The sequence below is a fragment of the Gossypium arboreum genome, chromosome 7 (genome assembly GCF_025698485.1).
Source record: "Gossypium arboreum isolate Shixiya-1 chromosome 7, ASM2569848v2, whole genome shotgun sequence".
Classification (NCBI taxonomy): Eukaryota; Viridiplantae; Streptophyta; class Magnoliopsida; order Malvales; family Malvaceae; genus Gossypium; species Gossypium arboreum.
In genome coordinates this window covers 104,342,714-104,486,553 of record NC_069076.1, presented here as the reverse complement: position 1 = coordinate 104,486,553, position 143,840 = coordinate 104,342,714, and the positions used below count along the sequence as shown (strand labels likewise).

The window sequence follows — 143,840 nt, the reverse complement described above, 5'->3', positions numbered from 1 at the left end:
TAGTAGGTGGAGAGAGTTTTATTTATTTTTATATAAATAATTAATTTTCAAAGATTTTGATAATATTTTTCAAAATTTTTGGGAATCAATTTTTTATAAATTTATTTTAAATATTTTATGGGATAAATACACTAATTATATATTTTTTAATATTTTTTAATTTTCTTAGTCACACTTTATGTCGCTCCTCCACTGATGCCACATGTCATTGTCGGGTTATTTCGTTAGTTACGCTAGATTTAAACAATACAAAGGGATGAAATTTTTAACAAAAAAAATTAAATTGCTCTTTGATCTAATGTACAAAGACTAATTTGCCATTTTTAAAGTAGAATGAGCAAAATTCAATCTGATTCTTAGGACAGGGGCCTCTATGGTACTTTTACCCTATTTTAAATGGATTATAGTATGCACCTACAATGAAGGGTCACTACTGAATTAGATGTTTTTTTAAGGTAAGATTTCGAGTTTTATTTTTGTGAATGGAAAAATTAGTTGGGAGAGTTTTGCTACTATCTAAAAGTTCAATCGAATTCAACTCCATATTTAATCACAACCCAATATAACTACGGAGTACCAAAAGTTACATACTCTAGTTAAAATAAAATAAAAAGTTTAATACATCATTTGATATCTAAGTTTAACACTTTACTCTTACGTGGTACATGCATTTAGCACAAATTATATTAACTAATTCGAGTTGATATTGTTTAATTGAGTTTAGGGTTAACTTGATGACAATTTATAATAACTAATAATATTAGTAATTAATTTTATTAAATCAACTCTAAAACTCGAAAAAGTCAGAAAAAATAAAAATTAAAATATTAATAATTAGCTTTCATAAAATGAATCATAAAATCTGAATTAAATACTAAAAAATAATATGAATATTTTTAAATATCAATATGTATAACTTTTATCAAATACAAATATTACATAAGATAAACAAAACTAATGTTTTCAAAATTGAACTGGTGATTAAATTGATTAAACTACTAATTTTAATTCAACTAATTTAATCATCGATCTAATTCCAATTAAATAATTTATTCAAAACCAATGAAGTCGGATTTTGAATCAACTAGCTCTTTCCTTTACCCTAAATTGATATACCGATGGATTTCAACATCATTGCAAAAACTACAAATACTATCAAACTCGGAATCGGGTCAAGGATTAAGGAACTCTCGGTCAACAAGGGAAAGGTCATATTTATGGCCATTCACATGCGTGGGTCTTATTCTCATCTGTCAGAAAGAAAGGGCATTAGAGTTGGAAAGGGTACCAAGTGGCTGGCCCTGCTGCACCAACAGGGCTTAGCCGGCATTACTCCCCACCAGCTGGAGGTGGTACACCCGGTATTTAGTATACAAAAACAGTCACTTTTGTTTGCCTCATGTTACATTTTAGTCACTTATGTTTGAAATGTTACGTTTTAGTCACTTATGTTATTATTTTGTTCTGAAGTGATCACTCTTCCGTTAAGTTCATTATCTCCCTAACGGTAATCCTCATGGCGATCCAACTAGATATTATGAATCGCTAATATATACTTCATCTGGAATGCATTATTAAAATTAAATTAAAATATTAAATAAGAAATAAAATTATAAAACAATATGTTATTTGGAAAAAAACTATTACTGTAATGAGATACATGTTTTATTAGGTATAAGTATTTAAAATTTTGTTTTTGTAATGTGATACATGCGTAAATATATATATATATATATAATCATATTAGTGAATCTACTAATACATAGTTTATCCGAATGAAGTACGTATTAGCTGATTCAGTAATATCTAGTTGGACTGCCACGTAGGATTACCGTTAGGAAGATAACAAAACTTAACGGAAGAGTGATCACTTCGTAACAAAATAATAACATAAGTGACTAAAACGTAACATTTCAAACATAAGTGACTAAAATGTAACATGAGACAAACAAAAGTGACTATTTTTGTAGTTTACCCTTTTCTGATTACCCACAAATGGTGCAACATAAATGTTAAATCACATTTTTAACCTCAATTCTGTTTATAAATCAAATTTTTTGGGCCCAAAACAAGGTGATATTGTTTTTTTACAAAGCCCAATTCTGATAAAAAGCATCAATCCTAACTGAACTACCATTATCGGTTTCGGATATTTCGATTTTTATTCTCTACGATTTTGGTTTCAAAAATGAAAAATCGAATGAAGAGGTTCGATTCTATGTTTATCCAAAAAACCCGAATCAAATATACCCCTACGTTGTACTTCCAACGGAAGAACGTATGTTTAAATTTTGAAAACAACATTGTTAGAAGGGGTAGCTAAAAATCCCGAACATGATCCGTAAACGAACATGAAGAATACAAAAAAGAATATAGGTTAAAATGTGCCACAAGTCCCTATACTTTTCAAAATTTAGGAACTTAGGCCCTTTACTTTTATTTCATGAAATTTAGTCCCTCTACTTTTCAGATTTCAAAATTCAAGTTTAACTGTAAACACTGTTAACTTTTTTTGTTAAATTCAAGTTAATTACAAAGTCTTTTTTTAATTACATAGCTACCAAGTGAGTTTTTTTTTTGGAAAAAATATCACAACAACGGATTTAACAAGAAAAAAAATTGACAATGTTAACAGTTAAACTTGGATTTTGAAATCTGAAAAATAAATAAACTAAATTCCATTAAATATAAGCATAGAGACTAAATTTCTAACTTTTAAAAAGTACATAGACTTGTGGCATATTTTAACCAAGAGTATATTCAACCCTGACTTGATTTTCCTATCCCGTAATATGTGAATTTATGTATACAAGTTATGTAATTTATTTCATATGAAAACTAAAAGTATAATATTACATTAAATATTAAAAATATATTATGTTTACAAATTTAATAAATATAAAAATATTTGAAATTATTAAGATTAAATAAAATCTAATATTTAAAATAAATATTAAAGAATTTAAATGGAGATTTAAGTTATTCAATTATAAATATAGAGTATTTGAACAAAATTTGAATTATATTTCAAATTGTACTTGATTTAAACAATTGTTTCGTTAAAAAATTCATCTATTTAATTGATGAGCCATAAATCAATTCATGATTATAATAATATTATTATATATAAACTCAACTCAAATCCGATTTAACACGAAACATTGACTAATTTACTTTTTAGCATATAATATAGACATCCACAAAGGAGTTTAACCTGTATGCCAACATTGATTGCAACAATGATCACAAGGGAAAGAGAAATTGGTTATTCGAAATGGATTAGTTAAATCGAGTACTAATAAGTTGATTGTTTTTTAAATAAAATTTTAGATTTGAGTCTTGTAAATAGAAAAAAAAATAATGTTAAAGAGAGTTTATCTAAAGAAATTTAATATCTATCCCTTTAAATTCGAACCTAAACATAATTTTTTTGAAAACTTACAAGTACAAATACAGGTTTAAGCAACCATCGAATATAGAATCAAATTATTATAACACAAACAAATTAAAAACTTAGATAAATAATTAAATTATTACAACACAAATAAATTACAAACCGGAACAATCTAAACTACAAACTGATTAACTAAACTAATACCCACACACGGCAACAACTTATGATGGAATTCAGAGGCCTACATATTTAATTGTGCATAGTGAATTTTGAGATCTAACTATTTAGGACCCAAAACTTTCATCTTTACCGATTCTCCCAAGACTCTCATTGACAATATAAATTTTTTTTTAAATCAAGCCAATTAAAACAATATACATGAACATCAAAAATTAGTATAGTTTGAGCTTAATGTTATGTATTTCCTTTTGTAATATAAAACTATTATATATATATATATATACACACACACAAACACAAGTGTTTTTTTTTTTTTGTATTTTCATGATAATTACAAAAAAACTTATAGCAGTTGCTGTACCTATAATGCCTTTATAATTTTGTTCCTATATATTCATATTCTAAATATCAATAATGTTGATGGAGTATTTGGACAGCAATTGTGGCACTCCTGATATTACCGGTCCATATGTCTACAAAAAAAAAAATCACAAGAAATATGGTGAAAATAAATTGTGATTTTAGTCCCTTGAATTATACTTAAATTTGATATTTAGTCCATATACTTTATTTTAACATAATTTAATATCTCTATTTTTATAATATTATTAGTTAAATTTCAAGATATGACATTGATTTTTTATTTAAGAATACCCCATTCAACACAAAAAATCCAAATGGGCATAATGAGACTGAAGGGGTGTTTGTAAGAAAAATAATCTAGGTCAATATTTTAACAATAATAGTTATTGTTGTTATTTATTGGGATAGAGTAATATTTAGTCTCTGAATTTTGCAAAATCCCATAGTAGTTCTGGACTATGACAATTTTTTTCAGTTTTGGCACGATATTATACCACGTCATCACCTAAAAAAGTATATTCTTTATAGTTGATGACATGGTATAATTTCAAAGTGCCACATCATAATAGGGACCAAATTTGGGGAAATTTGCTAAATTCCAAGAACAATATTGACCAAATAAAAGTTCAAGGACCAAGTTGTGAATAGATGCCAAATTCAGGGGCTAAATATTGTCTTATCCCTTAATTATTTGGATTAACTAATGATATAAAGTAAATAAATAAGATATTGTCAAATTAAAATGCAATGACTAAATCTCGAATCCAAAAATTATAAATTAAAAATCGAATTTGGGGCAGGTCGGATGAAATTACATAAAATAGTTGAGTCGGAGTTAGGCTCGAGTTTAAAATAAATCTGCTCCACTTTGAGATATTTATAAAAAAACCCCTTGTATATATAAATGTATGTATATTAAATTTTGTTACACTAAATAAATGCATTTTAAGTTTTTAAGTATAAACTTAAAAAATAATATTATTTTCTTCAATATAAAAATAAAATAATTAAAAAAGTTAATTTTATTTGCTTCAAGATTAAATATAAAATAATTAAATTAAATATGAGTTAGGTTAGGTTGGAGTAGGACCTTCTATTAAATTTCAAGTTCGGGTTTGAGTAAATTTTTTTCTTAAGAGTTGGGGTCAGGTCAAGTCAAGTCGGATTGTTCAAGTTTCAAGTTGGGTTCGAGGTAAGCAAAAATCGGCCCTGTTGCCATCCCTAAGGCGGAGGGACATGTTCACTCCGAAAGTGAAAAACTTTCTATATAATCTCTTAAAATTTTAAAAAATCACAAATTAATATAATAATAAAATTACTCTTTACTCCCGAAATTTATTATTAGTTTCTAGCCCTTAAAACAATCTTCTAGTTTCACCCCTTATGTTCAAGCACCAATTTAGAGTTACAATTTATAGTTTGAACCTCTTACCTTGTGATTTTCATGAACCTGGGACAACGGAACCGCAAGCAATTTTAGGTTTTCGGGTACGATAAATTTCCGACTCTCCGGCAACCGGACAAGAAAGAGTTTGGTGCACTCCTGCAATTAAAAAAGAAAAAAAAAAGAGATTCATCACTAAAAACTGAGAAAAAATGCATTAAACATTGCATGCAATAAGGGCTGTGTAATAATGTAGTAACAAAATACCTTGGGCTTTTTAACAGTGGGTGGCAAGTAGGGACACAACAGTGTTTCGAAATCATGTCGCCACCACATGCCTAGACACTCTCCCATCTATAACATTTTTAACAACATTTAGATTTTTTTCGCGGCATATCCCAGTGGAAAAAGTAGTATTCAATAAATCACCTAATTATAAAAAGTTACAAAATTATTGTCTAACATTTTAAATTTAATTTTTTGTCATTTAATTATTTTGGATTTGCTGACTAAAAAGACAAAATAGAATAGTTGAGTAATTATTTTGTAATTTTTCATAATTGAGTGCTAAAATAAAGATTATTAATTGTTGAGTAATCATTTTATAATTTTTCATAATTAGGTACCAAAAATAAAAATAAAATCATAAATGGTCACTAACAATGTAGTTTACCTATTTCAATAATGCTTTAATAAAGGGGAATGGAGAACTGGTTTTATTATTGAAAATTTGTGAGCAGAAATGTAATCAATACGATATCATTCACGATTCAGAACATACAAAAAAATCACTTCATATATAGGCATTAGCCTCCCTTAATTTGGTAAAAATTGTTTTTTAATCTCTTAAAATTTGTAAAATTATAACTAACAAAATGGTAAAATTTGAGTTTTTAGTAAAATTGCCTTTTAATATCTTAAAATTTGTAAAATTATAACTAATAAAATGGTAAAGTTTGTGTTTTAGCCCCCCAAAATTACAATTCAATGTCTACCTCTAGTATAAAACTTTTAACTTTTGTATGGGTAAAGTTACAAATCCTCAAGGGAGCTAAAGGGGACCTTGGCCCTCTCAAAATTTTTGTAAAATTTTCATTATATCCTTTAAATTTCTTAAAAGTTTTTCGTTAGATCTCCTCAAAATTTTTATAAACTCTAATTGAGCCTTCAAAAATTTTTAAAATTTTAATTACTCTCCAAAAAATTTGAAAATTCTCATTAACCCTCTCAAAATTTTTTAAAAAAAAAACTCCAATTTTTTTTGGAAATTCTTGTTAAGCTTCTAATATTTTTGAAAATTTTAATTAAATCCTCTAGAATTTTTGAAAAATTTAAGTTTACCCTCAAAATTTAATGGCTCGTTCCACCCCTGCAAATCTTCCACACGAAAATATCATATATTTAAATTCATGTCAAATAAGTACGTGACAAAAATTTTAAACATCGTTCCATACAAGTCAGCACCGCAAAAAAAAAAAAAAAACTCTATTTATTAAGATTTCATAACATGAAGTATATTTATACTTTATCAATAATATCAAATTTTAATAAAATCCAACTAAATATTATCAAGCATAATGTTAAATTTAGTCCTTAATGTTTGCACCTTTTGTTAATTTGACCCTTGTTATTTTTTATGCAAAATTTAGTCCTCAACTTTTTAAAAGAATCAAATTACCTTTTAATAAAAATACTGACCAAATTATTGATAATTTTAATGATGTTAGCGTGACAATCTAAGTGTACTTCATGTTGACACAATATTATTTGTTTTAAAATTATAAAAAATCAAAATTGAAAAAATATATATATATAAGAAGTTTTTAAAATTTTAAAAAATAGCATAAAGTACATGTGAATTTGACTCTTTTTAAAATATTAATGGTTAAATTTGACTTTTTTTCTAAAGGTTGAGGCCAAATTTAGTTTGAAAAAAAATAAAGATTAAATTGACAAAAAAATATAAAAATTAGGGATTAATTTTAACATTATACCAATTACCAAATAAAACTGCAAAATTCAATATCTAATATTTACCTCCCATTCTGTTTCGTTGCCATCCCTGCTCGGGGAAAGCTTGTTGGAAAGCTTACGTCTTAGTCCATCAATATCTGCAATATTCAGCTCAATTTTTTTGGCTCAATGAACCCTTAGAACATTGCCTTGTCGCCCAAGAAAGATTCACTCGATCAAAGTCAAGCTTCTGTTATATATATATATTAATATGTAGCAACTTACCTGATTCACCTGGCCTTAAACGACCACCAGGAAGCTTAAAGATGGAGTTATTAAGTTGGAGCAGCAACAAATGAGGGTGTTTGAACAACTCCACCTGATTCAACGCACTTTTGCTTAATACACTTGTCATAACAGAGCTACGCCTAGACCTCACCATGGTCATGTCATGACCCGATTTAAAAAAATTGAAGCCCAACCCTATTTTCAATATGTATTTAGGAATAACAACAAAGTATTTCATTAATGGAAATTACTAAAATTTGATAAAGATACTTATATTAGAAATTAGATCACATTTTATCCTTTATGCATTACATCAAATGTAAATTAGTTATTTTATTAAAAAATTTATTCACTTATTCTGTTAAAAATTAGCAACTGATAGAATAAATCAAACAGTGACATGTAACATGTCATGTGTACCTTATACTGATATATATCAACCAAATTTTAATCATATAAATGGATAGAATTTTTAATCCAAAAACTTAGTTTTCTCTTTATTCTATTGTATAGAAACTAATACATGATCCTTTATGTTACTTTTAAATATAGGCGTTAAGTATTTCAACAAATCAACAAAATCATAACTTAACCTAATAAAAACAGTAACCCAGAAAAAGAGTAGATAAAAAGAACCAACCAGAAGAACAGCTTCTACCGATGTCCTCAATCCATAAACAGCATAACTGAGAACCAACAAAAAAAAAAAAAGAAAAGTTAAAAGCAAACCAAATGAACATATATATAAAGATGTGGGGGGAGGGAGGAAGAAGAAGTACTTGGATTTCATCCTAGTAATACGATCCGACACCGTTTCATCCTTGAAAACAATGGCTTCTTTAGATCCAAAATAGTAACAACTTAAAGGGTAAATATCCACCTCTTTCCTTCCTTCATCACTGCTACTATTATGTTCATCATCGTCTCCCATATTCTTAAATCTCCACAAAAGGAGTCATTTACGGATCGTTTCTTTTATAAAGAAAAGAAACATGAAAACGACGGCGGATTATTATATTAATTGGAAGAGTGAAGAAGTTGGTGGAAATTTGTCGTAAAACTGGATAACGTTCATTTAACTGTTAGTTTGTCCGGTAATAAAAGGGATGGGTTTGGTGTTGGAACGTGGCGTTTTTGTATTTGAGAAACAACACCTGGTTTCCATTACAAGATGAGGTAAGTATGGTCGGTACGACAAAAGCTGACTAAAAATGTAGAAGACGACTGTGTACGTGGCGACATATGTATGGGCTTGGTTAGTTTATTCTTAACCTATGGGCTAAGCTTCTCTAATAACGATCCGACGCATGGATTTTATCTTTAAAGTTGAAATATGAAATGGATTATGATCAAATAGTGCAAATTAAGAGTTTTGACCATTATAAATAAATTTGTTTTGTTTAATCAAAAGATGTAGTTGAATTAAGATTTTTTGTTCATGTATATTTCTTTTATTTGAAAAAGAAATTATGTGTGACTTTGATTCATGGGATGTAAGATTATTTATGGTAATAAAATTATTGGAATGTAAATATGGGCCAAAGTTAGAAATTATTTTTGGGGTTAGAATTGAGTCGCGTAATTTTATGAGAGTTAAAATGTGATTCTGTCGTTGTATTAGCTTATATCTTTATCATTTTTGAAGGACTAAATTAAAATTTTATCATTTTTGAGGGAGTCATATTATTGTGTTGGTTAGATTATCTTATTTGCTTGGTTCATGGGATGTGATATTATTTATAGTAATAAGATTATCAAAATGTAAAGTTACTTAGCACAATATTACGCATGTTAAATTATCATGTTTGTATCTTCTGGTTAGAAATTAAGGGGGTTTTTTTGTGTTTAGTGTATGGAATGTAAAAAATCTAAAAGTACATTTTATTAAATTGTTCTCATAAAATTTGCTTCGTTTTTATTCTTTACTATGAAATTTATAATATTTTATTTTACTAACAAATGAATTCATTTATCTACTGAATTGATTTCACATCGCATTTCTTGAATAAATAAACTGCAATAGGAATGAGCAAGTTAAGACTCTCTTTTGGTCAAAGTAACAAGAAAAATAATAATAACGGTACATGTTATTCGAAGACTTGTTCAAGGGTTAATTATTTGACCAAATTTGAAGGTTTGCTTGAAATTTGTAAGGAATTGGATAAAAATATTAAGTTCAAAAAATGAGCTTAAGGCAAATATCAAGTTTATTTAAAATACGAGCAACTAATAAAAATATAATTAAAATAAACAAGTAAATATTTTGATTCATTAATTATTATTATTTCATTTTCATTTACATGGAATAAATATAAATAGAAGTCATTAAGAATGATGGCAAAATTGTTAAAAATTTGACATTACCAAGGTAATATAAGATTACTTAAGGAGGCGACATTATTAAGATTAACCCAAGGTAATGCAAGTTGATTAAATTTGATCAATAGATCAGTGAGAAGGACGTGTTTGGACATTGCCAGGATCCTTATATCAACTAAGAGCGAAGCCAACATCCACTCAACGGTTAAGGTCTCTTACAAGGGGAGTTAGTATTAGGGCTGAGAAAAAAATCGAGAAAATCGAGAAATCGATTCAAACTAATGTATTCGGTTTGAATTTTGTATTGTTTGATTCAGTTCGGGTCGGTGTTATCACTCAAACCGCACAATTCAATTTGGGTTCGATTTTTTCACATGAAATCAGTTTTATCCAAATCAAACCAAATGGAAAAAAAAATCTATGTTTAAAGGATAGTTCTAATAGAATAATAAATTAGCCATTTCAATATTTATATGGACTAATTCATTTAACCCTATTATTATTAACTAAATATGATCATACAAAAATATAAAGTTATGGAAATATTTCATAAAAATGTAGTTTTATGTTAGAGTAAGTGAATAGTTTCTAAAATATAATAATTATAATTATAAGCATAATTATAATTTTTGGAAAATAGTTTATCAAACTTTATAATATTTTATTTATAAAAGAAATAACTTTTCACAATTATATATGTTTGATAGTTATGAATTTAATCAATTATATGGACTATTGTAATCACTCGGTTAAAATGAATTAAACTAATAAAAATATGACACGGAAAAACATTAAATATACTGATGATTCATGTATTAAATTTTCTTTTAACAACTTTTAATGATTTATCAATTTAATAGCTTAACTTAAAATGATTATTTAAACAGTCTTGTAGATTATTATGATATTAATTTAATTATTTAATTCACTTTATAAATATATAAATTAATCTAGAGCATATATTATGATGGTTGTGAAAAAAAATAAGAATTGTAATATTAGAATTTTTTGAGCCAAAACAAGGTAATATTGTTTTTTTTTTTTAACAAAGCCCAAAATTGAAAAGAATCGTCGAATCAAAACTAATCGAACTACAATTATCAATTTTAAATATTTCTGTTTTTATTCTATATAGTTACAGTTTCAGAAGTGAAAAATCGAATGGAACAATTTGATTTAATTATTGTCTAAAAATCGAACTGAACGTAACTGAATACATCTTTAGTCGACACAGTATCTTCTTTTTTTTATCCATGTTAATCGTTCTCAAATATAAATTGATTGACGATGATAGTCGACCCTGTGAGATGAAATGGGTAGAATTTGATAACCCAAATGACGCTTCAATTCCTAAAGGTGGGGCTTGTTTGGAGTTGGAGAAATTTTCATGGTATAACAATGTGAGGAAGGATGGCAATTGAGAGAAGTGAGAAGCAGATGTTGCCAAATCCACCATCGCTCTATAATTGGCATACTCTGTTTTACCACTCCTCTCACTCTATTATAAATATATAATTTTAAAAATTACTACTATCTTTATGGATGTTGGATGCATCAATTTTCACCCTGCGTCATTCCATTTTAATTTAATTTGTAGTAGCTATTTTTAGTATTTTTGATAATTTTAAAGAAAAATAAATATTTAAACATAATACATATGAGTTTCTTTTATAACAAATTATTACAAATTTATTTTTGTAATAACTATATATATGGAAGAGTAAAATAGTAATTTTATACAGTACGGGTCGACGGAGCATGTCAAGCAATTTTAATTTCAAAAAATATATACATTTGTTTAATTTAGTGAAAAAGAAACTTTAGGGTTAAAAACTTGGAATATAATGCAGTCCAAGTCTAAGCAAAGGAAGTCCTCTCATATGCGTCCATCCTTAAATTATGGCGAGATATATTGTTTTGACTGACCAAAAGCAAATTCGTAGTGGACCCTTTCTTCATTCATTAGTTTGAGTTTTGCTTTATTATTTGGATTTATTTCCCTCATTTTCATTTTCTTTTTTAATTATAAATTAATTTTGCAAATAATTAAATAACGATGGGCGGTGGGCTCCAACAAAACGTGTCTGCTTAGGGTTCTTTTCTCTTCCGTTCTCCGACAAATGGGTAGTTTAATGATGGATATTGTTCAACTTCTATTTGTAACGGGCCACCGATGCAATACACCAATACTGCGTATTTCAAGTTCAAGCCGGTTTTCGAGCCCATCTCATTGGTTTAAAATTTTATAAAATATTAAAATATATTTTTATTTGATATTTGATATATTTTATAATTAAATTTAAAATTTTAAAAAGTTAAAGTTGGATTCAAGCCAACTCAAAATCTAAGCCTGATTTGATTCAAGTCAGGCCATCGAGTTTAGTGGGTTGCTTAACCCTTGGACAGGTCTAAGTCCGAGCTTGAAGAGTTGATTCTAAAGTTTTAGGATTTGACAAAAGACGTTTTCAGGTGGATCTTCTTGAGATCCAATGATAATTTATGTTACTTCCTAGAATGACAAAATTTCATGTAGGTGAATTTTTTTTTTCGAGTTCTTTAATCTACCAATATTTTTTTATTAAAAGTGATAGTACACTCTTTTAACCAAAGCTGGGTGGTAAGTAGATATATTCATGGATTGAATCGATGCTTGATTTAAAAAAATCTTGACCAAAGATCGAGTTCAACCAACCTAAAAAACATGTTTTACTAGTTATATATAACAATAATAATATATTTTTATTTAAATTTAATTATAAAAATATATACATGTATTATTATAAATAACAAAACAAATCGAGTCAAGCTGATCAAGATTGAAAAATATAAACTTAAGTACAACTATGAACTCCTCCAATGGTTATGTATGACAAAATTTAGAAATATTATTATCCAATAATTATTCCCTTAAAAGATAGGAATAAAAGGGCAGAAAAACAACAAATAGTTTATTGGTAGTTGGTACTATATAAAATGCAATCATGGTCGGCATGGCAACAAGTGGTCCATTTTGAAATTGATTGTATCTAAATTTATTTATGGGTATTGGATGGAATAGTGGGTGGGATTGAGTTTCGTCTTAAAATATTTTAGATAAATTATATTCAATATCACTAAAATATTAATAGATTTATGTTTTGATCACTTAATTTTAAAAAATTTATAAAATGGTCACTAAATTATTCAAATATTTTAATTTAAGCCATTCGACGGTAAAAGTATTATGGAGACCCTTATACTAGGAGTCGGATTACATTTTGATCTCTCTACTTAGAAAATGGGCAAATTAGTCTTTGTATGCTAGGGCAAAAAGCAAATCGATCATTCTGTTAAAAATTTTATCTATTTCTACTATTAAAAATTGGTCATTGTATATCAGCATGAGGTACACGTGGCGTGTCACGTGTCACAATATGGTTATTCTATCAATCACGCTATTTTTTAATAGTATAAACGGATAAAATTTTTAACAGAAATGATCAATTTACTCTTTGATCTAATGTACATGGGCTAATTTGCCAATTTTTTAGTAGAGGGGCCAAAATGCAATTTGACTCTTAGCACAGTTGCCTCCATGGTACTTTAATTGTTACCAAACTATTCGAAAGTTGTTATTTAAGTCATTGGGTTGTTAAGTTTTTTTTTTTTTTTAAAGTCCGGCTAGTGAGTTTCAAGCAATGATTTAACGACCGGTACGGTGGATCAATACCCATTGACGATTAGAAAACATATATTAGATTTGAGTTGATCTATTGGTTAGTGTCGGAGATCAGAGAAGAAAGTTGTTTGGATATTGGTTCGCAAATTTGTGGCGTTCAAAGTTGTTTCATAAAAGAAATTAACTCGAACAAGTGGAAGAGGATAACTTTAGATTAGTGCGAGTGGTGCGAACAGAGAAAGTCATACAACAACAATTTTAATAGCTCAATGCCTTAAATGAAAACTTTTGAATAATTTAGTGACCACTTTGTAACTTTTTAAAGTTAAGTGGCCAAAATATAAACTTACTCATAGTTTGATGACCTTGGGTGTAGTTTACACTCTAAAAATTTGGTTTATTTTTGGTAACATTTTTCACAATATTAAAATTATTTTCTTTCCTAAAACCTATTTAATTAAATTGATTTCATAAATTAACTAAACAACAACTAAATCCGAAAAATACTAATAAGTCAAATTTATGTAAAAAAGTAAAATATTAATAAAATTATATGTGTAATTTAATTTTTAAAAACAATAACTTTTAAAAATTGAACTCAAACACCCAATTATTTACCTTTTTTATTATATTATCAATCATATTTTCAAAGTATTATTTAAATATTTTTATATTATTTTATATTTTTCATTCACCTAATGAATGTACTATAAATTTAATATAATTTAAATTAATATATAATACCTTAAATACGAGTGTGATTTCCTAAAATATAGCAATATAAATACATGAAATTGTCAATTTTAATTTAACCCTTAGATTTTAATAAACTTACTTTTATTTTTCAAATATAATAATACAATAAATTATTTATATTAACATTTCATAAAATTTAAATTTAAGTAAAAACATCCTTGTTAAACAAATACTATTTTTGTTGGTTTGTTCTAATAATATCACCTTTTAACTCTTATTGGTAAAAAAATTAAAATTTAACAAATTCTAATATGAAATTAAAAAATATTTAAGATTTAATGATTATTTTTATTAAAGTTTTAAAAATTAGTAAAGACAATTAATTGAAAAACATAAAAGAAAAGAGAGTAACCACAAATAATACCGGAGAATAGAGGAGTCAAATTATGAGATAAATCACACTTTAGTCCCTAAATTTGACATTTTTTATTAACTTGGTCCTGTACTTTTTTGTTTCAAATTAGGCTTGAAACTTGACAAACTTTCCCACTTTAGTGCTAATCATTGGATTTTTCTAAGTTATAATGACGTGACATTTTGAAATTATGATATATTATCACCTAAAATTTTATATAAAATCTATAAAAATACCAAAAAAAATTTACAAAACAAAATTTAAATATTATAGTCAATTCTGCACTGGTTTTGACTGTTCTGGTCGAAGCGCACAATTCTAATAATAAACTGGTGCAACCAACTTCCTTTTCCACACCACTTAAAATTTCTATCCGCATCGGTCACACCATCTGTTCGTCTAATTTTAATCACAATTGGCTTGAATATTATACACTAGTTGATGCATAAATAATATTAAAATGATAATAAATAATAAAAATTTACGAACATTGTGCACCGACCAGTGCATATATATTTTATATTTGAATCTTAATTAATATAATTCATTTGAGGATTAAAAATATTTTTATACACGTTTAAAAAATTGATACTAAAATATATTGATACTAGAATACACCAATTTCAATAATAAAAAAAAACTACATATTTGTAGATGCGATAGTGACTACTTTGATTTGCATAGTAAAAATTCATCGTAGCTTAATAAAATTCAAATTTAAGGATTAAATTGAAAAACAACTGTGAATTTTCTAGATAAATAACAAATAAAAAATAATTCAAGAAAAGGTGCACTAAAAGTTTCATTTATCCCTCCAGTCAAGGGTTTAACTGTCATTTCACGGTAGCCATCGAACTGAGAAAATAAAAAAGAAATATTTAAAATATGTTTATTTTATTACAAGCAATGATAAGGATAAATAACAAATTAAGACAAGCGGCAAAAATAAAAAAATATATCTTTTTCCGTAATTTTCCACCATTATTACGGATTCAATGCCAAAAGACACAAACCAGAAGTCAAATTTTCGCTCTTCTTTTTCATTACAAAAAGTATAATTTTTCGGCCTTTGCTTCTCATCTCAAACACTCTTCATTTAAATTTACATTTCTTTTTTAATTTCTTCGATTGACATAAAGAATAATCGATCCAGAAAGCTTCACTCCAGTTCGAGTTCTTCGCAGGCAAGTTCCTCTCTTTCTTTTACTTTTTTATTTTTGGATTTTAGTGCTGATGATTTTTTTATTGTTAATCTTTTTTTCTTGTTCATCATTAGCTTGGGATTTATTTAGTAATTATTGATCCAATTAAAGCAAATTGGAGTAACGAATCATTGAAATATATTAGATTTGTAATCAATTTTTTTGGGGGGGGGTCATTTTTGCTTCTTTATTTTCCCCCAATTGATAAATATGTATATATATTCAGTTTATCGATGGATAATTTCCCAATTTTAGTTGAATTCATGAATTCTTAGGACTGATTATAGCGAAGTTTCCAAAAAAAAAAACCTATGATTTTTGTTGTTTGAGAAATTCTAAGAACAAGTTGACTCTGATGAAAAATATATATATTTTTTTAATTTTTAATTTTTAGTTCTTAATTTGCTTTGGTGATAGTATAGCTAATTCTGAATTTTTTATATGATCCCGATAGTAGATCAAATGCCCGAACTCCCGAGCTCAAAGACATAGTCAAGCTTAGTGATAGTGATAAAGATTTGCATGTGTCGACTGGGTTAAACCCGTCGGCACATGCCGTTATCATCATCACTCGAGCTCGGTTGTATTGGGCATTTGATAGGCTAGCCGGATTGCATCGAATTTTGACTGTTCTTGTAAATATGAAACAAAAACATGTGACTGAATAGGAGTTCTTTGTCATTTGAAGCAGGGAATTTGTCCTTTGGAGTGTACGCCGAGGAGTTTAAAGGCTCCGAACACATGGATCATGGTAATCTTCTTCATGTTTACTAAATTTATCTCCTAAATATGTTTTCTTTTTTTTTGTAAAAGTACAATGGAAGCCTGGGAGTCGGTTTTATTTTGTACCTTCTACTTAAAAATGGTTAAATTAATCCATATAGGTTAGATCCTTGTACGTCAGCATATGACATGCCATGTATTATTGTTTGATTATTCCGTCTAGTTATGTCAGTTTTTAATGGTACAAATGGATGAAATTTTCAATAAAAGGGGTTAGTTTGCTCTTTGATCTAACATGCAAAGGCTAATTTGCTCATTTTTTGAGAAGAGAGGCCAAAATGCAATTTGACTCCTAGTATAGAGACTTGTATAATACTTTTGTCCCACTGTTTTCATTTCTATTGGTGCAATGCTGTTCGATTATGTTCATTCCTCTTCTTTGAAAAAAGGTTGTCTTAACCTGTTATCGGAGACATTCCATCATGGCAATAGAAACGAGGAGTTCATGTGGATTTTAGAGAGAAAATAAAGCAAATGATTGAATCTATTAATTAGTTTCCTAACTACAACACTACCTCGTAATCTTGCAGGTGTTGCTGTCGAGGAGTCTGGGAGTCTGAGAAATAGCCTCGAGGTTACAAAATCACTTTCTGATAAACATCTCGATCTTTTAAGGCCGTCTGCTCGGTACTATTCGGTATTCAAAGGTATGAACTCCATTAAGCTAATCACATGTTCAATTGGGGATATTTTGACCTGTACTTGTAGCTTTATCTTAATGAATAAATCATGTTAGGGCAAGCACCCGATGCAGTGGGGAAAGGCAAGTATACACTTATCAAAGACGAGGAAGACTTCCAAACGGGGATTTTCGACAAACCTCTTCCGTGTTTTGGTTGTGGGATTGGATGGTTTTCGTGAGTACTTTTCAACTCTTCTCTGTTTTCCTTTCTTCAGTGTTTTCCATTTTCTCATGTCGTCTCTATTTCTTAACAGCTTCCTTGTAGGATTTATGTGTCCATTAATGTGGTACTATGCTACGTTTCTCTATTTCGGAAATCATTACCGTAAAGATCCGAGAGAGAGAGCTGGCCTTGCCGCTTCTGCTATCGCTGTAAGTACATCCGACCATCACCTTTCCTTTCTCCTCTCTTATAAATAACTTTTGTATTGATCAAACATGCGTGGTCCGACTTTGTTGTAGGCAATGGCGTGTTCTGTTGTAGTGTTGATCGTAATAGTTTTGTTTTGTTTTCGACTTAATTATGCGGAACCGAAGTGCGTTCGTACATGTTGAAAATGCATGCAAAATCGAAAGTATCAAATGCATTAGGTGCAATGGAGGAACTGGATCAACATTGTGCCATTTGCTGAGAGGATCATTGTAAAGAAAACAAATATTTGAGACAACTGGGTTTGTTTGTTTATAGAAATTTATACAAGAAATTTATCATTGCCATTTTAGAGAACCGTGAAAATGTATGAGGCTATGTTTATTTGTAAGTAATTTGACGAGTTTCATTAATGCAATAAAACTTGAATGGTTGATGAGTTTCGGCATTTATGGAGCTGTTTGTCTCATTTCCTTATATAAAATTATAATTTTACCCTTTTAAAAATTTAAAAAATTTAATTGAATCGAATTCTATTAACTTTTAAATAATTTTAATTTTAATTATTTGATTTATTAATTGATCAAATCAATAATTTGATTAATTCTAATCAATTCAACCACTAAACTAATTTAGAAAGCATTGTCAATTTGAGGATATTAACTATTTTTTAAGAGTCATGTTCAAAAATATAATAGCTTTTAAAAGGATTGATTTTTAAAAAATGTAAGTAAAAATCAAATTAAAATGAGATCGAATGAATTTGGTGGCATTAATCCATAAACAAGGTACAAAAATTAAAAAAAAAATACAGTTTCTGAAGCATTTGCAACAATTACTAGATTAAGCCTCAACCGAAGGGCCAGCTACAAAGTTGATTCTCAAGCAAAACTTACTAATAAATTACTGGTTTTTTCATTAAAATGAGCAAAATTGAATGAATTGACAGCAAACCTGCCATCGAAACCGATTACTGGCGACATTGCCATGCTTCACACACAAAAAGAGCTTTCATCAAAAGCTCGATTTTCAGTCTTTAGCTGCTAAACGGACGTAGTTGCCATCGACCAAAAATCTGTCGTTCGAAGTAATCTGCATTACAAGAGAAAAATGAAGATTGTGTTGTGATGAACGAAACAAGAGCCTCAACTCCTAACCAAATTCACATAAACGAGAACCCCAAATTGTGACTCATTGGTCAGGTGTCGCAAGAGTGTTGCCTACTGTGATGTGTGTGTTAGCAGTGATTTGCTCCAACCAAAGGTGCGTGAATTATACAAAAAAAAAAAAAAAAGGGTACACTACAATAGAGGTTATTCAACTATGATTTTTTTCTTTTTGCTCACTAAATTATGAAAGATACAAAATGATCACGGTTGTCTTAACCTGTTATCGGAGACATTCCATCATGGCAATAGAAACGAGGAGTTCATGTGGATTTTAGAGAGAAAATAAAGCAAATGATTGAATCTATTAATTAGTTTCCTAACTACAACACTACCTCGTAATCTTGCAGGTGTTGCTGTCGAGGAGTCTGGGAGTCTGAGAAATAGCCTCGAGGTTACAAAATCACTTTCTGATAAACATCTCGATCTTTTAAGGCCGTCTGCTCGGTACTATTCGGTATTCAAAGGTATGAACTCCATTAAGCTAATCACATGTTCAATTGGGGATATTTTGACCTGTACTTGTAGCTTTATCTTAATGAATAAATCATGTTAGGGCAAGCACCCGATGCAGTGGGGAAAGGCAAGTATACACTTATCAAAGACGAGGAAGACTTCCAAACGGGGATTTTCGACAAACCTCTTCCGTGTTTTGGTTGTGGGATTGGATGGTTTTCGTGAGTACTTTTCAACTCTTCTCTGTTTTCCTTTCTTCAGTGTTTTCCATTTTCTCATGTCGTCTCTATTTCTTAACAGCTTCCTTGTAGGATTTATGTGTCCATTAATGTGGTACTATGCTACGTTTCTCTATTTCGGAAATCATTACCGTAAAGATCCGAGAGAGAGAGCTGGCCTTGCCGCTTCTGCTATCGCTGTAAGTACATCCGACCATCACCTTTCCCTTTCTCCTCTCTTATAAATAACTTTTGTATTGATCAAACATGCGTGGTCCGACTTTGTTGTAGGCAATGGCGTGTTCTGTTGTAGTGTTGATCGTAATAGTTTTTGTTTTGTTTTCGACTTAATTATGCGGAACCGAAGTGCGTTCGTACATGTTGAAAATGCATGCAAAATCGAAAGTATCAAATGCATTAGGTGCAATGGAGGAACTGGATCAACATTGTGCCATTTGCTGAGAGGATCATTGTAAAGAAAACAAATATTTGAGACAACTGGGTTTGTTTGTTTATAGAAATTTATACAAGAAATTTATCATTGCCATTTTAGAGAACCGTGAAAATGTATGAGGCTATGTTTATTTGTAAGTAATTTGACGAGTTTCATTAATGCAATAAAACTTGAATGGTTGATGAGTTTCGGCATTTATGGAGCTGTTTGTCTCATTTCCTTATATAAAATTATAATTTTACCCTTTTAAAATTTAAAAAATTTAATTGAATCGAATTCTATTAACTTTTAAATAATTTTTAATTTTAATTATTTGATTTATTAATTGATCAAATCAATAATTTGATTAATTCTAATCAATTCAACCACTAAACTAATTTAGAAAGCATTGTCAATTTGAGGATATTAACTATTTTTTAAGAGTCATGTTCAAAAATATAATAGCTTTTAAAAGGATTGATTTTTAAAAAATGTAAGTAAAAATCAAATTAAAATGAGATCGAATGAATTTGGTGGCATTAATCCATAAACAAGGTACAAAAATTAAAAAAAATACAGTTTCTGAAGCATTTGCAACAATTACTAGATTAAGCCTCAACCGAAGGGCCAGCTACAAAGTTGATTCTCAAGCAAAACTTACTAATAAATTACTGGTTTTTTCATTAAAATGAGCAAAATTGAATGAATTGACAGCAAACCTGCCATCGAAACCGATTACTGGCGACATTGCCATGCTTCACACACAAAAAGAGCTTTCATCAAAAGCTCGATTTTCAGTCTTTAGCTGCTAAACGGACGTAGTTGCCATCGACCAAAATCTGTCGTTCGAAGTAATCTGCATTACAAGAGAAAATGAAGATTGTGTTGTGATGAACGAAACAAGAGCCTCAACTCCTAACCAAATTCACATAAACGAGAACCCCAAATTGTGACTCATTGGTCAGGTGTCGCAAGAGTGTTGCCTACTGTGATGTGTGTGTTAGCAGTGATTTGCTCCAACCAAAGGTGCGTGAATTATACAAAAAAAAAAAAAAAAAGGGTACACTACAATAGAGGTTATTCAACTATGATTTTTTTTCTTTTTTGCTCACTAAATTATGAAAAGATACAAAATGATCACTTAACTATTCGATTTTATCTTTTTTTGTCACCAGCCGACTAACGTAAAAATGAAAACATCCAAAAATTTAAGATAGTTGGGTGACAGAAAGGACAAAATTGAATAGCTAAGTGATCATTTTATAACTTTTCACAGTTGGGTGACCATTTTGCAGCTTTTCATAGTTGGATGACAAAAAAAGAAAATAAAATATAGTTGGGTGACAACTAATGTAGTTTATGCAAAAAAAAAATCTCATAGAAGGACCCTTGACACAGAACCTCCTCTTACCTTGTGCTGCAATATTTCACTTAGTTGAGACTTGTCTTCATCAACACCGGATTCTTGGAGGGCCTTTAGAACCCGTTTTTCCAGCTTCCGCATCTTTAAAACTCCATCAGGACTCTGCCACATGCATCGAAAAGAAAGCATAAATGCAAATGCATGGACAAACTGAGGGAAAGATGGTTGTAAATATAATAAACATGAAACGACTTTGCATCAATGTGCCTCTGCTTAGTTCCCGATCATTCTTTCACTGTGTTTATCTTAACAAAGCTACGGTACGGATTTAAGCATAACAAGAAAAAAAGTATGAAATCAAATGAATCTTAATTAGGAGACGTACGGATTTCAAGGTGTCTTTGATCAACTTCTTCCACTTTATCTTCTTTTTCTTGTCTTCTTTCGTAGAGGCGGATTCTACTTTATCTTCTTTTACGACATTATGCTTGGATTTCTTTGCCTTTCCCTTTGCATCATTTACTTCTCCATTGCCCGTTTCAACAGAGCCGTCACCCGCACTAGTTTTTTCAGTACCATCCGTCACAGACGCATCAAACTTTCTCTTTTTAGTTGAAGGTAAATCTCCTTTTGTTGCTTCTGAGTTGATTTGGGGTTGACCATCTTCAGGCAGATCCTGTGATTTGGCATCTCCAACAGATTTATTCTCCGGCAGCTCACCATTCTCTTTATTTTCAGCTGAAACCTTTGATTCCGGAGCGGATTCTTCCATCTGTTTAGGTTGTTGCTTAGCATGAAATGCCCGAGCTTTTGCCCTGTGCTTCTTTCCGTCGGCATGAAGAAGCAAGGTCTGCTGACTGGTAGCCTTGGAATTGCAAAGACTGCCAAATACATAGATAACGACGAGAACCTCCTCAGATCACGAGCCATAGAACGATAAATAACAAAAAGACAAGGATTAATACACAAGCAACATTTTACACTGTGATAGTGCTCGGACTATAGATCAAGAGCTCAAAACAAACTGCTCGAGAAATGAAATGTCAAAGTCACTATATTCGGCGATTAGGCAGAACATTATTAATCGATTCATCAAATGACACACCAAAGAAAATTCAATTCCAGTAAGTTTGGTGTTTTAAACTTAAAAAGATCAGATTCTTGAGTATTGGCCCTAGAAATATACTGCTAAAGGACAAAAACATTAACCGGAAACAAGAAAACCACAAGTCAACCACAGAGATGCATTATTCAAGAAAAATCTTTATTGCAAACTATAGGTTTGGAACTCTCTGCAATACTTATCAGGGCAGCAACTAGATAATTCAAAAATTGAAATCGTCTCCACCGGCATTCTAAGCTCTGAACCTATTCAGAAATCTACTGGCTTCAGGCTAGGCGCATTGCCTGTTCACTACCTAGGAATGCCACCGATTACTAGAAAGCTCCCTATGAAGGATCGTGAGCCTTTAAATCGAAAGGCGACTATCCTATGCTGGAATAATGCTACTTAACCAAGCGGCAGTCTTCAACTTACAAAACTATCGATGTCAAAACAGTTAAAGTACTTGGAAGGTCCCTGTATTATAAGGATATGATCAAATTAGTTTCTCTATTATTAAATGGATCAATTTAGTCTTTATACTATTAAAAAGAATCAAATAAGTCCAAATTGTAACAAAGGTAACTTTTACTATATACAAAATGTCTTGAAAATTATTTGTTTCAATTGCAATTTAATTCCAAACAAAAAATTTCATTTATATAACCATAAAAACTTTAAAAATCTCAGGTAAACAGTAAATGATATTTTTTTAACAATAAATGTTAATTCTATTCCAATTTGCCCCAATTTGATTCTTTTAATGGTATAGGGACTAAATTGATCCATTTAACAGTATAGGGACTAATTTGATCAGATCTCTATAATAGAGGGACCTCTCAGATACATTCACCATGTCAAAACTATATCCTTCCCAAACAACGCATTAGTAGACATAATCAAATGAAGAACACTGATAACAATCGCTGCAAAATTAAAGCGGACAATATTAACATTGCACTTTGTAATCCGCCATGTTCACATAAATTGCTTGTTATTGTCGCTGACGATATTTACGGTAGCAATTAAAATGCTTCTTACTACTTATCCGAAGAAGAGAATTCTCCAAAATATACTTATAATTAAAGAAACACTCCCATTTTTTTCCTTCATTGTACAAAGCCATTTACGATTCTAATCTAACACCCTTCACAACTTTTCAGTTAGAATTGAGCTTATTTAAGTTAAATGTTTCTACCAACGGAAAACAAGCTGTCAACAAAGAGATTACAATACGATCCTAAGGAAATCTCTTGACTCATATAGTCCTCAACAATATCTTACATGTCAACATAATCAATATATATTCAATCATTTTAAATATAAAAAAAAAGTGTAAAAATTTACCTACAAAACCATGGAGGACGTTGAGATAACCCGACATTGATATCAATATCAGGTTTTTCCTTTGTTTGCTTGTTGGGTTTTGAATTTGAACCACTTGGTGTTTTCCCTTGTCCTTTAGGACCATATTTTTCCTGAATATAAAACCAAAAAAAAAAAATGTCAGTCAGATTACTTATCAGAAATTAATGTCTAATTATGGTTTTAGTCCCTCTACCATACAGAAACTCGAGATTTAAGCCATTACTTTAATTTGATATAATTTGTTCATTCATACTTTTTATAACTTTATTAGTAGGTCCAACTTGATAATAACGTGCCACCGTTTAAGTAATGACGTAAATTTTTCTTTCATCCATTATTCAGTCAGACTATCAAAAAATGTTCAACCAATAATAAATTTTCATGTCAACTAAGTTTGTTTCTTTTTTTTCTCCATTTCCGTTTTACTGTCTATATTCAGATTTCATGAATGCTACTCCCAACAATGTTATCTCCGAAGTTCAAACCTACGTTGTTAAAAACAATTTGGACCTGCTACTAACATTATATAATAATAATGTATCAAATACTGTCAAAACAAAATAAATATTAAATCTTAAAATTTAACATAGTAAAGGGACTAAAACCATAATTACACCGCAATTAAATAAATAAGATTTTAAGGGATTAAGGAACTTACCATCTCAGTCATGCACTGTGTATGGCTTTGAACATTTTGCTGCCCAAAAATCACTCCACAATCAATGCATGAAAGCTAAAGAATCAACCGAAACAATAATGGGTTAGCCGAGAATTAGAGATTAACCAAAGAAAAAAAATGATTTTCTAAACAAAGAAGAAGAAGACCTTTGAAGCAGAGCAAATCCTAAAGTGATTTGGTAACTTAGGTTTCTTCAAGTTCTCGCCGCAATCCTCGCATTGAAACCAGACCATCTTTCTTGTTAGGTACTTTTTCCTTCTTTATGTGATTTTCCGGGAAATTTGATGGGAAAAATAATCAGAAGGAAGATGATGGTTGTCTTTGTTAAGGGGTTTTAGGGTTTAGGGGTTTTCTTGTTTTGATTTCATTGTTGTTATGGAATATTCGAGATGATTTAGGAGCTAAAACGCAGCGTATGAGCTACTACTAAGACTAACGGTAAAATGGGCTTTTTAAATCAAAAGATGAGGCCTAGTTGAAATATGTAAATACGTAACGTTAAAATATGCTATAAGTGACTAGATTCTTAATTAATTTAGAATTTAGTTTTTTTTTTTAGAAATTTAATCTCTTTATTTTTCGGATTTAAAACTTAAGTTTAATTGTTAATATTATTAAAATTTTATTGTAAATTTAAATTCATTACAACACTATTTTTTTCTTAATTTAGAATTTAGTCCACTTATTTTTACTTTTAAAATTTTAATCCTTCTGTTTTTTATATTTAAAATGTAAATTCAATTACTAATACTATTAAAATTCTTTTTCTAAATTCAGATCTAGTACAATATCATTTTTTACATGATTACCAAGTGATTTTTTTAATTTCAAAAATTACACTAACAAAATTGATAAAATAATTCTAACGATGCTAATAATTATATTTAAATTTTAAAATCCAAAAATGTAGCATTAAGTTGCTCAATAACATGGTTAAAATATTATCATATTTCTCTTCTTCTTCTTTTAAAGAGAAAAATAGTTAAATTCTAAAAGTTATGTGTTTTTTAAAACTTATTTGGACCGCTTAAAAGAGAGAATAACTAAATTTACTTGTAAAGTTAAAATTTTCAATCGTAATCTATCAAATATTTTTAACTATGATAATAGACTCTTTTAAAATGGAATTGTTTTGACAACAACATAACTCATCATTTATTTTCTTTTCTTTTTTGCTTTTGCCAATAAGGGAACCAGAAATCATTAACTCCATTGTAATATCCTTCATTTAAGAATTAAGAGTTATACGTAGCTTAATCACTGTATAAAAAACTATTTAAGGTAAATTATAAATGTAGTCATAATTTAAATTGAATTTTTATCATCAAGTTTTAAAAATTACTATACGGTCATTAATGTTATTAATTTGTTATGTTATGATTATCAAATTATTAATTAATGTTAATGGTATAGCGGCAAACTAACATGACACCGTTAATAATGTTATATTTTTTCCCTTCCATTTCACGTGAATATTTTTTTTTCCCCTTATCCTTCTAATAATTTCCATTTTCTCTTCTTCTTCTTTTTTTTTTTTTGACTTCTCTTTTTTCAAAAAGTTTCCATCCTCTCCTATTTTCCCATCATAAAATCATAAATTAGTATATAAGATTTGAAAATTCAGTGATCAAAATATAATTCAAACTTATAATTTATTCAAATCTTATCTTTTGAGTATTTTTCATGTTTGTTTTAAATTTTATGTTCTAGGTTCGTGGATGCTTTTTCCAATAAGGTTGTCTTCAAAATTCGAACTTATATTATTTCCTCAAATATGAATATTTACTTAAAATTGCTAACCGTTGTCGTAGTGTAAAATGATTTACGAGGCTTCATCTTTTGTTAATATTTGCATAAAAATAATCTAACTTTACATGATAATACAATTTGTGTAAGATATGTTAACAATTTTTAAAAGTTACAATGAAAAGTTGTATCATAATGAATTTAATGAATATATTTTTCACATCAAATTTTAGAATTAGCAAAATTAATAAACTTAATAGCTATCATTTGGTCAATAATAAAATTTTAAAATCCTAAAAGTACAGGGACTAAAAATAACAAAATTAAATTATATGGATTAAATCCACAATTTATGCATAGTACAGGCACTAATACCAAAATTTAACCTATAAAAACAAAATATAGACTAAATTTAAATTTTAGCTAAAGTATAAGGATCACTAGCAGAATTAGACCTCTTGAAAAGCAAAATTTCAAAACCCCAACAAAAACCCCAAACTTAACCAATAATTTCTATTTGTAATATCAAATCACAGATTGAGCTAGGGTTCTTAATTGTTACAAAGATGGCAAAATCAATGAAACTGGCAGGCCTAAAATCCGTTGAAAACGCCCACGACGAGTCGGTTTGGACGGCCACTTGGGTTCCCGCCACGGGCAGCCGCCCGCCGCTTCTTTTAACGGGCTCCCTCGACGAAACCGTTAAGGTGTGGAGGCCTGACGAGCTCGACCTCGTGCGCACTAACACTGGCCACTGCCTCGGCGTCGTTTCGGTGGCCGCTCATCCTTCCGGCGTGATCGCCGCCTCCGCCGCGCTCGACAGCTTTGTTCGCGTGTTCGACGTTGACACCAACGCTACCATCGCCACTCTTGAATCTCCTCCGTCTGAGGTCTGGCAAATGCAATTCGATCCCAAGGTAATACTTCTTGTTCGACTCTTTTTTTGGGAGGAAATTTAGGAGAATTCATTATAGCCGTGGAAAATCGATTAATTCATGTATTTGTCTAGATTTTTAAATGGAAAATATGCCATCCGTCCTTGTAAGTTGATAAAATTTGAGATTTAGTCCTTGTACTTAAATTCTAATTCAATTGTTGACAATATTAGTATTTTCTGTCAAAAATATGATTAGTGTACAAAGTTCATAATGATTTGTTTTTACAGTTAGTATGATTATTTGGGTGTATTGGTAGCAAATTTTGACAGAAAATAACCGTGTCAATGATTAGACTGCGATTTTTAAATTGAAAAGTATGAGGATTTAGTTTTAAACATTTCAAATATAAGGACTTAATCATAAATTTTATTCAAGTATAAAGACTGACTGCATATTTTAGCCAATTTTTAAAATCTGAAGGCCACTCATAAATGGTACTAAAGAGTTCATCGAAATGAAAGAAATTCAAATAAATCATGGATTCTTAATGTTAGATTAATTAAACTAACGAATTATATAGTTTTCCAACGCCTCAATTAGAATTATGTCGTTATCGCAAAAATAAGCATTTTTTTTTCCTTCATTTTTCCTTGCAATAAATGATTTTTTGATTCTAGACTTTCTAGTAATGAAGTCAAGCTTGGCTAATTAAGCTCTCACCAAGAAGCACAAATCTCTAATCTCAGTTGGGACCCTTGCTATTGCAAGGAGGACATGAGTTTGAATGCGTTTTCCCTACGACTTAAGGGTTTGATGGGTTATGTGTAGAAGTAGGTATTGTATGAAAAAATTATTTAGGAGTTCAACTTTGCTACATTTCTTTTATTGGGGTAGTAGGTGTTTGGGGATTGAACCCAGGACTGTTGTGCAGGGACAAAATCAGAAGTTTACCTTTGGGGGAGTCAAAATTAAATTATAAAATTTGAAAGGGGTTAAAGTACAAGTTTATGTTTGTATGTGCTTGTTACTTAGAATTTTAAAGGGATTAAATTTTTTTAAAAAAAGTCATCTTTGGGGGATCAAAGTATATTTTTACCATTAAATTAATAATTTTAAAACTTCAAGGGACTAAAACAATAATTTACCATTGGGGGGGAGGGGTGGAGGAGAAGGCCCCTGCCTGTCCCCCTTGGCGCCATCCCTGCTGTTGTGAACTAAGGATTTGAACATAAGTCTTTTGCTAGTTCACCTATGGCTCAATTGACCATCTTTGCTACATTCATTGTTATATAATGTATTTCCTGTTGTCTTCTTTGAAGAATCTCATGGGGACTCTGCTAATTTTCAAGTTGTAATCATGTTTTTTGTGAGTTCAGGGCTACATCTTATGATTATGATGAACTTGTTTGTGATTGTAATTTATGGTTTAAGGTGCTCGAATTTGTTTCGGTTGTGTTTCTAAAAGTAACTTCAAAATTTAGGGTACAACACTTGCGGTTGCCGGAGGGGGTAGTGCATCGATCAAGTTGTGGGACACTGCGACGTGGAGGTTGGTTGCAACTTTATCAATTCCTCGTCCTGAAGGATCCAAGCCTTCTGACAAAAGCGGCAGCAAGAAGTTCGTCCTATCTGTCGCATGGAGTCCCGATGGAAGGCGACTTGCTTGTGGCTCGATGGATGGTACAATTTCGGTTTTTGATGTAGCTCGTGCCAAATTTCTTCATCACCTTGAAGGCCATTACATGCCTGTAAGGTCTCTTGTGTTTTCTCCTGAACATGATTCACGGAAGCTATATTCGGCCTCGGACGATGGTCATGTGCATATCCATGATGTTGAAGGGAAAGCTATAATCGGGGCCATGTCCGGTCATACTGGTTGGGTTTTAAGCGTAGATGTAAGTCCCGATGGGGAGGCTATTGCAACTGGCTCGAGTGACAAAACTGTTAGACTATGGGATTTTAAGATGAGAGCAGCTATACAAGTAATGAGCAATCACACAGACCAGGTATGGGCAGTGGCGTTTCGACCTGGTGGGCGAGGTCGCCTTGCTAGTGTGTCCGATGACAAGAGCATATTGTTGTATCATTGTTCTTGAGTGTTTCGCCGCTGGTTGAAATAAAAAACCAGTAAGGATATATTTGCATTACAAGATGTTACATTTTTAGCTATGGCTATTGATCCAATGAATATGAGACTTGGCTTTAGATTTGGTTCTGTTTACTTATGTTGCTTTTCAGAAATTTGTTATCTGAAAATGCAATCTATTCAATGGGAAATCTAGACTCATTAATTCTAACCTGAACCTAAAAATTTTATAGATCCAATTTGATTTGGTTATAACGTCAACAATTTGAACCTAAAATGATATGATTCTTAAATAATCCGAACATAAAATAATCTAAATGAATGACTTGAAAAAATTTAGAATTGAAAAGGACTCAAATCTTGAATAACATCAAAAAATTTAAGGGTTAATGGCATCAAATGTCCTAAATTATCGGTTGAATTCTAAATTGATCTTTAAATAAAATTAAAGCATAGTTTCAACTAGGTCATTTTATCAATCTTAGCTTTGACATTAATTGTCAATTTAAATATGATGTAGTTCATTTTTAAACACATGAATTAATAAACATTTTAAATACATCATATTTAAACCGACATTTAATGCCATAGCTGCAATTAAGCTAATCGAAAAACTTAATTGAAGTAATACTTTAATTCAAGCATTTAATTGAATTGTTTTAAAATTTAGACACTACTTTAAAATTTGACTCGTAATTTAAAACATTTTGTATAATTAACCCAAAATTTAATGTATAAATATCTAAATAAAAATAAAGAATCACATTAGTGATTTTAGTTCCTTAAACCTGCATTTTAATTTAATAAAGGATTTTGGTTGAGATTTTAAGCAAAAGTAATGGCAAATGTTGACTATATTCTCTGTGGCTTGGAGACTCCTTTTAAAGGATTTATTTAATTTAATCTGCTCCGACGCGATCTACATTGCTTTCATCACGTGTCAGCTTTTCACTGGCTTTCCTTCACATTCAATTTTTTTCTTAGCTCACCTTTCGCATTCAATTGAGACCCACAAAAAGCTTATAATTATGCATGTTTATTGAGTAGAAATGGTAACCAATAGGATTATTCGTATAAGTTTAAAAATTCATTTAAAAATTAAGAGAGTTTGAGTAAAATATTAAATTTAGAAAATAAATTTGGATAAAGTTAAATAAATTCATTTAAAATATAAATTAGTTATTACTTACATATTTAATGCTCGAGCCTAACTTAGCTTGAGTTGTTATTTAAGTTTGTAATGTTTTATATTATTTTATTTTTATATATTATGTAATTTATAACACGATAAAAGTACCATAGAGGCCTTTTGTATTAGGAGTTAGATTACTTTTTGCCCCCTCTACTAAAAAATGGACAAATTAGACTCTGCATATTCAATTAAAGAGCAAATTGATCATTTTTATCAAAATTGCATCAATTTGTATTGTTAAAAACTGACGTGGCTGATAGAATAACTAGACTGTGACATGTGACATGCCATGTGTACCTCATGCTGTTGTACAAGGTCATTTTTAACAACAAAAATTGATAAAATTTTTAACAAAATAATCAATTTGCTATTTGATCTAACATACAATGACTATTTTTCCAATTTATAAGTAGAGAAGACGAATTACAATCTTGACTCCTAGTACAACGGCTCCATGGTACTTTTACCTTTATAACACATAAAAATTAAATCTACAATAATATATAATAATACTATAGTGTAACATTAAAAATGTTAAGATAATTGTACATAAAATTTTAATAAATAAAAATATATTAAATTATTAAATATTAAACTAAAACTAAAATAAATATTAAAAATAAAAATAATACAGGTAGGGTTTGAGTTAGCCATTTACAAATATGGATGATCTTGAGCAAAATTTTAGGCTCATATTCTTAACTGGGCTTGTTTCGGCAAACATAAAGTGTGTTAATATCATGATTAGACCCGATCCGACACCTAAACATATCTACTATTGAGCTGGTTGAGTTGATTATGAATAAAATTAAGAGATAAATATCAAAACTGCACATGAATTTTGGTCTAATGTGCAATTTTATATGTAAACTTTGATTTTGTGTAACTTTATACATAAAATTTTGATTCATAAATGATTGACACCATTATCAATGTAACATCATTTTACGTTTATGTGTTGCATACGCAAATAATTATATTTATCAAATATAAAATAAATTTATATATTTATTTCTTTAAATGTATATAGTTGAATAAGAATCAAAGTTTCAAGTATATGTTTAAACCACAATCAAAGTTTCATGTGTATAATTGCACTAAATCAAAGTTGATTTATCAAATTGCATATTGAATCAAAGTTCATGTACAATTTTTAGTTTTAACACTAAAATTAATTTTGTAAAACATATTGCAATCCCAAAGGGAGAACGTAGGTTTGAATATTTGAGACAATATTGTTAAGAGGAGCAATAATGAACCCCAAATATAAATGGTAAAAATGTACATAAAATTTTGATAACAAAATATAAAATAATTAAAAATCGTGGCATATTTGGTAGGGTCGAGTTGGAATCAATAATAATTTTTATTTTCGAGTGGAGATCAAGGCAAGTAAATTAATATTTAATTTCGAGCCAGGATCAAATGGGCAAAAAACTTGTGTTATCTTATCTTGTTGCCATCTCTAGGGCGGTCTTTACTAGCCCCGAGATTCATCTATGCTTGTTTGAGTCACAATAAATTATAAATTAGGGTTTAAATCAATTTAAGTTCGAGTTATTAATTTTTGTAAAATAAAAATAGATTGGATCTAAATTGAGTTTAGATAAAATAGAATTTTCCATTTCAAGTCAAAATTGACTAGTCTAATTCAAATAGTTCCACGTAATGTAGTGAGATCATGCGGCCGGTGTCGGTTTGATAATCCAAGCATACCGTAAATTATTATGAGCGCATGACACAAGAAAAATATTCTCTCAATCGTATATATAGCTAAAATATTTAGGCGCCAGCAAATGGTTGTTGGCGGATTTCGTTGTGTAATGTCCGAAAGCCGTCTTTTCCTTTTTGGGCGGAAAGTATTTTTTTTTTCCTAATTTTCACTAAACTACTACATATTTTAACCTAAATTACAAAAATACCCTTTTTATTATGAAGCCTAAAAAGTGAAAAAAAAAATCAATTGAGGAAAAGAAGGAGAAAAAAGGCCAAACCAAATTATAGAGATAAATGCGATTATGATTTTTTTTCGTGTATTTATTACATTCAATTTAAGATTAATTTTTAAAATTTTAATTTAACATAATTTAATCATTTTATCGTTATTAACGGGTTTAATTGTGATTTCAACCTTTTAATATGTTGAATTTAGGATCTTTGTTTTAATTTAATATCATTTGATCACTCTATTCTTGTAATATTATTAGTAGGTTTATATTGATAATATTTTTAATTGTTGCTATTAAAATGATGACGTGATTCTTGTTGCTTGAACTTTTTACAATATTTTACAATAACGATAGCTCAAATAGTTTTTTTACCGTAGAAATCTCTTATTACTTTAATGATAACAGTTAACAATGTTACCAAATTGGACCTACTAATAATATTATAAAAAAGAAGGATCGATTATATGAAATTAGAGTAAAGAGATTAAATATTAAATTTCAGCATAGTGGAAGGATTAGAATTACAATGAGACTTTATTAATAGCATGTCTTAATTCAAATTATTAATACAATTACAAATTTGATTAATCAGATGCTATTAAGTGTCTATATTTGTTTGTAATAGTGGTCAAACCTCTCCGTCTAATACATAAATGACACGAGTTCAAATTTTGTTATCTCTTTTTCTATCTAATGATAAAAAGAATCACTAAATTAAGCTGCACTTTATTCAAAATAAAAAATAACTATTTTAATTGGCGGGAGAAATTTTGGGTTAAAAAGTAAAAAATTTAAAAATATAAATAGACTAATGAATTCTTTTTAATAATGTTAATGATTTTCAATGATAATGGATTAAAATAAATAGACTAAAAATCATAATTTCACTCTTTTATGTAAAAGTGATAAATTTTAAAATTATATATGAATTTGATTTAATGTGTAATTGTATATACTAATTTTAATTTTGTGTAATTTTATACATAAAATTTTGATTTGATCCAGTTCTCATAAATTATTGATATAGCATCTAGGGCTAATCCGAAAAAAATTTAGGAGGCTAAAATTAAATTGTCTATATCTTTATAATTTTAAAAGATTAAATTAAAATATTATCATTTTTAGAGGGGCAAAAATATAATTGTACCTTTACTAATTTAAAATTTTAAAATTTAAAGAGTCAAAATAACAAAATTTTTATTTTAAAGGGGGCCGAGGACTTGCCAGTTCCCCTAAATCTGCCTCTGGTAGCATTATTTTATGTTTATATATTACATATAAAAATAATTATATTTATCAAATATAAAAATAAATTGATATATTTATTTCTTTAAATATCTATGAATGAACTTAAATTAAAATTTTAAGTATAATCATACCGAATTAACGTTAATGTATCAAATTGCATATTAAATTAAAATTTATATATAACTTTAATATTTATGGTAAAAATAGCCTTGAGACTCGAATAAATGGCAAATACCGTAAATACCAACAAAGTATAAGCCTTAAAACACCGAACGAAAAAACAACAAAAAAGGGCAAATTTTAGTCCAAGAAAACAATACTAATGTCTGTCTCAAAGTCCCAAAAATCCCAGTATTTGTGGCGACCACGAATTGTCCAACTAGACCCATCATCTTTGCCACCCCACGCTTTCGGACCCCAGCATACACACTGTTAACCCAATATTTTTATTAAATAAATTTAAAAAAATTCTAAAAAAAAAAAACTTTTGAACTTTTTGCTTTGTATATAAGTCACCTTCGCCATTTCCATTTGCTTCGATTCTTAGCATTTTCATTTCGTAAAAAAAGAAAAAGAAAAAGAAGAGCAAAAATTGTGAGAAAAAAAAATATAAATCTTTGCTTATTGTTGTTTATCGTTTTTGCTTGTGAATTCAACCGTCATTTCCAGTGTGTTTGGTTGAAGTTTTTCTTTGTTTGTTTGAGCTATATATCAGTTCATTGTTTATTTTTTGGTCCGATCTGACTCGTTGAGTTTGCTTTTCGTCGACTCGGTCGTGTGTATCGGATGAGTGGATAGAACGAAGATCGCTGTGTATAATCGTCATGGTACTCGAATGCTTTTAGTGTTTTTCTTTTTGGCTGAGTTGAATCGGTTGAACTTGCCAGCTTGTTAATTTGATTTCCACTTTACTTTTTCTTTTCCTTTTCAGTTACTTATTAGTTTCATTTTTGTTTTATTATGTATTTTTTTTGTAGATTTGGAAATCTTGATATTAGATAAGAAAATTCTTTGTTGTATAAATCCATGCCATGGCATTTTTATTTTTATTTTTGAAAATGATGAATGTCATCTGAATTGTGGATTAAAAAGTTTTGAATATTTAAATTTCTAAAATAAGAAAATTTAAATATATTTGTTTACTTGATTCAAAAAAAAAAAAACACGAAATGCAGTGTAGATGTTTGATCGGTGAAGCTGATTTGAGGTGAACGAATCGAGTTAGAGTATAGGATCAATTTACAAGTAAAATGTAAATAATATTATATTTGTTTTTGGAATAACATGATTGAGATGTTACTAAACAAATAATTAGCTCTTGTTAGATGTTGAAGGTACTGATAAGATGGTAGAGAAATTAAGTTGAGCTAGAAAGAAGGTTAATTGTTTTGTTTTAATGCCAAGTCAGTATCATAGGGCAATGAATGACTTTTAGTCTTTGGGGTTTTGAATGGTAAAAAGTTGGTGGTAGTTATTAGTACCATAATTAGATTTATGTTGGCAGTTGAAATGGAGGTTGAGGATGTCATGGTAAGGCAATGTTACTATGCCGGTGAGTTTGATGAAATGCTATTGTCTGCCAAATTTATCATTGGATGATGCGGAACATATATGACAGACTGCAGAATTGGTTCATGACGAATTCATGTTCTTATGAAAGAATCTCGAGCTGTAATCATTGATGGAGTTTCATGTCATTGTAATGATATTGATTTTAAGCTCATTTGTCATTGGCATTGATTTAAAAAAAAATATTTTTCAACCACTTGTCATACTTCTAATTTTCACCTCGACAAACACTTAGTTTAATTCTTGTTCTTCTTAAACTGATATGCTTTCTTTATGAACTAGATTGTCCTTTAATTTTCCATGTTGCTTTTTTTGGGAAACTTTCATTGATTGGAGACGAGAGATTAATTTATTCTTGTCTTTCTTTGATTGAACTATTCTTTTGTGCGTACTTATTTCAGACAGTCATGACTGTGTTTGTAAACTTTGTTTCCTTTTTTGTATGGCTAATACTTCCATACATATGCAGGCTGCTCCTGTTAACATTATTGTAGGTTCTCATGTATGGGTCGAAGATCCTACACTTGCATGGATTGATGGAGAAGTTTTTAAAATCAGTGGTGAAGAAGTCCATGTCCAGACAACAAATGGAAAAACCGTGAGTTTATTTTTGCTTTCTGTTGGTATGTATCTAAGGAACATGAGCTACTTATGAGTTATATAGGCAGACAGGGCCACATCAAGCTGTTCATACATAGCTTAGCAATTGGTCAATACAAGATGTCAGTGTATATTTCAGTGTGCAACCAAAGTTCATTTAGTCATGTCAAAGTGGAACTTTGATGTTTAAATCTACTATATTTTCTGCTATTTTTATTTATCCTTAGTTTTTTTCTGGGGGTGGGGGGATAGGTTGTACTCTTAACCGTCTTACTAATGAAACTGATTGCAGGCTGTGGCAAATATCTCAAAAGTTTTTCCAAAAGATACTGAAGCACCTCCCGGAGGTGTTGATGACATGACAAAGCTTTCATATTTGCATGAACCTGGAGTTCTGCATAACTTGGCTATGAGATATGAACTTAATGAAATCTATGTAAGATAACTTTTGTTCTCTCTCTGTTCACATGCTGGAGTGGATTTAGAGAAAAAAAAAAAAAGATATATCTTTGAAGTCATCTAGTCTTGCATGCTGATGTGCTCTTCTTTGCCACTTTCCTCAGACATACACTGGCAATATCTTGATTGCTATAAATCCATTCCAAAGGTTACCACACCTGTATGACACTCACATGATGGAACAATATAAAGGGGCTGCATTTGGAGAGCTGAATCCTCATGTTTTTGCTGTTGCGGACGTTGCATACAGGTAAATACCCTATGTTCTACTGGACATCAGAATTTCCAGTGAATGTTGCCTCTGATTAATCATGTAAACAGGGCAATGATGAACGAGGGGAAAAGCAACTCAATTCTAGTTAGTGGAGAAAGTGGTGCTGGTAAGACTGAGACTACAAAGATGCTTATGCGTTACCTTGCATACCTTGGTGGTCGATCTGGAGTCGAAGGGCGAACAGTTGAACAACAAGTTCTAGAAGTAAGATGAATCTTAAACCTAACACCCTCATGGCCTCCAATGATGGGAACATTTTCCTGACTTGATACTTCTGGATGTTTAATTTTTGCAGTCAAATCCTGTTCTTGAAGCTTTTGGAAATGCAAAAACTGTTAGGAACAACAACTCAAGGTGAGTGTATGTTTGCTTTGGGATGTTAAAGTCACAACCTTCTTCAAACACGATAGCTTATTCTGCTCCTCATTTGTAATATCAAAGGCCAGTTCATGTTTCAGCCAATGGTATTTGGTTCTGGCTGGACTAATTTATTACAAAAACTATCATATCCAATTAATTATTTTATTTTTCTTTGAATTAGTTTTATGTGTCTTATCTGAGTTTCCCTTTTCTCTTGGTGCTATGCAGTCGTTTTGGTAAATTTGTTGAGCTTCAATTTGACAAGAGTGGGAGGATATCTGGGGCAGCTGTTCGTACATATTTGCTGGAACGGTCTCGAGTTTGCCAAATTTCAAATCCTGAAAGAAATTACCACTGCTTTTACCTTCTTTGTGCTGCACCGCCAGAGGTACTAAGACCTTGCTTTTATCATGAAATATTTCTGTTTTGGGCATGAATTTTCATGCGCATTTAGTCTTGGCTTTGATGCTAATAATGGGCAATCACTGATAATGTTCCCTGACAATTTTCAGGTTAAAGAAAAGTTTAAGTTGGGTGATCCTAAATCTTTCCATTACCTTAATCAATCAGACTGCTATGCATTGGATGGGGTAGATGATGCTCAGGAGTACATTGCAACTATAAGGGCCATGGATGTAGTTGGAATTAGTGAGGAAGAGCAGGTCAGTCTTTTCTTCTGCTAGTTTCAAGAAATAGTGCACTTCTTGTTGTATTCATATTTTCACAATGAATGATCCTTTCAGGAGGCAATTTTTGGTGTTGTGGCTGCCATTTTACATCTTGGGAATGTTGACTTTGCTAAGGGATCTGAGGTTGACTCTTCTGTTATCAAGGATGAGAAATCTAGGTTCCATCTTAATATGACAGCTGAGCTACTCAAGTATGAGCCATTTCTTAATTTCTTACCTTGCATATATTGTTTCTTTAATCCACTTGTCTTATAAACTATATTTATAACAGGTGTGATGTCAAGAGCTTGGAAGATGCGCTGGTAAAGCGTGTAATGGTTACCCCTGAAGAAATTATTAAAAGACCTCTGGATCCTGTTGCTGCTGTTGGTAGTAGGGATGCATTAGCCAAAACCATATATTCTCGCTTGTTCGATTGGTAAAGGAACTTCATCACTGCTTTGTATCCAACAATAGTGCATGAACTTCTGAATGTTCTCTTTATTTCAATCAGGCTTGTTGATAAGATCAATTCTTCAATTGGACAAGATCCAAACTCAAAGCAACTGATTGGAGTCCTTGATATTTATGGGTTCGAGAGCTTTAAGTTTAACAGGTCAGACATTTGCCTTTAAATACTATCAAATGGAATATTACTATTGTAGCTAACAAGGTTTTTTCTATTTTCTTGTATCTAAAGTTTTGAGCAGTTCTGCATCAATTTTACCAATGAAAAACTACAGCAACATTTCAATCAGGTTTGGTAAATTCTATTAGTTCTTTTCCCCTTCAGATGCTACCTTGGCCATGCTTATTCTGAAAATATGGTTACTTTGTCTTTCCAGCATGTGTTTAAAATGGAACAGGAGGAATACACGAAAGAAGAAATCAATTGGAGCTACATAGAATTTGTTGATAACCAGGATGTGTTGGATTTGATAGAAAAGGTTCAAGATTGTTGCTTGCCTGTTTCTTGTTAATTCATATGAGATAATCTTCCCAAGAACATGGCAGTTTTGTTTTTTGAAGTTTTAGCATCCGTCACTGGCTTCTCATGCATCTTGTTGCCTAATTACGATTACTTGCTCTATCTTTCTGCAGAAACCTGGAGGAATCATTGCACTTCTCGATGAAGCTTGGTATGCAGCTACTATTTTGCTCTATTCGATATGTTTCAATTCACTACTGCTTATATGCACGTGTATACATATTTAATGAAGAAGATACATGCATTGTCAGTCACTTTTTTACTATATTTTTGCTTTTGGTTGATTTCATGTTTACTTGACTGCTTTATACAGTATGTTTCCTAAGTCCACACATGAAACATTTGCTCAGAAGTTGTTCCAGACATTCAAAAACAACAAGCGTTTTATCAAACCGAAGCTATCTCGTACTAGTTTTACTATTTCTCACTATGCTGGAGAGGTAACATGTTTTGCTGTAGTATATCTACAAAATTTCTTTGACTGAGAATAGCTCAAATGTATGTTATGTTGTCTTCTATCCAGGTTACTTATCTGGCTGATTTGTTCCTTGACAAGAACAAAGATTATGTCGTGGCTGAACATCAGGATCTTTTGACAGCCTCAACGTGCTCCTTTGTGGCTAGTTTGTTTCCTCCTCCGGCCGAGGAGTCTTCTAAATCATCTAAATTTTCGTCCATTGGATCACGCTTTAAGGTATTACAGATCCATTTATTAACTTTGTCAAATTAACTGTGGTTCTTGTCAGAAAGTGTCGAATGTGCCGACATGCTAGACACGGATATCAAAATAGGAAGTTGCCACTAACCAATTCTAGATTAGGTGTGGTTAGCCATCTGTGAGTCTAATCATTTTAGAATTAACCTAGGGAAAACCTAAGGGAAATCCTAAAAGAACAAATTCGGTCTACTTTACCAGGTTTGGGTTAGAAGTACGGTTATGCCTAAGGAAAGGTTAACACTTTTAGGACGCTTGTCCAAAAATAGTATCGCCTTGATCTTGACGTTTTATTAGGCTTTTCATATTTTAATCATAAATGATCTACACCTAATGACTCCATAAAATATTAAACTATCTGAATCTTAAAAAGAAAAAAATATTAAATTACTAATAATTAACTAAAATTGTAAAGAAAAATAAAGACTAAAAAACGCAAGCAAGCAAACGAACTTAAATACTTAAATAAATAATCAAAATAAAAAAATAATTCTTTTGTTTTTGAAAACCAAATAAATAATTAAAATAAATAAAAACTAAATTAAATTTCAAGCAACAACAAAACATCTTGATCGGAAAGTTTCTTCCAATATTTCACTTTTTTCCCTTTTATTTTGTCTTTTATTAATATTTCGAAAATAAAATTAATAAATACTAAATAAATAATATGATACAAATAATACAATAAATGGTGTTAAATGGTAATAAATACCGCTTTAACTCCCTTGACTCTCCCTTAAACCGATTGGACTTGGGCTTCTGACTTGACCCAATTTGAATTGAATTCAGACTTGGACTTGACCCGATTTGAACCTTAAGCTTCGGCTTGACCCAATTTGGATCAATTTAAATAAAATGGGTTTTAGTGAAATATTTTTTAAAACCAAAGTCAATTTGGATCAATTTAAATAAAATGGGTTTTAGTGAAATATTTATTTAAAACCAAACCCAAAATATCTTTTATTTCTCAAAATCATTTAAAAATAAAACCATTATTTACAAAATAAGAATAATTTTACTTAAAAATAATTTTTCTTCAAAAACTTTATATAGATATCCTAATATCCACCCATCATGCGGAATTTTCTAAAATTTAATTAAATTGAAATTAAACTTAAAAAATAATCTCAAAATAAATTTAAGATAAATTTAAATCCAATCCCAATTTAATTGTAAAATTCAATTGAAGCCCAAAACTTGTAAAATCAGTTCGATTCAGTCTTCGTCTCAAAATCTAAGTTTTGATTTTAATGTTAAAGTTAATTTTACTTAACCTTAAAATAAAAATCAATTTTAGCTCTCGTCCAACGATCCTAGGGTCCAATTAACTCAGAATCGTAAGCCCGGACAAAATTAGGTGCCTACAGTTTTCAGCAGTGTTATTTCACTTTTTTTTTTTCAAGTATGAAATCAATTGGTTGATTCCTATGTTACCCGGACTTGAGATGAGTGTTAGATATGGACGTCAGACACAAATAACTCAAAATTTTTTAAAGTTTGCAGATATTTTGAGAGCTATAAGCTCATACCCATGTTCAAATATGTGTTGGATACAAGTGTTAAACATGAGTACTTTGGAAAAAATGAAGAGTTCGGGTAACATAGGTTCATCAGTTCCCATATGTTACAAAAAGCAAACTAATGTTCATTGGAAAAGTGAAGCTTTCAAAATGCTTCAAACCTTCTTAAATAAAGGGGTTAAAAACCTCTTTGATCTCTAATTCAAAACATGACCCTATAACTAATGTTTTGGGCATCAGAGTAGTGTACTTGTTCCTTGTCAGACCAAACCAACCTTGATTCTGTATTGAGTAGCCTTCACGCATTAAGTCCTTACAAAAACTAAGGAAGCTCGTACACATTACAAAGCTTATAAAAACCATAAATCTGGTCGTTCTTATAAGAATCAGAATGATCTGCACCAAATTTGGATATAAGCTGATGGTCTTAAGTAATTTCTAGAGTCAGTGATATAGTGGTTGGTTCCTCTGATTCATTTGCAATTGCAACTACTGTCTTCTTAACTTGGAATTTTATATAATTTCTTATATGATGAGTGAAATTTGAAAATTGCAGCTTCAACTTCAATCTTTAATGGACACATTGAACTCAACAGAACCTCACTATATCAGATGTGTGAAGCCAAACAATGTACTCAAGCCTGCAATTTTTGAGAATGCCAATATAATTCAGCAACTACGATGTGGTGTGAGTATAATTATCTCTATTTATTTTTCTCCAAACAATCAAAATTGATCCTTTTGATGGCCATGGCAGTTGAATTTATCAGTCGTTTTATTTCTTAAAGGGTGTCCTTGAGGCAATTAGGATCAGCTGTGCTGGATATCCAACAAGAAGAACATTTTCTGAGTTTCTTAACCGTTTTGGTGTTCTTGCTCCAGAAATTTTGGAGGGAAAGTGAGTTGTAAATCCTATTATTTTGTAATTATAAATCTGTAATAAGTTTAGGGACAGAGATAGAGGTATTCCTTAAGTGGATGCTTACCTTGATAAGATATAAAATAAATGCTTCATAGTATCTTACTAATGTTAGGTTATGTTATAGATGCTCTGCATAAGATCCTTTCTCTTGAAGTGGTTGATACAGAACTTGAACATGCGCTTTTGAAATTTTTTAGCCAAAAGTTGGCCCACTGCACTAAGTAGTGGCCCCTCTCATAGTATATTGGTTTATGTTGCTATTTGTGTAATATGTCTTTTGTGGCACCTAGTTTAATTTTCTCTACCATTGAATATGATTTTACCATTTCTTTTGTGTGTTTTGTATGTGTAGTAATGATGACAAGGTTGCCTGTCAAATGATCCTGGATAAGATGGGGTTGAAAGGTTATCAGGTAACTGAAATACATCCTTAAAGCTTTTAATTTTAGTCATGGCATTTAGGGAAGGTCTTGTCTATCATAGAAATGTAATTTTACTTTCCTGTCCTAGTTCCATTCACAAGGACAAGGTCTGCTGAAATCTATCAGCTAAAATGGAGAAAAGCTGAAGGGTCACCTCATTTCTTGAACATCTTTTATGCTCCATGATTAAAGATTTTGTGTGATCATTCATACACAGCAATCAGTGTTCATTTATCAGTGAGTTTGTAATTTGTTTACTAATCTTTGTTTAACACAATTTGCATGGCAGATAGGTAAGACCAAAGTTTTCCTTAGAGCTGGTCAGATGGCTGAGTTAGATGCTAGAAGAGCAGAAGTGCTTGGACATGCAGCCAGAACCATTCAAAGGCAAATTCGGACATATATTGCACGGAAGGAGTTCATTGCACTACGCAAAGCTGCCATCATGTTGCAATCTCATTGGCGAGGTATCCTTTTATTGTCATTAAAAGTTTTAAAAAAATGTATGAAGCTAATGATCTTCAGAAGTAAAAGTATGGAAGTATTTTTTGAAATGCAATCATGGCTCTCGGATGCTTTCTTTTTTGGCCTAGAGCACAGTAAAATGTTCATCTTATTTATGACCTGTATCCTTTCTTTTTCACTGCCAATAGGCATATTAGCCTGCAAATTGTATGAGCAATTGAGAAGGGAAGCAGCTGCTTTGAAGATCCAAAAGAACTTTAGGCGGCACACTGCCAGGGAATCTTATTTAACAGTAAGGTCGTCTACAATTACATTGCAGACTGGCTTAAGGGCAATGGCTGCTCGAAATGAATTCAGATTCAGAAAGCAAACTAAGGCTGCAATCATCATTCAGGTCCTACTAGAACTACTTGTACATGTTCTCTTAGTCTTTATAAAATTATTGTGATTTTGGGATGAAGGTTGCACACATCATTGCTGAAGAAGTAAAGGTATCAAACTCAATTCATAAAATTGAATGTTGACTTAATACCGATTTTCAACATTCAGGCTACTTTGCGTTGCCATGCATCATACTCTTATTATAAGAGTCTCCAGAAAGCTGCAATTACTACTCAATGTGGTTGGAGGAGAAGGGTTGCGAGGAGAGAGCTCAGAAAGCTTAAGATGGTTTGATCATATTCTTTAAGGACAACTTTGTTTATGCAGTTTGCATTTTATAGTCACATTATAACCATTACTCTAAATTTGTTTAGGCTGCCCGAGAAACAGGGGCTCTAAAAGAAGCAAAAGACAAACTGGAAAAGCGTGTGGAAGAGCTTACATGGCGCTTGCAATTGGAGAAACGTTTAAGGGTAATTTATGCCATAAATTACAATTGTTGCAGTCTTTGTAAAGCGTAGTCATCATCTGTTTTAACCAGTAAAACTTTTACTTTCTAAATTTATATCAGACTGATTTAGAAGAGGAGAAGGCACAAGAAATTGCCAAGTTACAGGAATCTTTGCAAGCAATGCAGTCACAAGTGGAAGAAGCAAATGCTAGAGTCAAGAAAGAGCAAGAAGCAGCTCGGAAAGCTATTGAGGAAGCTCCTCCAATCATTAAGGAGACTCCTGTTATAGTTCAGGACACTGAAAAGGTCAATTCCTTAACTGCAGAGGTAGAGAGTTTGAAGGTAAGAATTCTGACCTGCATGATTATGATCAGTTCTACACAATCTATCTAGTTCCATCCTACGATATTCTATGAGTAATTTAATTTGAATAGATGCAAAATAATTTTATTTACTTTGAAGTATATAATGATCCTGGCTGTTGCTCCATGTGCTGATATTATTATTGACTATCAAGATATGAATAAATGAAGCAATTAATGTTAATGAATCTATGAAGTTGCAGGATAAACATTAAGGGTGTCAACAAATCAATAATTATTTACTTATATGCATTTCCATTGTGTATAATATTTGATGCATAATGTGGACCGAATTCAACTTGCAAGATATTGCTGAGCAGTTAACCTAAATCTTGGCTTTCTATTATTATTATTATTATTGTCATCATCTTGGAGTCTTTAGAACTGAAAGTTTTCAAGAGAGCATTTAATGAAACTGTTCTGTCTTTTATTAACTAAACGACTGAATTTAAATAGAGAGAAAGAGTCCTAACCTAATTGGGAAAATAATTCCCTTATTCTAATAAACTACTAAAAGATAAGGAAAATAAAATATATGGGTTTCACATATTTCAACAATAACAGCAGGGATGAAATTTCATTTGTCTCTGCAGGCTTCATTGCAATCAGAAAGAAAAGCCACAGAGGAGGCTCGTAATGCTTGTACGGATGCTGAGGCCAGAAATGCAGAGCTGGTGAAGAAACTTGAAGATTCAGAGCGAAGAGTGGATCACCTTCAGGAATCTGTGCAGAGGTCCGTGTTGAAAAGAAACTTTGAGAACAAATTAGTACTACTTTGCATCAAAATGTTGAAAAAAATTAAAAGAGAAAGGGACCAAATCATCTCAAAGCTGATAAGTGACAATATTAATTCTCCCTTTTCCTATCCTGTCTGGTGTTAGTTTGTAATGACAATTCAATATCTGCCACACATTCTACTTAGTGCAGTGCTTTTTCTAAACACCTTTTCCCTGTCCCCATTTTTCTTCATCTCTCTTTTTCCCATGTCTAATTGAGAACCTTTTGATTTAATACCTTCATTCAATCTATTAAAAGTTGATTAATTCTATGCTTCAGATTGGAAGAGAAACTTTCCAATTCGCAATCTGAGATTCAAGTACTTCGTCAGCAGTCACTGGCAATATCACCGACAGGAAAATCTTTGACTGCAAGACAAAGAACAATGATTTTTCCGGTATAAATTAGATATTATTAGTTCATTTCACATCCTCATATTGTAAGTACAAGCTTAGAGACATATATCCTGAGTATTTGTTAATTAATTTGCAGAGGACACCCGAGAATGGAAATGTTACAAATGGAGAAACAAAGGTCTTATCGGTAGGGAATATCATGAGTGACAGTAGAAACTGAAAATACGTAGCATATAACATGTTCTGTTATTTGTATAGTATGTTGCTTACTGCTCCATATCTTCTCAGGACATGACTCTTGCCATATCTAATATACGTGAGCCTGAATCTGAGGAAAAACCTCAGAAATGCCTCAACGAAAAGCAGCAGGTTAGTGGCCGTTGGAACGCATGACACTAATATTAAACTCAATTCTCATATCTTAGCTGTGGTGGTAGATTCGAATTCATATGGATGTACCATTCTTGATTTATTGCTTATAATCTTCCTTTTGTGTTGTAGGAGAACCAGGACATACTAATCAAGTGTATATCACAAAATTTGGGATTCTCTGGGAGCAAACCAATTGCTGCTTGTGTCATATACAAATGTCTTCTTCACTGGAGGTCATTCGAAGTGGAAAAAACTACAGTTTTTGACCGCATCATTCAAACAATAGCTTCTTCCATAGAGGTAAGCTACAGTTCCACTTTTAAAGTTTTCAGCATCATTAGCCAAAAAAATTCATCAGCTCTAGAAAGCTATTGCATTGAGAACAACTGCAAGTTGTCAGTGTCTTGTCTTCTAACTATTTTTGGGGTGAAAAGACTATTACTAATGTAAGCCATGTTTACCATACTGAAGGTCCAGGACAATAATGATGTCTTAGCATATTGGTTATCCAACTCATCGACATTATTGATGCTGCTCCAACGCACGCTTAAAGCAAGTGGAGCTGCAAGTTGGACACCACAAAGGCGAAGAACATCATCAGCTTCACTATTTGGGAGGATGTCCCAAGTAAGAAGCAATGGTTTTATCTTTGCTGAAAATTTCATCTCACCCTTTCCATATATTTAATTATTTTTTATTTTCCTTCTTTCTAGGGACTACGTTCATCTCCCCAGAGTGCTGGTCTTTCATTTCTTAATGGTCGTGGACTTAGTCGGCTAGATGACTTACGGCAAGTTGAGGCTAAGTACCCTGCATTATTGTTTAAGCAGCAACTTACTGCCTTCCTTGAGAAGATATATGGAATGATAAGAGACAATCTAAAGAAAGAGATCTCTCCACTGATCGGATTGTGTATTCAGGTTATTTCTACTTTTTTTTGTTCCTTTTTCGGTTTTTAAAACGAGACAATGAGAAATCTTTTACGAGTTGGGGATGTGTGGTCGTGTGGGTTATGAAGCTTGGTAACTTACTGCTAATACTTTTAGTAATTGCTTATTTATGGTGACTAGTGAAAATAATTAGTAAATATAGAGGCATCACATACAATTTACTTATTTTCAATAAAATGCAGGCTCCTAGGACATCACGGGCAAGTATGGTGAAGGGACGTTCGCATGCAAATGCTGTTGTTCAGAAAGCTTTAATTGCTCATTGGCAAAGTATTGTTAAAAGCTTGAACCGTTATTTGAATATAATGAAAGCAAACCATGTAAGATTTGAAACTTTGCTTGAAAATAAAGTTGTTACCGATTTTTATTCGAATCTCACTTTTCTGGTTCTGCAGGTACCTCCCTTCTTAGCTCGTAAAGTGTTCACTCAGATATTCTCATTCATTAACGTTCAGCTATTCAACAGGTATCTCTCTCCGCACGTCTGTTCATGAATGTGTTAATACGAGGAAGTTAAAGTTTATGATTAATTCCTCTGTTAACTGTGTGGCATTGTTCGTAAACATTTGTGCAGTCTTCTTTTGCGACGTGAATGTTGCTCATTCAGTAATGGAGAGTATGTGAAAGCTGGTTTAGCTGAATTAGAACAATGGTGCAACGAGGCAACCGAGGAAGTAAACTCTCGGCGATCTTTAGTGACTGTTATACCCTTCCATTTTTTTTTTCTTTTGCTTGTTCATTTTCTCAAATTCCTCCTGTAAACAGTATGCAGGTTTGGCATGGGATGAACTGAAACACATAAGACAGGCTATAGGATTCCTGGTTAGATTAATCTTTATAGCATTTCTTGTTCCAATAACCGTTTCTAATAAATGATCTCATACGACTCACTGCTGGACCGTTTCTCTGTGACTCAGGTTATTCATCAGAAACCAAAAAAGACCTTGAATGAAATAACTAAAGAGCTTTGCCCGGTACATACCTTTCCCTTTCAGATACCAAACCCCTTTAACATTTTCCTTCATTAAATCTTCAACTTTCTTTTTCGTGTCACCATTTCTTCAGGTACTAAGCATACAGCAACTATATCGAATCAGCACAATGTACTGGGATGACAAATATGGAACACATAGTGTGTCATCAGATGTAAGTTCAAAGTTACAAAATACATAACGCTAACAGTACTGGCCCTTGTCGAATATTCAAATTCCCCCACTTTCAAGACATGCGGAATATTTATCGAAGAACTCTTTCGTTATACAGGTCATTGCAAATATGAGAGTTATGATGACTGAGGACACCAACAATGCCGTTAGTAGTTCGTTCCTATTAGACGATGACTCAAGGTAAGTTTGTTCCTCCATTTAGCTTCACATAGATGAGTATTTAAACCCCATACGTCCTTTTCTGATTTATACATGTACAATCGATATGTCAATGCAGCATCCCGTTTACGGTTGATGACATCTCTAAGTCCCTACAGCAAATAGACATAGCCGACATCGATCCTCCGGCACTGATCCGCGAAAATTCCGGGTTCGGTTTCTTACTCCCACGTTCAGAATGATAATTACGATCACAATCTCATATATTATCGACACATCAAGATCACTGTACTAGTTTGTGCATATACCTACATCATGTCTATACTCTTTATTTCTGTTTTCATGGCTTTTTACGTCTTTGAGGGGTTTACGATAAGATTCTTTTTCCCCATGTTCCATACACATGGGGTATATATTTCTTAAAAAGCCATTATCACCATTTTTGTGATAATGTGCAAATATAGAAATAGATTTGGTCTTGTACCCAAAAAGGGTATTTTCCTTCTTTTTTTCCATTTCTTTTCAATTTTTCAATTTTCTTTTGGGGGCAAGGGGCTCCTTTGGTTTTTCGATTGGGGTTTGCTTGGCTTTTTATTTATTTTTTGGAGTGATTTTTTTGAGTGTAATTAGCTTACAATAGTTGCATTTTTTAGGTCATTATTTGTTGTTTTGAGATATTGGTGTAAATCCAATTGAGTTAAAAGCTTCTAATTCAATGATTGCATTTTTAGCTTACAAATATTTGTTAATTTTATATATATATATATATAATATATTAATAGTGTTTTCTTTAACGAAATTCAATTTTTTACTAAAGAAAATAGGAAATCACTGGAATTGTTAGAATTGTAAATTACTAGAAGTTCGATAAATAATTTATGAATAAATTAATTTTATTTGTTTATGTTTGTTTATCAAATTAAATACACGAACATAAAATTTTGAGGTTTATTGATTAAATGAATTTAACATGAACAAAGCATATTGACTTTATTTATATTTATGAATAAATTTATTTATGTTATTATTTTATTTATTTGTTTGTTATAGAAAAATTTTAAATAATAAATATGTTTATTCACAGTTTGTTTGTTATAGCATATTTTTAATTGTTTGTAAATATGTTTAATTATATGTTTATGAACATGTTAATCTAATGTTCATAAACAAATCCTTTTAATTTAGACAAATAAATATAAACACGTAATTTTAAATAAACAAACATAAATAAACTTAAAATAAATAAACAAACATAAACAGAGGCTTTTTCATTCAAATTTGGTTTATTTACAATCATAAATGTGATGGTGAAGGTATTTGTAATGTTAGTAATTTTATTCAGATTTTAAGTTTAAAATATCACCACATAATTTTTTTAGTTAATAAGAAGCAATGTTTTCAATATGGAGAACTAGAAAATTAATATGACTCTGTTTGAGTGAGTTGATGTTATGAGTTAAGTACTGATCTAATTTAAAAATAATTAAAATACTTTTATATTTATAAATTAATAAATATTAATATAAGGGTGTTTTTGTCTTTTATGTTTTTAACAAATTATTAATATATATACTGATATAATGTTTAGAATTATCTATAATCTCACCTCATTCTTTTAAAATGAGGATAAACATATTTGAGCGCATTCAAAATTGATTCGATTAAATTAATACTTTGTCGACCATAAATTATTACTATAATTAAATTAAAATTGGGACGCTTAAATTTAAACTAAGGCATCACCTGTTTTAATATAAAATTTTTATAAATGTATTTTTCACGTACATCATAGTTGTGCCATATATATATATATATATATATGCAAAGCTTGCCAAATACAAATTTTTTTATTATCGTCATACAAGTAAGTGAGAGAAAAAATTTACAAACACAGATATCAAAATTTGGACCCCGTGTCAATTACTTTCAAATCCACGTTAAGTTTACCACTAAGCTAATGACGTGATGGCCAAATACAAATATAATGATAGTGCCAACAACTTGAAAGAACAGGCAACTGAAGTTTTGTGTTAGATATTTTAAGATTTCCAGTCTCTCTCAATTTTGAAATGAGTAAATTGGTTCTTTTAAAAAATTAGAGTAATTTAATTCTTATTAATTTTAAAAGTGAGTAATTAAAGATAATTAATCGGTCATTAATGTTTTCCATTAATTATACATCATTTTGATTGGTATAATAACAAATTTAGTTTTTAAAATTTATACATTTCATCAATTTGATCCTAATTTAACAAATTTATCTCGTAACATTTATGTAAATATGTAAACGTTGAGGCCGAATTTGTTAACTTTTTAGAATTAAAGCTAAAATGAAAAAAATATATAAATATTGAAAGCTAAATTTAATATTATACTAATTAAAATCATATACAATTAATAAAAGATATTAACAACATAATTAACTGTCTTTATAAAATTCAAGTATCGACAATAACATCTCTCCTTTGTACCAAAAAGTAAAATAACATCGTATCAATAACAACATTGGCTTTATGTTGCCAGACACTATATGTCTATGTCACCCCACATCTTGTTGTGTACTCCAAATTCCATCCTTTGGTTCGATTAATAGGCTTCAAGTTTTCTTACAAAAATAAATATCGGATCAATAAAATTACCAAGGTAAATTACATTTAAAATAATTAATTATTAATAAATTTACGTTTTGATCATTTAAACTCTAAAAAGTTACAAAATAATCGTTAAATTATTTGAAAGTTTTTATTTAAGTCACTAAACTATTCAAAAGTTTTTATTTAAGTTACCAGATTGTTAAGTTTTTTTTTTTAAGTCCATCTAACGAGCTCCGAACAATGATTCAACGATTGATACAGTAGATCAATACCCATCGATGAGTAGAATATACCTTAAATCTAAGTTATCTGACGACCAATATCGAAAATATTCGTGATGTTTAAAGCAGTTTCATGAAAAAAAACTAAATTGTAGAAGAGAAAGGGAAATAGAACTTTTGATTTGTACAGATGATGCAAAGTTATATGACAACGATTTTAACAATCTAATGACTTAAATGAAAATTTTCAAATAATTCAATAACCATTTTATAAACTTTTGAAATTGAGTGACTAAAACATAAAATTGAGTAAATAATTTAATGACTTTAGGTACCCAAAATATTAAAATAGAACATTTCGGATATGGTGCCTCTTCAACCGCATTGTTCTTCTACAACCCATAAAGCGCTTAATATTAAAAATAAAAAAAATAATAATAGCATTGAAAACACCAAAACTCTAAAACTGAATTGAAAATAAATCAAAATGATACTAAAATTAAATACTTATTATTTAATACACTGACGGTGAAAAACACAACTAAAAAGTGGCCATAGAGCCAAACAATAAAATCTCCAAAGTTTATAACAAATATAATGTACAATCTGCCACAATCATTTTACACTATGCATGAAAACCAAAGACTATAATTGATATATATATATATAAGCCAAGGATGAGTTGCCGACTTCTTGTCGCCCGTTTTCTGAAGTCGCCCGTTTTCTCACCGGACAAGCGAAGCACAGTTTTGTATTCCATTGCACGAACTGACCGCACGGCGAGATATGTCGCCACCATTGTTGGTGATACTTGAAATGTTGGAGCAGCTCGTACATGAACCACCGTATTCTGCCGTATGTGAGCAACGGCTCTCAAGTTCCGATCCATTATTATCCTTTTGGTCTAAGCAACCGATATCCAAGATGTAATTGGAGGTTGGATCGGACCATTGCGGTTTCTTTTTGCTAAGAAAACGTCCGCCGGATCCCCGAATTCGATTCATTGCATGAAGATGGCGAGATTCGTGAAGGTATGGCTGCATTAGCAAAATAATCTTAACAATGTTAACCATGATTTTAACCATGGCATATTTTAAATTTTAAAATAGAGAGACTAAAGTCCTAAAAATAAAAGTACATAGACTAAATTTTAAATTTGAGAAGAGTACAGAGACCTATGGCATATTTTAACCATGATTAATACACGCAGTATTACTACGAAAAAAACAAAACCCTGAAACATGACAACTTGTAAATTTTGCATGGATTATACTAAAAACATTCCTTATAAATTTCTCAAGGACTAAAATTGTAATTTGACCACTTGTCTGGCCCCTTTTGATCTACCCCTTGTCAAGTAACCTCCAACTAATAGAATCATTTAAAAAAAAAAAACATACTAAATGTATTATCAAATAGAAATTAGATTAATATCTAACAGCCTTAGGTTACAACCATTGCAATGGGAGATCATTAAAAAGCAAATATGAAATCCGTATACCTTTCGAGATTTAACGAGTTTGTTTCGCGTCTCGACCTTTGCACGATGTCGCCTCCTCCTGAGAATCCCATGATATTGTTTCGGATTGACGTAAATGGGCTCGTCTTCTGCAAGATCAAGAGGCAGCGGAATTCGAGTTGGTGCAGTTCCGGTCATCTGGGCCTGAATACGATCAAAGTTTAAATCACGGGTTCAAAACATAAGAAAAACAGTCACAAGGTGGATTATATTTGCATAACAATGCCGAGCTATGATAATTCACGGATCGAGAGATCTTACAATAGTCTGTTGCCCATACGGAGTAAATAGCCCGGTAAAGTAAGCATCGGTGTAAGGATATTGAGCACAAGCCTAAAATGGGATCAAGAAAATACTAAATTTAACACAAAACCAATTAAAATGAAGTTAATAAAGACTACCAAACATACCATTGAATGGTTATAGTTTGGATGAGAAGGGCTTAACAATGTGTTTGGGTTGTTAAGCAAGTAAACCGGCTTCGTTTGACCTTCGATGTCTTTCCTGCAACTTTCAACCTGACCTGATGCAAAAGAAAACAATTACGACACCTTTCCAGCTTGTTCAAGAACTAAAGCAAAGTACCAGGTTGGATTCAGGTAAATTCTATCGATTGAAGATTACTTGGTGCTTAGGTTTAGGATTTCTTGATGGTCAAGTACTAGATTTTGTAAATATACGATAGAACTTAAACTTTTAAAATTACAAGAGATGTAATTCCTATGAGATCTTTGTACCAGAGACAGGTTTTTTGTATGAATGTGAGAAAGAGATCGGTAAAACATAGGGTATTTCCTGTATTTAAACCCTAGGAAGCATAAGAACTAGGTTAATTTCTAAGTTTATAGTGGGTTTTTTCTTTCATCTGTGATGGTAGGCAAACAATTGGTGAAAATGTTAGCCATTGAATATACCTACTTAGTAACAACATTGGTGAAAATGAGAAAGTAAATGATGCCAAACCGAAAATTTCCGATAAATAGCAGTTTCAGAAGCATCAAATACCAGATTCCGATGAATTGCATTGCGAATTGTTCACTCCCGTGACACCTGCTTCAGCTAATGTTGGTTCGTGGTCTAGTAGTTGAAGATCGAAACGCTTTGCATTATGATATAGTTGAGAGCGATTTTCTGCTTTCTTCAAGCTCACATTCTGTGGTACAATCTCAACAAATTGCTGTTCGTTTGAATTCCACCACGGTGGGCAACTAATAAGTAAATTTTCCTTCGGCAAGATTCGAACCCGACTAGCCATCCAAATTCAGCAATCCTCTTCAGTTCCGATGCAAATTCCGGAAGATCCTTATAAACAAATGTATTGTTTTTCTCCAAGATTAACCACTAAAATGAGAAAAAGAAGAACAATCAAATGAGCTATGGATGTCTAGGTCCGATTTAAGTATGTAAGTAAGCAACAATATATGCAACCATAAAACCAAACAAGGCGTCATTACTCATATAATTCTATCGGTCAGAGATTATATTAATTAATTAAGAAACCTTGAGAAATAAGATTTCTTGGTGACCAAGTTAAAGTAAATCTTAACCTTTACAAGAGAAATCCATGTCGGAGATGGATTTTATAGTGATACCAGAAAGAGTTCGGTAAAACAACTAGGGAACATGGAATCGGGGTTTGTTTCGAGACTCCTAACACACACGATCAAAGGTGAAAGGTGTTCATCTGAATTCCATGAAGAATGATATTCAAAACCCAGATTCACAAACTCGTTGTCAAAGAAACCACAAAATTCACAATGAAGAGTAAAGCAACATATCATAAGATGCATACAATTAAGGGAATTCCTAGTGACATGCACTCATACAACATGAATCAACATATATAACAAAAGAAAGCAATAATAGCAATGGATTTGTGTCATTATCAAATGTTTAGTTAGTACGGGTCCGAGTCCAACCATGCGAAATGCGCATAGTTCGACTTATCAAACAATCGAGGATAAGGTTATGCTCATGCTCAGGCTTTTGATAGAGTCTGAAGACAAAACCTCGCTAGGGATAACAACAACTTGTTGAAGAGTCCATCGGCTATGGACGACCGACACTTCATAGATTTCTTTCCAAAGAATCGAAAATCCCCTCAACAAACACTTAATTCCGGGTTCAATCCCTTAACAACCCCTAACCCTTACCATATATATATACACACACATATAACACAAGGAAAACAGATTTGAGAGCTTGGGATGTGAAACTAACCAATCAACAACACACAAAAAAAGAAAATTTGGATCACAAAGCAGAAATATAGTGTTTGGAAATTCAATATTCCAAGATTAAAGAAGCAGGTGAAGAAGAAGATATATATATATATATAAGCTATTGTGTACGGACAATAATAGTTGTACGGACGCGATAAAACCCCTTTGAAGATAATTTAACCACCCCCCAAGCAACAACTAAAAATCTTAGATATGAAGTTAAAGAAATAAAAAAGTTAAAAAAAAAAAAAAAAAAAAAGGCACCCAAAATGCTAAAACAGCAGACAAAATAAAAAATAAATAAAATACCAAGAACATCATTTATAACAGTAGCAGCAGCCACTTTACCAAATAAAAGAACTTCAACGTATCATGAATCCAAGAAAATAAATAAAACCCTACTTTCTATATATATGTATGTATGTATGTATGAATAAAGGAGTAAAAGAAAAGAGATGAAATGAGGGGAATAAGACAAAAGGGTTAACAGCTAAAGATTGGCGAAATAGAAAAGGAAAGAAAGAGGTATGGGATCTGATGAGGCACCAACATGAAGATGAAGAAGGAAGCAAAGGATTGTTATGTAGGGAATAAATTGGGCATGTCCCCTTCTCTCCAAAAACTCTTCAACTTCAAGTCTTCAACTACTCATTTCTCTATTTCTCTTTAAATTTATACTATTTTTCTTTTATTTTCTTTCTTATTCAAACATTTTCAGAATCATGCCAAAATTTAATGGATTCTTTTGGAAAGTATGGGTCAAATTAGCGTTTTGGAGACACTACTATTGAAAATATTGAATTTTAATCCTCCTACTTTCTAATGTTTTGGAGACACCAACACTTTAACAATAATAATTAACTAATCATTTATCAAAATAAAAGTATTAAATTAACTCAATTTTAAAATATAAGGACTAAATCATAAAATTTAACACGTAGTAAAACTATCAAAATCATAATTCAACCAAAAATTATAATGAAAATAAAATATCCAACCGATTCACTTCAACTGATCAACTATAAAGATTTTAATTAACATATTAAAATGACAAGTGATTATTTGACTTATTCAACTCAAAATTTGATTTATTTCTTATTCCACCCACCACCATTAAAATCCAGTAGATTCCTTTGCTTGTATTTTATTTTTCAAGTTAATAATTTTCTTTTTCTTTTCCTTCTAGAACTTGGAAATTTGCCTAATTACCCCAAACTAATGGTTTTATATTCCAAATTGTCCCTATTATTGAGTGATAGTTATGTTTAGCTATGTAAATGAGATATTTTATAGAAAAATAGATCAAATTAAACTCAAGCTATCCAACTACTCAAATTTTATTTAATTAATCCACAAGTTTTGTTTTTATGTGATAATGAAAATTTTTAATCTAAACTCAAATTTTAATATAAGATAAATCAAAGATTAGATTTTTTTTCAAATTTAGTAAACCTTAAACAAAAATATAATTTAGTATCTACTTAGATCTCACCATTAAATAATTAAATTAATTTTTTTCAAATTTTACCCTTTTTTAAGTATCATCTTATTTTGTAGATAATATTGAAGTCCATCAATGACTGATCTAAGGGAGTGGCAATACTCCGACCCCTAAAATGAAAAATTTTCTATTAAAGTATTTTTCTAATTTATAAAATTTTAAATTAGTAATGGTAAAATTACATTTTGACTCCCCAAAATGATAAAAATTAATTTAATCCTTTCAATTTATAAAGATATAGACTATTAAAATGACAAGATTACATTTTTACTATCATAAAAATATATTATTTAATTCAGGCCCCAAAAAATTTCTAACTTTGCTTCTAAAGTCAATGTTATAATTTAATTATTTAAAGGTAAATGGGTTTTAAAATTTTGACATCTAGATTTAAATATCCTATAACGAAGAAAAAAAGTACAAACAGGTTTAATGATAAAATTTTATTTGAGTTTTTTAAAATTCGAAGTTTTAATTTAATACAATAGTAAAAATACGAGGATAATATTTTAATTTAATCATTTTAAAATTTCAAATAGCAATTTAATACAATAATAAAATTGTACTTTGGCCTTCTTAAAATTTATAATTCAATTTAAACTTCCCTAAAATAATTTTTTATCCCTCCATAGGTTCAAGTTTTTGCATAGTGTCCAATTTTGAGCATGTAATACCCTTTTCTCTCTCATCCTTAAAATATAATGATAAATTACATTAGTAGTCATTCAATTATAATTTTTTTCTTTTTCGGTCACTCAATTATAAAAATTATAGAATAATCACTTAGCTATTCAGTTTTTTATTTTTATCACTCAACTATCTTATATTTTTAGGTATTTTTATTTTTACGTTAGTTAATTGGTGATCAAAAAGACAAAATTAAATAATTATATAATTATTTTATAACTTTTCATAATTAAATAACTACTAATGTAATTTGCCCAATATATAATGTAACCTTCGTTTTTATTGAAAATATAAGAATAAAGGGTAATATAGGAAGTGAGACGAGAAATAAAATGGAAAAACAAAGAAAAGGTTAAATTGTCATTTTCCCGAGGAAAAAAAAAAGTAGTAGTTGGGAAAGATGTGATGAGTTTTGACTCTCGTCTCACCGTCTTAAACAATTGGTTAAATTTAACTTAGTTGTTGTATCTTGCAAAAATTATGAATTTAATCTATTTACTTTAGTTTGGTCATTTTAGTCCTTGTACTTTTTAAATTTTAAAATTTCAATCCTTACTAATTAATTACTGTTAAATTCATCAAGTTAAGTTTTACTATTTCTAAATTTTGACGTGATAAATATATTATCATATGTGTAATGCTATATATTATCATATGTGTAATACTATGTCAATTTATTGTTTCCACATATTACTTACTAAAAATTCATTTAATAGATTAATGACTATCATCTACATCAAGATTGAAATTTTAATTTTTGAAAAGTATAGAGACTTAGAATGATTCAATTGGAGAATATAGATGAAATCTAAAACTAATTAAATTTAACTACTACTATTTGGGTCGGGACTAAAATTTCAAAATACAAAAGTATAAGGACTAAACTGACTGATTCAAAAATTACAGGGATTAAAATTGATCAAATTAAAGTAAGAGACTAAATTCATGACTTTTACAAAGTACAGGAGTAATAGCAAAATTTAACCTAAATAATTTGACAAATCCACCACAATAAGACAAAAACAGAACTGTCCTTTTTCCTTTTTATCCACCAAAATAATATATGTATATATTTTCATTAAAAGCATCCTTTATGTCACCACTTGTTACTCATTACGTAATGGTGATAACGTCATGCTAATATATGTAAATATATATAATTTGTTGGGTTCCAATTATTTTACGGGATTTTATTCATTTAATTAGTAATTTTATCATTTAATTACAAAATGATTATTTAACTATTTAATTTTTCATCAGTTGATTAGCAGTCGTAATTTTTAAAATAGACATAATAGAATGTGTCAATTTAGTTTTGATTCTAAAAATTTAATTCTCACTTTGTATAATTTAATTTTTTTTACTCTTTCACATAAATTTGATTGACACAATGTATAAATATTAATAGTTAAAGTTACTATTATGTCAATTTTAAAAGCTGTCATAATTAGCACACTAAAACCAAGAAAAATAAAATTAAATTGTTGAATTATCAATTTGTAAATTTTCATAATTAAATTATTAAAAAATTTATTTAAAAAATTACCCTTTAAGCTATACATATTTTCCCAAATAGATGCGTAAACTTTTTCTTCCCTTACCCGTTTAACACTAAATTTTAGTCCAATCAGAAGCTGGAACGTCATCATCCACCTGTATTTTTAAAACTTTACATGAAATTTAAAAAATGGAAAAAAGTAAAATTTTATTTTTAATTAAATTTATATATAGATAACTTAATTTTTTTTAATGTTTATGTTATAATATTAATAAATTGTAAGCTTAAAAATGAGATAGAATGAGTTAAATTGAGTCGAGCTCAAACTTTAAATATTTGCGCTTAAGGGCTAGTTTAGTAATACTTTTGAAAAATCTTTGTAGAAAAATATTTTTAAAAGATTTGATTTAAAATTTGAGTGTTTACATTATTGTCAAAAAGTACTTTTGAGAAATAAAATGTCCATTTTACACATATTATTATCAAGTAATGAATATGCATTTAAATAAAATTTAAATTAGTTAACACTATTATATTTTAGTAAGGATATAAAAAATTATTATAACTTGTTAATATTTTAATGTATAAAATATAAATTTTAAATATTTTAAGTAATAAATATTAATTACTTATAAAATTTAATTAGAATATATAAACTACATTTTAAATATTGAAATATAACTATTAAATATTTGTAATTAGTATTTTAAAAATATTTTTATTTTTAATTAATGATTTTAACACATTTATAATTAAGCACCAAGAAAAAAAAGAAGAAGTACTATATTATTGGAGGGTGAAAAGTAATTAAGCACTAAAAGTGCTTTTGGGAGAGGAAAAGTTAAAAATTTTAACTTCTCCTTTCAAAAGTATGTTTTAAAAATACTTCTAAAAAGTTAAAAATTTCAGCCAATATTTTAATCCAAAAGCAGCTTGTTCTGCATAACTTTTATTCTAAAAATACTTTTAGAGTCAGAAATATTTTTTTTAAGTACAGAAGAACAGGCCCTAAGTCTAACCCATATTTTAAATAACTTTTTTTCTCCTCAAAATTATTTTTTAAACCTAATATTTTATTATAAATATTCTCAAATTTCAAATATTTTATTTTAATATTTTATTCGGACAGATTGGTATCTGGCCGACATGATTTATTCGGCGTGTACAAGTCCATTGTTATTTTTTTTCATAGGCCTTCAACTAAGCCCATCAAATTTCTTCAATTGGGTCTTATCAACCACGCAATATCTAAACATGTAAAAAAACAAGAAAGTAAACTACATGTGATGTAGACTTCATCATGTATTGAATTATTTGTGCAAGTTAAAAAATTCTACTAAAAAAATAGAGAGTTTAGATAAAATATAATATTTAGATAAAATTTAAAATATATTTTTATATGAATTGGGCCTTATGTAAGATTTTTGACCCAAATCTGACTTGACCCGAATATAATGTTATAAAATATATTATATTAATTATATATATTAATTAAGAATTATATATATTTATATTTATATTAAATCACTAATCCAATAACAATTAAATTCATTACCCAAAACCTAAAATAAAATTACTCAACTAAATAAACTCAACCTAAAATATAAAATTTTAAAATTTATATTTAATACAATAAATATTTATTTATATTTGTTTGTGTTTTAATATAAAAACATTTATTATATTTGTGGTAGTGTTTTATATAAATATTTTTGATGTGTTAGAAAATTAATCTAAAAAAAATTAAATATGGGCTGATCGAGTGAGCCTCGATTTACCTTTTAAAATTGGTTGGGCTTGAAAAAAAAAGTGAACTTATTTTTTAACTGAGTCCGAACTTAGAAATTTGATTTAGATATATTGTATGGGTCTGACTTAAACCTGACTCATCCTAATCATGAGTACCTTTAATTGGATGTCACTCTAAAATTCTATTTTAATAACTTTAGATGATTTTTTTTTAAATTTAAACTCTTTAATTAAAATAATTATTTAAATTAATCACTATTATTAAAAATTTTATTAATTCACTGACGGATTATTAATATGAATATGAATTTATTGAGTGATGGACACCAAGCATTTTATATTATTTTTTACTAAAGCTAGTTACCTTTCTATAATTAATCCAAAACGAGAAACCCGAACACAATGTCAGCCATCTTGCCACTCCCTGATGAGGGCCATCTCAAACCCATGTTGAAGCCGCCACCTTTTTCAGCTACCGGCGGTTGCTCCTTCTCTCTTTGCCTTCTCCCTCCCTGAAATCCTTGTACTTTCCTCGTGTAAGTTTCATCTTTGGTTTTCTTGTTTAAAAAATATGGTGTTTTAAGCTTAATAGAACAACAAGTAAAGCTCTATGCTAAAGAACTTGAAGCCTCCTTTTAAACAACCATTTTTTCTATATTTCCTTTGAGTTAATCTTTGGTTCTTTTGTGTACCCTTTTTGAAGCTTATTGTTCTGTTATTGAAAATTTAGAAAAAAAAAATCTGGATTTTAATCCATGAATTGGCTTTTTCAGTTTAATTCTTAATTGGGTTTTCCTTAATTTTCTCTTTGGTTGTCTGTGGTTCTGGGTTTTCTTTATCGATAAATCTGGAATTTGAATTACTAAGATAGCATCTCAATCCCACAGGCATTGGTGCAGATGAAGAACTCCTTCACTCGCTTTCCAACAATTTTACAACATCGAAATGCTTAGGGGGAATATTCCCCATTCTGTTGGTTGTTATAATCAAGCTGCATTTTACTAAAAAATTATTTTAGAAAATATTGTGATAATATTTTTAAAAAATATTATGATATTTAACGAATTCGGATATTCGAAGAAAATTTAATTAATTTGGATTAGGGTTTAAATAATAATACTCATATTTAGCGTGGATAATAAACGAATTTAAATTTTAAAATAGATTTATAGATTTAATTTTTACAAAAATTGCATATATTTGACCCATCATTGTTCTTATTCTCTTATTTAAGTAATAAAATTTCACTTTAGTGCTTAAAAAAATTTATTTAGTCCCTTTTAAAATGATGAGGAGCGTTCCGCCTTAAGAGAAGCACCCATATGAGTAGGAGTAGACAAAGCGAAAGTGAGAATATCAACTTAAGTAATGCAAATATTAATAAAAATCCAATTCCTCAAAAATTTAATGTTTATCCGCAAGATTCGTCTAAGTTAAAGTCTAATATCAGGCCAAAATGCATAATCGATGGGCAATATCCTTTGTACTACCCTTATTAGTTCCTAGGGACAGAGGAGGCTAAGTTAGCCGAAAGATAATGACCGATTCAAGAACGCAAAATGCCTCAACTTTTTCAGGGTAAAAAGAAGTGGAAAAGAAGCTCCAAGCCAATGCGTACCAGGTGCTATAACATTGAAATAACCCATGCTATACTTCCAAAAAAAAAAGTTCGAACATTATAATAAAATTATATTTTAAATTCTAAAAAAATTATAATTTAATTACTTAATTTAAATTTTTTTCTAATTTCATCCCAACATAATTCATATAAAGCCACGATTAAATTTAAATAAAATTTTAATTATTCTAAATTCCCATTCCTTAGCCACTATAACGATACCGCGTAAAAGACTAAAAGCAAAAGAAAAAATTAAAATAAAAGTCGGTATTGGCTTCGAAGCAGAGCCATAAAATCACCTGTATTAAGCAATCTCTTCCTTAAATCCAACCATTAAAAACCCTCGTTTCTTAAACATCAGATCGGATCCTTGAAGCCTCCATCGATTCATTTTTGGTACAGTTTTCGTAGTATCGATCAAACATGAGTTTCCTCTTTGGGAAGAGAAAAACTCCCGCAGGTACCTGGTTTTCTTTTTTCGTTTTTTTTTTTGGGATTAAATTATTAATTTTTTTATTAATTTCGAAAAAGGTTTTACGATTTTGGGTTTGATCGTTTCGTTTTTGGGTTTTTAAATTGATCTCAGAAAAAAAAAAGATTTTAGTAATTGGATGATATACGTGATAAAAAATAGCAGATTGCGTTTATTCATGGAAATCGATTGACCGTTTTTTGTTATAATTCAGAATTTTGATGTCGAATGATAAATTGTGTTCATTTCAGGAATGATGTGAATTATGGTTTGGGTGCTATTTGTTTTTTTATTTGGTTTAGTTTTGGATTATAAGATCGGTCGTTTGCATGATTGCTTTTTCATATTTGTTTCGAATTTCGATAGGGTTTTACAAATTATTGAATTTTATGAATGATACAAGCTGAAAAGAATAGGTGGGTCATGCGTTTTCTTGGTGTATTATAAGTTATTGAATGGTTAAATGATTGTTTGTTTTGTATTAGTTTCGAATTTTCATTAATGTCTATGATTTTCGGTTCGGTTGTTGCGGTTTGGATTTTGTGAATTGATCCCCGATAAGGATTTTAGTAATTGGATAATATACCTGATCAAACTAGCAGGTGGAATTTATTTGTGGAAATCAATTGATTGCTTTTTGTTGTAATTCATAATTTTGATGTGGAATGCTAAAATTTGTGTTTGTTCGTTTGTTCTTATCTGTTTCGATTTTCAATAGGGTTTTACAATTTATTGAATTTTATGAAATATGCAAGCTGAAAGAATAGGTGGGTCATGCATTTTTATGGTGTACTGCAAATTACTGAATGGTTGTTTGTTTCATATTAGTTTCGGATTTTCATTAATGTCGAAAAAAGGGTCTATGATTTTCGTTTTGGTTGTTGCGATTTGGATTTTGTGGAGTGATCCCAGATAAGGATTTTAGTAATTGGATAATATACCTGATCAAAATAGCAGGTGGAGTTTATTTGTGGAAATCAGTTGATTGCTTTTTGTTGTAATTCAGAATTTTGATGTGGAATGATAAATTTTGTGTTTGTTTTAGAAATGTTTCTGAATTATGGTAATGCATTTTTTTTTGTTGGGGGAAGGTTGCTATTTGTTTTTATTTGGTTTAGTTTTAGATTATAAGATCGATTGTTTGCATGGTTGTTTGTTCATATTTGTTTCAGATTTTGATAGGGTTTTATGAATTCTTGAATTTTATGAAAGATGCAAGCTGAAAAAATAGGCGGGTCATGCATTTTTATGGTGTATTGCAAATTATTGAATGGTTAACTGGTTGTTTGTTCATATTAGTTTCAAATCATTGAAGTGATCCCAGATAAAGATCTTAGTATTTGGATGATATTAATGATTAAAGTAGCAGTTGAGTGTATTTTTCTGGCAATGATTTGTGGAAATTGACTTTTTTTATTATTATTATAATTCAGAATTTTGATACGGAATGCTAAACATATATTAATTTTTGAAATGTTTGTGAATTATGATAAGAAATGCAATTTTTCTATGCTATTTGTTTATTCGTTTTTAGATAATGAGATTGATCACTTGTGTGGTTGTTTGTTCATATTTGTTTCAAATTTCAATAGGCTTTTATAAATTATCGAATGGAAAATGTTTGAATCCATGTTGTTTTTTCATAAAGATGCAAGCTAAAAGAATCGGTAAGTCACGCATTTTATGGTGTGGGTTAAATGGTGTTGATGGTTCCTGTTGTTTCCAGGTTTTGGAGGTAGTTAGGCTGTGAATTTGGATGGTGTATATAAAATGATATCGTTGATTTCGTATTGAGAATTTGTGTAATATCTGAAAATATTGATGTTTTTTTTTTTGGTTTCAGAGCTTCTGCGGGAGAATAAGAGGATGCTGGACAAATCTATTAGAGAGATAGAGAGGGAGAGGCAAGGTCTTCAGAACCAAGAGAAGAAACTGATTGCAGAGATAAAGAAAACTGCAAAGCAAGGGCAGATGGTAAATTATTTTTTTCCTACATCAATATTTTTCCTTTTTTTCATTTTTGCTGACTTTTTTATGATGCATGTCTTATTATATTTGTCTTAGAAGTAGTATGTATTGGGGTCAAGTGCTTATCTGCTCGACAAATTTCTTTTAAGGCAATCACGGGAAAAGAAATTTCTGCTTTTTGGCACATGCAAGTTTGCTTTTTCATTGATTTTGTGTAAATCTGATGTATTTCTGCACTAGATGACTGTCTTATGTGTTACGGCATGTTTTATCAGATGCATTTTACAATTTGTCTGAAAAGTTGATGTTCCATGTTCTTCTTCCCGATCTGTAAACAAAATGCATCGAATATACGTGTCAAGAGTTTGCATTCTTTGATTTTTTTGTTTTTTTTTCACTTGGCTGCTTGATTGTGTGTATGTCTATTTTGTTTGACATTAGTGGGTTGATGTGGTCATTTATTTTTTCATTCGGCTTCAAGATTGTACTGTCCTCTCTCGTATTTGGGAGCTAGGTTTACTTTTAGAACCTATTATACATGATCTATGCGAAACATGAATCAGCTTTACACCTATGTAGCCTACAACCTCAAAATGTTCTGATTGATGGAAACTTTTTTCAGGGAGCTGTAAAGGTGATGGCGAAAGACCTTATCCGAACTCGACATCAAATTGAAAAGTTCTATAAGCTGAAATCACAGCTCCAAGGCGTATCTCTTCGAATTCAAGTATGTTTTTTATCTATACATTTATCTGTGTCAATTACTTGAAGTGTTAATTGTTCACATTAAAAATTATGGTCTCTTGTTGTGCGTGGTAAGTAGATGAAAGTTGGTAAGTACAACTCTTGAGAGGGCAATTATAGAAAATTTTGAAATATGTTCTGCTCAACCCTTACAGCTCGACTAATTTTCTGTACAACTTCCAGACAATGAAATCAACACAAGCAATGGGAGAAGCAATGAAAGGTGTGACAAAGGCAATGGGCCGGATGAACAGGCAGATGAACTTGCCGTCGTTGCAGAAAATTATGCAAGAATTTGAGATGCAGAACGAGAAGATGGAGATGGTTAGTGAGGTAATGGGTGACGCTATTGATGATGCTTTGGAAGGTGATGAAGAAGAGGAAGAAACAGAAGAACTTGTGAGCCAAGTTCTTGATGAAATCGGAATCGATATCAATCAAGAGGTGCTATTTTAACCGTTTCTTGCACAAAACATTAATAGCTCGTATTTCTTTCCCTAATACTAACTCTGCTTATTTGATTTAACTCGCAGCTTGTCAATGCACCATCAGCTGCTGTTTCTGCACCAGCTGCAAAGGGTAAGGTTGCGCAGGCAGAAGCAACCGGGAATGACGACGGTGGGATAGATAGTGACTTACAAGCAAGGCTAGACAATTTGAGAAGGATGTAGTAAGTATGCTTAATTACTCTTGTATACAATATAAAAATTCCCTCCGTTGTGGAAGGCAAAAATACATTTGGATTGTAACATTTGGGAAAACTTGTGCCAGAGTTTATCGAGTGTCAGGGTATGGAAATACACAGTAACTATAATAAATTTACATATTTTGTAAATTTCTACATGCTTTGGCGGTAAATAGGTTGTGAATTCATTCTATTTGGACACATACCATTGCCTCATTTCTGTTTGATACTTTGCTGCATATTTCGTCGAGTTTATGTGTTTTGTGTTTGGAACATCATCGATGAATCTGTTTTGCTGGATTCTTGTGCTTGTCAGCTTGTCTTGCACTATTTACCTCGTTTTGGTTCGGTTTTTGACTTAAACTGCACTCCGAGCTTTGCTCATGCCTAATATGCATTGCAGTGTTTGTAGTCACATTATAGCACCCACCATAGCAGGCGCAAAACCGGAGATAGCTGGTTTGGTGGTGGTTACTAGACTCTTTATTTTTCTTGGACTACTTTATATTTCAAACTTGGATATCGGGATATGAACGTCAAGGATCTTCACATATGTGAAAAAATGAAGAAAAAAATAACTACATAGATCACACTCACATCTGAACCCGAGTAAGGTATCTGCTAAATAACAAAATACCCTGGCCCCATTTGAACGCTCAAAAATGAGCTGCACTGTATCCACATGGGCAGCTGGCTTTGTCAATTTTTAGTCATTTGTTAACATGGTCACGCATCTCATATGAGGCCCACCACATATATATTTTTTCAGACTATCCCTACCTTACCTCTAGTCAATCAACAGAGAGACCCCCTCCCCCCAAAAAAATCAAACTAAAACTGGGACGCCTAGAACATCTTCTCCGGGATTCTGTGGTGAAACTTCCTCTGTTTGTCTTCGACGAATTGGAGAAGGCTCAGGATCCACTAAGGTACGGCACAGTGGACAGTCGAAATGAGAATAGAGCCACATATCTATACAAGGAGCATGGAAAGAATGCTTGCACCTTGGTAGTTGCCTCACTTCATCTCCATCTTCAAAAACCGATAAACAAACTGCGCATTCATGTTCTCCGCCGGCTTCTTCAGACCCCATGTCGATGCTTCCCTTCTTGTACTTGAAGCTCGACGACAATATGATCCTACTCTGGCTCTCGTAAGTCTGCCCGGCGGCCATTTCGGCAAGTCGGGTTTGTCTTTGCCTAGAATAATCAGGGCGCTGTGTACACCACCGGATGACGATAAGGTTGTATACAGCCAATACAACGGCAGCTGTTCCGACTACAACGAGACCATAGTAAAGCATAGGTAAATTAGACTTTGAAGAAAGAGGAAGAGAAGAAGAAGAAGGGCCTTCAGTGTTTAAGTCTCCCATATTGAAAAAAGGGGTTTTACAGATGAGTAAGGATTTTTACACAAGCAATGAAGTTTATAAGAGAGAGAGAAGCGCAAATGGGCAAATTGTGTATAATAAAAAAGAATATATAATTGGTAGTTAATCTAAAAGCCGTGGTTGTTATGTAGTGGTGAAGAAAAAAATGTATTTGTATTAAATCTTCATTGGCCAAAAAAGAATGAAGACAAAACAAACGTACAATCATTAGACAGTGAATTAAAAGAATTAGCTGTGAAAATGTTTGGATTTTGTTGATAAGAAATTTCTCCTATTTTCTTCCTCTCTTCCTTTATATATGTAAGTATGTACGTACTTGTCTTAATGTCAACTTGGGTCGGGCAGGATTTAGGCCAGTAGTTGAGCCATGAAATTGAGAGAGCCTGCAAAAAGGAAAAATGGATGAGCTGTGGGGGCGTCGGAGTTAGCACTTCAATACTAAAGCTAGTGCTTTTGTTCAGAGAGAATGAATGAAGGTAGGATATGACGAAATATTGGATGCGTCTATAAAGTATCCTTAAAAGCATTTTACCTCTCACGTGATAATCCTTTTAGTAGATAATCCTTTTAGCCTTGAAGTTTAATGTGCTTCGAGATTCGTTTATCCTCCTATTTCGTTTATTTTTTCTTTTTGTTTTATTTTAGTCATGTCAAGTTTTGTCTAGGCTCGGTCTTTTGTGCCGTTAGTGCCCTTTTGCTCCCTTATTTAAATTTTAAACGGGTTGCTTTGATCTTATCACTATTAAATTTTGACCTGATTTTAAAATAATCTAAATTAAAACTTAATTTTATCATAAAAAGTAAATAATTAAATTTATCTAATCTGAAAAATAATTAAATTTATCTAATTCAAACATAAAATTACTTGAACTCTAAGTAATTTGAATCCAAAACCACTTGAACCTTAAATGACAATAACAAATAAGGATTCAATCCGACCAAAAAATTTCAAATTAAATTACGGAATGAAAATTTTAGAATCCAAATTTATTTGATCCAGAATCTAACACGAATGGTCTAAATATACTACTAATCCTTGAACTTCAATTTTGTATTTCTGTAAATATTATTTTTGTTGTCTTCCTTCTCTTTAGTAATATAACATAAATATGTTTACAAGTAAATATTTAATAATAAAAAAGAGGTTCCGTTCAAAAAAAATATAATAAAGAAAAAGAGATGGGCCAACAAGCCCAATTATAGCCCAAGATGTGGAAGACATAATAATAAAAACAAGCCTATTATAGAAATTTTAAAATTAAATCTAGAATGCATAAAAAAGGCCTATCGTAAAAAATGGGCTTAACCAGTCCATAATGTTTATTATATGGCAAAATCGATAAATCAAATCCAACTTTTTTCGATTCTATTCCATCGATTTTGTAATGTTGCTTGAATCAGATCAGATAGATTAAATTGGGAATAAGTTGGATACAAGTTCGATTAAAGGGCTAGATCGGTTAACTCACGAACTAGTATGGATCATTTAATATTTATTAATTAAATATATGGTTATTTCTAGAGGTGTTCATGGGAGGGGTCAATACAATGTGTCAAGATTAATTTTTTAAGTTCGGGACTGATCCTACCCAAAAAATGGACTTACTTTTTGCCAAAGTCTAGTCTAATTTAAGAAAAGTAAACTCGGGCTCGACTCAGCCCGTGCATGTTAGATTTTTTATATTAGTTTTTTGTTTTAAAATGATTTTTTTAAAATATATAAAATACTAAATACACTAGAAATGTTTAAATAAAAGTTTTCAAACACATTAAAAATGCTTTAAAAAGTAATTATATTAAAAAAACATTATCATAAATATAATAAATATTTTATTGCGGATCAAATGTTAGGGTATTCATGTGGATCACGTGGAAGTATAGACTTTTAACTAATGTGGAGCGTATGAGGAGGCATATGTCGAATGAAAGTCAATGCTCGAGATGTGGCAATGTCTATGAATTGGAGATCCATGCCGTTCGTGATTGCTTTTTTCTTAAGTCTATTTGGCGATCAGTTGTGCCAACTCATGCAAGGATAAGTTTTTTCGCTATGTCTATGAATGATTGGATGTTATGGAATTTAGAGAATATTGGGGATTGTGGTAGTCGAGTTGTTGATGGTGTAGCTTTTTTCCTATAATATGTTGGTTGTTATGGAAGAACCAGAATACATTTGTGTTTACAAATTGCCATAGTAGCTCCCAGGAAATAATTGATAAGGGTGTTAGTTAGGCAAGGAATTATGCGAGGATATCTTATCTTGTGTTTCAGTATAGTCCTATGGTTACTGTTGCACATTGGTCAGAGCCGTTTAGAGGTTCGATTAAACTTAACATAGATGGGGCAATTTCGCCAAATGGATCTTATGCCGGGATTGGGGGAGTGTTTAGAGATGCTGATGCTAATTGGCTCTAGGGATTCTCAAGGCTGCTAGGTAAGGAAGCAATTTTTAAGATTGAAGCGAGAGCTATTTTGGAGGGGCTTCTTAGTTAGAAATTGAAAGTGATAATGATCTTTTGATAGAGACAATTGTAAAGAGAGGTGCAACTGATAGTCAGATAATGGAACTACGCGGGATTCATCAAATGGTGTGTTGAGGGTGGAAGGTTTGCTTTCACCATGTTTCCAAAACTCACAATGTTGTCGCTAATCATATGGCAAAAGTTCTGGCAACAAGATTCACTAAGATCCAAGTTTTTGAGGTCCCACCCCATTCCGCATGGGACTTTGTTCAAGCAAATTATTTTAGATTTACAAGGGCAAATGAGCCCATTCATTAGTTTTGCTTAACACTGTTTTATTTTACCAAAAAATAAATTTATATTTTGGGTTGGGTTATTTAGTTGAATAATTTTTTTTAAGATTTAAATAATGAGTTTAATTGTTATTGGATTATTGTTTTAATATAAATATATAATTATTATTTAATATATATACTTAATATAATTAAATTTTATAACATAATATATTTGAGTCAAGCCTAACAAAAATAATCTTGCCCAAAGCCAACCAATACAGAAAATGAATCCTAAATTTTACTCAAGCCTATTTTCCTAGTCCCGTACTTTTGTCCAAACCCTCCGATGGAATTTGTGCTATCACACTTCTTATGCATGGTGGCTATCTGCTGAGTTTCTGATGTTGTTTCAGCTTTGGCTCCTCCTCTGTTGGATCCCGAGATAGTGATAGTGGTACCTCAGCGGGTTTCACGATGGGATGGCGCATGCATACCCAGGTGCAATGCTCTCGCGGGGTCCAAGTGCTATCCCTTCTTGCTTGGTGGTGACAAAAGAACAGCCTTAAGGTTTCTTTGGGGGCTTTGGGTTTTGGACTCATTCTTGGGCTTTCTTGTTCGGCCCATTTAACAGTATCTAACTTTTTTATTATTATTAATGAATTTTTATTTATTGGGGAAAAAATGATATTTTCTATCTAAAATTCCCAACCAAATTTCAAACTTTGATGTAGGATTGGACCAATAAGATAACCTTATCCTCCAAATCCCAACTTCAAAATCTACCACGTAACCCAAATTCCCACCTCTCAAATATTCCTCACCAATCTCTCAAAACCCCCAACATTTGCAACAATTCCTCCTCATCTTTGTTCCACAAACAGCACCAATGGCTTCCACTTCAGCTGTTTCAATGGCACTGCCACTTTCACCCACCACCCAGACCAAAGTCTCCATCCCCAACCCTTTCCTCAACCCACTTCCACTCAAGCATTCATCAATGGCTGCCACCCCAACTACAAGACCCAATGCAACAAAACTTGAAATCAAGGCTTCTTCTTCTTCTTCTTCTTCAAACAAGGAGAAGGCAGTGACTATTTTGACAGCAGCTGCAATGACAACATCAATGATGGTCCCTGAAATAGCTCAAGCAGCTGATGGGGTTACCCCTTCTCTCAAGAACTTCTTGCTTAGCATTGCTGCTGGCGGTGTTGTGCTTGTCGCCATTATTGGAGCTGTCATTGGTGTCTCTAACTTTGACCCTGTTAAGCGAAGCTAAGGCCATTTAAATTGTTTACATGCTGTGATATTTACTTACCTCCTGAGTTTATTCATCTGTTTTTTATGTTTCCAGTTATAAATTTGGCATTTTTAAGTCCCTGAAATTTCTCAAATTTTCTTGTTTTCTTCACATAAATATTCAACATATACATTAGAAAGTTATGCCTCGTTACCATTATACTAATGATTTTTTATTTGATAATTACATTGAATCCGAGGAATTTTAAAATCGAAAGGAGGCTGGCTACAGAAAAATGACCACAATCTTAACTTTCATAGCATTCAATGCCTGCAACATATGATACATACAATCCAGACACGAAGACAGAGACGTAGTATAAATTCGACACAACAACACAGTAAAATTCCAAGTATAGGCTTGTTTTTGAGACAGCTTCACTCATAGACTCGTTTAACTATTTAGAAATTAATAAAATATATAAAATATATATTTGTACATTACTCAGGCTTCAGCTGAACGGACTCAAAATCCGTTTGAATAAAATATGCGGCATATGTATCTTGATTATCAGCTGTTACCCGATTGAACTTCTGAGTCTTGAAATTATAAAAATACACACTCCAAATATCCTTCATAAGCAGAGTGTCAGCACTGTAAAATGAATGAAAACGAGTAAGATAACACTCTTTGTTCAAATTCATGGTGTGTTTTCTAATCCATATGTGTTCATAGTTTAAAACCCAAACATCCACCATCTGAGCTCTAGTTTTAAAAGAAACCTTTACTAACCCCAGGTTCCCTTCACACGACACAAGTGCTATCTGCTCACAATATTCTTTTCGACGAAGTGAGTTCGGCAACGAAGCCATTGTCCATTCCTCTTTGTTACCGTCGAAAGATAATACGATGTCCTTGTCTTGTTCTCTGTTGGAAATAAGCCAATGGATACCGCCGCATGCAGAAACGCCTTGCTCGTTCTTGAAAAAGTCATCGTATGTCAACTTTAAATCGTCTGATTGTTTCCATTCCCAACTCTTGGAATCGAATATCTCGCAGTGCCATAATTTTTCATTGGAAACTACACGGTCATTAACTTCTTCGTCGGAATACTCCGAATCGAGGTCCGATTCGGAGTCTGATTCAGAGACTGATACGGAGTGTGTATCATCACTGCAGTCGGTGTCGGAGAGTCCGACGATTTTGAATCGTAAAGGGTTCGATCTGAGCACCAACATGCTTATCTTTGACCTATAAAATCGAGGATTTGGAGCCGGAATGAATTCCCACTGTTGAGTACTTGGTTTACAAATATAAAACCAGTTTTCTCCATATATTCTCGGGCTACATAAAACCAAACCTTCATTGACCGCTGCTACAATCTGAGCTTGTTCGGGTAAAAAATTAAGAACATTCCGAGTTAGTTTTGGCTCGAGCCCTGAATTGGCTATTGACACAAAGTTGGAAGTAAATCGATCTCTCCAACCGTAAACAAAGATTTTCATACATTGAAGTAAATATCCCACCATTGTTGATGTCCTTTGAGAATGTAGCCGGATAAAGCTAGATTCGTAAGTGAGATCCTTGCACTCTTTCGAAAGGACCCTACACTTTTTCATTGTTTTCAAATCAGCCCTCGAGAAAATTTCTAATAAAACATCGTTGATAAAATCATAAGACGCCATCAATCTATTGGTCAAAATAAAGAAATAAAGAAACAGAAATAAGCAAAAAAGAATATGCAGTCAGTTGAAGTGAAGATTATCAATTAGGGTGTTTATATATATAGTAATTGGACGAATTTGTTTCCTGCAGGGACAGTAGCTTCTAGTTCGAATCATAGTAGAATTAGGGTTTTCGTTATTCAACTCAAACTACTATTTTAAATAAAATAAGTACTTGTTTTTAAGGTAAAATAATTAGTATATATATTAACTACATTATCTTATAAACTAATTATATAGCCATGATAGACTGTATTTTTTCTATTATTTCATTAATTGATATAAACTATACAACTATATATATAAAAGGAATGTCACAGATATATCTATTACAACTATATATACATTATCTACTATTAAATTGGCAACGGATCCGTTGACTTCTGGTGAGACCAATGGGTGTCAGAATGTGAGCCGTTGGCAAGCCACTGTACCTTTAGGGAACATGCATGGAAAACTACGTTGCATGGTTACAAGTAATGGAGATTGGTAAATTTCAGCATTTAGTCCCTGAGGAATTAGTGTCAAGGATTGCGGCAGTTAAAAAACTTAGAACCCCTATGGAGCATGGAACATCATGACCTTCCAGGTTGGGCATTAACACATAATAGGGGAATAATAGTAGATTTTTTAATTTTAAAATATGGGAATTAATAGGAGAATTTTGATGGTATTAATAACTAAATCTGAATTTGTTTTAATCCAAAAAATAAGATTAAATTTCAAACTTACAAAAAATACAATTATAGCATATTTAAATTAAAATTGAATAGTAGGATTTCATAAAAAATCAAGTTTAATTTTAAAATTCAATTAAATAAAAGTGAAGTGACAAAATTCAATAAAGGTTAAAGTAGAGTGGTGAATTTACAAAAATAAAACTTTAAGTACAATGATAATTATCAACAGGCTTTTCCAACTTTTTTCCCAAAGCTTTCTCTTTCATTTGAGGAGCCTTTGTTCATTGGTTTCAGTCGCCAGTGGTGGCCTTTGGGCCGGCCATTCCTTCGACCTTTCTCCCTTATCCTCTGTTCATCTCCCTTCTCTTTTGAAGACCTTTCATTTCCCATTGCCTTTTCTTTCGGCTAAATAACTCGAGTCGCCCCTCCGTCCAGTGCGAGGCGGTGTCGCGTTTTCCCAAGGGGCATTCTCCCCTCTTTTCTCTATCGGGCCGACTTTGTTCTACCATTTGGTTATGGTTTTTCTTGCCTCTTCTTTGTTCGTCCCCCTCGTTATCGAAGCTCTTACTCTTTGTGGTGGAACCTCGACGTTAAAGTCGGAGATTCGTCGGTGGTGATGTTTGATGGTGATTGGTGTAATCGCATCCGGCCTTGCCTGGTGGCCATTATGGTTGGTCCATTGAGGGTATGACTCAGCCTTTGCTCCTCCGCTGTTTGATGATTTCCCTAGTGCCGCAACAACTCCGGCGAGTATTTGTGGGCTTTCAATTGCTGGCCTCTTCTAGAGATGTTGTTTCTCTGGCTGACTGAACTGTCCATTTCACCCAACCTTGGTCCTCCCTCCCATTCCAAGTGCGCTAACGCTGTCCATGGTTGTTTAGGTCCCTAAGGTTTCTGAGTGACTTTGAGGGCTAAACCTTAAATTTTGTTATGTTCTTGTTTGGACTTTGACTCACCTACTTTGTACCGGCTTTTACGTTGAATGAAGTTTCAGTTGATAAAAAAAATAAAAACAACCATCAACAAAACTAAAACATAATGACAAAATACTAAATAATTTGACCAAAGAAAAGAAAAATAACAAAATTCATACTCATATCATCGCAAAAAAAACCTTTAATAGCTACTCCATGGTTAGATATACATGTATAATATACGAACCAAATAATCACATGCAGAAGCCAAAAGGATGTCATGAATCTTAAAAAGGAATAAAAAATCCTTGAATAAAATTATCAAGTAATAAGTTTTAAGTATAACAAAATTTGAGAAACACCAAAGGAAAATTCATAAAAGAGCATCCAGCATAAGTTCATTTTAGGTGCCAAACTTAAAAACTACAAAATCTAAGACACTTGACATGCTCCAAATATCAAATAGATGACTATCATAACAGTCATCGTCGGCTTTAAGCCACTGGCGGAAGTTCAATCTCGGTCGGCACGGGTGCTTCCACCTTGATAACTTCATCATCCTTGGGAGGGTGGATGGTGACAAGATCCGGAAGTGGAGTTGTTGGGCCTTGCTTACCCTTTGGATCCCAATCAAGCATGATCTTCACCTTGATGCCCAGTACTCCCTGCGTTAACCCCAATGAATTCAATCAGAAACGGAAATTGAACAGGGCATAGCACTAAGAGTGGATAAATGGATAGCAAACCTGTCTCAGAAGAACATGTCGAACAGCAGAGTCAATGTACTCGTTCACTGGGTGACCAGAAGAAATCATGTATCCGTCTTTGAACTTCATGGATTTGGCACGTTGTGCCCTTAGCTTTCCACTAACAATAACCTGTAGCATAAAGGATGCAGAAATACAAGCTCAAAAATGAATCGAGATAAAGAACCCAGAATCATATGATGAATGAAATCTACTGGTATACAAACCTCGCAACCCTTGGCTCCACTCTCCATAACAAATCTAAGCACACCATAGCAGGCCCTATAAAAACCATTACAACATTTAGCTTGAACATACCGACAAGAATTGACAAACTTGTACAATATATAACATCAAGAAGCCAGCAAATTCAAAATCAAATCCGTAATGTACATACACAAATAGATTAAATAGCTGCACCAAAAATGAACAAGGAAAATGAGAACCATATGAATGTATCCTCCTAAATGTTACAGTCTGAAAACCATAGGATTTCAAACAGGATGATGGTAATGGAGGATTGGATTGATCTGGTCATCTTCCGACACAAAATCGGCATAAGAATAACCAACTTGCTTTATAGATGACAAAATCTAAAGCCAAAACATGTCAAAATAGAACCCAGTAAATCAAAAACATATACGCTGTATCAGTCCATTAAACATCAAAACAAAATCAAATCAATATCACAACGGGGAGTTAAAAATAAGAAAAATTTCACCATTGTTCCCTCTACTAATATTACTGCATGAAGATGAAATGCATTTCAGCAGGCTAATAAAACAGAGGAAATATAATATCTAATTACTTTTGTCACCTTCCGACACAAAAAATTGGTAGTGAAACACCAACCTGCTTTGTAGATGACGTTAATGAACAAATAAGTTTTGCATAAACAGACATTTCAGTAAAATGAATAACGAAATTGAGAACAGTTAAAATGTAACCTCCAAAATGTTACTGTATGAAAACCTTTGGATTTCAAACAGGAAGATGTTAATAGAGGATTGGATCGATCTTGTCATCTTCCGACACAAAATCGGTATAAATAAACGCAAACATTCATTTTCAAAACACGCATAGATCAGTCCATTTAACATCTCGGAGCTTATCACGTTCACATGCGAAATAAAACACATATCACAATAGAAAATTAAAAATAATAGATTAAACATAAAAAAATATAATGCATTTGAGCAAGCATTAATTGAACAGAGGAAATATGATCTAATTTCATATATCACACACGAAACAAATAAGATTTGCATAACAGGCTTCAAATCTGTAAAAAAAACAAATCGATTTCGAGTATATACCTACGGACGGCGAGACCTCCGAGGAGCTTATAGCGAAGGGACTCAGCCTGAGCAATGGCACAAAGGCCTCTGTTATTGACCTTCTCAGCGTAAAGCTCCACGCTATTTTCAGGGAACTTGAATCGCTTTTGAACAACAGAGGTCAGTTCCCTAATCCTCCTCCCTTTCTCGCCTATAATCCACAATCAATTACAAATTAAAAAAGACCTAAAATTTAAAAATCAAAACCCATCATCAAAAAGTAATTTTTTTACAAAAAAATACCCAGAACATTTTGGGTACGAGTGGCTCTGATAATGATCTCAGTACGCATGGGAGTAACTCTGACTTCGACACCAGAGTATCCATCTTCGGCCAGTTCCCTAGTCAAGACTTCATTGAGTTCAGCGAAGAAGACTCCGTCAGCGACGAACTGAAATTTAAAAAAAAAAAAAAGTAATCAGTTAAAGAAAGATTAAAGAAATGGAAGAAGAAATGGAAGGTGGAAAGGAAATACCTTTCGCTTTTTGCTGATTTGAGCTGCGGCCGCCATGGTTTTTTCTCTCTAAGGGAGTGAAATTGCAGAGAAGTGAGATGTGAGAAACGGCTGAAGCTCCGCAAACCCTAAAGATGAGAGGATCGAAAGTGTCTAAGATGGAGTAAAATATAGTGGATTGTGATTAGGGTTTTTTTAGTAAATGGGCTTTTTTTAGGGTTAGAGTTTGATTGTTATTGATTTGTTTTAAGGGTTTAAAATGGGTTGTTCATAAGATCCGATCCAAACTCAGTTTTTAAGGCCCAATTACACTCTTTGGATAAGCAAAGATGAATCCACCACTTTTTATACCAAGTGTGGGCTTAATTAGTAATTAAAATGGCTTAATTAGTAATTAAATTTTAATTTTGTTAACATACCTTTATTTTAATAATTAAATTTAAATAAAAATGTTAAATGATAAATAGTAATTAAGCCGGATATGAATTCGATGGAAATAGAAGATTGAGTGAGCTACCCAACCTTTGAACAAGTTCGACTGCATTATAAATTCGGCAACAAAATGATTCAATTTCTATTAAAAGGTTAACGTAGTTAGAGCCGAATAAATGGTTAAATAGTTAAATTTTGAATCCCAAATTAATTACTTTAATATCAAAATAATAAAAAGTTAAGAAATTGATAATATATATATTTAAAAATCAAAGGTAAAATGAACGAAAACATAAAGAAAAAAATTCAAAATCTATAATCGGTAAGGGTCATGCCTTTTTTTATATATATATTATTAATCTATGGTTAAATTTTAATTTTAATTTTTAGATTAATAAAAATTATCAAATTTTAATTTTGGTCCTTATCATCCGCTTAAATTTGACTTTTAATCGTCATATTTTACTCTTTTTTTACATAATTGGGTATCTCAATGTTTATATTATCATTAATTTAAATATTTAATTCTAATTAAAATGTTGACTTGAATTTAAAAATTATTAATATTCTTAAAATTCTCTATTAAACTCAAGTTCACTACAATGTCCTTTTTTATTATATGGCTATTAAATGAGTTTTTACAAAAAAAAAAACACTTGACACCGATAATTTTAACAATATTAATAATTACTACCTGTTAAGAGGGAGGGGCGGGTTGGCTCCTGGAGAAGTATTTGAAGTGTGCACAATAATAATTTTGGAGAAACCACCAACCAAGGCATTTGGGCCTTTACCTTGCAACCTCCACTAGAGCTAGCCTTTTATTGTTGAGGGGGATTGACTCCTACTTTAAAATATCGTCCACCAAGCAACCGACACTAGCTTCAATAACTGAAGATATTATCCTCGTGTCGAGGTTTGTCCTTGTCCTCCAGGAGAGTTGTTGTATACTTCAAGAAAGAGGGGAAAAAAGCATTAGTTTTGTACACAATAATAATCATGGATAATGTGCGCCTAAGATTCAAACCACCAATCAAGACATATTTATGTGCACAATACTATTGCTTCTTCGTTGAGCTCTTGCAAAATCGTATCTTCACCAACTGAAGTATCCCTTCGTAAACCGTACAATATCCCCTTCGATTCTTAACTTTTAATATTATTGAGATACAAACTTATTATATAAAAAAAAAGTATGAAATTTAAATGTCACAATCACATTCCAAAATCTAGCATTAGAAATGTAAGACTATGCAAATCAGACACTTTTATTATTATCAAAAGGGAGTTGACTTTTTTTTTTTCAAAGGAACAAGATGACTCTAATCCTATCCTTTTCAAACACACAACAAAAAGGGAGAAAATAAACAAAGCCTTTCTTTAGTGTTAGGCACAAAAAGTGTCACTTATATCCATTTTGTTTAAGAATTTGTCCCATCAAAGTTACTTATTAGCACTAATTACAAATTATTTAATTATTATTAGATAAATATATTATCTTATTGAATAAACAATTTCCATTTGAAATGTTAAAAAAAAAAACAAGTGCTTTTTCTTCAAGTGACCTAACAAAAGGTTTATTTAAAAAAATAAAGAAAATCTTTTTTTAGAGAAAAATAGAAATCAATTAAAGATTTATTTAAACGTCATTACACACGAGCTAATCATCCATCCGAATTCACTCAACTACTACCGTCGGAATCTCCTGAGAAGCTTTAAGGCCATAAGGGAGAACTCTCATCATCCTCGCCAATATATGTGCTGCTACATTGACTTCTGTTAAAGTCTTTTGTATATCCACCCGCCATTTTCTCCTACAAAAGTCCTAAATTCTTAAGACCAACTTCCTATTTAATTGCCCATTAAACTTATCTAAAATTGGACCAAAACCCATTTTTATGCCTCTTTTCAAAGACTAAATGAGCATATTACCATAAATTTTAATCAATTAATCAATGTCCATCATTTTCTAATAAAAAGAATATTATAATTGAAATGTAATTAGTCCATAAATGTAATCCCTTTTAAGGAAAATGTGGATTATTTTGATTGGATGATCCTTTAATGTGGTCCAACTAATCATGTTTGCTAAACTAATCCAATTCATGAATCTACTTGTTTATTTTAAGGATAAGATTTGAAAACTTAGATTTGGCATTTAAAATCACATTCACCTTATTTTTGTTTAAGTTAAGGTTTGAGAGACATGACAAGTTTAGAATATACCTTTTAATTTTTGAATTAAATTAATCTTTACATACATAACTAAATAAATAAATTATTAAATTAACCTTTAAATATAAAAAATATTTTATTATAACGAGTTTGAATCGATATTTTTAAGGAAAAAATTTTCAATACTATTTTTATTATTAGTGACTATCGAGTGATTTTTTTTTAATTTCAAAATGTAACACCAGTGAATTCAATAGATGAATTTTAATAATGACAATAATTAGACTAAAATTTTAATAAGTGAACTAAATATTGATTGAAATAATAAAGTTAAAATTTGAAATTTTTGTAGATCATATGTGGATAAATTAATCTAAGTTAGTTATTCAGTTAAGTGTTTTAATTAGGAGCATAGCTGAGATAAGTAAGGGTATTAGCACCCTGAGTAAATGGTATAATTACACTTTTAGTGCCTCGAAAGTAAATAATTCAATTTAAATTTTCTCTAAGTATATTTAATTTTGTCTCCTCTTGTTAAGAAATTCAGTTTAAATCATTTTTAATTAAAAAATTTAACTTTGATCTCCCAAAGTTTTTAATTTTATCTTGACCTCATCACATAATTAATAATTAATTTTGATGGTAAATATTAATATAATTGTAAAATTTATTAAATTAAAAATTCAATTTAATTGTTATAATAATTAATTCTAATGATATTGTTGATTAGATGAAATAAGTGAAAATAACATATATAAACATGGGCTTAAATTATAGATAAGATAATAAGAGACAAAAGAATAATATTAGATAAAAATGATTGATTGAAGAATGGACCTACGTATTGTGTTAAAAGAATATATATAATCAAAATTTATAATGATATGGAGACACATATTACTAGTAGACATTGTAATGAAAAAGTTAACGAATTTGCTAACAAAAGGGTTTTATTAAAACAATATAATAATTTAAACACTTAATTTAGAAACTAATTTTAAAATTTAATGAATCATCAAAATAAATAAAAATAAGGAAAATTTTAATTATATAAATAAATACAACAACAAAAATTTCTTATTTTAAAGAAAAAATTTTATTATAGTCAAAAGCTCATCATCTCTCATACGAAATTATGTTCATATGGTGATGTGTGATTGGGATCCAAAAGATTATTTAAAGCTACTTTCCTTATTGCATACATTGTTGTTCGATTTTTGAGTTGGAAAAAAATCTAAGATACATGAAAACATAGGATATAATAAAAATAAAAATCTGAGACACACTCAATTTTATTTGTGGAGTTTTAATTACTCTCTATATAAAACTATTTTTTTTATTTTAAATATCAATTAAGTACATCCGATAGTTTCTTAAGTCAACTTTTGGTAAGGATGAAACTAAAATATTATTTAAGGGACAAAAATAAATAATAATTTCTGGGAAGGCGAAGTATAAATTTGTCAATTATATTAATTTGTAATTGCATAAATTTTAAAAGTGATTAAAAGGATAATTTTACCATATTAGGGGATCAAGACCACTGTCTAACCATTTGTATATGCTTTTAACTTGTAGAGTTAAAAAACTTCAATGTCAATCTATCAAATAATTATACAATGGTAAAAAAACTCATATTTGAACCTAAAAAAATTACTGAGAAAGGTAACCACAACAACAAAAACTCATCATTGCCTATGATTTTTAAAATTACATAGATTACAATATGCTCAAAGTTCATGTACTCTTCCTACATATAAAATTTAATCATTCTATTTTTATTTCAATAAATTTAATCTCTCTACTTTTTGGGTTTAAAATGCAAGTCCAATGTTATATCATTAAAATTCATTTATTAAAATTAAATTTATTACAATATAATAACTAAATTTCAAGTATAAAAATTAAAACAAGTTAAAAAGATATTTTAACCAATTACATAATCTAACCATTTCTGAGAAACTTTCTTCATTTCCCACCATGCAAATGAATTACTACTACTAATAACAACAATGATAACAAGGGTATAGTAGCTAAGAGAAAATATTGTTGCGAAAGACAATCACGAACTTGAACTAATCCGAGGAGATTAATAACAACTATAACAACTAAAACCCATCATTTATCCATGAGTTTTAAAACTCAAGCAGGCCTATTTCTTTTGTTAGCACCTGATTTCATGGCACCATTAGAATCCCCATCAGAGGAAGAAGCATCCATGCATTTGGTGTAAGAAGTTGAAAGATCAGCATATAAATCAACCACCCTCCTTATGTTGTTGTTGAGCTCCCTAATTAGACCAACATTTCTGGTCAAGTTGTCAGGGATCTTGGTCTCATGGTTCTGGTTTATCTCATTGATCAGCAACCTGTTCTGGTCCAATATATTCTGGACCTGCACAAAGTTCTTCTGAAATGTCTGCACCACTTTGGTATCTATTTCACCACCACTCCCTAGCCCTGAATATGTCTCATCCTCCATTATTATTATAATTATTATTATTTCCACTTTTTAGAGTCAGAGTTCTATCAGATCAAAAACCAGTCCTGGATCCAAAAAAAAAAAAAGAAGAGTTAAAATGTAAAAAAGCCACTAGTTTTTGTTTAATAAAGGGTTAATCCCACTTTTAGTCCCTCCACTAAGTAAAATTTGGGATTTAATCCTTCTGTGTTTTCTATTGTTATAATGTTATTAGTAACTATGAGTACTTAAAATTATTGTTTATTTTATTATTTTTACTATTATTGTTGTTGTTATTATTAGTATTTATGATGAGATGAGAAAAAAAAAGCAGATCCCATTTCCATAAAAGGGAACCTTCTTTAATGTACTCAGAAAAAAAAACCTAACCTAAAGCACAGTGTTTCAATGAAAAATCCCCAAAAATAAAAACAAAACTTATCAAATAAAGAGGCAACCATTATTAATCTTTACATAACATAAATAAAAATGTCAATAAAAAAAAACAAAAATGTACATAGCTTCTATCAAATTAAATCAAACACAGCAAAAGAAAACAAATTTTCTTGCTTTAAATTCAAAGAAGATGAACTCTCCAGAGCTTCCCAGGAAAAAAAAAACCCATCAAAGAAAAAAAAAATTAAAAGCATATTCATTTAAGTACAAAAGAAAAGGAAACAAAGATAGGGAAAGCTTAAAGATAGAAATATAAATTATTTTATAATTTAATTTTTATATAACTACCTTGAAAACCTGGACCATTATATCCTGCGAAGGAGGAGATACTGATTGTGACGAAGAAGAAGACGAGGGATTCCCGAGGAATAGTGGAAAAATGTCGCCGGTTAAAATCTCAGGCACCCACCAACCAAAGAAAAAAGAACTAGCTTTCTGAATTTTGAGAGAGTTTTTAGAGAGAGAGAGAGACAATATGTAGATTTTGACAGTCACGCTCGAACCCCCCTCTCTTTGTGTGTCTAAATATTTGTTTTTATATATATATATATTTCTCCACATAATATTTTTTAATGATTAAATTATTTAATAATGATTTATTTTAATATTATTAACCAATATTTATAGAATTGTATTATTGATTGAATTGGTTAAACTATTAGTTCTCGGTTAAATTAATTTAATTAAAAAATTATATAAAATAAAAAATAAAATGTATTTTGTGAGATCCAACATTTACATTTTATTCCATTAATTAAATTTAAATATTATAGTGTGTTTAATAAATTTTATTTTTTATTTAATATAAAATTTTCAATGAATCATAAATTCGTTATTAAAAATGTTAACAATTTTAAATATATATTTAAAATTAATTATCTCTTTTTCAAGAAAAATGATATATTCAACTTTTATTCAAAACTATTCAAAATAGTACAAAATAAACATTAAATTTAATAAATAAATAATTTTCAAAATCAAGATTTATTTTGACCAAATAATAAAATTATATTCAATACTTAATTTTTACTAATTTACCGAATAAATCTTCAATATAAATTCAGTAGTTATAAAATTCAATATTAGAATTTTAAAACTTAATTTTTAGCAATTGATTTTTCAAATTATTAACAACACATTATTACTAAATATTTAAATTGAAGTTAATTTTTTAAACAAAAGCTTTAGAAAAGTAAAAGTAAAATTTTCAATTCATCATTAGCAAAAATATAAAGTGAATTTAAATATCCAAAATGTACAATTGTTGCCTGTTCAAATTACACGTGGACTGAATTATAAATAAAGTAATAAATGAATCGTAATAAAATTTTCAGTTGACACTAATCTCGAATTCCAGCCTTAAACAATTTTTATTCTTTATCCTTATATTATATATATAAAATAATAAGTATTATATATAAATTCAAATATTGTTTAAATTCATAGTATTTTGTATCACAAAATAAATAAATTATTTACAAATTATCCAAATTTGAATACTGTGTTGATATCTCATTTTTAAAGGGAAATTGCCTTTCATATCCCTTTATTATAAGAAATAGATCAATTGAGTGTATGTACTATTAGAAATAATCAAATAAGGCCAAATATTAACATTTAATAATGACATGAAATATATATTTTAAACAAAATATTTCATTTGAAGAACCATATAAGCTTTAAAAGTATTAACTCTCTTAAACAATATATGATAACTTTGTTAAAAATTAGCCTTATTTGATTCTTTATAATAATATAAGGATAAATAAACCAATTTGATTTGGTCTTTATGAGGCTCAGTGGTAGAGCTAGGGGTAGGCAGGGGTCTGAGCCCCTTAAAATGTAATTTTTTTATTATGCTATTTATAGTTTATAAAATTTTAAATTAGTAATGATAAAATTACATTTTAGCATCTCAAAAATAATAAAATTAATTTAATTATTTAAAAATTATAAAGATATAGACTATTAAAATGATAAAATTAAATTTTATCATCATAAAAATATACAATTTAATTTCGCCCTAAAATTTTTTCGATTTTGCATGATGAGGTTTTAAATATATTTAATATTATAAAAACACGAGATTAAATTAATGTCACGAATTAACGATATGACAACTCAACAATAAAAATATTTAAATATTATTTTTAGAAAAATAACAAATATTATCATAATATTTTTTTATATAAAATCAATTTAAACGCAATTTAAAATTAATCCTTCTATAAAAATAAAATCTACCCTTTCTATTTTATTTTGTTTTTAGATTCGGGGAATGGAATAATAGCTATCCGTGTCTGATTTGATTATTTTCCACGTGGCATTTAAAAATGATGGGAAATTTGTCATCTATGATTAAGGGTCCCACCATCTGATTTTCAAGTTTGTGAAGGAACGTTTCATTTTCAACTTTTCCTTTTATCCTCCTTTGGGATTGATTAGTAGAAAGATAAATTAGCTAAAAAAAAATTAACAAATTAAGCCCTCAACGTCTATAAAATTTTCATTTTAGTTCTAATTCTAAAATATTTATAAAGAAATAACATGAAATAGATTTATGGGTGTTAGATAAAGGTGAAGTTGTTAGTGTGTGGCATCTTTAAGGGCATGGAATCGATAAAGTTATCTCCCTTGGTTCAGTTTAACTCGTATTTTCAATTTATGGGCTAATTTTTTTAGGACTTTGTTTGTTTGATTGATGTACTTGGACTACTGGAGTATGAAAAGTGTTGATGACATGTCCAAGTTGAAAAAAAAGAAGGTGAAAAAAAACTTCTCTAGTTTTTTCATTTCATGAAAGATTTTAAATTGCATTGTTTTTTCTACTTGAAGATCAGATATTTGTATATTTTTAAAATAAGAAAAAATTCAAAAATAATGTTTTGTAATAGTTTAAAAAGGCATAATGATAAATTTAACTCTCAACATTTACATTTTCATCAATTTAACACCTTTTAGCTAAATTTGACCATTAATCTTCAAAAATAGTTAAATTTCTTTTTTCTTTTTAATGAAAATGGTGATTAAAACGTTAGTTTTTAACGTTGTTGGCATAGCAACTCGTATAGAAGTCCATCTGCACATTATTCTAATATAAAATCATTTGTCTTATATGTCATTCCAACAAATAATTCAAAAATTATAAAAACAAAAACAATCAAAATTTAAATTAAAAAATATAAAAAAAGTTCATAAAATTCAAAAAAATAGAGTACACATGAATTGTCATGTAAGTCGTTGTGTTGAAAAATTTAACATTTTAATTAGTATTCTCATTAAAAACATCATTTTATTGAATATTTTCTTTTTCTTTTTAAGTTTAGAAGTAGAAATAAATTAACAATTTTTGTAAACGTTAAGGACTAAATTTATTGAATTGATTTAGAATTGAACTAAAATAATAAATTTTATAAACATTAAGGACTAAATTTGTAATTAGGCCAATAAAAGAAGCTTATGTCAGCTTTCCATTACTCATCTAACGACAATTAATGAAAGAGTGACTAAAATATTTAGTTCTGAAAAATTGAGTGACTAAATTAAAAAAATTAAAAACTAAAATAAAACTAAAAGTGACTAATTTTATAATTTATCATTAATGATATCATATTTGGCTTGACTTAACTATAGAAAGCAAGATTCCCACTAATAATCTTTATTAACATAATAAATTTATTATGCAAAGCTTTTTCTTGGGCCAATCCTATTATTAATAAAATATATACTTAATTATTATTTTCTTCGTGCGACGTATGGGTTATTTATGTATTAATTAAAATATAGTATATTAAATTATTAAAAATGTTACAAAAATTGCAACATTTTATAATTATTATTCAAAAAGTAAAAATAATATAAATATTTAATTTTTATAATGATATTTTAAATTATAATCAATATAAATTAAAAACATAAAAATAATATTTAAAATAAACTTGAATGATTTGATATTACTCCTATTACGATTTTAGCTTTACTTTATAAAAAATCAAATCAGCACAAGAAAATTATTCATAATTAAGAAAAGACAATGAATTATTATTTTTATTGAAAAAGGCGATGAAATTATTTAGTCAAAGTCAACAATTGCTAAACATCGACACTTATAAACAACAAAAATAATAAATGGGAGTGTTTAATTTTTTTTTTAGCAACTTGTGGAGAAAGTATTACCCCAAATAAGCTGATTGAGTGTTAGTTTGACTAGCATGGATATTGTTATTAATACAGGAGGACGTGGATTCGCTGAAGCACATTATCTTCCTATTTATGGGTTGGGGATAGATGTGCTCATAGGCCAAGCTCAATAAAAAATTTAGGCATGTTTGTTGGGCCTTTGCCCGAAAAATGGGCTTAAAATTTGTTAGGCCTATGCTCGAAAAATGGGCCTAAAATTTTTGCCCAAGCCTGACTCGGTCGTATTAAATTTTTATATAATTTTTAAATATATATAATACATCAAAAGTACTAAAAACATTAAAATAAATATTTTTCAATAAATTGAAAATAAATTTTTAAAAATATGTATACTTAAATAACATTAAGATACATGCAACTTAACAAACAAATGTCTCTAAAATAATAACAAAATTAACAATAAAACAAATGTTATACAATAACTAAACATTAACAACAGAATAGTAGTAACATAATAGTGAAATGATAACAAATTAGGGAGAAAAACAACAATAAAATAACAAAATTTTTTTGTCCTTTTGTGAATTCAGGCTAGGCAAAAAATGTCTTACTCGAGACTCGACCCGTTTTTTAAATGGGTCTTATTTTTTTACTCAAGTCCATTTTTCAGGCTTATATTTTTGCCCAAACCCTCTCACTTTTTAAGCGAGCCTTCAGGCTGGATTGGGTAGCCCGACCCATGAACAAATCTAGTCAGAAAGAGTTATTGATAATTTTAGACATTGATAAAAAAAAGAATAAATATTATCAAAACTTATAATAAATTTATTAAGAAAATATAAATATTCAATTTTTGAGTATTTATTTAATTAATGTAATACTTAGTAATATTTCTACTACAAAGCATAATCATAGGGAATACTGACATATATATATATACATATTCTTATTCAAACGGAAATTCAATGCTAGATTAAGCTAATTTTAAGCATTTAACTGCAAAATTAAAATACAATTCAATTTTCAACTTTGAATAATATGTACACGTGGTAACTTATTAGTGTGACAAATGGCAACTTCTAAACGATGTCACATTGTATTACTTTCCTGAATTGTAATTCTATATTACTTTAGCATATATATATGATTAAAATATCCATCTGACTACTATTTTAAAATCTCTCTAATCCATAAGTTGGTTTAATTGCTATTTAGAACCTCAATGATTTGGACGGTTATCAATAATCACCGCATTTATATTATTTTAATATGATTGAACTATTTTTATTCATTTAAAGAGCTAATATTTAATAAATTTGACAAATACTTTTTAATATGCATTTTTTGGATAATTTAGTGATTGCGCATGTAAATTGTTTTTTATCTTTTATTTTGATAAATTATCTTTTTGATGATATAATTTAGTCTTCACGTATTAATGAAACATTAATTGAATTGAAAAATTATAGAAAAAACCTTTCCTTTATTTTGAAATAAAAAGAGAATGAAAAGTATAAACAAATGCGAAATCAAATTTCTTTTAGGAGTGACCAAAATTGAATTATAAAATTTTTAGAGATTAAAATATAAATTTATCATGTATTAATTTATAATTTTATTATTTTAAAGGAATTAAATTGATTTTTTATATTTAGGGACCAAAGTAAAATTTTATCATGATTTAATTTATAATTTTATAATTTCTTTGTACTCTATCGAAACATTTTCTTTCTTAAATGCTTGAAAAGACAAAACATGGAGAAAATATCAAAGGGTTATATCCCCCATTTCCTCTTTGCAGACACTAGTTTTCTTATTAAAAATATATTCAATTAGTTTTTGTGATTTATCAGGTTTGAAGTAGAATTTCACAAATTAAAATTATTAGTAAGTTTATGTTTTTGTCACTTAAATTTTAAAAGTTACAAAATAGTCACTGGACTATCCAAAAGTTTTTATTTAAGCCACAAGGTTGTTAAGTTTTTTTTGAAAAAAAAGTCTGGCTAGCAAGTTTCAAGCAACGATTTGACGATCAGTACAGTGGATTAGTACCTATTAACAAGTTAAACTAGACACCTTAGATCCAACTTGATCTGATGGTCAATGTCAAAGATCTAAGAAGAAAGCTGTTTGGGTTTTGGTTCGTAGATTTGTAACGTTCAAATTTATTTCCTGAAAAAAAACTAAACTATAAAATAGAATGGGAAGAAAAGTTTTCATCGATGCAAGCAATGTGAATGAAAAATGCCATACAACAACGATTTTAATAACCTAGTGACTAAAATAAAAACTTTCAAATAGTTTATCGATAATTTTATAACATTCTAAAGTTGAGTAACCAAAATGTAAACTTATTAATAATTTAAAAACTGATGCCTAGAACTACTTCCTCTAAAATAGGAAAATAACACGTTTTAATAGACTCAAACTCACGTCTTCTTATATTAACAATAATACCAATATCAATCAAATTAAAACTTAATCCACAAAAATAATATCTTATATAAAAAAACCCATTTAAATGTAAAAGAAGGTGTAAAGATTTAACTAAAATAAAAATAATAATTCAAAGACTTTTTTAAAAAAGTAATTTAGTTTAAGTCATCCATTAATTGAATAATAATTTTATAGTAGTACAAAAAGGACGGAGCATATGAATGCAGCAACATGGGTTCCCACGTGGGGGAATCTGTCCACCACGATGAGCCACCCAATATGGGGGCAGCTTCATTAGCATCGACCACAAAAAAATGTGACGCCACATTAATTACCAATTAGGGTCGGTCCCTCCGTCAGACAGTATTTGGATTAGATTTTGTCCACTTTGCTTTCACTTTGCCCCCACCCACCAATGCTCTTTGTGTTGGGTCTATTTCATCAAATGAAAATCTAGGAATTCCCACTTCCTCTCATTGAATTTTAATTAAATCCATTTAGATTATCAATCTGTCGATCAGATTTTGTATTTTTTAGTAAATTACAATTAAGTTCTTCAAATTATTAATAAATTTATATTTTGATTATTTAATTTTAAAAAATTATAAAATAATTAAATTATTCGAGATTTTTCATTTATGTCACTAGACTATTAAAATTATTACGGTATGACTTTCTTTATTTGTACCAATTAAAAGCTCATACTATGATTTTCTTATACAATTTAATTTTTTTCATAAAACAACTTTGAACGTCATAAATTTACGAATCAAAATTTAAATAACTTTATTCTTTGATCTCCAGAACTGATCATCAGATCGACTTAGATCTAAGGTATGTTCTTTTACTCATTGATGGGTACTAATCCATGTTATTGAATGTCAAATCGTTGCTTAAAGCTTGCTAATCGAACTCAAAAAAAAACTTAATATCCTAATGATTTAAATAAAATCTTTTGAATAGTTCAGCAACTTAAATGAAAACTTTCAAATAATTCAGTGACCATTATGTAACTTTTTGAAGTTGAGAGACCAAACGTAAACTCACTAATAGTTTAGTGACATTGAGTGTAGTTTACTCTTTTTTTTTTAATGCCATCTTGTTCATTACGTAATCTTAAAAATTTTAGTTTTTGTTGATTGTACCAAATGGCATTCTAAATTAGTCCCAAACTTTAAAAATGTTCTAATTAAGTTCTTAAAGCATCATTATCATACTAATTAGATCCTTCAATCAACTTAGCCATTACTTGATTCTAAATATCAACTTGAATTTGATGTGTTTAAATTAATTAATTTGTGTTTGTTGATATAATGATGAGGTTGCGGTAGTTTGGAATGATTCATCTGGGGGTCGAAAAGCCATAAGAGAGTTATCATGGTTGGAGAATGGTTATTCGAGAGAGAATTTGAGAGGAGACGAGAGTAGGAGAGAGTTTAGAATCTAGAAGGTGCTCTTCCTCTTTTCGAAGTGCCTTTAAGTTATTAATTGAGTTCTATCTGGTAATTCTTAAGGAGTAACGTGTCACCCACATATTGGTCTCGGACTCTATAAAAATTAGCTGGTTTATTGGTGTATTGGCATTGTAGGTTGTCTCAGGCATGTCTTTGGTATGGGCTGCCATATCCGAGAAAATGAATATATGTGACATATAAGTGACAAATGTCTCATCCATATCAAGCAAGTGATCTCGATGATCTGGGCTCGCAAAGTCTTGGACTTGTAGGTGTCCCAGCTTGCAAGGTGGTCCTTATTGGTAACAAATGTTGACTCACGATGCATGGGCTCGTGAGGTGGATTCACAAAATATGGTTATAACAGAGTTTAAAAAGAACTTATATCAGATCCAAAGAGATTTAATACCGCGCGAAGTTAACAATACACTAATGAAAAGACTTGGTTGGAATGATATTTTAATCTCGTAATTTAATTATAACATTTAGAATAATCAATTTAAAAGTTAACCCATATGAGAAATTGTTTTTTTTAACCCTAATAATTAAGGTAGGTTGATAAATTAGTAGACAAGAATTAAGATAGGAGTCCCTTTGTTTAGGACCACGACAATTTATTGTTCACAATAACAGTAACTACTTTCTACTAACAATTCAAACAAGACTCAGTCACATCCACAAATGGTCCATGAATTTGGGTTCCACGTGGCAAAATCTGAATGGTAGGACCACTTTTTTTTAAAAAAAATTTGTTTTTAAAATTCATGTTCATCTACATAGAAACACTAATGACCAATCGGTCATACGAACATTTCTACAAAAATTATTTTCGCCATTTATATCAGCTAAGCTTTCATGTTTGATTCACAACAATCAACTATCGTTACATACAAAACTCAAAAAACAAAACATGAGTTTATTGGTATGTTTTTATGTTTTTAGAATCCGTAATTTCTAGTTTTAATAATATTATTTTAAAAATTCAAATTTATTTTCTTCTTTTTGTAAACGTTTATGTTGTGTGTATAGGAGGATTTCCAAGAATATGCTAACAAGGCCAAAACCTTGCCTCCATCAACAAAAGATGCAGATAAGCTGATTTTATACGGCTTATATAAACAAGCAATGGTTGGAAATGTTAATACGGGTACGCAAGTCACAGTTATCGATCATTCCGTTTTCCATAAGTAGGGTTAAATAAATGATATAGACCAGAGCATATGGTGGTGTTTTATTTTACTTAAGCTCCACAAGAGTGGACCAAATAATTTTCTTATTGGTGCAATATCGATAAGTTTATCAATTTTTTGTTTTGGTATTGATACCTCTAATGGTAGGGGAACGTATTCTTTTTCATGAGAGTAAAAATTGAATTATAAATTTTTAAAGGGTTAAAGTATAATTTGATTATCGCTTTTGTTTGTCTTTTGATACAATCCTTTTTTATTAGCTTTGTCGTATTTTATTGTACCATTTCAGGTAATTTAAATTTTTTTATATGTTTTTAATCTAGTTTCTAGTTTTTAAGTGGAATATATTATATATATATTCAAATATAAATAATTTTAATTGAGTTTAATAATTTAACGTAATAGTTATATTTAATAGATAATATATGATTATACATCTTGCAGATCGTCCTGGAATATTAAGCCCCACAGACAGAGCTAAATGGGATGCTTGGAAAGATGTTGAAGGTATAAAAATGAAAAAAAAAATAATTAGAGGATTAATTGCACCAGACATCTCAAATTATGAAATAAATTTTAAATTAGTAATATACTTCAAAACATTGGATCCTTAAACTAACGTATTGTTCCAATCAAGGGTTTTTTTTCCTATCAATCTAGTCATAAGTTTTAGTCAAGTGCAAAACCAAAAAATTGTTTTGAGAAGCCATAAATGAATGAAAAGTTTTGGAGGGTCAAAATATAATTTTATCATTATACTATCTTATGATTTCTTTAAAGTTAAAAAGGGATTATATAAAGACTTTCCTGCCTCCGCTCCTGATTTTTTGTTAAATGCATTCTCGGATTTAACATGGTTACTTTTTTAATTACATATGGATTTAATAGGCATTTTTAAATATGTCAAATCCAAATTGGCAATTAAAATCAATGTTATCTACTAAAGATCTAATTGGTATAATACTTTAGTTTAAGTGTGTCTTATGGAATTAACCCGAAAAAAATGATGTGCTTTGTATCTTAACTTAAAAAATGTTGAATGTTTGTCATATATATATATATATATAGGGAAGACCAAAGAACAAGCAATGACTGAATATATTGCAAAAGTAAAGGAATTACTGGGACAATCTGCTAAATGACTGAGTTCTCTTCATGCATTTGATGTTAGATTAGGTTCAATTTTTCCTATTGCTTTATCATAAATATTAATCAATAATGCTGAAAAATTCGTTTTTTCCCCCTACTTTTGATGTTCGTGTAGCGTGTATTTTAATTGATTTTTGGTTGAATTTTATTTTTTAATTTTTGTATTTTCCGTGAGTTGCGGATTCAATTAAGCTGTGGATTTAGTCGTTAACTCTTTAATTTAATCATGTTTAAGTCTTTATATTTTTGAATTTTAAAATTTTAATTCAAATTCAAAAACAAATAAACTAAAATAACCAAAATAGTAACAATAACTTAAGCAATTTTTTTAAACTTTTCATTTTCTTCTAGATTGCATGCTTTATGTTCATAAATGGGTGTTTACTAAATTATTGAATGTGCCACCACACCTTTTTTATTTTTTTAACGTGGTACTTTGTATTATTTTTGAGTATAATTTAGTACTTGTATTTGACAAAATTTATATATTTTGGTACCCAGTGATAATAAACGTTAACTTTTAATGTTTAATTTAGATTTTAAGGTTGATTTGATGAAAATTAATAATTGATATTATTAAGTTTGAATTTTTATGATTTTGTTAATAGAATAAATTTAGTGTTAAAATTATGAATTTATTTAATTTGTCAAATATAGTCGAATGAATATTATTTAATTTGGGTTTTAAGATTGATTCGATGAAAATTAATTATTAGGGACTGAAACTAATGGAATCAACACCAATTTATGAACCAAAAACAACAGAAGAAAAATAAGAAATGTATAATTAATTGAAACTATTGTGTATTAGGAAACATATAAAATGACCGGGCTATGTTAATTTGGAAAGTTCATTGGTATACCAGGAGAGTTTATCAATTGGAAGGATATCATAGGCTCCATCCCATTTGAATTTTACTGCAAAGCGCACTGCTTCATGGACCTTCTATACGTTAATTCCATCAAAAAGTTCCTGCCGTCACCTTCCTCGGCTGGCACCGGTTCGATATCTGATACGGCCTCTAGCCATGTGTCTATCAGGTTGTTTAGGGTTAAGGTTGGCATCAATGGATGACCCAAACACATGACTTCAACCTGCATTCAAAGCATGTTTCATAAATCATATCTTTCAAAGTCTGGAACCCAAAAATCTAAAAAGATTTAGAGTTTAGTTGACTTGAGCTTGAAAAACTATACTAGTTGTCAATGCCATTCATGGATTCAACCTGAATCTGACACGACCAAACAACTCTACTACTTATAGGCTATGAATGTATCATTAATATGAATAAGCAAGTGGGAGCATATACGATGAAAATATCATGGAGTCCTCTATGTTAGGAGTCAAATTGCATTTTATCCCTTTTACTTAAAAAATAGGTACATTAGTTCTTGTGTGTTAGATCAAAGAATAAACTAGTCTTTTCTGTTAAAAGTTTCATTCATTTTTACTATAAAAAATTATCATGGTTGGCAAAATAACCAGATAGTTACACGTGGTGTGCCACATGTACCTCATTCTGACGTACAAGGATCGGTTTTTAACAATAGAAATGGATGAAATTTTTAACAGAATGACCAGTTTGCTTTTAAATCTAACATACAAGGACTAATTTATTTATTTTTAAACAAAAAGGCAATTGCAATTTGAGGTTTAATACAACTTCTTCCATGGTACTTTGGACACGTATGGAAGCATAAACAGCATTACCTCAGATTCATGTTTGAGGTTTAGCTTCATTGCAAGATACTTGTTCACAATGGATAAGGCTAAATCTCCATTCCTGAATCAATTGCACAAATACATTAAACGTAAATCTACAATGGATCCACAAATTAATTCGAATCCCACACTACCCATTGACATCAGATGTAAAATACAACTAATTAATAAAGGGTTTAACCTACTTGGTACTAATAAAAGGTTTTGGTATTTGAGGCAATGCCATGTCGTTCCTGAAACAACAAAACCAATAAAAAAAATTTAGGATTCAGGATTTAGGATAATTTTTTTTAATAATTAACGTTTCTTACGTTTCTTGACTTGCAAGCAAGCAAAACCACACAGGGCGTGGGGAACAACTGCTATCTTGGTTTAGATACACAATTTCTCCGCATCGGTTCAATGAATCAGTCGACTTCTCAAGACCACTCGTATCGGTTTTCGACATCTCGTTTGCGGTCCCTATCTTCAAACCCTCCTCTCTTTGGCCGATCAGAAACTTGCAATATGGCTTCCTCTGCGTCCTCCTCCTCCTCTTCACTTGCACTTCAGTTCCAAAAGTTTCGCCATCTTTATGACCTCCTAGATGTTCCCAGCACAGTCCTTTCCTTGCTCTTTCAAGAGAAAACTCGCGCTCCGTAGGTTCGGAATTGTCTAATTCATTCTAATACATAAAAAAGGGGGGGGGGATGTAATGCAAGGTACTATGAGATGCATAAAAGCTATTTTAGCATCAAGAGACTATGTGTTAGTGAAAAATGATACCTGTTTCATGATAGGATTCATGGAATGATTTGAGAATCTATTTTCTGTGTTGTCTTCATTTGGTTTTTCCAGGGGAAAAATTTGCATTACAAGTTTCTCCAATTTATGGTCATTTCTGTAAAAGAAAAGTACATAAATGGAGATTATAAAATGATAATATGGAATTGCAATTGGGTACATAAATAACTGGTGTAAAATCTGTAAATGTGATGCCCATGGATTTTAGGTGGGAGTGGATCGGGTATATTGGGGTTGTAATTTTTTTGGTCATTTTAATTTGGGTTAGTTTCAAATTTTAAGTATCTAAACTTTTGGTTAGACTTATCCAAAGGTTAGGTAGTCTGTTTTTCCCGATTTAATTTGGGTTGGGCTTGGACAAAGATTTTTGTATTTTACGCTGATTCATAAACAACTCTAATTTGGATCAATTTTATGTTTGCATAAATTTTGGATTTAAACTGTTTCAAATTCAAGTTGTTATGGGATTATGTTTTTTCAGGTTGGGTCATTTTTAGTTAATTGTTCGAGTCATTTTAGATTCAAATTGTTTTGGATTTGGGTTATTTTAAGTTGAAATCATTTCAGGTTCAAATCAATTTGAATTGAAGCCATTTCAACTTTAGGTTGTTTTGTGTTCAGATTATTTAGGTTTAAGGTTCAAATTTTTCGAGTCGGGTCATTATGAGTTCGAATCATTTCAGGTTCATATTATTTTGGGTTTGGATTATTTAGGGTTCAAATTGTTTCAAATTCTTATCAATTCCAGTTTAGATTAAACAAATTCATATAATTCACCTTTTATAATAAAATCAAATTGGTTAAAATTTAAAATTTGATATTTTATTCGAATTCAGAATTTATACGTCTAACTACGAGGAAATAAAACAAAAAGATACAATTTTACCTTAGCATGTGTTGAGGAATGGAACCGAGATAGGCATCGCACGTTGGACAGTAATGTGTTTTTTCCTTCTCTACTTTCTCATAGATGCATTGTCTGCAAACTGTAGGACGCACACACAATGTAATTTCAACGTCAAGCAATTTAGAAACATATACCAGCAATGTTTTCTTCTTGTTTTTGGACAGTAAGAGAATGTTTAGCATTAAGTAACTCTAAAAATGTCTTTTCTATACAATAGTAACTAAATTCAAATTGAACCAGTTCAGACCCTTAAATAGAATGCAAAGCTTTCCTAAGGTTGTATTCTCTACCAAGGGCGAAGGGGAGGGTTGGCAGGAGTTTTGGTACAAAATGAAAATTGCTGCTTTAATCCTTTTGAAAACTATAAAGATATAAACCAATACAATGATAAAAATGTATTTTAACTCTCATAAAAATATATAACTTAATCTCGATCTCCATTAAAAAAATGTTAGCTTTGCCCCTATTTACTACTAACAATATTGCAAAAAAAATATTGGGACCCGAGACTTTACTTATAACTCGACAAATTTCTAATTGTTGAACCGAAGCATGCAATGAAAAGCCTATTAAGGGAAGCAAATTTTTGGTGAAAAATACTTACATGTATGAAGGCAAACACATATGGTAGTTGCTTCCCTGTAAATGTTTGAACAAAGGGGACATGTTAAGAAGTCCATAAGTGGCCTCCTTTGAACATTTATGTAATCATTCGACATGATAGTATGTCGTTATAGAATAATGTCTCACTTGTAATATTTACTAAATTTTTGTCTTCTTGATACTTTTAATTCATCAAAAGTATCCGTAGCCTCCTGCATTGAAAGTAATATAAAACAAGCATTAAAACCGATGTGACTAGTGATGTTATATTATTTAAAGGACCGCAACTAAATAGACAGGGAATTTTTTATTTGAACTCGAAAACATAATTAACAACCTAATTAGTTTTGAACATAAAAAGTTAACAACTTGTACTTGAAATAATTTGACCTCAAAAATCTAAATCTAAAACTCGAGCAACCCAAATTCAAAGCAACTTAAATAAAATAGAACTCATAAATTTTTAAACTCAAATTGACCTGACCCAAAACCAACTTGAACTATCAAATTGCAACTAAAGCGAATAAAGAAACCCTAAACATCATGATTTGAAATTGGAAGTCCATTGGTTGTGCTAAAGGTAAACAATTGGCTAATTTGGATAGCAAAAATATGGATTCATAGTACAAAGATAAACCATATGAAGTTGAAGCATACATATGTATGCGCCCATTGCACGATGTTTAACATGCAATGTATTAACATAGAAAAATTGAAATGCATGAAAAAAGTTGACCGGTTAAAATATGCTTCAAGTCTTTGTACTCTTTGTACACTTGTGATTTGGTCTTTCTACTTTTATTTTATGGAATTTAGTTCATTTACTTTTCAGATTTAATCATATAAGTCTAGTTGTGAAACATTGTTAAAATTCTTCTATTAAACATGTAATACAAAATTGATATTATAATAGACCTAAATTTAATATAAAAAATTTTAAGTTATTAACAATTGGACCTGAATTTTAAAATCTAAAAAATTTAAGAGAAAATTATCTGGAAATCAGTAAACCCATTTCTTGATTAACAATGCTTAACATGATGGTGATGTATCTACAACAATTTCAGCAAAGAAAAAATGCTCTGCAACAAAACCTTGCAAAATGCCTTCATTTTAATTAAAAAAAAAAGACACAACATGATGCACAAGCCAAGTTTTCAAAGTAAAAAAATAAAACAAATATTTGAACAAATAATAATAATAAAGCAAAAAAAAATCAACAAAAAAAAATATAAATAAAAAAGACCTAACTTGTCAAAAAGAGCAAATATGATCAGAACCTATAATGAAATTGTTTAAAAAAAAAGATTCGACCCACTCAAAACTTAAGCCTTAAACTTGACCAACCCAAATCCAAAACAACTTGAATATAAAATAAGGTGAAGATTTTAAAACTCGAATTCAAAAATTGCAACAGAAGACAATAAAGAACATTGATCATGGTGCTAAAGATAAAGATTTGGTTAATTTAGATAGCAAATACGAATCCATAGTACAAAGATAAACAATGAAGTTCAAACATACACATGTATAAGCCTATTGCTTGATTAACAATTGTTTTAACATGATAAACTAAAATTCAATAAACCAATTCCTTGATTAACAATGTTTAACATGCAACAAAACATTGCAAAATGCCTTAATTTCAATCAAAAAGTAAAAATCCGAAATTTTGCACAAAACTCCCTTGATTTTTTGTTTAAAGTATCACAACTGAATAAACGAGTAAATTTTAATTTAAACTTGAAAATGCAGTTAATTAATTCAAATCTGATTGACTTAATTAATCTTAAACATAAAAAATCGAAGTCTGAACTTAAAATAACTTAATCCCAAAAATTTTAATCACAAATTGAAAAAACCCAAAATAACTTTAATATAAATATAATTCGAAAATTTTAAAACTCGAATTGACCCGACTAAAAAATTGAATACAATAAAGGCCCTAAACATCATGATTTGAGATCGGAAGTCCATTGGTGGTTCTAAAGATAAACCATGAATTTCAAACATACATGCATGTAAACTCCTATTGCTTGATTAACAATGTTTTAACATGCAATGCATGTAAAAAGGGGTGACAGATTAAAATGAACTAAAAAGCAATAAACCCATTACTTGATTAACAATGTTTAACATTGCAAAATCATTCATTTCAACCCCCCCAAAAAAAAAAAACAAAACCCAAGTTTTCAAAGTAAAAAATAAAGCAAAAGAGATTCAACAAAAAGACATTTACCACTTCCTTGCAGAGCATGAAGAACAGTATCTGTTGAACTAAATGTAGGCTTTCATTTCACCAAGGCAAAAAATGGGGTAGTGGGGGCAAAGTGCAATGGCCTTTTTGAACACTGAAAAAAGGGTTTTGAAAATCTTTGAAGGCAGTGACGTTTTAAGCTAAGAAGGGACAGGAAAGGCACTGAACCCAACAACATCAGTTACTTTCTAATATCTGTAAGTTAGCTGAAGAACTTAGAAACGCCGCCGTGACTTGTTTTCTTTAATAGGTGTTTGTACCATCTTTGTTCTTTTATGAGTCACCTAAGACTCTTTTTTTTTTTCTATATTTTCTTATCAGATTTATAGTTTATATTTAGTATTTGTAGTTATTTCTTTTAATAATATTATTTTTAAAGTTAGAATATATGCTCTTTTCTTAAAAGTATAATATGTTTTTTCATTACACTCAATTACTTGTTGATTAAACTCTTTAAAATATCATTATGATTTCAATCATATCATTTGTAGAGTTTGGTTAATAGCTTAAATATTACGCGATAACGTGATAATTTAAATCCAGCACAAATCAAATTGTATACGTGTGTAATTATTGTATAGGTAATCTGAACTCGATGTGTTTAAAGAAAAAAAAGAAAATATATATTTTTAAAAATTTTGATGACTGTCTTTCCTTTTTAACACGTTAAATCCAAATTAAATTCAAATTATTTATACGATAGATACATATTACAATTTAATTCACATGTTTTAAATATAAATTCATCATATTCAAATTTACATTTAACACTTAAATATTCCTAGCTAAAGTGATGAAAGATTGATTAATACAATAATAACGATTAAAACTTTCCTTTCTACTCTCTCTTAAAAAGAATAGATTAATTAAGAAAAACTCCCATGAGGTGTATAATAAATGTTTAATTCTAAATTGAGTATTATAGTTGTAAAATTATTTAATCGCAAATAAGTAGATTACCAAATTTGGGGTTGTGTGATTTGTAACATCAAAACAAGGTTAAAAATGAATACATTCATTTAACTAGAGCAATGAGTCATTTTATGTAACGGTTATACGGATATAAATTATTTTTTTGAACAATTTCATTATAGGTTTTGATCATATCTATATTTAGGTGACATAATGCTTAGAACTACGTATCTATAGTCATTCCTCAACCCATAAATATAAGGATAATGTGCTTCAGTACACTCGAACCCACGTCCTCATACATTGACAACAATACGCATGTCAATTGAAATAAAACTCAATTGGCAGATATAAATTATTATATATGGATACAAATTGGAAGTTTCATTCTCATCATGATACAAAACATAAATATTATAAAAAATATAAATTAAGGGTGTTCACCCGTCCCTAAAACACGAATCTGGTCAGAATTGTGTGAGCGTATGGATATGTGAATTGTACTCGAATGATAAAAAAAAATCAATGATTTGTAAGGTTAATAATCCTATACTAATAAGAAAAGAGTGTAAAATATTTAGATAGAACATTTTTTTATAACTTGAGCAATTAGCTTAAGTACCAAGCTTAGTTTACTATTGAAGTTAAAAATTGTTTTTGAAACATGTGAAAAAATTATATTCAATTTGTCAATAATATAATCTTTTGAAGAAAAAAAAAAGATTTTATAAATACTCAAAGCGGATAAAGATAAAATATGTCGAGAAGGGAACACATTAAACTCAAAGCAATAGACTTGTCCTATACACTCGGTCCTAATGACACCCTTCATTGACCACAATAGACATCTCAGCATTTAATATTACCAGGAAAGTGTGATTATCATGTAATAAGACTATCATTGCTAAAGAATGAGGTACTTTATTTACTCCTCGACGAGTAAATAAAAAAAGACTACTGTTGAAACTGCAAATCAACAAACCGAAGTTTGACACATCAACCCTTGGGTGATTTAAAGCAGAAATGGTTACTAGAGAATCCGACTCCAACAAAACCTGGTCGACATGCAAACACAACCAAGAAAGAGCCTCACGAATTGCGAATGCTTCAGCTATGCAAGGATCCATTAAGGAATGAACAAAACCAGTAAAACACTTCACAACCATACCATTAGAATCCCTTAAAACAGCAGCAATACAAATTATTGACAAGCCCCAAAATTGAATTTTAATTGACATCATTAACAAAATAATCAAATAATTGTGTTAATTTATTTAAAGAATTAAACGTTTCACAATTTGAGAATTGAATTTATTATCATAATCTTGATTTTTTTTAAAAAAAATCATCGAATTATTTAAACCATGCTCATTAACAAGTGAATCAACAGTACTATCCACAGGAGATGGCACCGTCACGGATTGCACAACTTTGAATTTACAACTAGCCCGCTGCCAATTTTGCATATAAAAAATCAGCAAACAACAATATATATTACAAATTAAAATATATTATGCTATATATTTGAAATAAGGCTATATATACTCTAATGAGGTTAAAGAATAGTTTCAGCCAAAAGCACATTTATGAAAGTTAAATATAAAATCTCGATTTAAAAATATAATTTGATTTTAAAAGCTTTATATTTACTATTACTTTTGGTTCATGTTTCATACGGTGTTTTATAAACACAACAGTTCCAAATTGTTTATGTGGTAGATACGCATATATTTATAATTTGATTCAATATTTTAAATATAATTGATATTAGATATAAACTTATATTTGATACTTAAATTGATGCAATATATTAATACTTTAAGAATTCATTTAAAATGTTAAAGTGTACTGATTAATTCTAAATTTAGACGATACACGATAAAATTAGACGATAAAATTAACAAGAAGACTTAATTGATGCTGTGTTAGTGTTAGATGCAATTCACACCATCTTGGTAGGCATCGCAGAAACCTTGCCATCGGCTACTTACGACATAATCAATCCCATCGCTAGGAAAGTGTAGTTACGTCCTAGCAAGGCGCCACATAACTCCTCCATTAGCACTTCATAATAAGGCAACTATCCGCTAACACCCACAAACAACTCATCACTAAGCCCATGGCCTGTGTAAGACCCTGCTCATCACCAGAAGGCAACTCTCTTTCGCACTTCAACTACTACGTGGTAGCTCCTTCCAAGTGACTCTCGGTATTACGGTGTAAACGAAACTAAATTATCAAACTCAAATCTTATATCAACAACATTTTATACTATTTTTTTTACCCTAAATCTTTCTAAACGACTTTTGACGGTGTAAACAAAACTCAAACCTTATATCAACAAAATTTTACTTTAGTATAAATTTAATAGGAATATATAATATAAATTTTAGTTTCTGAATTTGACAATTAGGTCCATTTTGGTACTTATATTTATTTTGTTTACTTTTGTACTTAAACTTTATAATTAGATCCATTTTATCCCTAAACTTGGATTCCGTCAATATTTGATGATATGACTGGTGTTCTTGAAATATGACTGGATTAGTTGATTGGACCGATAAGACTAAGAACTAGCCGGTATACTGGTTCAAACAAAAAGGTTGAATCAATTGAATTTGAAATTGCACGAAATCGGTAAAAATTGAAAATTGGAACAAAAATCAGTAATTGAACAGGTTGAACCAATTTAATAAAAAAATTATTTTTTGAATTTTTATGAATTTTCAATTATTGTTGGTCCAGTAGTTGAATTAATCAAACCGGTTGAATTGGGAATCAGTGCTCTAGTCGGTTTAACCACAAGTTCGATTATTAGAACACTGTATGTGACACTTTAAGATTGAACCACCTCATTAGAGGTAAGCAAAACTTGATTCGACTCAAAAAATTATTTTTTTATTTCGAATTAAGTTATTCAAATTATTCAAATTTTTCGAGTTAACTTGAGTAAGTAATTTGGTTTTCAAGTTCGAGTTGAGTTGAATTTTACAATTTGAATAACTCAAATAATTCAAACAACATATTAGTGTAAATACCTTTTTGGTCTCATCAATTTTGAAAATAAACAAATTGAACTCTCTTAACAAAATTATAAAAAAATATTTATAAAATTTTCCAATATTTCAGAAAATATTTTAAAATTTTCCAAAATAATAATTCTGAGGACCTAAATAAGTAAATCATCAATTCAAGTTTATCATACTAAAATATCTTTTTTTCCTCTTATTTTGTTTTGAATGAGTTTTGAGATTTATGTGATTTAATATGGAATTAGTTATATTGTAACAAGATTTTAATTTCACATGTTTATTTTTAAAAATTTAACTCAAAAAAATTCACTAAATTCAACTCGAGTCGATTCTAAAAAATTTAAAATTGAGTTAGGATGATAAAATAGGACTTGTCAACTTGACTAACTTAAATTTTTTTCGATTCGATTCGATTTATGTGACACAATCTTTGAATGCCATGTCATAAAACCTTTATATTTTTCAAGTTTAAGAAACAAAATAAATCTAGTTGTCAACTTCATGTACCAAGTGGATCAGAAAAAGTGTAGGCATCAAAGTGGACTTAGTTATCAAGTTCAGGAGCCAAAAATTATATAATCCCATTTAAAATATATATAATTATAAGGCCCAACCAAATGTTACTTAGGCCAATGTGATTTGGGCCGGCAGAAATAACATTTTTTTTTTCACATGACATATATCCAACCACGCACATGCTCTTGACCTTCTTTAGTCAACAAAACCAAGACCCCATAAAACCAAATCCGCATTTCTTACAATTCAACCACAAAAATAGGCAAAAAGACGCCGCAATTTCTCCAAGGTTAGTGTCAGTCCACTCGCTCAGCTCATTTACTTCTCTTTGTAATCTATTTATATAATCTTTAGTTGATTTTTGCCTTCAGCTAATCTCATATATTTCTTTTTAGCACATTGGTTTTTTTTTTTTTTCTCTCTTTGAATGGAGGGAAGAAAAGGGGCACTTAATTATAACGATTCATTTGGTTGCATTGTTTGGGATTTTGATTTTTAGTCTTAGAATCTCATTTCCCAATTTGGGTTTGTGTTCTTTTTAGAGATTATGCTATGGGGTGGTACTTAATCGTTGTAACATTTGAATTGCTAGTCTGTAGTTAATGTTGCTTTTAGATTCTTATAATTTTAAAATGGTTTTGGTTTTGGGGTTTTTGAAGTTTTTGGTTGATTCTAAATTCTTATAATTTTGTAGGCAGTGTTGAAGTTTTGTTACTTTTGCTCCAACTATTAGTCTACTTCTTGTTTATTTTGATGCTGTATGAAATCTCGCCCTCTCTTTTTTTCTCTCCATTTCGCCCACTTTCTCGTCTCCCAAACACCTTAAAAGACCCTTCACTTTATCTACTAGTGCATTTCTTCTTTCTTATTGTTTCTACTTGATTTATGCTTCATATTTCTTTTTGTTCTTTATTCAGTTGTTCTCTTTGCATTAATGTAAAAAAGGTACTTATTATAATGATTCGTTTGGTTGAATGTTTCGGGACTTGGCTATTAATCTCAGATTCTCATTTCCAAAAAATGGGTTTGGGATTTTTTTTATTGATTTTTATGTTTGTTTTTAGAGATTATGCTATGGTATTGGTAGTTCTTGATCGGTGTGGTAAAAGTAACAAATCATATTGCATTTTGCCCCCTTACTAAAAAAAAAGCGGCAAATTAATAGATCATAGAGCAAATTTCATCCATTTCTTCTGTAAAAAGTCGGCTTGGTTGACAAAAAAATAAAAAATAAACAGATAGTTACATGCAACGTGTGACATGTACCTTATGTTGATATACAATGACCCATTTTTAAGGGTAAAAATGGATGGAATTTTTGGTAAAAGGACTAGTTTGTCCTTTGATCTAACATACAGGAATAGAAGGGACGAAATGCAACCCGACTCCTAGTATAAGAGTCTCTATGGGTACTTGCATTGTGACATTTTAATGGCTAGAGTAATGTTAATGTTGAAGGGTTTCGATTTTGTAGTTGTTGAAGTTTTGGTTGATTGCAAGTTCTGAGCTACATTTATATGGAAATTCATCTCTATTTGATCTCAAATTTTGCAGGTAGTGTTGAAGTTTTGTTAATTTTATTCCAATTATTAGGCTACTTGTAGTTTATTTTGATGCTGTGTGTAAAACCTCGCCCTCTCTTTTCCCCGCCATTTTCTGTCACTTTCTCATCTCCCAAACACCCCAAAAGACCCTTCACTTTATCCACCAAATCCTCGAAAACCTCGATCACCATGTCCATTGTTGAGCATGTTGTACTTTTCAAGGTCAAAGATGACATTGACCAGGCAAAGGTCAATATGATGCTCAATGGCCTCAATGGCTTGGTGTCTCTCGACCCTGTTGTCCACCTTACTGCAGGTCCCGTCTTTCGCACGAGGTCTCCAATCTCCAATTTCACGCACATGCTCCATAGCCGGTACAAGTCCAAAGAGGATTTGAACTCATATTCCGCACACCCCGATCACCTTCGTGTCGTCAAGGAAAATGTCCTCCCCATTTGTGATGATATCATGGCCGTTGATTGGGTTGCCGATAACGATCCTTTGCCGTTGTCCTTACCCTGTAACTCTGCCATCAAAGTGACCTTCTTGAAACTTAAAGAGAATGTTAATGATGAAGTGCAAGGTGAGATTTTAGGGGTAATTAAAGGGATTAAGGACGGTGTCTCCGGTATTCAACAGATCACTTGTGGGGAGAATTTCTCACCCGCAAGAGCTAAGGGCTTTTCGATTGCCTCGGTTGCGGTTTTTAATGGAGTCAATGAAATGGAAGAGATTGAGGGAAACGAAGAATATGTGAACCTACAGAAACAGAAGGTTAGGGATTATTTGGATGGTGTCATAGTTGTTGATTATGTGGTGCCATCATCATCATCATCATCAAATCTTTGATATGTTATTAACTACAAAGAAAACCTTGTTACTTGCTTAATTAATGGTTGCTGTTGGAACAATATTCAACTTTGAATAATTTTGGGACTGATTGGTTTTTAAATGCAAGATTTTGCATTTTATTTGGATGGTTTCATTGTTGCTGATTATAAGATGCCATCATCATCATCAAAGTAAATCTCTTGAATACACCAAGGGGATGAAGCCATGAAATTTTCATGGGGGAGGGGCCTTTGCTGGTTAAAATGTGAATTTTTCATTATATTAATTTATAATATTACAAATTGAAAAAGGTGGTTTAGCAATTTTCTCAATTTTTGGGAGTCAAGGCCATTGTGTAACTTGAATCCACCTTTATGTATTGAACCATTGCATGCTAAGAATTTATCAAACCTGTCATTTTGAATACTTGACGATTGTCTCGAATTTAAAAGGTTAAAAATCAAGGGTGAATGCAAAGGGCGGGCAGGGTCTCGACCTCACCTCCCTTCGGTGTCTTGAAAGTTTTATCATTCAACTAAGGTTTTTTTAATACTATATTCATTTTCTCCCCTCCCTCGAATTTTGAATTTTATTTTAACTCTTCTAAAAAAAATTTTCTAGCTTCTCTCTTGATTTAAATATGTTGTTAGTTAATGTATTTTGACAAATTTTGAAATTCAATCTCTATACTTAAAATGTTAAAAATTAAGTAATTTAACAAATTCCTAGTCCAATGGTCAAACTCACAAGTATTTTATATTAGAATGTATCAATCACGAAGAAATTTCGAAAATAAGAGTTGAAGCTTCAAGATGATGTGATGGACTTTAAATTTCAATACGGAGCGAGGATGGATGAATTAGAAGGGTCCAAGTTTGTTCCTAGACTTAAAATCTCAATTCATGATAACAAGTCAACGTGGAAGATGTTAACAAGCTTAAGCCTTACACTTCAAGGAGCCCAATCGATCCCACACACCTTAGCCTATGTTATAATCAGTTGACTTGTGTATTTCTAAGCATTTTTCGGTCAATACTCCTTCATATGGATCGAAGATTTGTCTCTTAGCTAAGCAATGCACTTTAAATCACTCAATTTTGAGTTTGAGATATCAAGTTATGATCGTTTTAGTGAAGATTGAGCGAGCAAAATTTTTGGATGAGATTATTATGGGAAATTACGAGTTTTGGGTTTTAATTCAAGTTTAAGCCATATTCGATTTGATATTTAGGCTTAACTTTTATTATATACACGCCTAATATTATATCTATTAGGTTTTATATTTTTATTATTTATTTATTTATTTTAAATTTTAGGATATTTTTAAGTATTTTAAGTTATTTAGTAGTTTTATGTTTATTAGTCAATAAGAAAGCTTAGTTATAGTAAAATACTTTTTATTTAGATTAATTAGAGTTTAATTATACTTGAGAGTTCGATTTGATGTAATTAGCTAACCTATATAAAAGCTTCTTTATTATTCATTAAAGGCATTCATTTATTAATAAAATTTTCAACTCTTGAAGTTAATTTCTTTCGTGCAAGATTATTTTCTTATAATTTTTTGAAGTAGCTTTTCTTCTCGATTTTCTTCAAGGAGTTATGAGAATCCATTCTTCTTTCTTCAATTTGCCAAGGATTATTTCTTAGAGGGTTAATTAGAGCCCTTAATTGAATTTATTGAGGTTTATATCTCAAAAAGTTTAATCGTACAACTATCTACTATTCATCTCGTATTCAGTTCAATCTTCCTATTCATCGATTTAATTTTAGTTCTTGACTACTTAATCTTCTTAGTTTGTTTTCTTAAATTGTTCTAACATTCAAACACAATTTTCAAGTTCCTTTGCTGCCAAGGAAGAAGTTTTTCCTACGTCCAATTGGTTTTTCTTTGCATTAAACAAATTGAATTTGATCTTGGTCTGCGGCCTCTTATCATATGGTATCAGATCTTAAATCTTTAAGTATCAAGATTTAAGTTATGGATCTTGGATTTTAAAATTTATGTATGCCATAATAAATTTTGCTTAGTTTTTTTTCATTCCTATTTCAATTGTGATGTCATTTTAACATGTGTTTATATTGGTTCATATTATTAAAGTATCTAATCATCAATAAAAAACATTTTCAAAATAAGACAACATTTTTGCATTTGGAGTATTATTATATTATATTAAATTTATATTACATTATATTTATCTGTTAGCATCGTTATTGTTACCGATACAAGAAGATGTGAGTTTAAGTGCACTTGAACGCATTCATCCTCCTAATTAAAGGTTGAGAAATGATTATTAGTAATTTTAAGCATTATATATATAAGGAAACATGAAAGTATGCAATTAGGAATTAGGAATTCTTTTATTATTATAATATTTGAATTAATAAAATAATTTATAAATTTTAATTATTTTTATTAATTATTATTTTGAATAATGTTACTTCCGATTAATTACCTAAAATAGAATTATTTTGTTTAATAAATTATAAAACTTAAACAAATAAAATCACATACAACATACGTGAACTAAGAGTTAATAAATTTTTCCTTGACCCAATTATTAAAAAGTATAATATAAAATAATTCAAATAGTTTATTCTAAAATTATATATTTAGACGTTTGCAAATCAATTTAGGATTTATAAATTGTAACAATTTACTAACCATTTTTGTTTATGATATAATGCATTTAAATACTTAGTTTTAAGCTAATTGTAGGTGGATAGAGAATGTTGAATATTTATATCCTGCAAAAATATAAATTTATTTATTTTCAAATAATATATTTAAAATGATGGATCTAGATATTAATTTACCCAATTTGAAATCCTTTCAAATCTTAAAAATAATTATAATATATTTTCATTTTCCTAATAAAAATCAAATAATCATAATTTAACCAAATTTATTTTAAAATTATTTTTAGTATTAATAAAATAAAAATCTAACCCGCCTCAAGGTAAAAATATTATAGAGGTCATTGTATTAGGAATTAGATTGCATTTTACTTTGCTTAAAAAAACGAGTAAATTAGTCATTGTACATTATAGTAAAAAGCAATCTGATTCTTTCTATTAAAAATTTCATTCACTTCTACTGTTAAATATTGACGTGATTAATAGAATAACCAAATAGATATACATGGCGTGTCTTGTGTACCTCATTCTATCTTACATACATGGACTGGTTTTTAACAATAAAAATGGATGAAATTTTTTATAAAAAGACCAATTTATTTTTTAATCTAATATACGTAAAGTAAAATTACTCAATTTTAAAGTAAAAATAACAAAATATAATCGAACTCCTAATATAATGGCTTTCATAATACTTTTATCAATACATCAATAAACTCTATTTGATTATGCCTAGAGCCTAATGTGAATTATTTCCAAAATAGACAGACAACCTCGTCTTGTTAGTCCACAAATGTTGGCCCCAGGTTTCATGGCCAAGCTACAATATTATCATATGTATACATACGTATATATATTTTTGTTTTACATACATACCAACGTATATATATTCTAGGGTGAATGTTGGACACATTTTGACTATATGACTCTCCAATACTGTTAATGAATAACATCACATTTCATTACAAATGAAATAAAAATAGTGAAAGATATATAAATAAATGTTAATAATTTTATTTAAACATAAACTCAAAATCCTAAACTTGACACCTTAAACCCTAAATTAGAAATTCAATATAAATTTTGACGAATGGATCTACTTACACCAGTGTAAAATTAAAGACGCTTTACCATTAATATGTTAACAGTCCAACCGTTGAATTTATCAATATATTTGTACTTATAATACATTTAAAATTTTAACCGATTTGATATTTATATCATATCGATTTAAAATATTTTTATATATATTAATAAAATTTAATGGTTAATTTTTTTTTTTTGCATAAAACAAGTAAGTTAAAAAAACTAATTTATATCAAACTTGAAATTAAAGTTGTTCATGGGTCGATCGAGTGAGGCGGATCTTAAAAATATTTCAAGCTCAAGGTTGTTTTCGCCCAATCCATCCAAAAGCTCATTTCATCGTTCAAAATTAATAAAATATTAAAATATATTTTAATTAATATTTTATAATTAATTTTAAATTTTAAAAATATTTTTCATTAATTAAATTAAATTCAAGTTGGACCAACCCAAATTGCAAAAATATAACAGTTGAATTGTTAAAATATAAATTGTATAAATAGTTATATAGACAAAATATAATAATTATAATGAATATTGATTATATTATTAATATTTATTTATAAGTCCTCGTTTTTATATAAATTTTATTTTTACCCGTAATGTAAAAGTGTTGAGCTAACTTATAGTCCTATATTATATGTGCAATCATTTATAAATTAGTTGACTAAAATTAAATATCTTATTGTAAATGGCTTCAAAGTCAATTGTTTTTAGTGCAATAATTTTCTTTTTGGAAAAAGGAAACCTTAACGTAAAACAGCAACCGCTATGATTTTATTTATTTATTTATTTTCAAAAATTGTGTTTACATACGTAATGTATTATTGAAATGGGAACATTTTGGTTCCAGGCTTTGAGGATTTTGCCTGTATCTCTCTCAATCATCATTGGATCCTCCAATTTTCTTATTACTTAAATATTAATATTAATATTAAAATAGGATTTCCATTTTAAATATTAACTATTTATTGCCAAAACTAAAGCTAATTCCCATTGCTTTCCTTTTTTTAAACTTAAGGATGGTAAATTTAAAATTGCCCTAAATTCTTTTATTATTGTATATATAAACAATTAACAGGGTAAAAATATAATAACGTAATGTAAAAAATGTCATATATTTTTATGTTTAAAGATTTTTGAAGAATTATATTTAAATATTTATTTCACTTAAAAAAGGATTGAAAATATTAAGGGTAAGTAGCAAAAGTTAAATTGAAGCGGAGCGTGGTAAGGCGGAGATAGATGCATTCAACATTTATGGAGGTGGTAGTGATTTTTAAAATTATGCATCCACAATGATGAAGTCAAAAATTTATTTTGAGAGTCAAAATTGAAATATAAATTTTTAAGGGACTAAAGTACAATTTTATTATTGCATTAACTTATTCTTTCTAAAATTTTAAATGAATTAAATTAAAATTGCATCATATTGAAGTGTCAAAGTGCGTTTTACGATGTATTAACTTATGATTTTAGAATTTCTCAAAGAGATTAAAATAAAATTTTGCCTTTTTTGGGGAAGGTCTATGCTGGTTGTTATCATCCCTAATCACGGCTTAATCGAACATCAAATAGAAAAAAAAAATTAATAATACCCAAATTATAAGCATATTTATATATTTTACTTTACTTTAATTTAAATAAATTTATATTTTAATTACCTCGCTTTGATTTTAAACCTTGATAGAATTGTGCTCAAGAATTTTTTTATATGTATCAATGTAGGTTTAAATTTTAAAGACGACATTGTTGAGAGAGACAACCACAAACCCTGAACATAAACAATAAAACGAGCACGCACAGAGAATACTCAAAAAAAATTATTAATAAAGTATCAAATAAAAATTTGAATTTATTAAATAATTTTCTTAGAAAAAAATATATATTAAAAAATGGAAACAACAATTGAATCTAGCGATTCAACAATTATTGACCACTGATGAACTAATAATGATCTTATTGACAAGTTGGTGAGTACGTAGATTAAACGTTACTTTGTATTAGAGACTGTGATTTTGTAGTTAAGTTGTAAGATTTTATTTTACTTTTTTTAAACACTTGGATCAAGTTATGAACTTGTTGACTTAAACTAGGTTTATTTATCGGATCAAACAACAATTGTCTCCTTTATTTTTAATTATAAAATTAATACACAAAACTAGGGCTCGGACAAGAATTGTAACCCATTTTAAAATATGTTGTGAGTTCCTATATTTAGATAAAATATGACTTTAAATCTTTTAATAATTTAAATTTTTTTCACCCACGTGCCACAATTTCTAGTTTTATAATTTTCATTGACATCCACACACCTTTCATCTTCACATTCACATGCCAATTTAATTTCGTTCGAAAGACATAATGTTAAAATAAATACAATCTATATATTCTCTAATAATCATTTAACAATTTTCTTAGAAAGATCACGTGCCAGATTTTAAATTTAGTATGATAGCAATTTTAACTCTCAACATTTGTATATCTGTGTTAATTTACTTTCAATGTCGTACATAACGTAAAACTACAAAAAAAAGACTATATTATACAATATATAAAGGTTGAGGATTAAAATTACTATTACATCAATTTTAAAACTGTCAAGTAATTTTCCTTAATAATTAAGTGACCATCAATATAATTTACCCTTAATTTTCAAACCATTTATATATATGTAACTTAATAAATTATGGGTAGAAAATAAACAGCCGAATGTGCCAAATTGCACATTATTGTAAAATAATGAACCTTGTAAAAGAAAAAAAAAAGGCCAAATTGTAGCCTTCAAATGGAATCTTTTAAATACATGGGGAATAGAGGTGGTGACATATACAAATTTCTAAAATGTAATTATATATAAAAAAACAATTTGTAAATAAGAGAGAGTTTATAATTTTATACATAATTAGTAAACTCAATTTCGAACCATCCTTATAAATGAAGTCATTTATATTTATTTTTAAAAGTTTTTGATGATGTATTATCATTGGATTCATTGACAATTATTTTATACATCGTTAATGTATTGAACTCAAACTTCAAGAACTTTTGTATGATGCATAGATGGTGTAGGGTGTGCCTCGTATTTATCAGACGTTTTGCAGGCATTTAGAAAGATATTTTGACAAGCAATCGAAGAAGACCCAAAATAGGCCTGACGTCAGGAGGAGGAGGGAGGAGGAGGATTAGGACGTCGCGACAACGTTGAAACAATAAAGTAGAGACAACGACGCGACGAGGCAATTTGTCACGTCATGATGTGTTCTCCTATTTGGCAATTGCGTTTTAGACTTCACGCAGGATTGATTCTCCCAGTTAGACTCTAATTATTCCAGGGATATTTTAGTATGATTAGAACTCTAATCTAAGTCTACTTAAAAGGGACATTGTATCTATGTTTTGACATGCAAAATCAACAATGGCTTTTTTTCTTTGAGGCCGACAAGACGTAGTCGCATATGAGTTTTGGTGAGAGTTTCATGACAATTATGGAGAGTATTTTGTACCCTTTTGTGAGTGCCCTATGAGATTTAGGGTTTTATTTACCGGTTTTCTCTTTGAAATTTTGAGCTTAGTATTTGCGGTTTGGGTAATGGAGTTTTCCACGTAAAATATTTGTTCCCAATTTTCTCTATTTTACTTGTTTGTTGTTTATACGAGTCGATTCCCAACAGATGGTTTAATAATTCTATATACACATGATCAATGAACCAAATTTCAATACGTAAGTAAAGTCACTTGAATTTATTTTAAAAAATTTGATGATGTATCGTCATATGATTTATTAACAATACCAAAAGAATCATATAATTTATTAACAAAATATAGAATTATAAACCAGAATCTTTTAATTTTACATTGGAAAAATTATCTCTAATATATTTGCTTTTATGACTTTTAATATTTTTAATTTTTTCACCCACGTGCCACAATTTCTAGTTTTATCATTTTCTTTGATATTCACACCTTTCATCTTCACATTCACATGCCAATTTAATTTCGTTGAAAGACACAAAGTTTTTATTATGTAATTTTAAAAAATATTTCCATTTTCGAATATCTAGGAATAAGAGCAAAGACTCGAGTTTATGAGTTGGGATAAAAGAGTTATCTTCAATTTTAGTTCAAGCACAGCCATTTGTACTAAAAAAGAAAGAAAGTAAGAAAGAAACAAAGCAATTAATTTTTGGGTAAACTACATTATTAGTCACCCAAATATTTGTAAGAATTTTTTTTGTCACCCAATTATGAAAAGTTACAAAATAGTCATCCAATTATACAAATTTGTCTTTTTGAGTCACCATTAGTTAAATAACCAATGTAAATATGACGTGGCAGATTTTAGATTTGTCATAATAGCAGCTTTAACCCTCGACGTTTATACATTTGCGTCAATTTACTCTCAATGTCAATAAAAGCAAAACTACAAAAAAGACCAAATTATACAATGTGTAAATGTTGAGGGTTAAAGTTGCTATTATGCCAATTTTAAAAGTTGTCAAGTTATTTTTCTGTTAATAATTTAACAATTGGTGACAAAAAAAATTTGAATAATTGGATGACCAATAAAATATACTAATAATTAAGTAACTACTAGTATAATTTACCTTTAATTTTCAAACCATTTATATATATTTTAAGGTCAACCAATTATATACTTGTTATATATTTAGATGCGTATATGTAACTTAATAAATTATGTAAATAACCAAATGTGCCAAATTGCACATTATTGTACATGGGTTACCTTAAATTGGAAGATAATTAAAGTCCTTCCCAACCCTCAACCCATAAATAAGAGAATAATGTGTTTTAGCATATTTAAATTCACGTCTTTCTACATTGACAACAATACGCATGCCAATCGAATTAAGACTCAATTGGTTCAAATGCAATCTTTTAAATACATAGGGAATAGAGGTGGTCCATTGTTTCCAAATGATGTAGTTTACATACTCTCTCTGCCAAGGGCATTTACAAATTTCTAAAATAAAATTATATATAAAAAACAATTTGTAAATAAGAAACAAAATTAAATGTTAGATTTTGAACTATTAAATTCGAAATTTAAAATTTATATTTGGTGCACCGATAATTTATAATTTTATATACGATTAGTAAATTTAATTTCGACATATCATTATAAATGAAGTCATTTGTATTTATTTTAAAAGTTTTTTATGATATCATATCATCATTTAATTCATTGACAATAATTTCGCTAATGTACTAAACTCAAACTTCAAGAACTTTTATATGATGTGTAGATGGTTTAAAAATTCTATATATACACGGTCAATGGACCAAATTTTAATACGTCAATATAAATTAAATTTTTTTTTTTTTTACGATCTGTCATCATATGATTTATTAACAATACCAAAAGAATCATATAGTTTATTAACAAAATATAGAATTTTACACCGAAAGTGTTGAGTTACTGCTTAAATTGTTTACTCAATTCGAATCCAATCCTACACAGTGAATTGCTTATTTGTTTTGTTCTTAAAAATCCATTTTATTCTTATAACATTGTTGTTTTTTGTTCTGAAAACTAACTGTTATACATCATTCCTTTCAAATTAGTTCAACTCTTCCTGCATCACTTGTAGCTAATGTTCATCCTTGAGAAGTTGTTCCACCTTCTTTGGCTCAATGGAGGGTGTATAACAAGCTAGCCGATCCATATCACAGTAGTTTGGCCTAGACATTTTGCTTTATACAAAAAATCTATGTAAGACATCCATACCCAAAATATTAAATTAATCACGTGAAAATAATTATTTATTCGACTGATTCTAAAATTACAAGTAAACAATGATGAAATTACTACACTAATAACACAAAATCCTAACAAATTTCACTCAAACTGTTACAATAATTTAATTTCAAATAAATTACACCCATGCATGTTCCTCACAATTGTACTCTCTTAATGCCACACATGAAACTATCAAACAAGTCTTTATTATATAGGCGTTTAAGTCTTCACAACCAAGCTACTGTGGTCAAAATAAATCTCTAGAAACCTGCCCCAATTAAATATCTTGATCTCATATCTTGTGAATAAGGTAAGATAATCACCCTAAGTTTAGGGTTGAAGTTAAAAAAAAAAATATTGAGAGGAGGGAGATAACATTAAATTATATATTTTTACGAAAACTAAAACGCAATTTCATCATTTTAATAGTTTATACTTTTATATTTTTTAAATCATAAAAATAAATAAGTCTCAAGAACCAACATACACTACCAATTCATCAAACATAAAATGAAACTCCAACTTCATCAACTAAATCTAATTTAAATTAGTGAAATTGAATTGCAAAGGAATTATTGATCTATTGGCTATTGTCATGTTCCAGTGTTATTAATTTATTTCTTTGTTTTTATAATTAAAATTTAATTTAAATTAGTGAAATTGGATTGCAAAGGAACTATTGATCTATTGGCTATTGTCATGTTCCAATGTTATTAATTTATTTCTTTGTTTTTATAAGCTTAATTAGCACGTACGTTACCATGCATCGTGGAAGTAACGTCGATGTACGTGATGTTGTTTTTGCATGGTTTTTAAGCAATAGATGATACCTACCTATTGTCGCTCTCTAATTGGAGCAAGGGAGGCCATGCCTTCAAACGCTATCATTCAACATTAATGTACAACATATCCAATCTCGTATTTCCACGTATCACAAGTTAACATTTTAATTATTTTAAAATTCAAATTTAATCTTTATATAATTATTCTTATGTTGTAGTGCTAAAAATATTTAATTATATGGTTGTGGGGATTGCTCGCCTCATCCCTTAATTATATGGTTGAAGGTTCGATCCTTGTTTATGAGAATGGAACATATTTCATGGTCAGTTGTTTATCTCTTCAGAGAGCACCCGCAACAAGTGGATTATTTATGACTGTTGGCGATGGATGCCCTGGTTTACTAAACTAATTATATATTAATTGAGTTTTAGTTTGATTCATATCATTGTTGTTGGATAAATTTAGAAAAACGTGAATTTGATGCATTTAAGTGCGTAATATGTTCCACTTTAGGAATTTTGGGATGATGCCTAATTTAAATATCGTTTATATTTGTTTTAAATTTGGACCTTATTCTTTTTTTTTTTAGTTAAGTTTGACTCTCAACCTTTTAAAAAGGCTTGAATTTCTATTTGTTTAATGAAAATACTAACTAAAATAATAAAATTTTAAACATGGTAGGTTACATGGCAATCTACAAGCACTTCATGCTTCTTCTTTTTTTTCTTTTTTTTTTTGAATTTTTTAAAATTTTAAATTATTTGTTGATGTAACCTAACATGAAGTATAGTGGACTACCACGCGGGTTGCCATGTCAATATTGTTAAAAAATAATGTTTCAGTCATTTTCATTAAAAAAATGACTTGACTCTTTTTGAAAGATTAATTATTAAATTTAACTCCAAAAAGAAGAAGAAGAAGAAGAAATATCAAATTGACAAAAGATATCAACGTTAAAAGCTAGATATATCATTATACCAAAAAAAAAACCCTATATATCGATGAAAATATCTATATCTTTTTCTTTCATTCTTTTTTTTTTTTTGTATTGTTCATACCCATTTTAAAGTCTATGTTAGAGATTCATGGCTACCCCTTTCAATAATATTGTCTCTAAAATTTAAACCTACATCCAATGTGTCTTACTACTACATCTAACACTTATTAATTTTATTATGAAGTTAAATCTTAAATTTACCGTTTAAAAATAAAATAAAAGAATCATTCTATATCTCTAAACACACCTATCACGTTTCAGTGTTATCTGTCAATATATATATATACACACACACGTGAATCCCATGCATTCAACAAGTGTTAATTAACAATGTAATTATTGAACTAATTGAAAGAGACAAAGAAATTAAGCTTTTCATTAGTAATTTCACACAAGCATTGACTTTTCAATATGATGGTGATGATTTGTGATGAATATACAGTGTTTTTCTCCCCTTTCTTTTTGTTTGCATGCAGAATATATTATTAAAAAGAATTTGAATTTGTGGTCTCAAACTTGTAACTTCAAAACGTGAATCCCTCAACTAATGAGCCTCGAAAAGCAGTCGTACAGTAATTGTAGGAAACAAAGAAAAGCAGATTTCTTTTGCACATGGGGCGGGGGCACTTGTTTTCCTCTGTGATATTGAATAGCCATTACCCAAGTAAACGTCAATCAATACAATTAAATAATAATTTAGAAGTTTATCGCACGTGTATGCGTGTAGAAATTATGGTTTTAAAATATGGATTTGTGTTTAAAAATAATATATGATAAACAATGAAATGTATGATTTAAAACTAATTAATAACACATGAAATATGTAAAATATTAGAATAATAAAAAAACTAGAATAAGCGGTAATGAAAGCGAAATATAAACACATGAATACGTTAGATTAAGATTACGAAATGGATACAATTATTTATCATAGTGTTGTCATCAACCCTAAGTTGGTGTCGAGTTAATTTGTAACTCCATTTCAATCAATAACATTATTAATACGTACAATTGATGAAAGTAATAAAATGTGCATATTAAAATTAAAATGTATACAAATATTAAAATGATACTTTGATTGCCCGGTAAATTTAAAGTTTTGCTAACTTAATTGGCATGAGTTCAAATCTCATCCTATGCACATATTGTTGGTTTTTTTAATAAAAAGACTAAAGTACTCTCAAATAATTTTTTTTTTAAATGTGAAAGGGACATCAAAAGAATTTCCCTAACTGAGTTGAGACTCCATTGATGGGTGACACCAACTTAGTAAAGGGCTTTATAAATGTATAAATAAGTTTGAATTTCGGTTACTTAATTTTAAAAAGTTACAAAATGATCACTAAATTATTCGGAAGTTTTCATTTAAGTCATTGAGTTACTAAAATCACTGTTGTATGACCTTCTCTATTCACACCATCTACACCAATTGAAAGCTCTCATTCCCTTTTTCTTCTACAGTTTACCGAACTATTATTATTACTTTTTTTAAAAAATGTGAAATTGTCGGACCCTTAATTAATTAAATTTATTTTGATGAGAATATTACACATTTAAGTCATACTAGTTCCCAAATCACATGCATTACATTGATTTTACGTGTTTATTTTAAATTTATTAAATAATATATTTTTATAATTTTTAAAATATATATTTGCTAATTAAATGAGAATTGATCTAATTTATAATAAAAGCCCATTAATTTTGAAAAATAATTGAGAAAATAAAATAACATTTTAAAAATAATAAAAACAAAAAGTGTGAAACAAGCGGTAGTAAATATTAAGTAATTAGATAAAATAATTTATAATTCTAAAATGAGTTAAAATTCAATTACAAAAACTATTATTTTAATACTTTATTTCCTTTGACATAATATTTCATAACACAATGATAAACAACATTCACAATTATTTAAATATTATTAAAACCAAATAATTGTAAACCTATGACTAAAAATCTCAAATACAGAATAATTAATACTATATTATGTTTTTCTAAGTATAAATTTTTATTAAAAATATCAAATTAGTTAATTTCACATTAATATACTATCATATTAATTAATATTACTTTTATTATTATCACATAATAATACTAATAAATTATTATTCTAACTTCAATTTATTAATATAATTAATAATAAAGCGTATTTTCATCGGTTCAAAAGTTTCTCTAAACTCATACATATATAAGAGACTGATATAGCATTGGAATTAGACTTGTACATAAATCAAGTGGGCATAAGTTTGATACATATATGTGGGTTGAACCTTGGACTAGGTATTTTGACTTTGAACCAACCCAACTCAAATTTAAATTGAAATATTTTTTATATATTTAATTAGTGTAAGCAGAATCAATCGGACCGAGTCAAATTGGAATTTGAATATGAATTTTTTGGACATGGGACACTAAATTTCAAAATGTTACAAAATGGGCATTAAACTATTCTAAAGTTTTCATTTAAGTTATTAAATTATTCAAAAGTTTTTATTTAAGTAATTTGATTGTTAAGTTTTTTTTTTTAAAAAGTTTAGCTAGTGAGCTTCAAACAATTATTTAATGATCGGTATAACAAATCAATACCCATCAACGAGTAAAAGAATATACTTTAGATCCAAACTAATTTAACGATCAGTGTTGGATATAGAAGAAGAAAGTTATTTAGATTTTGATTCGCAAATTCATAATGTTTAAAGCTATTTCATCAACAACGATTTTAACAGTCTAGGGACTTAAATGAAAACTTTTAAATGGTTCAGTGACTATTTTGTAACTTTTTAAAGTTGAATAACTAAAACATAGATTTACTAATAGTTCAATAACCTCGAGTGCAGTTTGCCCTTTTTTTTTACTCAATAATTCAGAGTGCCTGGGGTTCCTTTATACATGCAAACATCAACCCCCAGTATACGGTGTTACGTATAAGTAGTTTAAACGGCTTCCCTATATAAATACCCCATAAATCACCAGAAAATGACGTCCACCCACAATTATAATAAGAAGAAGAAGAAATCCAGTACTCAAAGAGAGAGCGACTGTGTGTCTGTGTAAAAATATGGGGAGGAGGCCTTGCTGTGCCAAAGAAGGGCTTAACAAAGGAGCATGGACTGCAAATGAAGACCAAATCCTCAAAAACTACATCACCATCCATGGTGAAGGCAAATGGAGAGACCTTCCTCAAAAAGCTGGTATAGTCCTGCTAAATTTCACGGAAAATATACTTATTATTCTGTTTGAGCTGAGGAAGATCCTAAACTGGACAAAGCTCTTCTAGTATTGTTTTTCTGTCTATAATATACCAACTCGAAACTTTGATAGAATAGCATTGACCCAAGCTTTTGTATGATTTCGGAGTTTAATTTGTAACTTGATATATATATATAGGGTTGAAGAGATGTGGGAAGAGTTGCCGGCTCCGGTGGCTGAATTACTTGAGGCCGGACATTAAGAGAGGGAACATCTCTATTGAAGAAGAAGAGCTCATTATTAGACTACACAAGCTCCTTGGTAACAGGTAAACTTCACTTTTCTTCTCTCTTTTGGTCAAATTTGGGTTTTAGTGCCTCTACTTTGCTCTAATTTGAGATTTAATCTTAGTACCTTAATTTGGTATAATATGGTTAAAAAGTTGATATGGATTTTTCTTAAAAATTTCTCTTTCAATTAATCATGCTACTTGGATTTTTTAGGCATATATTTCACTTTGTTTTACGGTCAATATTCGAGGCGGTTTCCAACGTTCTAACTCTCTTCTTGAGAGTTTATATGAGTTTTTCTTAAAAGCATACCTTTCACCTCATCATGCTACTTGGATTTTTGTGTGTTGGGAAGCATGTTTTAAGGAAAAATATGTTAAAATAATTTGAGCATAATTGAAGGATTAAAATTATAATTTAACCTTTCATCTATTGCTTTTAAGATTAATGAAATCAAAATTAATATATTGTTAAAGTGTGCGAAAGATATTGATGATCTGTAATCATTGTTGGCTAATTAGTACATTTAAGAAATCTGATTTACTTTTCCCACCTTAAAGATCCTTTTCATGAACCTTTGATGCCAAAATTCTCAATTATTGTTGTTTTAATGGCTAAACCACAATTTTCTGTGGTTAAAATGAAGAAAAAACAAAGGGAAAGCCTGACCCACCAAAAATCCCATCTTGTGACTTTGAATTTCATTTCAAAAGGACCAACGTTAATTTGCTACGGATTGGAATCCTAATTAAATACTTAATTAGAATTAGTTTAAAATTTGACTCATAGTTTAGGGACTTTTAGTGAAATTAACCCATGAGTATCTTTCCAATAGATCCTTTTGACAGCTATTCCGTGAACTTCTTTCTATTAGAGTGATAATGATAGTAGTAGTTAACTCTTTTCTAAACTTCAAAACGTGAACTTTAAGTATTAATTCAAAATTCAACTAATAATTCAGGGACTTCTGGTGAATTAACCCATTCAATAAATAAAGCCAAAAAGCTAAAAATATTTGTGTTTTCTTTTTAGGTGGTCTCTGATTGCTGGAAGATTACCGGGGCGAACAGACAATGAAATAAAGAACTATTGGAACACAAATTTAAGCAAAAGGATGCAAGGCCAAAAAAGGAATATTTCTCCAAATACCCCCCAAGTTTCTTCTCACAATGTGATTAGGACCAAAGCAGTGAAGTGCACCAAGGCCGTCAATGTTGATACTTTAGACCCCAAATCCGAAACTCTAGTCAACAGTCCTAGTGAGACCCCTTCTTCTTCAGCCATCAATGAGGATAATACTAACAACAATTCCATGGATTTCTTGGTCGATTTCGATATCAATGAACTTCTCGCATTCGAATACAACGCGATCCCGGAGTTGTATCGAACCCAAAACGGCGGTGATAAAATGGGCAATAATGTGGCGGACAACGGGGAGTACAGTCATGGTACCGAGTTTTGTCAGGCAGGTGAACACTTGGATCTTCGAGGTCTAGAATCTTATTTGAATCTTGAAGATGAATGGATCAACTAATTAATAATCCAAAGTTTGTAATTTGTTGTAATAAGATTTGACTGTTAGGTTTGTTAGTGTTAGAATCATATTGTATCCTATAAATATCTATGAGAAATAGCAATAAAATATGGGTCCATTTTTGTAATTTCACTTTATATTTAAAATTAATAATTAAAGCTAAGTTAGATTATTTTTACGGAAAAATACTAATGATTGCATTTAGTACAGAAATTAAATCTCAAATTTTACCAAAACATAAGTATCAAACTGTATATTCGATTGAAATTAAACTATTTTTTGTTATGATAAACAAAAATATAGGCCTGAAAAATAGGTTTGAACAAAAAATAAGACCCGTTTAGAAAATGGGCTAGGTCTTGAGTAATATTTTCTTTGCCCAGATCGGGCCCGACCCGAATTTGATATAAAATTTTTTTGTTGTTTTGCTGTTGTTTTCCCACTTTTTACCACTATTTTGTTACCATTTCATTATTATGTTGCTACTATTTTGTTGTTAATGTTTGAATATTGTATTACACTTATTTTATTGTTAATTTTGCTATTATTTTAGAGGTATTTGCTTGTTAAGTTACTAATTTTAGTATTATGTAAGTAAAAAAAAAATCATTTTGTTGGGAAACATTTATTTTAATATTTTTAGTATATTTGGTGTATTATATATTTTTTAAAAATTATATAAATAAATTAAAAAATTAATATGGATACACCAGGTCGGGCTTGGACAAAAATTTAAGCCCATTTTTTTGGCCAGATAGGATCTCAATCAGGCCTAAAATTTTGTTAGAACCAGCTTTACACATGGACAACTCTATTTGCATCCAACATCCTTAAATTATATGTTAAATTCTAAATTTGTCTCTAAATTTCAAAAAGTTTTAACTAATTTTCAAACTATCAATATCGTTTCAAATAGGTCCTTCCACTAGTCATTTTGTTAACTTTTTCATAACGGTATGTATCACCGCTTAATTGTATCTTTTATCGACTAGATATTAACAAGTTTATAAAATCTGGATCGAATTAGTCTGTTAAACCAATTGATTTAAAAATCAGAGGTTGTAGGCATATAAATCAAAAATTAAAAATAAATGATTAAAAAGTGCCCCAAAAAAGGGTTTTTTATGTTTCACTTTTATCTTTGTTTTTTATTTTTTCCTTAAATCATCTAATTTTAATATTTTTAAAACATTAATCATTATTAATTTTCATTATAAATAATTACATCATTAAATTGAATCGATTAAATAAAAAATTAAAAATTCAACAAAGATGTGACTCTTAACATCAATTCAAATTATTTTTATTTATAATTAAATAATCGAATAAAAATTGAATTGATTAAATTAAAATTAAAAATTCAACCAAAATACTTTTATTATAATTCAAAAAGAAATAGAAAATATCACTCAGACCAAAATTAGAATATCAAATCTATTAATTATATTTTTTCTAACCCTTAACTTTCTGAAAAAATTGAATTATTTGAACATGATGCCAAACTAGGGTTTACTAATAATGTAGAAAAAACCTGTCCAAAAGCTACGCATGAATGAATAGTATCATTCTGCCTCTTATATCATGTTTAGTCACCTATGCTACCCCCACTACTCTTTTCTCTTGGCATTTAGTGGTGTACAATAGTTGGATTCAGTTAAAAAGTTTTCCAAAATCAATCAAAGTTTTTGTTTTTTTAAAGAAAAATCATATTAACTTAAAAGTATTTTGTCGAAGTCGAGATATAAAATCTCAACTCGATTTGAGAATGATATTGATTCATTGAGGGGGCCATTAGCTTTAAACAAACAATATTTCTAAGGCTTTTCTTAAAGGGAGCATTTGTCCTCCCATCATCGGTCTGTATATATTATCATTCTACTTGCATGGACGAATCTATAAATATTTTAAGGGGTAGAATTGAATTACGAATTTTCGAGAGGTTAAAATGTATTTTTATCATGTATTAATTTATATTTTTTTAAAAATTTAATATTTTTATTTTTTTATTTTGGGAGTCAAAATATAATTTTACTATATATATACATGCATATTTATTAAAGTATTCTTTTACCATATATATACATTCATCTTTATTATTTATGAAATGATTGAATGACAATTGTTCCATTTGTGAGGGTCAGGGTCCTACGTCCCACTATATTCGCCGCTATCTACCTGTTGTTAGTGTTCTTCAAACTCACATGAATGTCTTCAGAGGCGAAGTGAAAAAAAAATAGAGGTGGAAATTGAATTATGAAATTTTATAGAAGTCAAAATATAATTTTATAAATTTATAATTTTAAAAGGATTAAATTATAAATTTATTATTTTGAAGAAATAAAATAAATATTTATCATGTATTAAGTTATAACATTACAACTTTGAAAAGAACTAAAATATAAAATTTTTCATTTTTAAGGGTAGGGAGCAAGGCCCCGGTTTGGGCCTACCTTTGCTGTTTTGCCTTCCATTTAACATGAAATATGAGAATACATTCTCCAAGTACTACATTTAATTTTAAGATCTAGTCCTTATATATTTTAATTTGAGACAATTTGATATTTTCATTATTATTAATGTTATGCTTTGATCCAAACCACTAATACTATTAAAATTCATTAACCCATTTAATTATATAATAAACACAGTTGGTAAAAGTGAAGGTTTTGGATTCTAAATATCTGAGTTCGAGATTTATTATGGATAATTATACGTGTGAGTCTTCAAATTCTACTAGATTATTTTTCTACTATGATCACATTATAATAATTTCAAATTTTAATGACGAGAATTTCAAATAAACTTCATTATTTAGTGTGTATATATATATATTAAAATTCAAACTGCTGGTGCATCGATTTGAGGCATTTTAATTTCTTTCTATACTTGATTTCATTTTCATTCGAATAGCAATTGCCATGGGAAACGAGGCCACTAATATTGTAAGTAATAGAATTGACAACCCAAATTTCCCCCTTTATTTTGTAAAAAAAAAATAGTGCAAAATTAAGCTGAGTTTCTTGTTTCATCATAAAAATGCATGTAAATTAGTGGGAAATTGTTAAAAAGATAAATAGAAAACTATAATTTTCTAATAAGAAATTCATTTTCTAGATAGGGATAATGTTAGAAAATTGTTTTAATTATTGAGAATCAAAATGAAATTTTACCATTATACTATCATGTAATTTCATAAAATTTCAAAGTCATAAATGACAAATCTACCATTTCAGGGTGGACCAAGGCCACTGTCTTTCTCTTTTACCTTCTTATTTGTTCTAAATTGTCTTTTTCTATAAATAAAAAAAATTCGATTTTCTAAGATGTAAGATAACAGAAAATCTTGAAGATGTTGAAATCCGAAGTCATATTGAATTTTGTTAAAAATAAGTGCATGAATCAATTGAATTGAAATAAAACTCAGATTATTTTGTTTATGGTAAATTTTAAATTTGTTTGTTATTTGTTTAAAATAATTATATGAATTAAGTAAATAAACTTAGATAATTTGGGTAGGTTGAGTCTTACTCTTAGCTTAATTAATATGGGCACTATCAATACAAGAGGACGTGGATTTTCGTGTGCTAAAACGTATTATCCTCTTATTTATGAGTTGGGGAGGAATTATAAATAATTTTTGAAAGATGTAAAATATAGGAGGACAAAAAGAGAAACTCATTTAAAGCTTTAGAAAATATGTAGGGTTGGATTTGGTAGCCAGCCAGCCTCCCAAACTTAATTACAACATGTCATTTCAGTGCATATAATAATTGAATCCAAGTCAATAATTGTAACGTCCCCCTACCCGAGACCGTCGCCGGAGTCGAGCAGGAGACATTACAAAATTTATCTTAGCACTTAAACAGTTTTCGTAGTAAACTATCCATCTGCGTCACGGTCTCAAATAAAATCATATCTCAAGTTACGAAACTCGAAATCTAATTCCGTAAATTTTCTCTGAAACTAGACTCATATATCTACTTACTAATTTTTTTCTAGAATTTTTGGTCAGGCCAATTAGTACAGTTTATTAGAAAAAGTCTCCCCTGTTTCAGGGTTCGACTACTCTGACCCTTGTGCACTACGAATCAAATTTCTTCCTGTACAGAAATCCAATGACTATGTCATTTGTTTCAATTAAAAATAGACTCAACAAAGAATCCATACAAATGAAGTTTGAGTCCTAATTCTTAATACACAATTTATGGTGAATTTCTAAATTCAGAATAGGGAATCCAGAAATTGTTCTAACCCTGTTTCACCAAAACGTAAATATCTCATAAAATACAACTCTTTTACCTATTTTATTTCTTCCATATAAAAATAGATTCATTAAGCTTCAATTAAAAATTTTATTCATTATCTAATTCACTTAATACTATTTTTGGTATATTTTCAAAGTTGGACTATCGCTACTGTCCAAATCTGTTTTAGTATAAAATGTTGATAACTAAGTTTATAACATCTTCATTTCTTCTCGCTACAATATTTACCAACACTTCCTCTTATTACTCTTCACTAACATATCAAAACATACCATACTTAAGGTTTTGGTAACATTTACAAAACATACCAAAATATCACTTAACAACTTAGATACTTTCAAAATGACCAAAAGACATCCTAGGTATAATGCCATTTTCCAAAAGATAGAAACTTCACCAATTTGAGTTTGGGGATCGGCTTATCTTTGAGTCCTTATACTTTCGATACCTAACTGCGCATGCGGAAACAAACCGTCTGCTGAGAATACTCTCGATGGTATTTCTATAAACAATAGCTTAATCAACTTTAAAACATGGTAATTCAAACACATTATTGCTACTATTCAATATCAATCGAGACTTTAATAACCTTTACTTTATTTACCCTTATTAACATAACTCGGACAACGACGGATACAGATCCAACCCACACTCAGGATAAGCACATAGTGCTTCATCGAATAAATCCGAACTTTAACATTATAGTACACAAAGTACTTCATCGGAACAAATCCGAAACTTTAACAGTAGTCGACACATAGTGTCTCATCGACTCAATGTCAGAATATCACAATACTTCCAATTCTTATGACATGTCAACTATATCCGACTAGTCCGACACTGTTAATAGGGTATTCAAAATCACATTCATTTCAATATGGTAAAAATACTTACCTCATTCACATTTTCATACAATATAAATATCAAATATAGCAATAACGATTAAGCTCGGTTTATAGAAATACAAACCACTATTTATCGAACTTAATCGATATCTTCGTTCACTTTCACTTTTCCCTTATTTGATGACATATCCGGTGCTACGTTTGCTACTAACAATCATACAATTAAAAATCATCAATATATTAATTCATAAAACACATTTTCACTTTCTACCAAACTTTTACAAAAATTCTAATTTCGTCCTTTTTCCATTACTAATCTTTTTTTCTTTAACTTAAGCTTCATATTCTCTTTTAATCAACTCATTAACAATTTCTAACTCATAAAATTCATTATAAAACATAAATTTTGAGCTCTATCCAACTTAGTCCCTATTTAAACCTAACTTAGAAATTCCTTTAACTAATCACTTCTAACTTCAATTTCTATCAATTTAACCCATAAAACCTCAATTTATTCAACTAAATCAATATCTAAAAATTCTCTATTTTTCTTCATTTTAACCTCATACATGTAGAACTTTGAATTAGGCATCCATAAACATAAAAATCATAAGAAAAATGAGCTAAAACAACTTACCAATCAAACTTTAGGGCCTTAATCCTCAAATTTCCCTTTTTTTATTTATTTATTTCTTTCTTCTTTCTTTCACGTTTGCTCTCTGTTAGTCTTTCTATCTTCTTTTTCTATTTTATCAATTTTACTTATTATACTATTATTAACCTATAATAAATATAAAACTAACATGTGTAATAGCTATAACATAAAATATCTTATAGCTATTACACATATATACCAACTATTACACACATTATTCAATATTAACACACACATGGCACTTAGGGTCTAATTACTAGATTAGTCCCCTTTACTTCTTTAATCTATAATTAAACTTTTATTCCTTATGCAATTTAGCCCTTTAAACTAAATTCAAGCTACTTCACTTAATTAAACACTAAATAACCATTCAACTATAATTCATATACATAATTCTTTTACCTCTCGTGCTAGAATCTCAACTGGTTCTTCTTCATACGATAAGTCAGGTCGAATCTCTACATTCTCGGTCGTAATAACATGTGAAGGATCCGATCGATATCTTTTTAGCATAGAAACATGGAAGACATCGTGCATTTTTTGTAGTTCAGGAGGTAAGGCCAATCGATACGCTACTGGTCCAATTCTCTCAATAACTTCGTAAGGCCCAATAAAACGAGGACTTAATTTTCCTTTTTGACCAAATCTTAGAATTTTCTTCCAAGGTGAAACCTTTAAAAATACTTTATCCCCGACTGAGTATTCAATATCCCGTCGTTTCAAATCTGCATACGATTTCTATCTATCAAAAGCAGTTTTTAATCTTTCCCGAATTTTCTTAACTGTACTTTACGTTTCTTGAACCAATTCAGGTCTAATCATCTTCTTCTCATTCAGTTCTGTCCAACATACGGGTGATCGGCATCTTCGTCCATACAAAGCCTCATACGGTGCCATCTGTATACTTGACTTGAAACTATTATTATACACAAATTCGGCTAATGACAAATAATATTCCCAGTTAGACTCAAAATCAATCATACAGGCTCGAAGCATATCTTCTAAAATTTGTATTACCGTTCGGATGACCATCATCACGTGGATGAAAAAGTACTAAAGTGAAGTCGAAAGTCAAGAAAGATTCGTGTAATTGCTTCCAAAACCTTGACGTAAACCTTGGATCTCTGTCGAAATTATTGATTTTGGAATACCATGTAATCTAATCATTTCCCGAACATAAACCTCAGCAAGTTTCTTTAACGACCAATCGGTTCTCACAGCTAAGAAATGAGCTGACTTTGTAAGTCAATCAACTATTACCCAGATAGCATTCTTTTTACTTGTAGACATCGGTAATCCCGTCACAAAGTCCATCGTTATTCGGTCCCATTTCCATTCAGAATATTGATGGGTTGAAGTAATCCCATTGAACTTGATGTTCGCCTTCACTCGTTGACAAGTCAAACACTTTGCCACATATTCAGTTATATCCTTTTTCATTCCCGACCACCAATACAATTCACGCAAATCACAATACATTTTCATACCTCCAGGATGAAATGCAAATGGACTATTATGATCTTCTCGAAGAATTAACTCTTTCAACTCGTAATTATTCGAATGCAAAGTCGATTCTAAAATCTTAGATGACCATTTCCATCAATGCTAAAATTTTCATTGTACCATTAGAATCATCTCTTTTCTTTAACAACTTATCATCTTCTAATTGTGCTGATCGATTCGATCAAACATTATTGGCTTTATTCTTAATTGGTCAAAAGGCTTCCATCTTGATGATACTAAGTTGTGCAAACATTGCTCGTAATTCAATCACAGCTTTTCTACTCAGTGCGTCGGCTACTACATTAGCCTTCCCTGGATGATAGACTATGACACAATCATAGTCTTTTAGAAGCTCTATCCAACGCCTTTCTCTCAAATTCAATTCTTTTTGCGAAAGCAGGTACTTTAAACTTTTATGATCCGTATAAACATAGCACTTTTCACCATAAAGATAGTGCCTCCAAATCTTCAAGGCAAAAATTACAGCTGCTAATTCTAAATCATAAGTTGGATAGTTGCGTTCATGCGGTTTCAGTTGTCGTGAAGCATAAGCAATGACTTTCCCATTCTGCATCAGTACACATCCCAGTCCACTCAATGAAGCATCACTGTACACTACAAAATCTCTTTCTGATTCTGGTAAAGTCAACACCGGTGCCTCTGTTAACATTCGTTTTAATGCTTCAAAACTTTTCTGACATTGCTCATTCCAAACAAATGGAATATTCTTCTGTAGTAGCTTGGTCATCAGTAAGGCTATCTTTGAAAATCCATTGACGAATCTTCGATAGTAACCAGCCAATCCGAGAAAACTTCGTACCTCTGATACATTCTTAGGAACTTTCCACTGAATAACTACTTCAATCTTCTTTGGATCGACTCTAATTCCATCCGCTGATACGACATGACCAAGAAACACAACTTTTGATAACCAGAATTCACACTTGCTCAATTTTCTGTACAATTGTTTTTCTCGTAGTATTTGCAAAACAATCTGGAGATGTTGCTCATGATCTTTTTCTGACTTGGAATACACCAAAATATCGTCGATAAAAACTACTACGAACTGATCCAAGTATGGCTGAAAAATCTGATTCATAAGATCCATAAAAGCAGCAGGGGCATTTGTCAGTCCAAATGGCATCACTAAAAATATATAATGCCCATACCTCGTACGGAATGTCGTCTTCAATATGTCGCACTCTTTTACTTTCAACTGATAGTATCCCGACCTCAGATCAATCTTTGAAAATACGGAAGCTCCTTTCAATTGATCAAACAAATCATCTATTTGGGGAAGTGGATACTTGTTCTTGACAGTCACTTTGTTGAGTTGTCGATAATCAATGCACAACCGCATCGACCCATCTTTCTTCTTAACAAATAACATTGGAGCTCCCCATGGTGATGTACTAGGTCATATAAAACCTCTGTCCAATAAGTCTTGTAACTGTACTTTTAATTCCTTTAGCTCAGTAGGTGCTATACGGTACGAAGGTATCGATACCGGATCTGTACCTGGGTAGACTTCAATCACAAATTCTACCTCTCGACCAGGGGGTAATCCAAGTAATTCCTCAGGGAATACATCAGAAAATTCAAATACAGTCCGAATTTTACTACACTGACTTTCAACTGAATCCGAATTAATCACATATGCTAAGAAAGCATTACAACCTCGATGAAGAAGCTTGCTAGCTTTAATGGCCGAAATAATACGAATTTATCCATTAGTCCGAATACCATTTACTTCAATTCTATCTTCACTTTCATTCTGAACAATAAACTTCTTCTTATAACAGTCTAAAATCACTCCATGTTCTGATAACCAGTCCATTCCCAAAATAACATCAAAGTCGCCAAATGGCATAATCAACAGATCAACAGGGAATATTCTATCTTGAATCATTAACGAACATCTTCGACATATATGGTTCACTAAAGTAGTTTGTCCCAGTGGACTAGACACTTCTATCATAACTATAGACAATTCAAACTCTAATTTTTTTGTCTCAACTACTTTCGTATTAACATATGAATGTGATGACCCAGGTCTATTAAAGCATAAAGCGGTCTTTGAATTCAATAAGAATATACATGTCACCACATCGTGAGCATCTTTTTATTCTCGAGTCCTCACAACATACACTCGAGCTGGAGCTCTAGCTTCAGATTGTTGTGTAGCACTCTCACTAGTTCTTCTAGTACCACCTCTAGCAAACGAACTACTTGACCGATCCCGACCTCTGGAAGCAAATTTAGATCCTTGCACTACTGTCGGTGTTGTTCCAGATATCTTTGGGCAATCTTTAATAAAGTGATCGGTAGCTCCACAACGGAAACAACCTCCAGTCAACTTTCTACACTCCTCTTTGTGTCGGTTTCCACAATGCTCACATATTGGAATTTCAGTATTCTGAACTGGACTTCGGATACTGCCAGTAGACACAGTAGTCTGTCTTTTCTGACCTCGATCACTTCTTTCCGATCGAGAACTAAATCTCTAATTACCTCATGATTCCTTTGACCGCTTAGGCTGCGGACTTGAACTAACCATTCCGGGACGTTTTTCGGTCGAACGAGCAACTTCAGACTTTTTATCCCTTCTGAGAATTTGTTCAATCATCTTAGCTCTTTCCATTAAATCCTCAAACTCAGTGATTCTAAGAGGCATCAACTGTAGTCTAAATTCATCACGTAATCCTCTTAAAAATCTTTTACATTGGTCGGCTTCAGTCGGTACAAACTCAGTGGCATATCTGCTCAATCTCAGAAATTCTCATTCATAATCCACTATGAGCATCTCACTTTGTTTCAGTGTTAAGAACTCTTGTCTTTTGTCCTCTATGTACATTTCTCCCAAATACTTCTTTTGAAACTCTTTTTGAAAGAAGTCCCAACTTATCTGTTCCTCAAGTACATTCTGAATCACTGATTCCTACCATACGAAAGCTTCATCTTGCAGTAATGAGATAACACACACTAAGCTTTCTTGTGGTGTACATTCAAGTTGCTTCAGAACTCTCTTTGTAGTCTTTAACCAATTTTCAGCAATAGTCGAATCAATTCCTTTCGCACCTAAAAATTCTGTAGCTCCATATTTTCTCAATTCTTTAATTGGAGCTCTTCGGGTAATAGGGATAGAGGACGTAGCAGGCATAGTTCTTACCGCTTTTTGAAGGGCATCGGCGATTATTCTAAAGACTTCAGTATTATCACTTCCAACATTCGGTTGATTTCCTACTGGATTCACACTTGGAGTTGCAGACTCCGATTCATTCACATTATACGGTTTATCATTGTCGTAACCATTTTTTTGGAAAAACGGGAATCGACTTAGATTTTTAGAAATGAAAACGAATAGAGGAGTCGCCACCAATCTTTTTTTGATGAGATGTGATCGGATCACCTTAAATTAATCATTTTAATAAAAGTTAAGATTTACTAAAACGATAATTTTTTTGTCTACGAAAATCAGAAAATGAGTTCGGGAGTCGGTTACGCACAAAGAAGAATTAACACCCTCGATACGCCCAAAATTGGTACCTAGTTGATTAATTAGTGTCTTAGTGTCGAAAATTTAAAAACTTGAAAGAATTTAAAATACGATCCCTCTTTGTAAAGAAAATGCTCAAATGTTAAAGACCTTCTCGTCTCACAATATAAAATGTCACATCCAGTAAGTTAGGACACGACATCTTGAATTTTCGAGAGCGAGCTTGCCTTTTATATAAAAATTCGTGTATTTCAAAAGGTTATTCAGTTAGTTAAGGTGAACAAGGAAAATCGAAACCCAGTAAGTCAGGGCACGTTTCCTCGAATTCACGAACACCGAATATTGCCTTTACTTGCAAAAATCTTATTTCGAGGTAACAAAATGCCATACTCGGTAAGTTAAGGCACAACACCTCGTATCTCCGAGAATAATCATTTTTCAAAACTCATGTCGCGATTTAAAAGAGTATTCCGTTATTTAGGTTAAAGGAGAAAAATCGAAACCCAGTAAGTTAGGGCACGATTGTCTCGAATTACCAAATATGGAATATTACTTTTATGAAAGAATTATTATTGGGTTGGATATAATGATAATAATAATAATATTAAAGTAAAGTAAATAATAATACTATATATAAATATATATATATATATGTATATAATAGAAATACACACTACTATATAATAATAATAATAATAAATATAGAAATACAAAAGCAAATATAATAAAAATATTAAATTAAAGTAATAAAAAACAATACTATATATAAATATATATATATACATAAAAATATACACTAATATATAATAATAATAGTAATAGCAAAAATAATGAAAATATGAGTAATATTAATAATATATTAGAATACAAAAGTAAAGTAATAACAATAGGGTGATAATAATAATAATAATAATACAAACAATAATACATATATATATAATAATAGTAATCGAAATAAAAATAATAGAAGTAACAATAATGATAGTAATAATATAAATAAATATGGAGAGGGCATATATAATATAATAATAATATAAATAATAATATATACATAAGAAATAATATTAATAATATAAATAATAATATATACATAAGAAATAATAATAATAATATAAATAATAGTAAAAATAATAAAATAAAAAAAATAAAACAAAGCTCTCAATTCTCTTTCTCCCTCTTTTCTAAATCCGGCCATTGGTCCGGCTTTGCTTCGGTCACGGACCCCCACGGGCCGTCGTCGGCGCCACCGTACACGGCGGCCGGACCTCAAAAAAACCTTTTTCGGTAATGAAAATATGGGTAAGCTTCTTTTATTTTTACTTTCGTATAAAAAAACAAAATAAAATTGAAAGGAAAACAATAAACAGACAAAGAACTGAAGATGAGAATAGACAAAAGAAACCTCTTTTGCTTTGATCTTTGATTAATCTCCAAAAACTAGCCTTTTCAAAAAACAAAAAACCCACCATTCTAACATAGTCTTGAATGACTTTTATAGCCAAATTTTACAAATAAATTTTGTAGGCAAGTGGAGTGGTTGGGGTGGTTTAGTAGAATGGTTTAGTAGGGTGGTTGGGGTGGTTTAGTGGAGTGGTTAGAGTGGTTGGAGTGGTTTAGTGGAGTAAAGATATTTGGATTTTAGTGTAATGGCATGTACCTCTAGATTCACATTGACATTCGATTTAGTCCTAGAACCGACTAAACCTAATTAGCTCTGATACCAATCAATCTTGTAACGTCCCCCTACCCGGGACCGTCATCGGAGTCGAGCAGGAGACATTACAAAACTTATCTTAGCACTTAAACAGTTTTCGTAGTAAACTATCCATCTGTATCACGATCGCAAAAAAAATCATATCTCGAGTTACGAAACTCAAAATCTAATTCCGTAAATTTTCCCTGAAACTAGACTCATATATGTAGTTACTAATTTTTTTCTAGAATTTTTGGTCAGGCCAATTAGTACAGTTTATTAGAAAAAGGCCTCCCTTGTTTCAGGGTTCGGCTACTCTAACCCTTGTGCACTACGAATCAAATTTCTTCCTGTACAGAAATCCAATGACTATGCCATTTGTTTCAATTAAAAATAGACTCAATAAGAAATCCATAAGAATAAAGTTTGAGTCCTAATTCTTAATACAAAATTTATGGTGAATTTCTAAATTCAGAATAGGGAATCCAGAAATTGTTCTAACCCTGTTTCACCAAAACGTAAATATCTCATAAAATACAACTCTTTTACCTATTTTATTTCTTCCATATAAAAATAGATTCATTAAGCTTCAATTAAAAATTTTATTCATTATCTAATTCACTTTATACTATTTTTGGTATATTTTCAAAGTTGGACTACCGCTACTGTCCAAATCTGTTTTAGTATAAAATGTTGATAACTAAGTTTATAACATCTTCATTTCTTCTCTCTACAATATTTACCAACACTTCCTCTTATTACTCTTCACTAACATATCAAAACATACCATACTTAAGGTTTTGGTAACATTTACAAAACATACCAAAATATCACTTAACAACTTAGATACTTTCAAAATGACCAAAAGACATCCTAGGAATAATGTCATTTTCCAAAAGATAGAAACTTCACCAATTTGAGTTTGGGGATCGGCTTGTATCTTTGAGTCCTTATACTTTCAGTACCTAGCTGCGCAAGACGGAAACAAACCGTCTGTTGAGAATACTCTCGATGGTATTTCTATAAACAATAGCTTAATCAACTTTAAAACATGGTAATTCAAACACATTATTGCTACTATTCAATATCAATCAAGACTTTAATAACCTTTACTTTATTTACCCTTATTAACATAACTCGAACACTGACGGATACACGGATCCAACCCACACTCTGGGATAAGCACATAGTGCTTCATCGGAATAAATCCGGAACTTTAACATTATAGTACACAAAGTACTAATCACTTAGAAATTCCCTATTTAAACCTAACTTAGAAATTCCTTTAACTAATCACTTCTAACTTCAATTTCTATCAATTTAACCCATAAAACCTCAATTTATTCAACTAAATCAATATCTAAAAATTCTCTATTTTTCTTCATTTTAACCTCATACATGTAGAACTTTGAATTAGGCATCCATAAACATAAAAATCATAAGAAAAATGAGCTAAAACAACTTACCAATCAAACTTTAGGGCCTTAATCCTCAAATTTCCCTTTTTTATTTCTTTCTTTCTTTCTTCTTTCTTTCACGTTTGCTCTCTGTTAGTCTTTCTATCTTCTTTTCTATTTTATCAATTTTACTTATTATACTATTATTAACCTATAATAAATATAAAACTAACATGTGTAATAGCTATAACATAAAATATCTTATAGCTATTACACATATATACCAACTATTACACACGTTATTCAATATTAACACACACATGGCACTTAGGGTCTAATTACTAGATTAGTCCCCTTTACTTCTTTAATCTATAATTAAACTTTTATTCCTTATGCAATTTAGCCCTTTAAACTAAATTCAAGCTACTTCACTTAATTAAACACTAAATAACCATTCAACTATAATTCATAAATATTTCTAATAAATATTCATGAATAAATTTCACGGAAACAGTACTCAAGACTCAATTTTCGATACCGTAACTTTCAGTTCATTACAATAATAATACCTGAAGTCTAGACTAATTGATTTAAAGTGGATGGTTGAGTTGAATGACTTTCAATTGTTGTTATAACAATTCTAAATTTGTGAATTCCAACGTGTTTAATCATGTAATATTATTTATTTTAAAAATTAGAGATTATTAGTGGGGTGAAGTCTGAAAATTTTTTAGGGTCGAAATGAAATTTTATTTTTTAATAGTTTATATATTTATAATTTTAAAAGATTAAATTAAATTTTATAATTTTAAAGGGATTAAAGTAAAATTTACCTTTATTAATTTAAATTTTAAAATTTTTAAAGGGCTAAAATAATAATTTTTCATTTTAAGGTGCAGGCCCTACCAGAACCCTTGAATTCACCTTTGATTATGAGTAGTTTAAATTTTATATCTAAAAAGAATATTTAAGAGTCAAAATCTACTCTCGTTAAAAATTAAAAAAAAAGAAGAAGAAGATATCATCGTAACTTTTCACCCAATTAAGCCATTATTGACAAAAAAGAAATAACCGTTTAAACTTTTACATCAATTGTTACATTTTGTTGACTTGTCAAATGATGAGTCACGTCGATAAGTATTGAAAAACTTAATAAAAGTAATAAAATTACCAAAAAAAATATAAGTTATAAAGAACTTAGACACATAAATGTCTAAGTTCATTTGAATCAAGATATCTATTTGTCAAATTTTAGTTTAGATGTGATTTTTAAAATAATATTGTATATTTTATAATTTCAAAACTAATATTTCAATTATTTATTGCTTTTCTTTATTTGAATAACGAATATTATTTCTCAATATATCATTTTTCACTTTTGACTTGCTTGCTTGGATTCATAAGAGTTTACAAGCCCTAATCTCCTCTGAAATGAAAAGTTTTTCATTTAAATTATTTTATAATTTATAAAATTTTAAGTTAGTAATAATAAAATTATACTTTGGCTCTCCAAAATGATAAAAATTTGATTTAGTTCTTTAAAATTATAAAAAAATATAGGTTATTAAAATGGTAAAATTATATTTTTACTATTATAAAAATATATAATTTAATTTTGTCTCCTAAAAATTTTCAGACTTCTCTGGATTCATAATGGATATGAGTATATGTACATAAGATTTTAAAATTATTTGCTTCTTTTAATATTTTTTTAGAGTCGGTTGTACATTTAAAAGGGAGGATGCGGAATGGTTGAGAAATTTACGGGTTCCAAAGGTAGAGGTTGAAATTGATTGTTTAAGTATTGTCAAGTTTCTTTCAAGTAGTGATCATATAGCATCTATCGTAAGACATTTGAATTAGATGTTAAATGTGAGTTCATCGTTATTTTTGCAAAGTGCGGTCAAAAATAATTTAAAAAAATGCTGTAAAAATAGTTATTTCAAAAAGTTGAGTTTAAGATTTAAATGTTTAGTATTGTTGCTAAAAATACTATTGAGTAATAAAACATTCTATTTTAGACAAGATGTTGTTAAAAAAAAAACATCTAAATGATGCTTAAATTTGTTAACATTATAATAAAAATAATTTATTGTAACTTGTTATTAATATTTTGATATATAAAATATAAATTTAAAATATTTTTAAGAAAATAATATTAGTTGTTTGTAAAATTTAATTTCAATATATAAATTATATTATAAATATTAAAATATGATCATTATAAGAGGAATGTGCAATGATTGAAAAATTACAGGTTCTAAAGGTAGGGGTTGAAATTGATTTAGATATTAAATGCGAGTTTTATTTTTATTTTTCAAATGCAAACTTTAAAAATTTTAGTTATCGTGGTTGGGATCAAAATATTTTTATTTCAAAATTATTTATTTAGTATTGTTTATGATTTTAAAAGAGCTTTTAACCTCCAAAAGTAATTTTTAAAAGCAATGTAAAAATAAAACATGCGTCTCTTGATTTAGCGTTTGAGTCTCTTAACTTTGATCATATTTTGAAATTAAGAAATTAACTTGTTGATTATTTAGTAATCTACTAATATGTATAGGTTATTGGATTTGTAATTATAATTTATTTAATGAATGACTAATCGGATGTACTCAATAAAAACACCATAAAGAATCGGATTATATTTTATCGTCTCTATTAGAAAATAGATAAACTAGTTCTTATGCGTTAAATTAAAGAGTAATTTGGTCTCTTGTTAAAAATTTCATCTATTTCTATTGTTAAAATATGGTCTTTGTACGTCAGCATAAGGTACATGTGGCATATCATGTATCATTGTCTAGTTTCTCATCAACTATCTCAGCTTTTAATAGTACAAATAAATAAAATTTTAATAAAAAAATACTGATTTACTTTCTGATTTAACGATAAGAATAATTTTCTCAATTTTTTATATAGAAAAATATATATGTACTAACTTTTAATTCAAAAACTTTCATCTAACTTCTACTAATGCACTTTGATGAGTGAATTTATTTGGAGGCATGTTCTTTATATTAAAAAATTGAATAATGCCTTTAATGTTCTAAATCAATGATTCTATGAGGTGTGATTCATATTGTATGTGAGGGCCACATTGATTTACAAATAAAGCAAGAATTTATATATATATTATTTTCTTATATTCTGCATTGTTGTATGAAAAGGACAATCAGAAGGCGATTACAAAATATATATTAAATTAGTGAATGTCATCAGTTATACGATCAAGATCCACCTTGACAATATTTTGTATTGAGTTTGGGGGTTCTGCAAATACCTGTAACTTATTGAAATTGAAAATGACAATTTTAAAAAATCAGCAACAACATTATGGTTTCAAGGAATATGACGAACCCGTATTTTCCAATTACGACATAAGAGTTTATGTACTAAACGCAACTTCGACATTTCACTATTTGCTGTGCCTCCAGATAATAACATTTCCACTACTAAAGTATTATCATTTTCCACTTCTAATTGCCTGAAACTCGATTCCCATGCTAACTTAAATCCTTCTAGAATAGTTTTTACTTCAATCTTAAAGATTGACTCATTTCCAATCCTTATAACAAAATCACATAACTAATTACCACAACAATCTCTAAAACCCGCTTCTATCGACGGTGTTATTAAAGATAGAAACTCCACCATCGATTTAAGCAAAGTAATTGTTGATGCAATTAAATACAGCAAAATGCTTAGCAATAATAACTGTCGAAACCATTTTTTGAAAAACGAGGGAATCGACTTAAGTTTTGAAAACGAAAAAAACGGGAGTCGCCACCAATCCTTTTTGTTAAGGTTTGATCGGGTCACCTTGTACAAATGGTTGTTTTTAATAAATAGTTTGATTTATTTAAACAACGATTTTGGTCCACTAAATTCAGAAAGACGGGCTCGGGAGTCGGTTACGCACAAGAAAGGATTAGCACCCTCGTGACGCCCAAAAATTGGTACCTAGTTGATTAATTAGTGTCTTAGTGTCTAAAATAAATAAACTTGAAAGACTTTGAAATACGATCCTTCTTTTTGTAAAAAAACATTTGAACGTTAAAGACCTTCTCGTCTCGAAGCAACAAAATGCCATATCCAGTGAGTTAGGACACAACATCTCAAACTTTTGAGAATGAGCTTGTCTTTTACCTAAAAATTCGTGTATTTTTAACTACTTTTCAAAAGGATATTCGGTTAGTTAGGGTGAACGAGGAAAATCGAAACCCAGTAAGTTAGGGCACGTTTCCTCAAATTTCCAAACACCGAATATTGCCTTTACTTGCGAAAAATCTTATTTCGAGGTAACAAAATGTCATACCCGGTAAGTTAGGGCACAACACCTCGTATCTCCGAGAATAAGCATTTTTCAAAACTCGTATTGCGATTTAAAAGAGTATTCCGTTATTTAGGTTAAATGAGAAAAATAGAAACCCGGTAAGTTATGGCACGATTTTCTCGAAATTCCAAATACGGAGTATTGATTTTTTATACAAAAGTTATTTTCGTCGAGAAAAGGTTAATACAACATAAGTTTGTAATAATAAGATGAAGAACGCGTAAACGAATATAAATCTCGATATTGATGAGCATAATGAAATGAGCATAAACGCGAACGTGAACGATAACGATGAAAATAAATAAAATAAAATAACAAATAAGCTAAGAGAAATGATAAATAATCTAATAGTATTTAAAAAACTAGTTATAAACAAATATTACGTAAAATTATTAAAAAGTTTTGATAGTAATAGTAATGGCAATAATACTAATGGTAATAGTAAACGTAATAAATATTTTAAAGTTCGAACGATATATAAAAGTGTATATATATGTATAAATATATAATGTGAATGAGGAGTAGAAATAATTTAGTGTATTTAAAGAGTAATGGGTAAAAATATAATAATAATATAATAGTAATAATACAATGGTAATAATACTAATAAAAGTTAGCAGTAATAGTATGATAGTGACAATAATTAAGAGTGTTAATAATAGAATAAGGTGGTGGTAATAATAATAATAATAATGAAGACAAAAATATTAAGTTACAATAGTAAAATAATAATAGTGATAATAATAGTATATTAGATAACAATAATAAAATAAGTGTTAGGATTTTAACCCGATTAAGTAACGAATAAGAAAATAGCAGAATAAATTGAGAAATTGAACACACAAATTTAACGTGGAAAAACCCCTCCAAAGAGGATAAAAAACCACAGGCAAAGATAATTTTACTATAATGGTAAAAGAACAAATAGTACAAAAGATGGAGATAAAAACTAAACCCCGAAAACCCGAAAATAAATAACCCACAAAACGTAAACACAAAATTCTCTAAATGTGTTATGAGTTCTAATCTCTAATGGGTGTATTTTTTAAGGTTGTAAAAGAGCCTATTTATAGGCTAAATTCATAGATCAAATAATAATAAAATAATTCAAACTAATCAGTGTTTGATTGAAACAAGTAAACAGAGTTTAACTGAAAGATTATTTTTCAAATTTGACTGAAAATAGGAGTCATATTTAACAAATCTCTACCTTGACTCATAGTTTCCATAACGCCATCTTTGCCAAAGCCCGCCACGAGCCTATCTTGAACTATGCAAGGAATTAACTGAGTCGAATTTGTGCTTAGAAACTGGAAGACTTCTAGCCTTAGACTTGTACACTGCCAAATCAAAACTAACCCGGGTCTGATTTTCACGAACACAGTGCCCTAACTTTTCAAAACCTACATCCAAAAGAGAACCTCTCTTCAACGAAACAGTCATACCTTTTTCCCTTATATGACCAAGTTGCCTCTGCTCCAAACAAGTTGTCTTCAACTCCGTAACGGACGAGGGACGTCCGATTTCACCGGTCACTGTATAACTTTCCAAAATATAAAGACTGCCGGTTGTTTTACCTTTTAACAAAACGAGAGCTCCACGAGATACTTTAATACCGCTCGACTCGATGTTGATTTTGCATCCTTTCAAGTCTAAAATACTTAAGGAGATGAGATTCTTTCGTAAATCAGGTACATACCTGACATTTGAGAGTGTCCTAATCATCCCATCGTACATCTTAATTTTAACAGTACCAATACCAATTACCTTACTAGATGAATCGTTTCCCATGCGCACAACTCCACCTTCAATTGAACTGTATGTGGAGAACCATTCTCTATTGGGACACATGTGGAAAGAACATCCTGAATCTAGGATCCACTCAAACGTGAGCTTGGTGTTATCACTTGTTGACACTAACAAGAAATCATCTCCATTTTCATCGGCCAAATTAGCACCAGCTACATCTTCCTCGTTACTCTCAGCAGCTTTTTTATTTCGCAGTTTATAACAATCTGCTTTGACGTGACCTAACATTTTACAATAGCGACACCTTTTATCTCGTTTCTTTGATGCTACCAAAATGGAAGCTTGCCTATCTGTCTTGCTATCCAAATGAAGCTCATTGTCGAGTTTGTCTCTACTCAACAAATGACCCTTCACATCTTCGAACGAGAGTTTGTCTCTGTCATAAATCAGGGTCTCCTTGAAAGACTTGTATGAAGGGGGTAAAGAGCACAATAATAGCATAGCCTGATCTTCATCGTCAATATGAACCTCAACATTCTTTAAATCATTTAAAAGAGTAATGAATTGACTGATGTGATCTCTAAGAAGCTCACCTTCGTTCATGCGAAACGTAAATAGACGTTGTTTTAACACTAAACAGTTAGTCAGAGACTTAGTCGCATAAAGAGTTTCTAGCCTTTTCCACAAGGCAGATGAGGTCTTCTCCATCAATACCTCCTGCAATACCGTATTCGTGAGGCACAACTGGATTGCAGATAAAGCCTTTTCATCAAGCTCTTCCCATTCTATTTTATTTAGATTCTTAGGCTTTTTCCCGATAACAACCTTTTTCAAGCCTGATTGAACTAGAATTGCCATCATCCGAACCTGCCACAGATTGAAATTTGTCTCACCATCGAACTTCTCAATTTCAAACCTTGTTGTTGCCATCTCTGAACGGGCTGATCTATGAAAATTGAACTAGCTCTGATACCACTTGTTAGGATTTTAACCCGATTAAGTAACGAACAATAAAATAGCAGAATAAATTGAAAAATTGAACACACAAATTTAACGTGAAAAAACCCCTCCAAAGAGGATAAAAAACCACAGGCAAATATAATTTTACTATAATGGCAAAAGAACGAAGAGTACAAAAGATGGAGATAAAAACTAAACCCCGAAAACTCGAAAACAAAGAACCCACAAAACGTAAACACAAAATTTGTAACGCCCCAATTTTCGGGAATCCTGTGAATGTTGGCATAGGTTTAATTATGTTAGTGGGCCTCTAGAAAGCCCAAACTTAAGATAGAACCCGACAATTTTAGTTAATTTTTATTCCATAACAAAAAGGGGGTGAAATTATGAAATAAAACCTATGTGAAAATGTTTGAAAATGCTATAGGCTAAATTGAAGTGGCCAAATAAATAGGAGTGCAAAATAGGGGGATTTGCATGACAAACCTCCCATTTTACATGAAGTGGCCAGCCATCATGTTGTTGTAGACAAAATGTGCACTTGATATCCATAATTTATGGTACAAATTGATAATAGGTTAGGTAAATGTTCCATGATAATAGGTTAGGTAAATGTTCCATGATAATGGGTTAGGTAAATGTTTCATGATAAGAATTTCATGTCTTTTGTATTAAAGAATTAAATGGATGAAATATGAAGTTTTATTAAAAGAAAAAGGGGTGAAAAGAACAAAGTTTTGTCCATCTTTGTTCATCATAGCTGAAAGTTAGAGAAGAGAAAGGAGAGGAGAAAGCTCTTGAGTATTCGGTCATTAGGAGGAGGAAAATTGAAGGTAAGTTCTTGGTACCTTGCTTCTATTTTGAGGTTCATGAGTTCTTCTTGATTCTACCTTAACTCTTGAAGTATATTTTGATTTTTAGTTGTGTTGTGAGCATTTAGTCATGAATTAAAATGAAGGAAATGGTTGTTGTTTCATATTCTTTTGATGAAAAATGGAAGATAGGTGAAGTTGAGCCAAACAAATGAGCATGCATGTGCCTTAGATGTTAAAGGGAAAAATCAGCTAACACGTTGTGCTTTAAAATGATGAAATGGAGATTATACTTAAGTAAAATCATAGATATGTGATGATTGATTGGTGATATACATGTTTAAATAACATGCATACAAGGTATGTGTGAAAGAGTGATTTGGTAATAAATCTGTTTGGGACAGCAACAGTAACGTGACTTTGGAAAATCACCATAAATTGTGGGAGATGAATTAGAAGCTGAATAAATTATGTAATTAAAGCTTATTGAGTCTAGTTTCTAATGAAATAAACAAGAACATATTTTTGAATTTTTTACAATAAGAAATTTATTTCGTAATGAAGAGTGGTCAGATTAGTCAAACAGTGAAACATGGGAAATTTTGAGAAAAATCTGGTATTGATTGGCTAAACCAAAAATTATGA

General features: G+C 30.0%; 16 protein-coding genes and 1 long non-coding RNA gene across 23 annotated transcripts in view; 9 read left to right on the top strand and 8 right to left on the bottom strand.

The window, feature by feature from the left end:
• Positions 1-3,486: 3,486 nt before the first annotated feature.
• Positions 3,487-8,653, bottom strand: LOC108486671 (pre-mRNA cleavage factor Im 25 kDa subunit 1-like). The gene is made up of 7 exons (XM_017790845.2): positions 8,342-8,653; positions 8,203-8,248; positions 7,560-7,653; positions 7,359-7,432; positions 5,589-5,675; positions 5,370-5,480; positions 3,487-4,047 (listed from the first exon to the last, which is right to left on the bottom strand). The coding sequence occupies exons 1-7, from the start codon at positions 8,491-8,493 to the stop codon at positions 3,976-3,978; spliced, it is 636 nt and encodes a 211-aa protein (XP_017646334.1). The 5' UTR covers positions 8,494-8,653; the 3' UTR covers positions 3,487-3,975.
• A 6,910-nt stretch (positions 8,654-15,563) lies between these two features.
• On the top strand, positions 15,564-18,126 carry LOC108481304 (uncharacterized). The gene is made up of 6 exons (XM_017784459.2): positions 15,564-15,834; positions 16,544-16,603; positions 17,166-17,282; positions 17,372-17,492; positions 17,572-17,689; positions 17,780-18,126. Exons 2-6 carry the CDS (start codon positions 16,594-16,596, stop codon positions 17,870-17,872), a joined length of 459 nt encoding a protein of 152 aa, XP_017639948.2. The 5' UTR covers positions 15,564-15,834; positions 16,544-16,593; the 3' UTR covers positions 17,873-18,126.
• A 309-nt stretch (positions 18,127-18,435) lies between these two features.
• Positions 18,436-24,891, bottom strand: LOC108470135 (UBP1-associated proteins 1C). 2 transcript variants are annotated; one of them, XM_017771372.2, is made up of 6 exons: positions 24,619-24,882; positions 24,452-24,526; positions 23,773-23,903; positions 21,709-22,204; positions 21,372-21,485; positions 18,436-18,779 (listed from the first exon to the last, which is right to left on the bottom strand). In XM_017771372.2, exons 1-6 carry the CDS (start codon positions 24,703-24,705, stop codon positions 18,717-18,719), a joined length of 966 nt encoding a protein of 321 aa, XP_017626861.1. In that variant the 5' UTR covers positions 24,706-24,882; the 3' UTR covers positions 18,436-18,716. The 2 variants fall into 2 exon arrangements, with proteins under 2 accessions (XP_017626861.1, XP_052887240.1); XM_053031280.1 differs by lacking the exon at positions 18,436-18,779 and adding an exon at positions 20,540-20,816 and having other exon boundaries at positions 24,619-24,891.
• LOC128295624 (uncharacterized) lies at positions 19,158-20,166 on the top strand (the record flags this gene model as incomplete). The annotated part of the gene is made up of 4 exons (XM_053031346.1): positions 19,158-19,320; positions 19,410-19,530; positions 19,610-19,727; positions 19,819-20,166. Coding segments are annotated over 4 exons (462 nt in total), but the record flags the coding sequence as incomplete, so codon positions are not given.
• A 1,779-nt stretch (positions 24,892-26,670) lies between the features above and the next one.
• On the top strand, positions 26,671-29,301 carry LOC108471040 (WD repeat-containing protein VIP3-like). Its single transcript, XM_017772610.1, has 2 exons — positions 26,671-27,135; positions 28,578-29,301. Exons 1-2 carry the CDS (start codon positions 26,785-26,787, stop codon positions 29,190-29,192), a joined length of 966 nt encoding a protein of 321 aa, XP_017628099.1. The 5' UTR covers positions 26,671-26,784; the 3' UTR covers positions 29,193-29,301.
• A 4,571-nt stretch (positions 29,302-33,872) lies between these two features.
• On the top strand, positions 33,873-48,246 carry LOC108455203 (myosin-17). Of its 2 annotated transcripts, none has more exons than XM_017753800.2 (39): positions 33,873-34,398; positions 35,610-35,738; positions 36,033-36,176; positions 36,304-36,449; positions 36,521-36,677; positions 36,769-36,827; positions 37,062-37,221; positions 37,346-37,495; positions 37,577-37,713; positions 37,794-37,940; positions 38,016-38,117; positions 38,202-38,259; positions 38,347-38,448; positions 38,603-38,640; positions 38,803-38,929; positions 39,013-39,183; positions 41,281-41,412; positions 41,513-41,622; positions 41,999-42,059; positions 42,358-42,535; positions 42,722-42,927; positions 43,083-43,202; positions 43,289-43,387; positions 43,486-43,707; positions 44,321-44,460; positions 44,784-44,901; positions 44,997-45,047; positions 45,149-45,229; positions 45,362-45,532; positions 45,704-45,859; positions 45,946-46,152; positions 46,365-46,502; positions 46,578-46,648; positions 46,757-46,856; positions 46,948-47,004; positions 47,100-47,156; positions 47,248-47,328; positions 47,446-47,528; positions 47,626-48,246. In XM_017753800.2, the coding sequence occupies exons 1-39, from the start codon at positions 34,396-34,398 to the stop codon at positions 47,747-47,749; spliced, it is 4,593 nt and encodes a 1,530-aa protein (XP_017609289.1). In that variant the 5' UTR covers positions 33,873-34,395; the 3' UTR covers positions 47,750-48,246. The 2 variants fall into 2 exon arrangements, with proteins under 2 accessions (XP_017609289.1, XP_017609283.1); XM_017753794.2 differs by lacking the exon at positions 33,873-34,398 and adding an exon at positions 34,410-35,270.
• Positions 48,247-50,793: 2,547 nt separating this feature from the next.
• On the bottom strand, positions 50,794-54,772 carry LOC108486690 (nuclear transcription factor Y subunit A-5-like). 5 transcript variants are annotated; one of them, XM_017790874.2, is made up of 6 exons: positions 54,614-54,772; positions 52,847-53,182; positions 52,252-52,364; positions 52,103-52,174; positions 51,824-51,985; positions 50,794-51,359 (listed from the first exon to the last, which is right to left on the bottom strand). In XM_017790874.2, exons 2-6 carry the CDS (start codon positions 53,094-53,096, stop codon positions 51,048-51,050), a joined length of 909 nt encoding a protein of 302 aa, XP_017646363.1. In that variant the 5' UTR covers positions 53,097-53,182; positions 54,614-54,772; the 3' UTR covers positions 50,794-51,047. The 5 variants fall into 5 exon arrangements, with proteins under 5 accessions (XP_017646363.1, XP_052886434.1, XP_017646372.1 ...); XM_053030474.1 differs by having other exon boundaries at positions 52,847-53,143; XM_017790883.2 differs by lacking the exon at positions 54,614-54,772 and adding an exon at positions 54,412-54,589.
• A 6,531-nt stretch (positions 54,773-61,303) lies between these two features.
• LOC108489726 (vacuolar protein sorting-associated protein 2 homolog 1) lies at positions 61,304-65,135 on the top strand. The gene is made up of 5 exons (XM_017794440.2): positions 61,304-61,576; positions 63,432-63,562; positions 64,179-64,283; positions 64,484-64,744; positions 64,834-65,135. Exons 1-5 carry the CDS (start codon positions 61,540-61,542, stop codon positions 64,969-64,971), a joined length of 672 nt encoding a protein of 223 aa, XP_017649929.1. The 5' UTR covers positions 61,304-61,539; the 3' UTR covers positions 64,972-65,135.
• Positions 64,849-66,882, bottom strand: LOC108489735 (RING-H2 finger protein ATL52-like). The gene has a single exon (XM_053030722.1). It carries the CDS (start codon positions 66,355-66,357, stop codon positions 65,812-65,814), a length of 546 nt encoding a protein of 181 aa, XP_052886682.1. The 5' UTR covers positions 66,358-66,882; the 3' UTR covers positions 64,849-65,811.
• Positions 66,883-69,838: 2,956 nt separating this feature from the next.
• LOC108489741 (uncharacterized) lies at positions 69,839-70,548 on the top strand. The gene has a single exon (XM_017794465.2). The coding sequence runs from the start codon at positions 69,999-70,001 to the stop codon at positions 70,386-70,388; it is 390 nt and encodes a 129-aa protein (XP_017649954.1). The 5' UTR covers positions 69,839-69,998; the 3' UTR covers positions 70,389-70,548.
• A 301-nt stretch (positions 70,549-70,849) lies between these two features.
• Positions 70,850-72,034, bottom strand: LOC108472631 (uncharacterized). Its single transcript, XM_017774182.1, has one exon. The coding sequence runs from the start codon at positions 72,032-72,034 to the stop codon at positions 70,850-70,852; it is 1,185 nt and encodes a 394-aa protein (XP_017629671.1).
• A 1,920-nt stretch (positions 72,035-73,954) lies between these two features.
• LOC108489748 (40S ribosomal protein S3-3-like) lies at positions 73,955-76,380 on the bottom strand. The gene is made up of 6 exons (XM_017794479.2): positions 76,226-76,380; positions 75,994-76,141; positions 75,730-75,901; positions 74,641-74,695; positions 74,414-74,545; positions 73,955-74,332 (listed from the first exon to the last, which is right to left on the bottom strand). Exons 1-6 carry the CDS (start codon positions 76,259-76,261, stop codon positions 74,162-74,164), a joined length of 714 nt encoding a protein of 237 aa, XP_017649968.1. The 5' UTR covers positions 76,262-76,380; the 3' UTR covers positions 73,955-74,161.
• A 4,382-nt stretch (positions 76,381-80,762) lies between these two features.
• On the bottom strand, positions 80,763-82,250 carry LOC108484901 (protein ELF4-LIKE 3). Its single transcript, XM_017788786.2, has 2 exons — positions 82,016-82,250; positions 80,763-81,357 (listed from the first exon to the last, which is right to left on the bottom strand). The coding sequence occupies exon 2, from the start codon at positions 81,290-81,292 to the stop codon at positions 80,954-80,956; it is 339 nt and encodes a 112-aa protein (XP_017644275.1). The 5' UTR covers positions 81,293-81,357; positions 82,016-82,250; the 3' UTR covers positions 80,763-80,953.
• Positions 82,251-93,011: 10,761 nt separating this feature from the next.
• Positions 93,012-94,793, bottom strand: LOC108487877 (E3 ubiquitin protein ligase DRIP1-like). The gene is made up of 5 exons (XM_017792219.2): positions 94,585-94,793; positions 94,131-94,483; positions 94,005-94,052; positions 93,808-93,880; positions 93,012-93,191 (listed from the first exon to the last, which is right to left on the bottom strand). Exons 1-5 carry the CDS (start codon positions 94,762-94,764, stop codon positions 93,012-93,014), a joined length of 834 nt encoding a protein of 277 aa, XP_017647708.2. The 5' UTR covers positions 94,765-94,793.
• Positions 94,794-102,998: 8,205 nt separating this feature from the next.
• Positions 102,999-105,325, top strand: LOC108467748 (stress-response A/B barrel domain-containing protein UP3-like). The gene is made up of 2 exons (XM_017768506.2): positions 102,999-103,118; positions 104,384-105,325. The coding sequence occupies exon 2, from the start codon at positions 104,443-104,445 to the stop codon at positions 105,220-105,222; it is 780 nt and encodes a 259-aa protein (XP_017623995.1). The 5' UTR covers positions 102,999-103,118; positions 104,384-104,442; the 3' UTR covers positions 105,223-105,325.
• Positions 105,326-119,389: 14,064 nt separating this feature from the next.
• Positions 119,390-121,611, top strand: LOC108470711 (transcription factor MYB1-like). Its single transcript, XM_017772148.2, has 3 exons — positions 119,390-119,662; positions 119,859-119,988; positions 120,983-121,611. Exons 1-3 carry the CDS (start codon positions 119,530-119,532, stop codon positions 121,482-121,484), a joined length of 765 nt encoding a protein of 254 aa, XP_017627637.1. The 5' UTR covers positions 119,390-119,529; the 3' UTR covers positions 121,485-121,611.
• Positions 121,612-143,014: 21,403 nt separating this feature from the next.
• Positions 143,015-143,840, top strand: part of LOC128295619 (uncharacterized) — a 2,202-nt gene continuing 1,376 nt past the window's right edge. Inside the window, exon 1 of the long non-coding RNA XR_008286170.1 lies at positions 143,015-143,216. This is a non-coding gene — a long non-coding RNA (uncharacterized LOC128295619). The remainder of the gene's footprint in view (positions 143,217-143,840) is intronic.

Bases quoted from the DNA above. Each gene is read 5' to 3' on its own strand.
- LOC108489741 (XM_017794465.2), top strand. From the start codon at position 69,999: ATGGCTTCCACTTCAGCTGTTTCAATGGCACTGCCACTTTCACCCACC.
- LOC108489735 (XM_053030722.1), bottom strand. From the start codon at position 66,357: ATGGGAGACTTAAACACTGAAGGCCCTTCTTCTTCTTCTCTTCCTCTT.
- LOC108471040 (XM_017772610.1), top strand. From the start codon at position 26,785: ATGGCAAAATCAATGAAACTGGCAGGCCTAAAATCCGTTGAAAACGCC. The intron at 27,136-28,577 runs GTAATACTTCTT...TTCAAAATTTAG, and splicing joins AAATGCAATTCGATCCCAAG to GGTACAACACTTGCGGTTGC.
- LOC108489726 (XM_017794440.2), top strand. From the start codon at position 61,540: ATGAGTTTCCTCTTTGGGAAGAGAAAAACTCCCGCAG. The intron at 63,563-64,178 runs GTAAATTATTTT...AACTTTTTTCAG, and splicing joins CTGCAAAGCAAGGGCAGATG to GGAGCTGTAAAGGTGATGGC. The intron at 64,284-64,483 runs GTATGTTTTTTA...TACAACTTCCAG, and splicing joins GCGTATCTCTTCGAATTCAA to ACAATGAAATCAACACAAGC.
- LOC108470135 (XM_017771372.2), bottom strand. From the start codon at position 24,705: ATGGTCTGGTTTCAATGCGAGGATTGCGGCGAGAACTTGAAGAAACCT. The intron at 24,527-24,618 runs GTCTTCTTCTTC...TTGATTCTTTAG, and splicing joins GGATTTGCTCTGCTTCAAAG to CTTTCATGCATTGATTGTGG. The intron at 21,486-21,708 runs GTACGTCTCCTA...TGCATGTGGCAG, and splicing joins TCAAAGACACCTTGAAATCC to AGTCCTGATGGAGTTTTAAA.
- LOC108487877 (XM_017792219.2), bottom strand. From the start codon at position 94,764: ATGTACCCAATTGCAATTCCATATTATCATTTTATAATCTCCATTTAT. The intron at 94,484-94,584 runs GTATCATTTTTC...TTTATGTATTAG, and splicing joins TGAATCCTATCATGAAACAG to AATGAATTAGACAATTCCGA. The intron at 93,881-94,004 runs GTAGGTTAAACC...CAATTGATTCAG, and splicing joins AAACCTTTTATTAGTACCAA to GAATGGAGATTTAGCCTTAT.
- LOC108467748 (XM_017768506.2), top strand. From the start codon at position 104,443: ATGCTGTGTGTAAAACCTCGCCCTCTCTTTTCCCCGCCATTTTCTGTC.
- LOC108484901 (XM_017788786.2), bottom strand. From the start codon at position 81,292: ATGGAGGATGAGACATATTCAGGGCTAGGGAGTGGTGGTGAAATAGAT.
- LOC108472631 (XM_017774182.1), bottom strand. From the start codon at position 72,034: ATGGCGTCTTATGATTTTATCAACGATGTTTTATTAGAAATTTTCTCG.
- LOC108486671 (XM_017790845.2), bottom strand. From the start codon at position 8,493: ATGGGAGACGATGATGAACATAATAGTAGCAGTGATGAAGGAAGGAAA. The intron at 8,249-8,341 runs GTACTTCTTCTT...GTTGGTTCTCAG, and splicing joins ATTACTAGGATGAAATCCAA to TTATGCTGTTTATGGATTGA. The intron at 5,676-7,358 runs GTAAATATTAGA...AAAATGTTATAG, and splicing joins GCAACGAAACAGAATGGGAG to ATGGGAGAGTGTCTAGGCAT.
- LOC108489748 (XM_017794479.2), bottom strand. From the start codon at position 76,261: ATGGCGGCCGCAGCTCAAATCAGCAAAAAGCGAAAG. The intron at 75,902-75,993 runs GTATTTTTTTGT...TGTGGATTATAG, and splicing joins TCGTACCCAAAATGTTCTGG to GCGAGAAAGGGAGGAGGATT. The intron at 74,546-74,640 runs GTTTGTATACCA...TTTATGCTACAG, and splicing joins GTGGAGCCAAGGGTTGCGAG to GTTATTGTTAGTGGAAAGCT.
- LOC108455203 (XM_017753794.2), top strand. The intron at 37,222-37,345 runs GTACTAAGACCT...GACAATTTTCAG, and splicing joins TTTGTGCTGCACCGCCAGAG to GTTAAAGAAAAGTTTAAGTT. The intron at 38,260-38,346 runs GTTTGGTAAATT...TTGTCTTTCCAG, and splicing joins TACAGCAACATTTCAATCAG to CATGTGTTTAAAATGGAACA.
- LOC108486690 (XM_017790874.2), bottom strand. From the start codon at position 53,096: ATGGCTAGTCGGGTTCGAATCTTGCCGAAGGAAAATTTACTTATTAGT. The intron at 52,365-52,846 runs GTATTTGATGCT...CTTTTGCATCAG, and splicing joins ATGCAATTCATCGGAATCTG to GTCAGGTTGAAAGTTGCAGG. The intron at 52,175-52,251 runs GTATGTTTGGTA...ATCCCATTTTAG, and splicing joins CAAACTATAACCATTCAATG to GCTTGTGCTCAATATCCTTA.
- LOC108470711 (XM_017772148.2), top strand. From the start codon at position 119,530: ATGGGGAGGAGGCCTTGCTGTGCCAAAGAAGGGCTTAACAAAGGAGCA. The intron at 119,663-119,858 runs GTATAGTCCTGC...ATATATATATAG, and splicing joins AGACCTTCCTCAAAAAGCTG to GGTTGAAGAGATGTGGGAAG. The intron at 119,989-120,982 runs GTAAACTTCACT...TTTTCTTTTTAG, and splicing joins CACAAGCTCCTTGGTAACAG to GTGGTCTCTGATTGCTGGAA.
- LOC108481304 (XM_017784459.2), top strand. The intron at 17,283-17,371 runs GTATGAACTCCA...AAATCATGTTAG, and splicing joins GTACTATTCGGTATTCAAAG to GGCAAGCACCCGATGCAGTG. The intron at 17,690-17,779 runs GTAAGTACATCC...ACTTTGTTGTAG, and splicing joins TTGCCGCTTCTGCTATCGCT to GCAATGGCGTGTTCTGTTGT.